General features: G+C 42.1%; 10 protein-coding genes and 1 non-coding gene across 24 annotated transcripts; 7 read left to right on the top strand and 4 right to left on the bottom strand.

Annotated features, from left to right (window-relative positions):
• Positions 1-28529: 28529 nt before the first annotated feature.
• On the top strand, positions 28530-36714 carry LOC115165721 (sterile alpha motif domain-containing protein 10-like). The gene is made up of 5 exons (XM_029719029.1): positions 28530-28962; positions 30326-30504; positions 35273-35441; positions 35869-36009; positions 36097-36714. The coding sequence occupies exons 1-5, from the start codon at positions 28950-28952 to the stop codon at positions 36120-36122; spliced, it is 528 nt and encodes a 175-aa protein (XP_029574889.1). The 5' UTR covers positions 28530-28949; the 3' UTR covers positions 36123-36714.
• Positions 36715-36762: 48 nt separating this feature from the next.
• On the top strand, positions 36763-45454 carry uckl1a (uridine-cytidine kinase 1-like 1a). Of its 4 annotated transcripts, XM_029719027.1 has the most exons (16): positions 36842-36878; positions 38046-38217; positions 38717-38907; positions 39062-39168; positions 40098-40268; positions 40418-40489; positions 40601-40790; positions 41065-41126; positions 41736-41752; positions 41951-42049; positions 42141-42234; positions 42349-42414; positions 42533-42655; positions 42841-42948; positions 43144-43300; positions 43753-45454. In XM_029719027.1, the coding sequence occupies exons 2-16, from the start codon at positions 38156-38158 to the stop codon at positions 43842-43844; spliced, it is 1611 nt and encodes a 536-aa protein (XP_029574887.1). In that variant the 5' UTR covers positions 36842-36878; positions 38046-38155; the 3' UTR covers positions 43845-45454. The 4 variants fall into 4 exon arrangements, with proteins under 4 accessions (XP_029574885.1, XP_029574887.1, XP_029574886.1 ...); XM_029719025.1 differs by lacking the exon at positions 38046-38217 and having other exon boundaries at positions 36763-36878; XM_029719026.1 differs by lacking the exon at positions 36842-36878 and having other exon boundaries at positions 36896-38217.
• A 3517-nt stretch (positions 45455-48971) lies between these two features.
• LOC115165719 (proteoglycan 4-like) lies at positions 48972-63727 on the bottom strand. The gene is made up of 7 exons (XM_029719024.1): positions 63278-63727; positions 56621-56828; positions 56199-56256; positions 56006-56084; positions 55277-55845; positions 49938-50075; positions 48972-49842 (listed from the first exon to the last, which is right to left on the bottom strand). Exons 2-7 carry the CDS (start codon positions 56752-56754, stop codon positions 49276-49278), a joined length of 1545 nt encoding a protein of 514 aa, XP_029574884.1. The 5' UTR covers positions 56755-56828; positions 63278-63727; the 3' UTR covers positions 48972-49275.
• Positions 63728-64748: 1021 nt separating this feature from the next.
• Positions 64749-70329, top strand: LOC115165718 (sodium/potassium-transporting ATPase subunit beta-1-interacting protein 3-like). Of its 4 annotated transcripts, none has more exons than XR_003870229.1 (6): positions 64749-65312; positions 66276-66413; positions 67815-67895; positions 68062-68259; positions 68396-68882; positions 69954-70329. XR_003870229.1 is itself a non-coding variant. In XM_029719023.1 (6 exons), the coding sequence occupies exons 1-6, from the start codon at positions 65259-65261 to the stop codon at positions 69962-69964; spliced, it is 540 nt and encodes a 179-aa protein (XP_029574883.1). In that variant the 5' UTR covers positions 64749-65258; the 3' UTR covers positions 69965-70329. The 4 variants fall into 4 exon arrangements, 2 of the variants coding, with proteins under 2 accessions (XP_029574883.1, XP_029574882.1); XR_003870230.1 differs by lacking the exon at positions 69954-70329 and having other exon boundaries at positions 68396-68670; positions 68825-68862; XM_029719023.1 differs by having other exon boundaries at positions 68825-68882.
• A 3240-nt stretch (positions 70330-73569) lies between these two features.
• Positions 73570-80208, top strand: LOC115165717 (YTH domain-containing family protein 1). 3 transcript variants are annotated; one of them, XM_029719021.1, is made up of 7 exons: positions 73571-73926; positions 74431-74455; positions 76373-76484; positions 77026-77120; positions 77463-79085; positions 79340-79384; positions 79556-80208. In XM_029719021.1, exons 5-7 carry the CDS (start codon positions 77481-77483, stop codon positions 79583-79585), a joined length of 1680 nt encoding a protein of 559 aa, XP_029574881.1. In that variant the 5' UTR covers positions 73571-73926; positions 74431-74455; positions 76373-76484; positions 77026-77120; positions 77463-77480; the 3' UTR covers positions 79586-80208. The 3 variants fall into 3 exon arrangements, with proteins under 3 accessions (XP_029574880.1, XP_029574881.1, XP_029574879.1); XM_029719020.1 differs by lacking the exon at positions 76373-76484 and having other exon boundaries at positions 73570-73926; positions 77041-77120; XM_029719019.1 differs by lacking the exon at positions 76373-76484.
• An 8473-nt stretch (positions 80209-88681) lies between these two features.
• LOC115165715 (solute carrier family 17 member 9) lies at positions 88682-102994 on the bottom strand. Of its 3 annotated transcripts, XM_029719016.1 has the most exons (13): positions 102859-102994; positions 99497-99694; positions 99181-99320; positions 98992-99091; positions 98724-98848; positions 98305-98401; positions 98044-98140; positions 97798-97885; positions 97669-97703; positions 90883-90998; positions 90684-90739; positions 90357-90386; positions 88682-90247 (listed from the first exon to the last, which is right to left on the bottom strand). In XM_029719016.1, the coding sequence occupies exons 1-13, from the start codon at positions 102990-102992 to the stop codon at positions 90078-90080; spliced, it is 1386 nt and encodes a 461-aa protein (XP_029574876.1). In that variant the 5' UTR covers positions 102993-102994; the 3' UTR covers positions 88682-90077. The 3 variants fall into 3 exon arrangements, with proteins under 3 accessions (XP_029574876.1, XP_029574877.1, XP_029574878.1); XM_029719017.1 differs by lacking the exon at positions 98044-98140 and having other exon boundaries at positions 98724-98852; XM_029719018.1 differs by lacking the exons at positions 97669-97703; positions 97798-97885; positions 98044-98140 and having other exon boundaries at positions 98724-98852.
• A 1778-nt stretch (positions 102995-104772) lies between these two features.
• LOC115165714 (glucose-induced degradation protein 8-B homolog) lies at positions 104773-113290 on the bottom strand. Its single transcript, XM_029719015.1, has 5 exons — positions 113202-113290; positions 109712-109845; positions 109318-109514; positions 108521-108718; positions 104773-105160 (listed from the first exon to the last, which is right to left on the bottom strand). Exons 2-5 carry the CDS (start codon positions 109836-109838, stop codon positions 104987-104989), a joined length of 696 nt encoding a protein of 231 aa, XP_029574875.1. The 5' UTR covers positions 109839-109845; positions 113202-113290; the 3' UTR covers positions 104773-104986.
• A 657-nt stretch (positions 113291-113947) lies between these two features.
• On the top strand, positions 113948-119379 carry LOC115165712 (dnaJ homolog subfamily C member 5). 3 transcript variants are annotated; one of them, XM_029719011.1, is made up of 6 exons: positions 113948-114071; positions 115200-115251; positions 115433-115570; positions 115728-115941; positions 116716-116887; positions 117119-119379. In XM_029719011.1, the coding sequence occupies exons 3-6, from the start codon at positions 115455-115457 to the stop codon at positions 117223-117225; spliced, it is 609 nt and encodes a 202-aa protein (XP_029574871.1). In that variant the 5' UTR covers positions 113948-114071; positions 115200-115251; positions 115433-115454; the 3' UTR covers positions 117226-119379. The 3 variants fall into 3 exon arrangements, with proteins under 3 accessions (XP_029574871.1, XP_029574870.1, XP_029574872.1); XM_029719010.1 differs by lacking the exon at positions 115200-115251; XM_029719012.1 differs by lacking the exon at positions 115200-115251 and having other exon boundaries at positions 116716-116908; positions 117119-117210.
• Positions 119380-119675: 296 nt separating this feature from the next.
• Positions 119676-124847, top strand: LOC115165710 (tumor protein D54). Of its 2 annotated transcripts, XM_029719008.1 has the most exons (9): positions 119679-120085; positions 120574-120689; positions 120922-121070; positions 121519-121566; positions 122273-122374; positions 122949-122975; positions 123694-123738; positions 124057-124105; positions 124223-124847. In XM_029719008.1, the coding sequence occupies exons 1-9, from the start codon at positions 120073-120075 to the stop codon at positions 124304-124306; spliced, it is 633 nt and encodes a 210-aa protein (XP_029574868.1). In that variant the 5' UTR covers positions 119679-120072; the 3' UTR covers positions 124307-124847. The 2 variants fall into 2 exon arrangements, with proteins under 2 accessions (XP_029574869.1, XP_029574868.1); XM_029719009.1 differs by lacking the exon at positions 123694-123738 and having other exon boundaries at positions 119676-120085.
• A 115-nt stretch (positions 124848-124962) lies between these two features.
• On the bottom strand, positions 124963-125034 carry trnae-cuc (transfer RNA glutamic acid (anticodon CUC)). The gene has a single exon. It is a non-coding gene; the product is annotated as a tRNA-Glu (tRNA).
• A 456-nt stretch (positions 125035-125490) lies between these two features.
• ppdpfa (pancreatic progenitor cell differentiation and proliferation factor a) lies at positions 125491-129047 on the top strand. The gene is made up of 4 exons (XM_029719013.1): positions 125491-125684; positions 127416-127597; positions 127843-127936; positions 128106-129047. The coding sequence occupies exons 2-4, from the start codon at positions 127465-127467 to the stop codon at positions 128230-128232; spliced, it is 354 nt and encodes a 117-aa protein (XP_029574873.1). The 5' UTR covers positions 125491-125684; positions 127416-127464; the 3' UTR covers positions 128233-129047.
• Positions 129048-138440: the final 9393 nt, after the last annotated feature.

Raw genomic sequence — 138440 nt, 5'->3', positions numbered from 1 at the left:
GCAAATTGGAGTGGGTTTAAGGTTTCTGGGATAATGGTGTTGATGTGAGCCATGACTAGCCTTTCAAAGCACTTCATGGCTACAGATGTGAGTGCTACAGGTCGGTAGTCATTTAGGCAGGTTACCTTAGTGTTCTTGGGCACAGGGACTATGGTGGTCTGCTTAAAACATGTTGATATTACAGACTCAGACAGGGAGAGGTTGAATATGTCAGTGAAGACACTTGCCAGATGGTCAGCGCATGCTCGCGGTACACATCCTAGTAATCCGTCTGGCCCTGCGGCCTTGTGAATGTTGACCTGTTTAAAGGTCTTACTCACATCGGCTGCGGAGAGTGTGATCACACAGTCGTCCAGAACAGCTGGTGCTCTCATGCATGTTTCAGTGTTATTTGCCTCGAAGCAAGCATAGAAGTAGTTTAGCTCGTCTGGTAAGCTTGTGTCACTGGGCAGCTCTCGGCTGTTCTGCCCTTTGTAGTCTGTAATAGTTTGCAAGCTCTGCCACATTCGACGAGCATCGGAGCCGGTGTTGTACAATTTGATCTTAGTCCTGTATTGACACTTTGCCTGTTTGATGGTTCATCGGAGGGCATAGCGGGATTTCTTATAAGCTTCCGGGTTAGACTCCTGCTCCTTGAAAGCGACAGTCACTGTGGAGACGACGTCATCGATTCACTTATCGATGAAGCCAATGACTGATGTGGTGTACTCCTCAATGCCATAGGAAGAATTCCAGAACATATCCAGTCTTTGCTAGCAAAACTGTCCTGTAGCTTAGCATCTGCTTCATCTGACCACTTTTTTATTGACCGAGTCACTGGTGCTTCCTGCTTTAATTTATGCTTGTAAGAAGGAATCAGGAGAATCGAATTATGGTCAGATTTGCCAAATGGAGGGCGAGGGAGAGCTTTGTACGCGTCTCTGTGTGTGGAGTAAAGGTGGTCATGCTGATAAAAATTTGGTAAAACAGATTTAAGTTTCCCTGCATTAAAGTCCCTGGCTGTTAGGAGCGCTGCCTCTGGGTGAGCGTTTTCCTGTTTGCTTATGGTGGAATACAGCTTATTGAGTGCGGTCTTAGTGCCAGCACCGGACTGTGGTGGTATGTAGACAGCTACGAAAAATACAAATGAAAACTCTCTAGGTAGATAGTGTGGTCTACAGCTTATCATGAGATACTCTACCTCAGGCAAGCAAATCCTCGAGACTTCCTTAGATATCATGCACCAGCTGTTGTTTACATATATGCATTGTCAGCCACCCCTTGTCTTACCAGACGCCGCTGTTCTCTCCTGCCGATATGGTGTATAACCAGCCAGCTGTATGTTGATAATGTCGTCGTTCAGCCACGACTCCGTGAAGCATAAGATGCTACAGTTTTTAATGTCCCGTTGGTAGTTTAATCTTCCTGGTAGGTTGTCGATTTTATTTTCCAATGATTGCACGTTAGCTAGTAGAACGGAAGGCAGGGGGAGTTTATTCGATCACCTACGAATTCTCAGAAGGCAACCCGACCTCCGTCCTCTTTTTCTCCGTCATCTCTTCACGCAAATTACAGGAATTTGGGCCTGTTCCCGGAAAAGCAGTATGTCGTTCACGTCGGGCTCGTCGGACTCGTTAAAGGAAAAAAAACTTCTGCCAGTTCGTGGTGAATAATCGCTGTTCTGATGTACAGAAGTTCTTTTCGGTTATAGGAGACGGTAGCAGCAACATTACGTACAAAATAAGTAAAGAAATAAGTTACAAACAACGCAAAAAAAATAACATAAAATCACAATCAGTTAGGAGCACGTAAAACGTCAGCCATCTTCTCTGGCACCGGAGACTTCTCAATGCACATGTCTATATACTGTATATCAGGAAATGTACATAGTGATCTCGTACATGTAAATATGAGACTGGGAAGAATTTACGTTTGCGATCTCCCCCTATCTGCAAGCGTGATCAATGGCAAAACACCTTTTTGATATGTAATTTCAGTCAACCAATAGGAATACATAAACATCAAATACATATTTCTGCAGTGGGAAGTGGAATCATAACCAACCTTTGTTACATGAGTACAGCACAAGTGTGTGTGTGTGTGTGTGTGTGTGTGTGTGTGTGTGTGTGTGTGTGTGTGTGTGTGTGCATCCATGCATGCATGCTTGTCACCACATTAGAAAGCTGAATGACCACTGGTTGACCAGCTGAATTGCAGCGCTGGTCAACTGTGTCTGATCTGATGTTGTGTGGGCCAGCTGAACTGTGCAACAGCTAATGGTCAGCTGTAGTTAACTGGCTGCCCTGGATAGAGATTGTCACAGTTGCATCCCAATTGGCACCCTACTTCCTATTTAGTGCACTACTGGGCCCAAGTCAAAAGTAGTGCACTATATAGGAAATAGGTTACCATTTTAGACGTTGCCACAGAGCCAGTTTAAACATCCAAACCAAACTTAGATTGGCCTGCACACATATTGAAAATCAATGATAATGTATCTATGCCTTCCTGTATCTCCCTCTATGTGTCTCTAGTCTCTACCTGTTTGAACACAGCCAGTAATGCTGATAATTGCAGAGACACTGAACCCTGTGATTGAATGGTCACATCTGCCTGCATTTCTCAGTGACTCTCAGACTTTCTCTTTTGCTCTGTGACTGTTGTCTCTAAAACACTTGAGTTTGATTTCCGGAGACGAAGGTCCAGACTCCAGACACTGGGGTCTGATCATGTCTGTCTGATGCTCTCATCTTACTGTTGGCTGGATGTCTGTCAAACGTTCCCTTTTCCCCTTCAGGTAAATTGATTCAGTCTGACGTAAGACTCCACTTTAATGAGAAATGTCGCTCATACAGTGTGATTGTTTTGACTCAGCGGAGATAACTGGGGAATCAGTGCCTGTTGAAGCATGGTGGTGGCCGTGTACAGTGCAATTTTGGTTGTGAGGCATTCGCCGCATGAATGAGCATGTGAGCGGTGACACGATTATGCTTGCAGAGCATCCATAAAAAAACCTTGCCAAGACCTTCAAACTGTGTCTCCATCTTGGCTGTAGTTATAAAAGAGCTACAGTTCAGACGGTAATTATATGATACGGTCCCTCTGGATGCCTTTCATTTTGTTTTCACTTGCATTAGAATGGATCATTGAATTTTGGAGGTCAAAGCCAGTTATGATGATTGAGTAGAATTGTGTATGGGCTATGTAATTATGAAGTATGGGCTATGTAATTATGAAGTATGGGCTATGTAATTATGAACTATGGGCTATGTAATTATGAAGTATGGGCTATGTAATTATGAAGTATGGGCTATGTAATTATGTTGAAACCCCCATGTCTCACACACATGTCACATGGGGCATGTAAAGTGTCATGTCCCCCTAGTGGGCCTCGGGAGATTCCATGAGGTCGTGGGACCGAGGTGAACCGTGTGTGTGTTCTCCGTGTAACAGCCTTCTCAACCGACCCAGAGCAGACAACTAAACTAGTCACCATAATGCTGCAGTTTCACACAGTGTTCTGACGACATGCCACAGCATAACTCGGCTTTGATGGTCTGTGCTGAATGGTAGACTACATTCATCAACAGTAACTGCCCAGAGCTAATGTACTGTCATTTTTTGGGCAGCATTCTTACCAGAACCACTGTCTCAGTTGGACTGAAGAGATGATTGGTTTTGAATATGATTGATGGGGTTATTGTTGACTAGAGTGTTGGCTATAGGCCAGCAAATGCTGCGACTGCATGTAGCCTACACTCAGCTGGAAATTGGTGTCTGTCAGCATATGAAAAATATATATGCAGTTAATGTATGTAGTCGCGTTAGTCATAGTCATGAATCTAAATATGACCCGGAGCGTGGGTCATCCCTCTGGTTGCCTAGTATGCATCTGTTGTGATGTCTCTTTTACATTAGATTATTATAAACACATGATCTGAATGGGCTTTAAGATGAAGTAGGGCCTACCTTATCTTATCAGCCATAAAAAACAGCCTCCTCTTCCTCCTCTCATCTAACAAATGGCCTCCTCTTCCTCCTCATCTCAAAAACAGCCTTCTCTCATACCACTGAGTCTTTCAAGCCTCTCAGTCATGACTGGGTGCTAGTGCTGGAAAAGTTGTCACAAAGATTGCAATGATATGGTTTCTCCAATGTGGATCTTCACGTGCAATTTCAGGTTATTTTTCTGCTTGAATCCTTTGCCAGTGGACAGTGGAGAGGTCAGATGGTGGGGGTTCACTGAACCAGCGCCCCACTTATCTTTGGTAATATCACCCATATTCAGGTCCCGAAGAGGTGAGGGGTGGATTTTCTTTCTACCGAGAGGAGAGGTAATGTTTTGTTTTGTAGTCAGGGAGACTGCAGGTGTTATGCAGCATTCACAGTTAGTTATCGCCATTCACAGTCAGTAAGCGTGTAATGGTTTTATTCATGTTTGTGAGCAGACATTATGTAAGATTGGAGCATGCAACTGTCCATGAAATCTAAAAGCTAGTACTAACATCTGCCATTACGTTTTTCATTTATGAAATATGCAATCTACAAAAGTCCAGCTAGACACAGTCCATTGTTGCCTTGATCTAATCCGTAGAGACCCACAACACAGAACATCTAAATCTACTCCAGATAGTGCTTCAACCTTATTGGATAACATCCAGTTATATTAACTCATGCATGGACACATACAGCACTGCTAACACACTTGAATCCTGCTTTTTCAGCCGTTCCCCTGACAACAATATTACATCAGGTGATATGTCACAAACACTTAATTATAGCAGTACCAAACTAACCATTATAAACTGGGTCATTCGAGCCCTGGAGGCTGATTGTCTGAAAGCTGTGGTATATGAGATGGGTATGATGCAAAACTACATGTTTACTGTTCTAATTACATTGGTAACCTGTTTTTAACAGCAATAAGGCACCGCAGGGTCTATGGTATATGGCCAATATACCACGGCTAAGGGCTGTATCCAGACACTCCGCCTCACGTCGTGCCTAAGAACAGCCCTGAGCTGTGGTATATTGACCATATACCACACCCCCTCGGGCTTTATTGCTTAAACTATAACATATTTGAGAGAGCACAAGAAGGGAGACAGACAGACAAACAGACAGACAGACAGACAGAGATGGAGAGAGCGAGCTGCATCAGCAACAGTGATCCCCTGAACCAGCATTGTAATCCTCTAATCCCCAACACTGAACTGACAGTAGACAGACAGGATCCGCCATGCAACCTGCCCCACATCCTGCCTACAGCCCCACACCATGCAGCCCCACACCGTGCCTTTCTATGGAACCTACCTTCCAGGGAGGAGATGTGTGTCCTCAGATAAACTCATGGAGGCCAGGTGGAGAGGAGAGCAGGACAGAGCTCCTACCCGGCTACACGGGAGAGACTGGACCCCAGCTGGGTCACTCACACTGCAGAACCCCAACGGTAGCCTTGTTGCCTCTTCCTCTTCTGACACATAAACACACACGACGCAAACATCCAGCCAGGAATGCATTAACAGAGACAGACACACACTCACTCATTCACACATACATACACAAACAGACAGTGCATCTTCCTGCACACATTTCCTTGGAGATGTAGTGGGTCCTTGTAGTGCAGCCAGGAAGAAAAGCCCAGGGTGATGCCAATCCAACCAGAGAACCAGAGAGAGAGAAATCAGAATAACACTGACTGGGAGGCTCTGAGTGTCACGGACGAAACAAAGTACCACCGTCCCCTTACCCCTTTCTCTTTTTCCCCCTTCTCCAAACAACTCCCACTCGCTCGCTTTCCCTTCCCCTTTCTCCCTCTCGTTCTTTCTCTGACTCCCTCACTCTCTTTTTCTGACTCTCTCCGTCCCCCTTTCTCTTTTCTAACCCCCTTCCCCCCACCCACCCCTCTCTCTCTCTCCTCTTTCTCTTTCCCCTCTCTTTCACTCTCTCTCTTTCCCCCTCTCTTTCTCACTCCCTCCCTCTCTCTCCTCTCTCTCTTTCCCCCCTCTCTTTCTCTCTCTCTTTCCCCCTATCATTCTCTCTCTCTCTTCCCCCCCTCTCTCTGTCCCTCTCCATCTATCTGTTTACTACTCCCCCTCTCTGTGTGACAGCATATTTTCCTGTCTGTTTACAACCCTATCTCGCTCACACACATCAACATTTCCTCTTTTTTAAACACCTCAAAATGACACCATCAGACAAATACTTATATTTAGCAAACAGTAAATGCCCATTTTAAATGCATGGTTGACATTAAAATCTGCATAAATGAATTGCTAATATATTGCTACTTGACCATTGAAAATTGGCAAACATCTGAACACAGGAGAACCAACTTGTCACTGAACAGATACATAACAGTAGCAACTTCTACTTGATATCAATCAATAGCATCACCGTACAGCAAACCTTTCCATTATGATGTTATTCTTTCACTAATAAGACAGTCACAGGATGTGGAATGGAGATGAACATGGTGCCTGTCCCCATCAGCATCGCTGCTTGTCTCTTATTCAACTGTCAGTTTGCTGGGTGATGCATGAGACTGACTCATTGGCATACAAAGCTCTAACCTGTTTACTGTTTGCCTGTGTCTTACTTTATGCCAGAGAAACACAGCCCATAACCTGAGAATAAAGATGGACGAAACTGTTTGTCCAGAAATCCACAAACTGACTGTCCAGAACCCTGATATCAGGGTACTTTTGATAAAATGTTCAAGTGGGTACTTCAAGGGAATCCTTCTCTGAATAGAGTGTTTATTTTTAATAGGAAATTAAGATGAGGGGACGAAGCAGTCATCGAAGCAGTGATATTAACTAAAGCTGAAAAGGCGAGAAACACATGATTATGTGAGAGCCAACGTTAAAAAACAGTTGAAGTCGGAAGTTTACATACACTTAGGTTGGAGTCATTAAAAATCATTTTTCAACCATCCACAAATTTCTTGTCGGTCAGGATATCTACTTTGTGCATGACACAAGTAATCTTTCCAACAATTGTTTACAGACAGATTATTTCACTTATCACTGTATCTCAATTCCAGTGGGTCAGAAGTTTACATACACTAAGTTGACTGTGTCTTTAAACAGCTTGGAAAATTCCAGAAAATGATGTCATGGCTTTAGAAGCTTCTGATAGGCTACTTGACATCATTTGAGTCAGTTGGAGGTGTACCTGTGGATGTGTTTCAAGGCCTACCTTCAAACTCAGTGCCTCTTTGCTTGACATCATGGGAAAATCAAAAGAAATCAGCCAAGGCCTCAGAAAAAGAATTGTAGACCTTCACAAGTATGGTTCATCCTTGGGAGCAATTTCCAAACGCCTGAAGGTACCACGTTCATCTGTAAAAATAATAGTACGCAAGTATAAACACCATGGGACCACGCAGCCGTCATACCGCTCAGGATGGAGACGCATTCTGTCTCCTAGAGATGAACGTACTTTGGTGCGAAAAGTGCAAATCAATCCCAGAACAGCAGCAAAGGACGTTGTGAAGATGCTGGAGGAAGCGGGTACAAAAGTATCTATATCCACAGTAAAACTAGTCCTATATCGACATAACCTGAAAGGCCGCTCAGCAAGGAAGAAGCCACTGCTCCAAAACCGCCATAAAAAAGTCCGATTACGGTTTGCAACTGCACATGGGGACAAAGATTGTACTTTTTGGAGAAATGTCCTCTGGTCTGATGAAACAAAAATATAACTGTTTGGCCACAATGACCATCGTTATGTTTGGAGGAGAAGGGGGTAGGCTTGCAAGCCGAAGAACACCATCCCAACTGTGAAGCACAGGGGTGGCAGCATCATGTTGTGGGGGTGCTTTGCTGCAGGAGGGACTGGTGCACTTCACAAAATAGATGGCATCATGAGGTAGGAAAATTATGTGGATATATTGAAGCAACAGCTCAAGACATCAGTCAGGAAGTTAAAGCTTGGTCGCAAATGGGTCTTCCAAATGGACAATGACCCCAAGCATACTTCCAAAGTTGGGGCAAATGGCTTAAGGACAAGAAAGTCAAGGTATTGGAGTGGCCATCACAAAGCCCTGACCTCAATCCTATAGAAAACTTGTGGGCAGAACTGAAAAAGCGTGTGCGATCAAGGAGGCCTAGAAACCTGACTCAGTTACACCAGCTCTGTGTCAGGAGGTCTAAGTGTAGCTGGTGTATAGGAGTCAGGCGCAGGACAGCAGATAAGAGTAAATAAACGTATTTTACTCAACATATAATAAATTCAATACAAAAACAGAGCCCACAATAACAGACCTACCTACATAGAAACAATCACTCACAAACAAACATGGGGGAACAGAGGGTTAAATAATGAACAGGTAATTGGGGGATTGAAACCAGGTGTGTAAGACAAAGACAAAACAAATGGAAAATGAAAAGTGGATCGGCGATGGCTAGAAGGCCGGTGACGTCGACCGCCGAACGCTGCCCGAACAAGGAGAGGGACCGACTTCGGTGGAAGTCGTGACACTCTGTCAGGAGGAATGGGCCACAATTCACCCAACTTATTGTGGGAAGCTTGTGGAAGGCTACCCGAAACGTTTGACCCAAGATCATTGAGTGTATGTTAACTTCTGACCCACTGGGAATGAGATGAAAGAAATAAAAGCTGAAATAAATGATTCTCTCTACTATTATTCTGACATTTCACATTCTTAAAATGAAGTGGTGATTCTAACTGACCTAAGACAGGGAATTTTTACTAGGATTAAATATCAGGAATTGTGATAAACTGAGTTTAAATGCATTTGGCTAAGGTGTATGTAAACTTCCGACTTCAACTGTATTTTTCAGCTTATGTCCTTACCTCAACCCCAGGTAGCAGTTCAGTCAGGGCTTGAAGTAGGAAAGAAGGATATAACATCAATATGTTGAGCACTTTTCCTTCACTTTGTGGTCCAACTCATCCCAAACCATCTCAATTGGGGGGTGTGGTGATTGTGGAGGACAGGTCATCTGATGCAGCACTCCATCACTCTCCTTCTTGGTCAAATAGCCCTTACACAGCCTGGAGGTGTGTTGGGTCATTGTCCTGTTGAAAAGCAGATGATAGTCCCTCTAAGCACAGACCAGATGGGAGTGTGTATCGCTGCAGAATGCTGTGGTAGCCATGCTGGTTAAGTGTGCCTTGAATTCTAAATAAATCACTGACAGTGTCACCAGCAAAGCACCCACACACCATCACACCACCTCCATCATGCTTCACGGTGGGAACCACACATGCAGAGATCATCTGTTCCCCTACTCTGCGTCTTACAAAGACACAGCGGTTGGAACCAAAAATCTTAAATTTGGACTCATCAGACCAAAGGACAGATTTCCACCAGTCTAATGTCCATTGCTCGTGTTTCTTGGCCCAAGCAAGTCTCTTCTTCTTAATGGTGTCCTTTAGTAGTGGTTTCTTTGCAGCAATTCGACCATGAAAGCCTGATTCAAGCAGTCTCCTCTGAACAGTTGATGTTGAGATGTGTCTGTTACTTGAACTCTGTGAAGCATTTATTTGGGCTGCAATTTCTGAGGTGCAGTTAACTCAAATTGCTTTATCCTCCGCAGTAGAGGTAACTCTGGGTCTTCCTTTCCTGTGGCGGTCCTCATGAGAGCCATTTTCATCATAGCGCTTGATGGTTTTTGCGACTGCGCTTGAAGAAACTTTCAAAGTTCTTGAAATTTTCCAGATTGACTGACCTTCCTTTCTTAAAGTAATGATGGACTGTCGTTTCTCTTTGCTTATTTTAGCTGTTCTTGCCATAATATGGCTCAAACGCATGATTGGCTCAAATGCATTAAGAAGGAAAGAAATTCCACAAAGGAACTTTTAACAAGGCACACCTGTTAATTGAAATGCATTCCAGGTGACTACCTCATGAAGCTGTTTGAGAGAATGCCAAGAGTGTTCAAATCTGTCATCAAGGTGGCTACTTTGAAGAATCTTTGTTTAACACTTTTTTGGTTCCTACATGATTCCATATGTTTTGTTTCATAACTTTGAAGTCCACTATTATTCTACAATGTAGAAAATAGTAAAATAAAGAAAAACCCTTGAATGAGTAGGTGTGTCCAAACCTTTGACTGGTATGGTACCTGGCTACCATTTACATGGGATGGGTTGAGTGAAGTCCTGGATGGCCCCAGAATGATTACACCAGCCATCTGGAAAACAGACTTCCCCCTGGGCCAAAAGGTGCCCCTCTCTGCTCCTCTAATGTTGAGCCCCACTGTAACAATGATGAACATTTAAACACCACCTGGAGCACTCTGCCATCACAGTTTATCTATGCAACCACTGGTTGCATAGAGCTCCAGGACTGGGACTGACAACCATGGAAACAGCTTAGATCTGTGGGCTCTCTGCTCTGTGAGCTGCTCTGTGGCTCAGGGGCTGCCAGGGAACCATCAAAGAGCCATAAAGAGCAGAGGTGCTGCCATATCAACTCAACGCTCCTAGAAGGGGATTGCAGTCCTCACATCCTCGAACACCCACTCTGGCTGCCACCACTCTTTAATCAACTTGATCACTGATACATGCTTTTTTTTATAGGGTCTGTCAGTGACTCATGCTGATCTGGTGAGCTGGCTAGCATGTCCCTTTTGTGGCAGCATAATGTTATGGGTATGCTTGTCAGGTACTGTGGAATTTGTCACGATCAAAATAAATAAGAATGGAGCAAAGCCCAGGTAAAAAGTTAGAGGAAACCCTACCTCAGTCTTCTGAATAGCTAACCCTGGGATAGAGTTTTATTTCTCAGCGGGACAATTACGCAATGTTAATGCCAAAGACACACCAGAATGGCTTTCCAAGAGGTGTTGAGTATTCCTAAATGCTCCAGTCTCAGTCCTGACTTAAATATGCAGAGACAAAGTTTGAATATTGCTGTCCATCAATGATCCAAAACCAGATTTACTGAGCTTGAGAAATTTTGACAAAAGTAATGGCTATATGTTGCGCTAAGAGTTGGTAGAAACGTATTCAAAATGATTCACAGCTGTAATGGCTGTCACAGGTGCTTCCACCATGTATTAACTCTGGGCTGTGAAGACATTCACAATAAAGACATCTTTGTTTAGTTTGGTCATTTGGCTATAATTTGTCTTTCACTTTGGAAATGTGGAGTAGGTTGTGTAGAATGATAGGGAAAAAATCAAATTTAATACATCTCCACATTTCATTTTAAGGCAGCAAAATGTGCCCAGGGTGTGTAGACTTTCACTATAGGCCCTGTACAGCTACAGGGCTCTGGGCTAGACATCTCATGGAAGATTTTATGCTTCCATTCCCTATGTCCTGATGGAAGCCCCGTGTGGCTCAGTTGGTAGAGCATGGTGTTTGCAACGCCAGGGTTGTGGGTTCGATTCCCACGGGGGACCAGTACGGGGGAAAAAAATAAAAAAGGTATGAAATGTATGCCCTCACTACTGTAAGTCGCTCTGGATAAGAGCATCTGCTTAATGACGTAAATGTCAAGTTTTAATATTAGAAATGTAAGGTTGCTCTGACATTAGATTCATGTGTGTCAGAACCAAGTTCATTGTGTCAGATTCCAGCCCGCTGTGTGCTTTTCAGCTTTACCCCAGTTGTTTGATCATGTATCAGTTATTAGCAGAAAGACTGGATGAAATTAAGTTTTATAAGACGACAAATTCAAGGCTTAATGTGTCATTATGGCATAAATTCATACATATCTCCTTTTATGAGGAAAAGAGTGTTATTATAACAGCAGGTCTGAGAACACTCAGTCCTCACATAAAGCCAAGCTGTCTTTTTATTACACTCCATCCATCTTATTCTCATCATGTTTCAACATAACATTGTTATTAATACTCACTGGGCACTCACTGGCTGAATCAATGTTGTTTCCATGTAATTTCAATGAAATTAACTCGTTGAAATCTAACTCTCTCTGTCAGTGTTGAACCAATTGATGTGAATCCTCTTTTGCCTTTCTTTGATCTTCTATATTTACAGTAAAATAATTGTTAATTGCCTAAAGCTAAAGGATGTATGATTAGTTTTGGTTGTTATTGGTTGCACAATAAGACAAGAAAATGGCAGGATTATGATAAAACAACACAAGGGCATCTGAAACACCTATGATGTTTGTCTGCGTGTCTCTGGTAGCAGAATGTTTCCGAGGCAGCCTGTAAATGACCAGGTTCTTCATCTCTTAATCTCTTTTTTTTCTTCATTTCTGTGAGGTGAGGAGGATGTCAGGTCGAGCTGAGCACTGACTGAAAACTGCCCTTCCTCTTCACCCTGGATGTTTGACTCAGAGGGGGCAGATTTTGTATCCCCTGTGTCGTGTGTGTTTTTTTTGGATTCTATACTGGTCTCAGGCTTGATTACATAGGCCAAACAGCACAGAACAGCAGTGAGTCCCGATGATCTCAAAATGAGGCTTCTGCTCTTTTTTGTTGTCTTTTTTCTTTTAAACAGTTGTTTAATTATTTAGACCCGGTTATTTAGACCTGGGAAGGCTAATGAGCGCACTGCACTCTCCGACCAGTAGTGAAATTTATTGGTAAATTAAGTGTAAGTTAAATGAACAACAGCAGGATTGCAACCTGTGCAACGATTTTCTGGCGGAGTACAAGCCAGCTCTTCTATGTAATCTAAGGGAGGAAAGAGCAGAAAAGCTGCCTGTCAAGATCACAGCAAGAGAGAGACAGAGGGGAGAAAGGTGAATTGGTAGAGAGAGAGAGTGATAGTATACTGTGATGAACCCAGATAAAGAACTCAGCCCAGAGATTTGTTTCTCCCCCATCATGTCCTTCATATACTCAAGGAGGAGAGCAGTTCTGTTCTGTAGCTACCGTTGGTTTTGTAATTTCCCATTCTCTAATCCATGTTTTTCTTTAATCATCTTCCCACCACTTATCAGAATGTTTGTGGGCCAAGCCCAATAGCCAAACAGCCAAATAGTCTGTCTCATCAGAGTTTATAGGCTCAGAATCATGGGCTTATTCATATGGACCTTCATGTACAAATTACATTGACTGACCTGTACTCTGTACTGGTACCCCCTGTATATAGCCTCATTATAGTTATTTTATTGTGTTACTTTTTATTTTTTTTAAACACTTTAGTTTATTTTGTAAATATTTTCTTAATTCTATTTTCTTAAAACTGCATTGTTGATTAAGTAAGCATTTCACGGTTGTATTTGGCGCATGTGACAAATACAATTTGATTTGATTTAACAATTTGATTTGATGGACGCATTCAACCCCCTACTTTACTTTTCACAAAATGCTACATGATGTGTGAGGAAGTGTCAAGGAAATTATTTTATCCCCATGATAATAATTAACAATCAATAAGCGTTGACTAATTCCCAAGGTTTGTAAGACACTGGGTAAAGAATAAATAGGCAAGGACTCAGCTTTCTGCAAAAGGTCTGTACAGTTTATTCAGAGAACGTTCTGCCCAACATTAACAAAGAAGTTCATTTTGTTCTCTCTCTCCGCTTACACACACACCTCCACACCAACAGTAGATAACCTACGCACACACATACACACAAACAGTAGGTGAACAGTATCCCTCCCCTGACTTCCCACCACTGTTAATCACTATCCAGCGCTGCCTGTTCCTTTCCCCTGAGATTAGGAGAACCTTGAAGGCTACTCCCGGTCTCTTCACCCACACACATGTCCACAGTTCCCTTAGACCCACTAATCACACGCACACATTTCTCTCCCTTCCGGGTCTCTACTAGACCTTATGGAACTAACGTTCAGTACTTTAATTATTCATAACCAATGCTACATAACTACTAATTAATAATGGATTCTTTATTCATTTACCTTTATTAGATAATTATCTTATCAGGAAGGATGAGGAAGCAGTAAGGTAGTGTTTTCATAAGAGCACTGTTAGTGGCATCACATCACAACCTTGCCACAGCCAAGAGGAGATGTGTTTAGAGATGGCGCCTCGCTCAGACAGCCTTTATCTCTAAAGAAGTTGATTTTCTGTCATGCGGCTTCCTTCTCTTCATCTTCTGACAGTCATGTTCACAAGACATAAGAACGTTATGCCAGAATGAATTTTTGATGGAAAGGGAATTTCTTGTTGCTAAGCCTCTTTAATGAGAATTTTAATGCTGTGTTGTTTGCCCCGAGGAGAAATGTGATTGTGATTTGATTACGAGAAATAGGATTGTAGGATGGATTTGTTTTTGTGTGCTACTGATGAAAAGGAGTTAGTGGGTGTTGGAAAACTAAATATCTGTTATATCAAGCTAGGGAGGGAATTTAATATGGCATACTTTAATACTCATCATGAATAGCTTCCACATCTACAAACTGGCTCCCTGACATTCCCACAGGCTTACTGTGAATGAATACAGTAACAACCTTGTGATTTTGAATATCCGTGTGGTGTCAATGTGGGGACTAGTTGTGCTGCATTCATGACATGTGGGAACTAGGAAACTTGACAATTTCCGACTTGGAAAGTCCTTATAGAAATATGATATCTGAGTTTCTCAACCAATAGGAAGGCGAGAGGCTATACGGACACGCCTGGTGCCCAAAGTTGATGACATATGTTGCGCAGCGAAACTCAACTAACGGATTTGTTCAGTCAGTTGTCTTAACGCTCCCCAGCTAGCTAGTTTGTGCTTGTGACTAGATATTTTATAGAGAAAGTAAAACTTGTCTGCCAAAGTTGGGACTTGGGAGTGTTCAGAATCATTCCGTTTTTATCGGACTACAAAACCAACAAATGTCCTTTAGCTGTCACCCTGAACTGATATTCCTACATGACAGCAGTACTCAGCAAGCGGGCATCGGGATCGAATGACACACTGTGCCCCGTAGTTGTGTTGCAGTGCAAACTCTCCCCATTGAGCAGCAGTAGACTTTATCACAGTGACATCCAAATGGTTACTACTACCAATATTACAAGTTATTCGTTTAGGCGGCTATCCTACTCAAAATATATTGAAGTGGGATGGAACAAATTGGTGACTTTAGCTACCGCCAGCTACATGTGATACAGCTGCCCGGGGGGGAACAAGTGTTGCCTAGTGGGTAGCTGAGGAACGCTCAATTCCGTTCTCTTATGAGTTGAGCGTTCCTCACCTACCAAGTGGGAAGCATCTCGATACAACACCGTTACACTGGTCATTCAGATTCCAGATGGTGACCAATACTACAAGTTATTTCCCATCTGAAGAAACATCACATTTATAAATTGTAACTAGCGCCATACTGCTGTTGTTTCCAGCTAGCTAATATAAACTGGCTAGCTGGGAAGGGCTCATCAGGACGAATGACTAAACCGAATCCATTCGTCTCGACTCTCACCAACAATTTGGGTTTCATGCAGGTCCGTATAGCCTCTTTCAAAAGGAAGCTCTAGGCAAATAACTCGCATTAATTTGAACTCTGATTTGTCATGAATGCAGCATAGGTCCATGTATACTATCAGAGAAGGTGAAACAACCAGCAAAGTCCATTTTAAATTAGAAACTTTAGAGATTTAAGACTTTGTCCCTGATCTGATCTGACATTTATGACCCTACATCACAGTTTACCACCATTTTTATGTAGCCAATTATTTATTTACTCATTAGCTGTCTGCGCTCAGAGGCGAAGCAGTTCAGGTCCCTGAAATCATTGCTCCACAGTCGGATGGGACTCCTCTATGTCCTCTGTCTTTATGCCAGCATCGCCTCCTGTTAATTGATGAACATAATGACCGTGTGTTTGCCACAGCACAGGGCGTTAGGAGCCTAAAATAGAGACAGTGAACTGTAGGAAGGACTCTCAGTCTGAGGGACAAATTTACAGTCCAACTACCCGGGTTGAAACAGACCTGATCAGTGCATAACGGGTAGATGGAGAGAGAGAGAAAGAGAGAGAGGGCAGAGGAGAAAGAGAGAGAGAGAAGGGGGAGAAAGTGAGAGAGGGAGGGACAGACAGAGGGACAGAGAGGGACAAGGGGCGAGAGAGAGAGAAAATGGATGAATTAAGTAGAGAGAGAGAAAAGGACAGTTATGCGGGGGAGAGAGAGGAGTGGGTGCCTAAGAGCATGGTCTGAAGGTTATAACGTGCGGCAGGGCCCCTCTGGGTACAACTAACCATAGTGCTATGTGCGTGCGTGCAGATGACTCTATCCTTCAGCACCCAGTCTTGCCTCCTACATTTCCTATCTCTGTCTTGTTTTTTTCACTCCTCTCTCTCCCAGGCATCGATCAATTACAATGCACCACCATTCTCCACCACACAACAGCAGTTCATCTCACACAAATCAGACATTCGGTGGGATCTCCAATGGGGAACAGGGACTGATAGGTGGGGTTAGTAGGAAGGTCACCTATGAGCTGTCATAAAGGACCGATCAGAGATGTGCTTGGAGAACAGAATGAGTGATTTAGTGGGAGACAGGATCTCTGGCAGATAGTCAAGTCTCCAGTGTATGTCTAGTCCTCACCCTGATGATGCTTTTAGTGTCATTTGAAATATATTATTTACATTCAGAAGAATCATACACAACATGTTTATGAGGGGGTATTGGTGGTTTAATTCAATATTTTGATTGAATAATACATTCAGTGTATAAGCAACTCCATCTTGTATTTTACATTCCACACATGGATGAGATTGAAGGTGCAAGTGACCATTCAGTATCAACGGGCTTTGCCAATATGTGTAATAAACCAGACAGACTGATTTGTCCATACTTGATTCTGCTCACAGATTATTCTCAATGTGAGGTGACAGAGGAATCTAATGCCTCTCTGTTGCCCTCTGGTGGCTTTAGACGTGGCCTAATATGTCATACTTTTGCTATTGTGTTCACTCACTGACATCTTTGTATTTACTGTTGTCAAATTATTACTTATTCTTACAAGTATATACATTTCAGACTAGCAACAGTGACATAACGCCTCTTTATTATACAGACAATACTTTAACAGCAAGAGGAATGCAGATCATAAAGTAATGTTTTATACAAAATGTAAAATACAAAAGACAATAAACATACAAAATAAAAACGTAGTATCTTGGATACCTGTAAACTCATATGCCTACTAAACAACAGTAAAAAAAAAAATCAATATATAAGTGTCAATATAAAACATTTTGTGAAACAACGTTCTATAAAAAAGGATCTATGGCACGCCAGTGGGTTGAAACTGTTTGTTTCTACCGTCTCCAGCTCACCCACCAGCCCTTTGGGGCTCAAGATAATTGTCCATTATCACTCAGTACAGAACTCTGGCCTCCCTCTTACGGTAATACATTTCATGACAGGTTACTGGTCTTCTCTTAACTGTTCTGGCTCTAGTAGGTACAGGCTCTGCTGGGTGGGCTCTGCATTCCACGTGCAGTTCCTGAGTTCCTGTCTCAGCTCAGACAGCTGGTGAGCGTGATTAGTGAGGGTACCGTTGACCTGGGACAGGTATCCATCTGACTGCCTCTCCAGCTCCGCCCTGATCCTCTCCAGATCCTTGGCCAGGTGACTGAAGCCCTTACACTGGCCCTCCACGCTGGCCACGCGGCCCCCCACCTCCACCACCTCCTTTTGGACTCCAAGCGCAGTGGAGCGGCAGCCCTGCACCTCCCCGGCCAGCCGCCTCCTCAGCTCCTGGAGCTCTCCCTTCATCCAGGTCAGCCTCTTCTCACCCACCCCCAACATGGAGGCCTGGCGTCCCAAAAGCTGCACCACGCCCTTCACCTGCTGGGCCAGGCGCTCCTCCCGCTCCTGCCAGGTGGTGTTGGCGCGCCCCACATCCTGGACCACCAACCCTACAGAGTCCTTCAGGCCCTTCAGGGTGAGGTTCATGGAACGGGCGTTGAACTTGAGCAGCATGATTTCACCCTTGACTGAACTCTCCTCCTCTCCCTCCTGGTGGTCTTCCCTGTGGGACAGTCTGGTCAGGAGGCTCTGCAGGGTGACATTAAGGCTGTTCAGACGGTTATTCTGCATGTCCAGGAGACCCTTCTCCTCTTCTCCTCCTGTCTTATCCTCCTCCACCCTGTGAGTGTTTGATGTGACTTGGTCTCCCTGGAGAATGGGCTGAGAGGAGGAGGTGCAGAGGAGTTCCAGGCCGCTCAGCTGTTTCTGCACTCTGTCCACGTCCACCTCCAGCCTCCTCCTGAGGGACTCCACCTCTGTCTCCAGCGTGGGCACAGCGTGGCCCTCCAGCAAGGCAGGGGCCGTAGCATTCTCCAGATCCTCCAACGCTGTCAGCAGACGACCCTCCAGAGCCTTCAGCTTCCCCTCCAGACGGGCCTCCAGGCTGCCTGTCCCGACCTCTCCCTCTGAGCTACTGCCCTGGACCCCACCAGTACCACTGCTGCTAGCGCTCCCACCCCTGACCTTTCCACATTCAGTCAGGTTGAGCTTGGCCTCCGCATACTCCAGCCGCCCCTCCAGCATTGCCTCTACATGGTCCTTGTGCCCACCCAGCTCCACTCTCAGGTGCCCCTGGGACTGGTTGAGGCCTGCCACCAACTGTTCCAGCAGATGCACACTCTCACCTAGGCCAGTGACTCTACCACAGCAGCCCTCTGTCAGGTCATGTCCCTGGATCTGAGTCTGCAGGTATCCCAGCTCCTTCCTAAGCCCAGTGGCGCTGACCTCCAGGGCCAGCTCCATCAGATCCTGTCTCTCCTGCTGCTCCCTGTGGCACTGTCGACTCAGCTCCCTGGCCCTCTCCCCACAGCGGCTCTCTGCACTCTCAACACGCTTCTCAAACTCCCCCAGGATCTCCGTCCGGGCCCCGCCAAGCTTGGCATCCACCAGATCCTCCATTGCTTTCTGGGTGTCTCTCGCTTCGGCCCTTGTCAAGCTATCTGCACTGCCTGACATCTTCTTGAGGGTTCCGTCATGCCTGATCACACTGCCTCTCAGCTCCTCCAGCTCAGCAGCCTTGGCCTGTAGCTCAGTCCGGAGCTCCTCAACCCTCCCTGTCAGCTCGCTCAACCCTGGGAAAGCCTGGCCCCCATCCAGCCCCTCTGCATCGGGGTCTCCTCCAGGGATGTCTGCAAAGCCTACAGTGGAGTGGGGGGAAGAGGACAGAGCGGGGGCGGGGACAGGGCTTGGTGCTGCAGACAGCAGGGCGGAGAGCATCCTGTTGGCGTCCTCCCATAGTGAGGCGCGCAGGCCGTCCTCGAGTCCGTTCACCGTCCCCCTCAGCGTCTCCAGACCCTGGGACAGCCTCCGCACATCCTCCTCCATCCGGTCCAGGCGCTCAGTAGACTCACTGTCCACTATGTCCAGAGGCTGGCCTACAGAGGGGAGAAGAATGTAACATACACAATCATACTCACAAGAGTACAGGGAGAGAGCGAGAGAAAATGTAATGTAAGAATAAATGCTAATTTTAAGGATTTTAAGTCTTTGAAGAATGTTGCCAAAATCAATGGAATTTCTGGACAGTTAAGCACTCTAGATACATATAGATATTAAGTTTAAAGCCAGCAGTGTTAGAATCTTATTAATATTGAATGTAATATTTATGTTGTGTTGCAGTACTGAATATGCATTGGAATAACACTCCCAGTCTCACCATCGATTTCTTGGCTGCCAGCATGGGGAGCTGTTTCATCAGTGACAGGCTCCAACTCTGAGTGAAAAGGATGATCAGTGAGGTCTGGGTGATCAGGATGATCTGGTCCAGGCTGCTGGGGATTGTTTGGCTCCAGATCTGGTTCAGGCTGGTGATGGTCTGGCTCCTGGTGGTCTGGGCCCTGTTGGTCTGGTTCAGGCTGGTGATGGTCCGGCTCATGGTGGTCTGGCCGGAGGTGGTCTAGTTCAGGTTGGTGGTGGTCTGGCCCCTGGTGGTCTTGTTCAGGCTGGTGGTGGTCTGACCTCTGGTGGTCTAGTTCAGGCTGGTGGTGGTCTGACCTCTGGTGGTCTAGTTCAGGCTGGTGGTGGTCTGACCCCTGGTGGTCTGGTTCAGGCTGGTGGTGGTCTGACCCCTGGTGGTCTGGTTCAGGCTGGTGGTGGTCTGACCCCTGGAGGTCTGGTTCAGGCTGGTGGTGGTCTGACCCCTGGTGGTCTGGTTCAGGCTGGTGGTGGTCTGACCCCTGGTGGTCTGGTTCACGCTGGTGGTGGTCTGACCCCTGGTGGTCTGGTTCAGGCTGGTGGTGGTCTGACCCCTGGTGGTCTGGTTCACGCTGGTGGTGGTCTGACCCCTGGTGGTCTAGTTCAGGCTGGTGGTGGTCTGACCCCTGGTGGTCTGGTTCAGGATGGTGATAGTCTGACCCCTGGTGTTCTAGTTCAGGCTGGTGGTGGTCTTGCCCCTGGTGGTCTGGTTCAGGCTGGTGGTGGTCTGACCGCTGGTGGTCTGGTTCAGGCTGGTGATAGTCTGGCCCCTCGTGGTGGTCTGGTTGGTGGTGGTGCTGTGGCCCAAAGATGTAAGGCTTGAAAGATGACCCTCGGTAGGAGGGCTGGGTCAGAGGAGGCCCAAAGGGACGTATACGGTAGGACTTGACGTTGCTGGGAGGAGGGCCTTTTGCTTTCACTGGGTATGACTTCATTGGAGGAGGTTCCTTCATGGGAGGGCCCTTGGTAAGCATTGGGTACGATTTCATGGGAGGAGGGCCCTTGGTCTGACTCCAGGGGTTTCCTTTAATGGGTGGGCCTTTGAATGGTGGGCCCTTGAATGGAGGCATCGCCTTAATTGGGTGTTGGTAGGCTGGGAGTCCCTCCATGCAGCCGTAGCCAGAGTATCCTGGACAGCAGCGCCATTCCAGCTCAGTGAGAGTCTTATGTGCAACTTTATAGACAGGCTTGTACATCACATGATATCTGAGGGTTAATGAAAGAAACAACATAAGCACAAGCAACTACCAAGCTGACACCTGTGAATGGTGAGAGGAAAAGTTACAGCCCTGTTTTCATACCCTTTTCATATGGCAAGAGGGGTAGAACTAATAATACTGGTTGTTTTTACAGCAGTTTTACAGCAGTAGTCCTCATTGTAGATGTAGCAATAACATGAGGTAATTGTGGAGGCCATAGACCTATTTATGATACAATCTGTAATAGTTAAATCATGTAGTATCAATTATGAAGATGAACTCACATGAGGGTGGGACACTTCTGACCCCAGGCACACTTGTTGTACTGAGCTTTGACATAAGGAGCTACCCCATCCTGCATGGTGAATGACACAGTCTTCTCAACAACATAGGCACAGTGGTTTCTGTCAGAGAGAAAAGAATGAGAGAATGAGATCACACACTTCAGATAAGATTCTTAAACTTGCACCTTTTTCTAAAGCTAAAAACCCTCTTGCATTTCTAACTGGCTTAGATATTAAAATGAAAACAAAAACAAACAGACTGCTACACAGTAAGATAACCAGCTTTAACTGAGCATCAAAAGCGGAGCTAATCTCCAGCGCCACGTCCCCAGAGGGAACAGCCCAGTTTATGTTCAGAACGTGTACTCACTTGAGCCTGCTGGTGGGCTTCCCATGGACATAGGGATGAGGATTGGGCCCAGCCTTGTAGAGGATGTACTGGGAGGGTCTGTAGAACTTGGCATCAGCCAGAGACAGAGTGACTGACAGGAGGAGGATGGGAGGTAATGCCACTGCAATGTGCATCGTTGCTCCCACTCAAGGAAAGGTAGATGAAAAATAAAATGAAAAAACTGCTGCCTGAAGACAGAAACAATGGCAATAAAGCTTTTAAAGAAAAAGTAGGTCTGCCTCAAAGTCAAGTTTCAACTCCGCTTGGGGGGAATCATACAACTTGATGGCATCAGACAAATGTAAAAAGGATGTATAGTTGAGATGCCAGCATCTCACTAAAAATACCTCACAGAACTAGAAAACATTCAATTCTAAAGCAGAGACTTCATTCTTAGTAACCCGATTCCATACATGAGAAGAAGACATGGAAAAAAAGTTGTCACAGAGAGAGAGTTCTTCAGCACTTAGGAAAAGCCAAGTCAAGAGCCAGTCTATTAATGTGGTCCTGGTGCAGTCTGTGGCTATTACTCTGTCAGGGTGAGAACAGTCCACTGTGAGCTAAAAGGGCCACTGTTGGACCCTAATAGGGAGCACCCTCTGGCATTATTTGCATATCCCCCTCCTACATTGCCCTCCTGAAAGTAACACAAGTGTGAGACTGGAGGGAGAGGCCTGAGTCCCCCATATGTGTAAATGCTCATTAATACCATATAACAGTGCTACCATGAATAGGTCACCACCATTACTGTGGCTGCTGCTGCTTCGTCATGCATTATGATATAATACACCTCTAGATTAACAGGGTCGGACAAACAGTCGCCGATCCTTTACCCAACATACTCAGCTACTGTCTCAGGTTCTAACTAATAACAGGGTACTGAGGCGATATCTATTTTTTGGAATCCGTTATGTTATGGATATTCTATGAGTTACTTGATCTTAGCCATAATGACCTATGTCTAATAGTATGATTACCTCAATGAGTAAAAGGTCAGCTGAAGAGACAGTCAGGGTCAAGGAATTAAATGCAACACATAATTGAATGTATCTCTATGGTCAGGGTTATGTCATGGGTTATGGCTTTGAATAGGCTACTGATAAGGGGACATCAGAACACCCTGTCACCCTTACGTAATAACCAGTAAGCACTTTTTCTCTTCCGATCAACACAGCCCATTTGCAAAACAAAACAAACAGCTAATGATGGAAATGAAGCTTGGCAGTTGACATTTCCCCTGCTATGGCCATTTCATAGGCTTCATAGATACAGTATATTCTACCCACCATTCTACTCTACTCAGCACTGATGAAATCTATGAAACATAGCTACTGCTACACAGCTGGTCTCTCACCCCACTCTCACACCCACACCCCACCCAGACCTAACGGCAAACCAACAGGACCAACCAGGAACAAAGACAAACAAATAGCCTGTGTTGAAACACACCCACCCCTCTGTACTTCCTCCCCCAGAGAACCAACATACTCAACACTCAACCACAGCATCTGTGTTTGTTCAGTGCATCAGTGCCCAGTGAGGTGGCTAGTTAGTCGGTACAGTGAGGGAAAAAAGTATTTGATCCCCTGCTGATTTTGTACGTTTGCCCACTGACAAAGAAATGATCAGTCTATAATTTTAATGGTAGGTTTATTTGAACAGTGAGAGACAGAATAACAACAAAAAATCCAGAAAAACACATGTCAATAATGTTATAAATTGATTTGCATTTTAATGAGGGAAATAAGCATTTGACCCCTCTCAATCAGAAAGATTTCTGGCTCCCAGGTGTCTTTTATACAGGTAATGAGCTGAGATTAGGAGCACACTCTTAAAGGGAGTGCTCCTAATCTCACCTTGTTACCTGTATAAAAGACACCTGTCCACAGAAGCAATCAATCAATCAGATTCCAAACTCTCCACCATGGCCAAGACCAAAGAGCTCTCCAAGGATGTCAGGGACAAGATTGTAGACCTACACAAGGCTGGAATGGGCTACAAGACCATCGCCAAGCAGCTTGGTGAGAAGGTGACAACAGTTGGTGCGATTATTCGCAAATGGAAGAAACACAAAAGAACTGTCAATCTCCCTCGGCCTGGGGCTCCATGCAAGATCTCGCCTCGTGGAGTTGCAATGATCATGAGAACGGTGAGGAATCAGCCCAGAACTACACGGGAGGATCTTGTCAATGATCTCAAGGCAGCTGGGACCATAGTCACCAAGAAAACAATTGGTAACACACTATGCCGTGAAGGACTGAAATCCTGCAGCGCCCGTAAGGTCCCCCTGCTCAAGAAAGCACATATACATGCCCGTCTGAAGTTTGCCAATGAACATCTGAATGATTCAGAGGACAACTGGGTGAAATTGTTGTGGTCAGATGAGACCAAAATGGAGCTCTTTGGCATCAACTCAACTCGCCGTGTTTGGAGGAGGAGGAATGCTGCCTATGACCCCAAGAACACCATCCCCACCGTCAAACATGGAGGTGGAAACATTATGCTTTGGGGGTGTTTTTCTGCTAAGGGGACAGGACAACTTCACCGCATCAAAGGGACGATGGACGGGGCCATGTACCGTCAAATCTTGGGTGAGAACCTCCTTCCCTCAGCCAGGGCATTGAAAATGGGTCGTGGATGGGTATTCCAGCATGACAATGACCCAAAACACACGACCAATTCAACAAAGGAGTGGCTCAAGAAGAAGCACATTAAGGTCCTGGAGTGGCCTAGCCAGTCTCCAGACCTTAATCCCCTAGAAAATCTGTGGAGGGAGCTGAAGGTTCGAGTTGCCAAACGTCAGCCTCGAAACCTTAATGACTTGGAGAAGATCTGCAAAGAGGAGTGGGACAAAATCCCTCTTGAGATGTGTGCAAACCTGGTGGCCAACTACAAGAAACGTCTGACCTCTGTGATAGCCAACAAGGGTTTTGCCATCAAGTACTAAGTCATGTTTTGCAGAGGGGGTCAAATACTTATTTCCCTCATTAAAATGCAAATCAATTTATAACATTTTTGACATACGTTTTTCTGGATTTTTTTGTTGTTATTCTGTCTCTCACTGTTGAAATAAACCTACCATTAAAAGTATAGACTGATCATTTCTTTGTCAGTGGGCAAACGTACAAAATCAGCAGGGGATCAAATACTTTTTTCCCTCACTGTATCTCACAGGTGGAATGATTTAGATGTAGATGTGATTTATTAGGATCCCCATCAGCCGACGCCAATGGTGACAGCTAATCTTACTAGGGTCTGACATAATAAAAAATACATTACAGAAAAAAGACATTACGATTGACATACATATAAATACATAAACATGTAGTGTGTGTGTGCGTCTATCAGTTACACATACATAATGTAGTCGTACAAGCCATGTACATATACATTCTCAATAACCTGAGTCCCCTAAATCCTACACATTTCTATTTGTGAAGTGTAGAGAGTTTGCTTTTAGAGAAAGTGTGACTCATCAGGTAGGCTACATACCAGTGAGACATGTGCCTGTTTTGGAGACGTGATGGGTTAAAATAGAACATTTTGGAATTTTGCAGTCATTGGTCTTACCCAGGAGTCAAGCCCCTGGGCTTACTTTGTGGTTATTTAGGTTAAACGCATCCCATTCATTTGTGCATTTATAGTGAGGGAATATGGGAAAACCATGTTAACATATTGCTGTGGACTGTTTCTAGCCCAGGAATGATTTATTAGCTGGACCTTGTTAGCCTGCAGTCTGTCAGGAACAGGAGTAACATTGTGTCCATTATTTCAGAGCTGGCTTTTGATAGGCCCTAGTTAAAGGGTCATTTCCTGTCTCCTGTTTGTGCCTGGTCCCACCTTCTTTACCTGGGAACTCCCTGACACCTGCTGATGCACAACAATAGAACTCTGTGTGTGTGTGTGTGTGTGTGTGTGTGTGTGTGTGTGTGTGTGTGTGTGTGTGTGTGTGTGTGTGTGTGTGTGTGTGTGTGTGTGTGTGTGTGTGTGTGTGTGCTAACACATATTTGGTGTATAAGTGTGTTTCCAATCCCTTAGCTCTAAGCTACTCCACCATTTGATCTGTAAATAAGTCCTCATTGTTCCATAGGCAGGACCTGCCATACTCCGATACACAAGAGCTCGGTTTGGTCCTGGACTAGTCATGCAACACAAGCACACCTTTATTCTAGTAGAGCAGGCCGCTCCACCGGAAAGGGCACCGAATGACATCACAATGTAACAGCTGTTCCAGGCTCGACGCCTCTGCTCACCTCCCCATCGTAACGCTCACTTCAGATTTAAAATATTCACATACCATTCATCATGAAAAGGGAAAGGTCTAATTTACCTGCCACACACTTTTCTGTGTGGAGTCGCCAGTGAATAGATAGAATGGAGTATGTGTGTGCGTTTGCGTGCGTGCGCGTGCATTACCCTGCTCTCTTTCTCTTTCTGACTGCTTACTATTGACACCAGACGTCTACATTCTGAGCCTGCCTGTAAACTCTTTAAAGTGAGGTTTATGTTTTCTATGTTTCACCAAGGTTATTGTGTCTGAAGAAGAGTGTGACAGTGTTTAACTGGGAATCATCCATCAGATTACATCATAAAAAGTATGTTACTGACAACAACAACATAACCTTAATAATTTTACATGCAGGAAAACCCCCATCAATTGTACACTAATGAGATTGTATTTTAGTGCAGAGAGATTATTCTAAGTTTGCCAATTATCTGCAGCTCTCTTTTTCAGTTGTTTGTTTGAGTGTAGACTTGCATTTGTGTTGACCTTCATTTCATCTGCCACTTCCGGAAGGATCCCCATCACTACCACCACTAAGTACCACTATCATGCTTTAAAAGGGAAAATGTTTGTGTTCAGTATTATTGTCTATGTATGACAGAGCTGTGTTTTGCACATATACTCTGTCTGGGTTATTAATCACATTATCTTGGCATTCATTCATTATGAGATAATATTGATCTAGGACAAATATTGATAAGAGCAAACCTCATTTAATGGCCACATGGGGAAGCAATAGCTTGTGGCACACCCACACCCATGTGAGAAGTTCGGTGTGTTTGTGTTAATCAGGCCTCATGGCTCTGTGTCCACATCTGAAGATGGGCAATACCTACCTGCACTTACAGAACACCTCTCACTCAGTCCTACTAATATTATTGCTAGTTAATGGGAACAAGAGACTGTCATGAAAGTTCCATTTCATAGCAGAACCTGCTGGGTCTGTAGCAATGGGTGTTTGACCTTTCCATAGATGAGAACAATGTTTGAGGCTTTGCCCCTGGTGTAGTGAAACCATTTAGAGAAGCTTGATAATCCTGCTTGTCTCCGCAATGTTTGGTAAATCCACCTTTAGTTTAAAAATGCACCACAGTTATTGAATATCTTACAAAACAAATTACACCTGAATTCCCTGGTGCCGATAGTGCCGTTTAAAACTGTTGTTAAATGAGTTCACTAAAGTGTGAAATTGTTTCAATTGATTATTATAACTTGTTGTAATAACCTGTTGTAATTTATTTATAGCTGTCTTCTAGTTTTGTTATAATTTTGTTGTTGCTGTATTTATGTAATTCTTGTCCTCAGGGCACCATTGTAAACGAGATAATGGTCTCAGTTGGGTTCCCCTGAATAAATACAAGTTAATACAAAATATATAATAATAATGTGCCAAAGTATTATTTTTCCTTTGGAGAGAAAAAGTTTGTCCATTCTTATTGTGTGCTGAGCCTCTAAGCCAAATGGGTTGTTAGTGGACCATGTCTTTAATCATTTGCATTTGAAACTGTTGGAGAATTAATCATTATCCATTGATACACCATGAAACAAAAGGCTGGTCCTCTGCAGACCAGCCTTAACCTACTGTTAATATCCCAGGCTCTTTGATGTTCCCTCCAGTTCCCTTTCATATTTTAGGCCTCTTACCAGGCCAAATGTGCCCATGCTAATAAATCAGCCCCTATGTGCCCCCTAAAGTATCTGCTGCTTCATAGATAGTCATGTTGTCATAGCAACAATGATAGGCCTACACCCCGAGAAGGCATGTGCCCCTGCCCTGGTAATTAGACCTAAAGGAATCAGCTGTTTGTTGTCACTGGGTTAGTATGTCCCACGTGTGGTTTGTGGGGCTGATTGGTCCAGTGTGTATTCTGGGATTTACCATCAATGGGCTCCCGAGTGGCGCAGCAGTCTAAGGCACCTCATCTCAGTGCTAGAGGCGTTACTACAGTCCCTGGTTCGATTCCAGGCTGTATCACAACTGGCCGTGATTGGGAGTCCCATAGGGTGCACACAATTGGCCCAGGACTGTCCGGGTTAGGGTTTGGCCAGGGTAAGCCGTCATTGTAAATATGAATTTGTTCTTAACTCACTTGCCTAGTTCAGTAAAGGTTAAATATTTTATTTATTTTTAAATATCCAGCCACAACCATTAGTAATGGTTGTATCCAACCATAAATGATATAGAAGTAGAATGGGTAGAACAGACGTAGTTCACTAAAAGCCACATGGTTTTTCACTGGTGTAACATGTCAACTCTGTTGACAGTTAGCAGCCTGATGATCTGTCAAACTGTCAAACTGATCTCATGCCATGACCCCACTCTCCAAGGGTGTCTTAGGGGAAGTGGGATATACTAAAAACACATGACTATTTCACCACACACATGTACATGTGTGAATCAGGACAAATATAAGCACCCCTTATTTGACCTTTTGACTTGTTATTTACAGTAAGGGCCACTGCCTAAAGCCTTGGGTTTCCCCTTGGCTATCTTTGCTCTGAGGCTCCACCGTGGATGTCATATTGATGAAATGTATGGCCCCCAGGAGCCCCAGAGCTCTGGCTCCTTTTCTTTAGTAAATAAAGGCAGGAGGATCCCTTATGCTGAACGTTCTCTATTCTATTTTGCCTCTAGCGTGTGAGTCTTGCGCTGGCTTTTCATCAGCCGGTGTTCAAAGTCTCCACTGGCTGCGCTAATTACAGGGCTCTGGGCAGCACTTTGAGACCGCTCATGCTGGCTCTTGAGAAAAAGCTGCGCGCCTGATTCTCATGACGAGATGAACCACACATACATGCAGTAGCTCCGCACTGACAGAACCAGTCAGCCAACATCATTGGGACATTCCGCACCGAAAGAGACTCATAACTTCACCCAGGACAGGACACTATCAGCTGCACCATCTGATAAGAGGTTGCGCTAGAGCGTATCTGTGTTTATTTTTTTACTTAGTGAAACGCTTCCAGTGTCAATTTTGACATTTGGCAGCCTATTTGAATGCTCCATGCGTTAATTCCTCCATTCACCACTGCATATAACCGATGAACTCACGAGATGTAGTTGTCTACTGGCAGTGGCACCTGAGCAGCGGTAAAAAGGAGCTAACGTGTCGGCTAATTGTCGGCTAATTGTTAGCCCATACTGTCAGTGTAGACTTTGGCGGAACGGAGAGGAGTCCACAAGCCGAGGATTACCTGTTGGATACTTTTACTAGTGCTGTCACGGGGAAAGGTGAAACGGCATGGCTGTGGACGGTAATTGAGATCCAATAGTTGTGCATGCGGACATCTCAATAGACGAATCATCCCGCATCTTCTCTTCTGATATACTTTCTATTGTCGGTAAAGCCAGGTTAAGCTAAACAAGTGCGCAGTGTAGCATTAGTTTTGCTGAACTTGCATGACCACTTCCTCTGCTTATTTTGGGCTTTAGATTTCAGAATTTAGGTGGAATTTTATGCAGCACGAACAGAAACCGCTGTCCGGACGGCGTGGTGCTGAAATTGATAGCGATTAAGGGTGACGAATTCGGGTCTATTTGCTTACAGTGACCACTGGCCATATAACCCATTCCATACAATTAAACGCCTATTTTGAAATCTAATGAATGAACCATTTGTTCACTGAAGATTGGGTACATCTCATATTCGATGTTTTCAAACACTTCTAGTGTATTTTTTTTATTGAAGTTACTTTTCTAAGTGGCATGAAGAAACATACACACATGCCCCATGCTGAAGACCTAGACTAGAGGGTTGATATCGAAGGGTTATGTCCATTATGAAATGTTCTTCACCAGTGGCATTCATATGGCTTAGCTTGATAGCAAGAACTACCTTTGCGAAGCTTGGCTCTGTTGGGGGCCTGGAATAAGGAGGATACTGGATGATGCAGAGGAAGGGCACAAGCAAAAGGACCAAAATATACCCTTTCATCTCCTCTCCTCTCACGCTCTCCTCTACTGTCTCTTGTTCTGTCCTCATTTGAACTAAACCTGTGTCAATTAGAGAAGAGACATTTGAATGAACATCACACACACACACTACTCAAAACATCACTTCCAACACAGCCAGAAAATAAACCCAATCTGGCACATTAATTAGTAATGACCTGTGGCTGGTTGCCAGGTTATGCTGCAGTAATGGTGTGTTTACTCCAGCTTGCACCTTTTCCCTTCATTATGATACTGAAAAGACACTTCCTGCCTGCAGAATGGGATAGGGTGTGTGTCTGCCAGTAACTAACCATAATGATGAGCGACTGATTTATATGCAGTAGTCATGTGGAGTTGCCAGAAATGCCTGGGAGCTATCTGGGTAAAAGTTGAAGTTCCTTTGAACTTCAGCTCATAATGACTCAGTTTAATGGCTCAGCCATTATAACACCTGCTTGGTCTGCCTGGAAAAACACCTTGTAATGATGGTTGAGACCATCTCTCAATGAGAAGGCACCCAGGGTTTTACAATTTTTCCAGATTTCACATGGCATTTTTAGTGCAAATTACAGCATAGTCAGTGCGGGAATTTCAAGCACCACAAGCCTGTGACTTTACTGCCACTGTTATAATCAAATCCGATTACTCAAATCAAAACTGTATTTGTCTCTTTTACTCTTCTAGCGGCCTCCAGTTTCAGTTTCTGCCGGCCTGCTGTGGAATACAGAGCGCTGCCGGAGGACTTCAACCACCTGAGTCGACGGACGGGAGGGAACCTGACTTGGCATGACGGGCGGGGTCAGAAAACAGCAGGGGGCCGGACAGTGAAGCTGCTCCAACAGCCTGGGACAGAGAAATATCAGGTGGAGTACCTCAACTATTTTAGATCTCTATTTCTGCATATCAGATCATAATCTCAGATCAGATGTGAAAAGTGACCCCATTTCTGTAGAACTTTACAGCCATGATGCTAATGGCCATGATGCTTATGCAATATCTGCTTCTAGTCATCCACTACATCTCTAATCCTTGTAGGCCTATTCAAGATGCACATGTAAATAAAAAATAGGAAAGAGCTTCATGGGTTATTATTCCTCTCAGATCAGTCTTTTTCAATTATTAATTGACGTGTATGTAAGCTTCTCTCTGGCCCTGTGTAATTTACCAACACAAAAGCTTCTCTCTTCACAAAGACGAAATATAAAAATATTATATGACAAATGCAATGGACTTTATCCATTGTTCCAACACGAGCAGCACTTTGTTCATGGAGAATGGAAGATGCTGTTTACCCAGAGGGCTATGGGGCACTCAGACAGTCCAGCCTTTTATATTGACTTTAAAAAGAACTGCTGTCCTTCCTATGTACAGAAACACCAGCCTTTGTCTGTGGACTGAGAGCTAAAATGTACAATATACTGTATGACATCTAATGGCTGTGGTGAACCTCACAGCATGTGCTCTGGCAGATATGTTTTATAACAAAGCATGTCTATCAATTATTTGGAGGGGGAGGGGTTCTGGTTCTCGGTTCCCGGTGCCTGGTTCAATTAATGGTAGGGTAGTAGGGGGTAACTAGCCCCTGGGGCATCTCTCTCCTTGTTTTCAGTCAGAGGTGGGGACTGGATTAGGTGTGAGCAGTGCAGGAGGTGGGCTCGTGAGTTGTGCTCCAATTTTACTGGGGATAGCTTTATTTGTGACCTACAGGTACAAATTAGAATCGTGCAATAGCATAGCATAAGAGAGTTGCCACATCAATGTTTCACTGAGTTAATTAGTTAAGTTATTGTTATTAAATGTTATATTCCAATGTTATTTAATATTATTATTTATATTCCATTCCAATATTATATTCCAAATATTTTATTTTTTTGGGGGGGGAAGGGGGGAATTAAAAACAACCACTGAAAACCTTTTGCTCCTGAATGTTATTTTAAAGACTGTAAGGATTTAAAATCTTGCATTATTCAAATCATATTTAGTGCAGTTGTACATAATGGATTGTATGGAAAAGTAACAACAAAGAAAGAACAAATAAAATGAATGTGCAGGTGAGTTAGAAAGAGGGACTTTACATCAAATCTCCGCATAGTGCAGTTATTAATGGTGACATGTGTAACACCATTTCCCCCCCATATTTTATTGAAATAATTAAAATAAGACAACTAGACTTGAAGTATTACTTACTAAAGAATTTCTAAAAAGAACTGACACACTTCTGTGAAACCCTATGCCATACTCTTCTACTGGGGGGGGGCAGTTACCCCCGGAATTAAAATAGATAAATAACTTTTTTTAAAACAACATTTCATGAAATAACTGAAAATGTGTAAACTGTAGCCATTTTTTTTACCTTAATAGTTTATTCGCCTAAGCATGACCTTCATCCACATACCAAATGTTTTCCAGACGTTGCTTTTTGTGTGTCAGAAATTAGACATGTTCTTAGTTACCCACTAGCACCCTATCTGATATATTATGCTATTCCCTTTACGTGGTATTACAGCGCAGTGAACCTTTTGTGTTTTTGAAATTGACTTTTAAATCATGTTATTGCAATTTCAATGTGCCTGTTGTTTTTTTACCAATGAATGAAGGAATCTCTGCTATACATTGCAGTTTCCGAGTACCCTGCAAATTTGGGTTGATGACAGAGATACTTCCCTTCCCCTTCCATGCATGCATGCATAGGCTTCATGTTTTACTGCAATGCATTACATAATCTTGTATCATGAATGTCTGTGATGAAAAAGGCAGGGAGAGAGCTTGTTTGTTTTTGTTTGTAGCTGGCCAAATTCAGGCCAAGGGGTGTAGCACTAGCATGTTGAGTTCAAACCTTTTGAACTTTAAGTGGGGCTGCTCTACACTGGAGAAGAAGAGCAGAGCAGAAAAGGAGAGAACACTGCATTCATTGATTTTTAAATTGAATGAATGATCAAAGGCCTCATTTGATTAGTCACCCATATCCTGGTCAGATTCCAAATGAAGGAATTTGGTTTTGGGATAAGACTGACCCACATGCACCCTGGTTTGATGCTAATGCTCATTGCTCACAGAACTATGTTCCCTGATCTTAGAGTTTCAGATGAATGTATGCGTTTGATCTGCAGGGGGACCTTTTATATGATAGGCTTCATTAGTGATGGGTTTAGTGTGTGTATATATGCTAATGTGAGAGCAATAACATTACTGTCAGGCAGGCGGTATCGAAACATGAGGTCTGATACCAACTGTCTCAGAGACAGTTTATATCAACAAGTCGTCAGAGTGCTGAACATTTGAACTGGACTGACCAGCTGCTCATGCACACACCCACACAGGCATACAGTACACACACACACACACACACACACACACACACACACACACACACACACACACACACACATATACACTACAAGACCAAAAGTTGCTCGTTGAACATCTCATTCCAAAATCATGGGCATTAATATGGAGTTGGTCCCCCCTTTTCTGCTATAACAGCCTCCACTCTTCTGGGAAGGCTTTCCACTAGATATTGGAACATTGCTGCGGGGACTTCCATTCAGCCACGATAGCATTTAAATATATATATATATATATATATATATATATATATATATATATATGTTTCACCTTTATTTAACCAGGTAGGCCAGTTGAGAACAAGTTCTCATGTACAACTGTGACCTGCTCAAGATAAAGCAAAGCAGTGCGACAAAAACAACACAGAGTTACACATGGGATAAACAATCGTACAGTCGATAACACAATAGAAAAATCTGTATACAGTGTGTGCAAATGAAGTAAGGAGGTAAGACAATAATTAGGCCAATGGTGGCGAAGTAATTACAATTTAGCAATTTACACTGGAGTGATATATGTAGAGATGAGGATGTGCATGTAGAAATACTGGTGTGCAAAAGAGCAGAAAAACAAAAACAAATATGGGGATGAGGTAGGTAGTTGGGTGGATGGGCTATTTACAGACGGGCTGTGTACAGGTGCAGCAATCGGTAAGCTGCTCTGACAGCTGACACTTAAAGTTAGTGAGGGAGATATAACTTTGGATTGGAGATGCTTAATGTGAGTCTGGAAGGAGAGTTTACAGTCTCGCCAGACACATAGGTATTTATAGTTGTCCACATATTCTAAGTCAGAACCGTCCAGAGTAGTGATGCTAGTCGGGTGGGCGGGTGAGGCCGGGCATTAGTGAGGTCAGGCACTGATGTTGGGCAATTAGGCCTGGCTCGCAGTCGGTGTTCCAATTCATCCCAAAGGTGTTCGATGAGGTTGAGATCAGGCATCTGTGCAGGCCAGTCAAGTTCTTCCACACCAATCTTGACAAACCATTTCTATATAGACCTCGCTTTGTGCACGGGAGCATTGTCATGCTGAACCAGGAAAGGGCCTTCCTCAAACTGTTGCCACAAAGTTGGAAGCATAAAATCTTCTAGAACGTAATTGTATGCTGTAGTGTTAAGAGTTCCCTTCACTGGAACTAAGGGGCCTAGCCCAAACCATGAAAAACAGCCCTAGACAATTATTCCTCCTCCACCAAACTTTACAGCTGGCATGATGCATTCGGGCAGGTAGCGTTCTCCTGGCATCTGCCAAACCCACATTAATCCCGTTCTGTGAGCTTGTGTGACCTACCACTTCGCGGCTGAGCCGTTGTTGCTCCTAGACGTTTCCACTTCACAATAACAGCACTTACAGTTGACCGAGGCAGCTCTAGCAGGGCAGAAATTTGACGAACTGGCTTGTTGGAAAGGTGGCATCCTATGACGGTGCCACGTTGAAAGTCACTGAGCCCTTCAATACAGGCAATTTTACTGTCAATGTTTGTCTATGGAGATTACATGGTTGTGTGCTCGATTTTATAAACCTGTCAGCAACGGGTTTGACTGAAATAGCCGAATCCACTAAAATAATGTACTTTTTTACTCCATACATTTTCCCTGACACCCAAAAGTATTTATTACATTTTGAATGCTTAGCAGGACAAGAAAATTGTCAATTTAAACATTAATCAAGAGAACAACCCTGGTCATCCCTACTGCCTCTGATCTGGCGGACTCACTAAACACAAATGCTTCGTTTGTAAATGATGTCTGAGTGTTGGAGTGTGCCCCTGGCTATCGATACATTTTAAAAACAAGATAATTGTGCCGTCTGGTTTGCTTTATATAAGTCATTTGAAATTATTTATACTTTTGATACTTTTGATACTCAAGTAGTATTTTATGGGTGACTTTCACTTTTACTTGAGTCATTTTCTATTAAGGTATCTTTACTTGACAATTGGGTACTTTGTCCACCACTGAAGGAAAGTCACTCCCATCACTATATTCCTGGCAACTGCATTGTCATGTATTATACCTGTGTGGCTAAGATCATGAAGTGGTCCTTGGTGACCAGAAGAAAGGAAGACCCTGGGTGTTTGAACAGATGTTTTGATGGATGGATCAAGGATGTGCTAGTCTAACTGACATGGTGAGGTTGTCATCCCTTGGGGCACTCAAGGTTAAAACACATCCCTTAAACGGGAGGGGAGGGGTCTGAGAGATAATGGAAGCAGTAGAGGGCCAGAAAGGAAATATGACATTGCAGAAATAAAATATTCGGTGTGTGTGCTTGGGTGTATTTCAGCGCCGTTCAGGCGACTCCTATGGAATCTACCACACCAGCCCCACCCAGCCTAGTCTGATCCGGCCTGTGGTGTTATGGACTCAGCAGGACGTCTGCAGGTGGTTGAAGAAACACTGTCCTCACAACTACCTGACCTACGTAGAGGCCTTCTCTCATCACGCCATCACAGGTATCAACTAGGACACGTGTATTACTGGCACAAAGAACATCATTCATAATTACAGAATCAGAGTAAAATACAGTTGGTTTGAGCAGATACAAGTGCACTAGCCCAAAATCATAATTTACAATCATAAAAGGAGGCTAAAATACAGTAAGCGTGGATGGCTGGCAGAGTAGAGTTAGTTGAATAACTATGCTTGTAATACTCTTTACCCAATACAGGTATCAAAGGGTACAAGTGCACTAGCACAAAAACATTCATTAATAATCATGCAATGAGATTGGAATACAGCAGGTGTGGGTGGATACAGTGCACTAGCAGAAAAAACATAATTCTTCATCAGAAAATGCTAGTAAAATACACAATCCAGTAGCTGTGGGTGTGTATGAGTAGTGACAGTTAATGACAGCCTCCTCTCTCTGTTCCCTGTCAGGCCGTGCTCTGTTGCGTCTGAATGGAGATAAGTTGGAGAGGATGGGCTTGGTGCAGGAGACACTGAGGCAGGAGCTCCTACAGCAGGTGCTTCAACTGCATATGCAAGAGGAGGGACGAAACCTGCAGCTCCTTAGCAGAGGTGTGTGTGTGTGTGTAAATTACAGATAACATTTGAATGCGATTCTAAAAGTTCCTATTTTCTCTCTTTGCCTTTCTCTTGCAACAGGTGGCTCCTTTGGAAATCTATCGTAACATAACGTTCAATTTCTGACTGGGTTGTTTACAGTGAAAAGTGGAAAGATTATAGAGCACTTCAACCATGTACAAGCTGGGAGTCTGTACACCAGTCAGAAACTAGGACTGCAATGTGAACCTCATGGAAACGATTAACTCTGACAAGGACACATGAGATGATCACATGACATATCCAACTCAGACAGAACCGGGGGAGATGGAACACTACCCAATAATACATACAGTACTGTGATCAATAGAGCACAGCCCCAACTTTGAAAAGTTGGATATTGGTTTTCCATCAACTAAAGGGACAGGCAGACTATACAGTTATATCTGTGATTTGAAATTAAAGGATGTTATTAAAGGCTTCATGTCAGATTGGCTGTTTTTGTCTTGGTGCCCATTTTTATGTAATTTTATGTTTTAACCATACAGCTGTGCAAGGTTTGTTGTGAATTATATATTTTTGTCACAATGGTTCCTCTTGGAAGTATCCTATAGAGTACTCTAATTTGGGGCTTAATTGTAAATTGGATAGATTGTTGTGAAATACATTTATAGGGAAGGGCTCCTTATTTCAGACAAATAAAATGTATTATGTATTTAACATTGGCCTACATGATTTTTCTGTGACTCCAATCCACTACTGGTGAAGATCAACTACATTACCCACAATCCTCTTGAATACATGGCGCTGTCCACCAGCCGGTACCGAAGAGGGCAAGAGGAAGCTGAGTGCAGCGGGAAGAAAATGTCATCGCGCTCAGACAGGTACTGGCTGGTGTAGACTATTTCATTCTTATACCTTGTATTAGCTGATGTTGTTTAAACAAAGTCTGAAATATATGACTATGTGCTGAGCACTGCATTGCATTTATGCCTTTCGTTGTAGCCTAATCTACTACGGCATCATTTGACCTCCCAGAGCTCACAGTGGCTTGCTTAGCTGTAACGTCCCACCTGCGCATAAACACACAGTCAAGTTGGGATTCATAGAATGTTTGAAGTTTTATACATTGAATTCAAATACCGGTTAACTGAGTCGGATATCAAGTTTGATGATTTACCAATGATCATTTTAATGCTGTGTGTGTCAGCTGCTCTGCCGTCGCCAATAAAGCATGTCACCAAGCAGTCGCGTAATAGGATCAGTCTAATAATGGCCATCTGCCTTGGATCTAGCACAGAACAGAACAGAATGACGCTACTGCATTGCTCTGCTCTCAGTATGTATCTGCTGAAATTGTAGTATTTGAGTGTATGTAGTTTGTTATAGTAATAACTAGGTAGCCTACACAATGGTACAACAAATTTGTGCCATCAATGGACACATGCTGAATGAAATGCAGTGCCCTGGCATTGTGCAAGGAAAAACTGTGACAAATATGATAAAACAGCAACTGAGCTCAGGTCAGAGACAGAGTCGTAATCAGACAAACCCTTGGGAACATGATTGCCCTGCAGGATATCTCTGTCTTAGCCTGGTCCCAGATCTGTTTGTGCTGTTTTGCTAATTCTTGCCAAACAGATCTGGGAACAGGCTATCTCTGTCAGGATCAGCATAGGGGATGAAGATCAGCAGAGGGTGTCCTGGTGTAAACAGGCCTCTATTAATAACAGTCGCCAACTCTGTGATCCTGTTAAACACACTTAGACAAGGAAGGAAGGAAGGAAGGAAGCGAGGGAGGGAGGGAGGGAGGGAGGGTGGTGAAAGTGGAGAGGTAAAAGGAGAGAATTGGTGACATTTTCCTTTCTCTCCTCTGAGCTGAGATTAAGGAAGAGATAGGAGAAGAGGAACCTAAGAGAGAGGCTAGATTCAGTGGGTAGATTGTAAAACAGGTTTCAGTGGGTAGATTGTAAAACAGGTTCTAAAGTGCGTCAGGTGGATTGTAATCTCTTTTCTTTGGGGGTTAACTTTGACTACGTTTGCTGCCTCAGTAAGCGTTAGCCTGTGTGAGCTCTACTGTGTTAGTAGTGAGTACTGTAGTGAGTACTGTACCTGTTGGGCCTGAGCTGGAGCAGCCAGCCCTCCCTGTTTCACCGCAGATATGACTCTGCCTGCATACACTGGCGCCAGAATCTCAGGCTGCTGGTCCATGACGACCCGCAGGTAAGTGGTCTATTTACATAGTGGTGTTGTATGCATGCTTATTGAAATGGATGCTGTCTGTGTGTGAACACTAAGAAAACACAGACAGGGCTATGGAATTCATTCTGCCTGTGTGTGTTGAGGGAGTTGGGATGAGTTGTCCCATCCCATGTCAGTTGAGACATACTGATGATGAGAGGTATCTACCAAAAACATATGTGTTGAAACAAATCAAGATTTTTATGTTGGGGCTTTAGTGGAGCCTGAACAGTACTAAATGTGGATTTAGAGTCTGATGTAACCGCTAAGCTGGTTTTTAACCTTCAGTTGAGCTTGATTGTAAACAAGGGTGTGACGGTGTTGGTATAAACCTTATCAGTGACGTTACCTACGAAAGGGACCATTATAGTACTTTATAACACTCCTAAAAAACATCCCTCCTTTTTCTTGTACTGTAATTGTACCCAAAGCTCTATGTTAATAACAGGTTAATGATTATATGATGATTGTTGTTTCACAGTGGCAGTGGGGAAGACTCGTTAGATCGGCTCCTGCCTGGCTCTCCTATCACGGCTCCACGCAGGAAAAGCACATCCCAGACTAAGACAGAGCCTCCCCTGCTTCGCACCGGCACACGCACCATTTACACAGCCGGCAGACCCCCCTGGTATGATGAGCACGGTGCACAGTCCAAAGAGGCCTTCGTCATCGGTACAACCGATATGGGTGTATGCCTTATTTAATTGTCAGTGTGTGGAGTGTTAATTGTGAATTTTTTATTCTGTATGTGGAGTGTTGTAATGGTCTTTCCTTATTGTGTGACTTGTCATTGTACTTAAACATATATGTGTGTTTGTCTGTGCAGGGTTGTGTGGGGGCAGTGCGTCAGGGAAGACCACGGTGGCCAATAAGATCATTGAGGCTCTGGATGTGCCCTGGGTAGTGCTGTTGTCCATGGACTCCTTCTACAAGGTGAGAGACTGGCATTAATTTGGCTTGCTTGAGATTTAGCATCTGGAGATGCTACTGTAGGTTAAGGGGAGTTCCTCTCCATTCCTCACAACAGACTTGTTGACAGACACCCTCGTGATACTGTATGAATGAGCCTACCCACAATCCCTCCCTCTTAATGATGTTAATCACATGTGAAGCACATGGGGAAGAGACTGTCCACAGTCTGGGTAATCCCCTCCCTCCCCCCTCCCTCCATCCATCATGTCTGTTTATAGAACACCAGGGAACAACATGTACCTTAACCCATGGACTCAACATGCAAGCACACACACACATGCACACGTAAACGCAATCACGCACACACACACGCACACACAGGGTTGGGGAGTAACTGATTACATGTAATCGGTTACATGTAATCTGATTACAAAAAACCTCACTTTAATCAGTTACGTTACTAGCAACAAATTGTAAAAAGATTACAGATACTTTTGAAAAGTGTGTTGATTACTTCATAGATTAGATTTAAATTCAGAAAGGATGTTTCTGAAAAAATACATTATGACACCTTTTCTCAATGACATTCAATTCAGCATGAAAAAAGGCACAAGTTTAAGTTTGTTCCACCTGAGCAAGTCTGACCACAAGTCTGTTTTCTTCTACTGCCTCTTAAAGGGAAAGTAATCTGAAAGTAAATGAAAGTAATCAGATTACGTTACTGAGTTTGGGTAATCCAAAAGTTACATTACTGATAAAAATTTTGAACAGGTAACTTGTAACTGTAATGGATTACATTTAGAAAGTAACCTACATGAGCACACGCTACATGAGTAGGCAGCATTACAACTTTTTGTTTTTACACATTCACCTTTTCCCTTTACCCTATGAAAGATCCCATTGTGTTTGTGTCCATCCTTCCCTGAAGTTTGTTCTCCTGTACCCCCTAGGTTCTGACCCCTGAGGAACAGACCCTGGCAACCAGTAACGACTACAACTTTGACCACCCAGGGGCATTTGACTTTGAGCTGCTAGTTGCCACCGTGAAGAGACTCAAACAGGGCAAGAGCGTGAAGATCCCAGTGTATGACTTCAATACACACGGCAGACAGAAAGACTGGGTGAGTGCAGAACCGGGAGGCCATGTACCAAGGGAAAACTCTAGATTCTCCTGATATATTTATCCACCGTAAATAAACAGAAGAAGGGTATAACCGGCAGCTGTTGCAGTTCTGAGCATTTCTGTTGTGTCTGTCTCTTCCCTGTGTAGAAAACGGTGTATGGTGCCAGTGTGGTCATCTTTGAGGGGATCATGTCCTTTGCAGACAAAGAGCTTTTGGAGGTAAGGCTGTATGATCATCACGTTTATGACTTCTTTACTGAATCAGTTGAGTCAACTGTGACTGCAAGGTACAGGAACATAGTGCTCTATTGCTGCTCTGTTTGTCTCCAGCTCCTAGACATGAAGATCTTTGTGGACACTGACTCAGACATCCGGCTGGTACGTCGGCTTCGCAGGGACATCACAGAGCGCGGGCGGGACATCGAGGGGGTCATCAAGCAGTACAACAAGTTTGTGAAGCCTGCGTTTGAGCAGTACATTGAACCCTACATTCGACTGGCAGACATCGTTGTGCCAAGAGGTGAGAGATGGAGCACTACCCGTTAGAAAGGTCAAAAGTACAATATTTCTGCATTCTGCATTTTGGCATCTGCCGATCTCAATATAATATTTGTTAGCCATTGGCAGCTACTACCAATATGAAGGCATATATATCCTGCTGATATACTATTGTTTCGTAGCCGATATTCTGTGCAGATATTGTTAATTATGAGGCAGCCATTTGAGCTACTGAAATGTTTCTCTCCAAATTAAAATATGTTGTTTCCAAGTGAAAATATGATTCCCTCTGCCAGGTGGTGGTAACATGGTGGCCATTGACCTGATTGTCCAGCATGTCCACAAGCAGATGGAGGAGGTGAGTGAGCAACAGAACACTGTACTCAGTAGACTGTATAGACACTGAGTCTACAAAACATTAACAACACCTGCTCTTTCCATGACAGACTGACCAGGTGAATGCTATGATCCTTTGATTGATGTCACTTAAATTTGTTAAATCCACTTCAATCAGTGTAGATGAAGGGGAGGAGACAGGTTAAAGAAGGATTTTTAAGCCTTGAGACAATTGAGACATGGATTGTGTATGTGTGCCATTCAGAGTGTGAATGGTCAAGAAAAAATATTTAAGTGCCTTTGAACTGGGTATGGGAGTTGATGCCAGGCGCACCGGTTTGTGTCAAGAACTGCAAAGCTGCTGGGTTTTTCACGCTCAACAGTTTCCCTTGGGGGCGGGGGGTGTTCTTAATATTTCTGAGCTGCAGTGCATGAGATGGTGCCACACAGTGGTAGAATGCTGGAGTATCTGTAGAGGTATTGTGACGGGATGAATGACTGACATCTCTTTGCCTTTCTCACTCTTTATTTCTTTCTCTCTCTCTCGCTCTCTCTCTCTCTGTTTCATTCACCTTCTTGTACATTCTGTCTCGATCTCTCTCCCTCTCTCTTTCTCTCTGTCTTTGTGCAGCGTGAGCTCAGTGTCAGGTAGGCTTACACATCTCTTACACCTCCTCACTCCCCCGGTATTTGAGTTTTTGTAGTGGTGTTATTCACAATACCCCCACCAGGTGTCTCAGGGTGACTACATGGACTCCTTTTATTGAAGAACTAGTGGGAGAGCAGAATAGTGTCTAGTCATTGTCACCTATTCAAATGTATTCTCCTTTGTGTTGTTTCCTCCAGGGCGGTCCTGGCCTCGGCCCAACAGACTCAGCCCCTCCCCCAGACCCTCAGTGTGTTGGAGGGTACGCCTCAGGTTAAAGGCCTGCACACCATCATCAGGTCAGATCACGTTCAAATTGAGCCAGTCTAGAATCAACACACACTTTTTTTTCTTCTTCTCATTCTCCTCCAACTAATTTGTGTAATCCAGGAATCAGGAGACCAGTCGAGATGAGTTCATCTTCTACTCCAAGAGGTTGATGCGCCTCCTTATTGAACATGCTCTAACATTCCTGCCCTCTCAGGTATGTGGACAATATTTACCAATGTTTATAGTGTATTCTACTGTAATATGTTATATTGTTATATATGATTAGACATAATGTCGCTAACTTCATCCCTATTGTATCATGTAACAGCCATGCACGGTACAGACCCCACAGGGCCAGGAGTATGATGGGAAGAGAAGCTTCAGTGGAAAAGGGGTGGGTACTGTACAGTCATTGGTACTACTCCTGTTTCCCTGCACTATGTTTGGTATTCCTTTCTAGTAGTATGGATTTTGTTTGTCACCATGCTGAAGCTCCATCCTCCTCCCCCCAGATCACAGGTGTGTCTATCCTGCGGGCAGGGGAGACCATGGAGCCTGCTCTGAGGGCTGTGTGTAAGGATGTTCGCATCGGCAAGATCCTCATCCAGACCAACCTAGACTCAGGAGAACCAGAGGTACTTTAGAAAGTAACAGAATAGAATAGATCTTTATTGGCTGAAGAGAGGAGAAGTGGTCCTATTTAGAATAGTCACACTTACTGTATATCCACCTCACTGGGTGTCTCCCTAGTAACAAGATCTGCCTCCTCTTCCTGACCGTATCTCTGTGGTAACCCTGTTTCTCCTTCATCCCTGTCCAGTTGCATTACCTGCGTCTGCCTAAAGACATCAGCGAGGACCATGTCATTCTAATGGACAGCACTGTGTCTACAGGCGCTGCAGCCATGATGGCTGTACGGGTCCTATTGGTAAGGTGGCAGTAATAGACATCCCCATCCCATAATAACAGAGAGCCCGTGTCTTCAGGATTAATCACTCATTGTTATAATAACCATAGAATTATAATTAGTAGTTGTATTTCTATGACATTACTAACCATTCTAAATGGCTGGGTTTTAAAGTGATGGCCATGGCACTAAATGTGTTTTTATGTGTCCATGCAGGACCACGAGGTACAGGAGGAGAACATTGCACTGGTCTCTCTGCTCATGGCAGAGTTGGGGGTGCACTCGGTGGCCTACGCCTTCCCCAAGGTCAAAATCATCACCACAGCTGTGGACAAGAGTGTTGATGACTTCCTGCAAGTTATTCCAGGGATTGGTGGGTTTGGCATCGATATAGCTAACATGTCTTACCCCATACTAGTACAAACCACTCCCTCCTGTTGTAACCCACTGAGCACAGACGTCAGTTCAACGTTTAGTTTTGATATACATTTGGTTGAGTTGTCAACTAACGTGAATTCAATGTGAAATCAATAAAACATTTCACCATGTCATTGGATTTAGGTTAAAAGTTGGGTGGAAGAAAATAAAATATGAAATGCCCCTACGTTGATGACTTTTTGCATATCCATTTAGTTTTCCAAGTTGATTCAACCAATTTTTGCCCAGTGGGAAGTCAGTAATGTTGATTGGCCTATTTAATTAGAATTCTGCTTCAATGACTACACCTTTCTGTAATCCACCTCAGTAATGTGCTCTTCACGGTGATGTCTGATGTGTTGCTCCATGTAATTGAACTCTATATTTCTGTGTTTTCTGTCATTACAGGGGACTTTGGGGACCGCTACTTTGGGACAGATGGTGGATCATCAGGCTGGAGTGACAATGAGGAACAGGAGCGCCCCAAACAACAAACATGAACGTGATTCTGTGAAACACAAGGTTAAAGGCTAGCCTTGTGAAACCATACTGTGAATTTGTGATAGTCAGACTGGTTTAACAAGGCTAGTTAAGGGCAGGATTAACCAGCAACACCAGTCACATTCCATTCTGCTGCTATAGACAGACACAACAAATGGTTCTCTATAAACAAGACAGTACTCCCATTTATGTACAGCAAGACATTTTGTATTCTATTTTATGGTACATATTACAAGATTTAAATGGAGGGATTATTGTTCTATTTATACAGTTGGATTGTTCAGTTCTGGACTGCTCAAGCAGAACATGTTTATATATGGGGCTACATGAAACTGAATCAGTTTCATCCCTTCTGAAGAGGATGCTATCTTGACAATTGCTATGCTATCTTGGCAATTTTATATTAAATAGATTATTGAAAGTTTGGTAGTGAAGCTTCCTAACCTGTAGGGGGAAGCATTGTTCAATTTTAGTTGCTGTGTTGCCATGTTGTGTGTGTGCACCCAGATACTCAAACCACACTAGAAATCATATGACGGTCTGCAATTGGTCCATTCCTTTTATTGAGTGAAATTACAAATCATGTACTGGAATTTGCCCATTATTTTCAAGTATTTGAAAAAAGATATTGCAATTCGAAAGGTATTGAGTTGAAATGGTATTGAATCCTCTCCACCCATGATTGAGAGAACAGTCACTAGCAATTAATCGAGGATGATCTTCACCTGAACAAAGAGATCATGACATGTGCTGATGTTTGATGCTAAATGCCAAATATTAGATATCTTTGTATCTATCTTACCCCAATATTTTAGAGTGTGACATCCATTAATATGTTACGTTTATTGTAGTCATTTTTACCTAACATAGTACACACATATGTATGAATGTTGAATGCATTATATTTTCTACCTCTGACAAGCATAGCCTACATTTAGAGTTATGAGAGAGCACTGTTTTGCGGGGAATTTATTTATTTATAATCACAATATTTCTCTGTGATAGCCCTCACAGAGTGATCATGGATGTCATGCAATGCATGTTGTATTCTCCAAGACAGCACAAGACTCGCCTGCCCATGTGACTACTGCCTCAAGGTTAACCTGTTACTATGGAGACAAGCCCACCAATGAAAATTCAGCAGACGGTTGCGATGTTGACTGTAAGCTTTTTGTTTTAAGGGTGACCTATTTTTTTCTCCAGCTAGTCAGACGCAGACCCCTCTGTACGCACACACACACACACACACCGCCACATTTGAACATTTATCTCTGGGAAATCCATGTGTTATTAGAGTGTAATTATGGAATAAAGTGAATGTCAGATTATCATTTAGGAAACAGTCACCCTTACTTACATCTACTTAAATTCCCAATCTAGCTCTCATACCATCATGGCCACCTAATCATCCCCAGCTTCCAATTGGCTCATCCCCCCCCTCCTCCTCTTTAACTATCCCCTAGGTCGTTGGTGTAAATGAGAATGTGTTCTCAGTCAATTTACCTGGTAAAATAAGGGTACAAAAATTATAAACATCTACTTGAATGCATCCAACTTTCTCAATGCCTTAATAGCCAATTAAATCATGTTTTCCTGTGATAAATCTGTAGCACGATTGTAGAATGTTTGTCTTCCATTGGTCACCACCAATGTTTTTCAGAGCTGCCTTTGGTTTCAGGAGCAGTTTGATATTGATTTATATTATTTTGCCTACTATTGCTGCTTTTAGACAGGCAGCCCAATTCTGATCTTTTTTTTCTCAGTAATTAATCTTTTGACCAATCAGATCAGCTTTGAAAAAGATCTGATGTGATTTCTCAAAAGACCAATTAGTAGAAAGAATATCCGAATTGGGATTCCTGTCTAAACCCAGCCTGTGCTTGATTTGTGTCTTTATTATATGGCAATGCTTTGATCATGATGTTGTAATAGGCATAATAATAATATCTTAACAGATCATGAACAGCGCATTTGACAAAGAGTTGAATGGAGGGACAGCTTTAGACTGTGCTGTGGTCTAGTGACAAATAATGATTACCTTCTGGTGGAGTTAATCCCATCTAATAAAAGGCACATGAGGTACATGTTTAGATTATATATATTTTTAAGTGAAGCTTAGAGAAAACATTATTTTTCAAAGTGCCACTTTATTACAAAAGTATAAACTTGACTGACATTTTCATGAATAGTAATCTTGATATAAAACATTACAATCTTTTGCATTTTTAGCACTTAATTACAAGCTTCGAGTACAAGACCCTGTAGTCTGATTAGCAAACACACAACATTAGCTGCCACATAAAACTTAGCTGGGCTTTTCAAAGAACACACCATAACTTAAATGGCTTGGAAAAATCAAACAAAAACATCAAAATTCACATTGTTTCATTGCTTTGCAATTTTGTCACCAGATAAGTCATTCCAAAAATACAGCCAAACATAAATAGTAAAAGATAGATTTCTTGACACCAATGATATATTTATTATTCTTTCTCTTTTTGTAACATACGCACGTACACATTGCATCAACATACAGAATAATAACCACATTATGTGCTGGGTATATTTGGTCAAATGAAGTTCTTTAGTGTCCAGGTTGAGATTACATTTTGTGTTATACTTCTCTGTTGTATCGTTATCATTTGTTGTCACTGCACAGCTGAATTTTTTTATTTTCAATTAGGATATCACTGGCAATTGAAAGGACATAAAAATGTTAATCAGTGAAATGATGAGATCGCTACATAGAGTCTGTTAATGAATGCTCCACCTGTGTTCAAAGCTTAGGAGGGTGAAATCACCATGGTGAGGCTGAAGCAGTATCTTGATTGAGCCACAGTTTTGAGACTGAGGATGGAGCTATTAGATTTGTGCAGACTTCACCAGTATGTCCCCTTGACTTGATATGGCCCCTGTGGTTTAGATAGTAGTATCCTTTCCTCTCTGTGTTGAAGACGAAGGCAGTGACCAACTTCACAGTAACGATTGCCAGAGATTCCTAGTAGCCAAAGCTATCCTGAATTAGAATGACATTGTGCTCTCTAAGAGAAACAAAGCAACATAACAACTAAACAATCAGTAAAAAAACAAAAAAAATGTTCTTCGGTACCACATGACAGAGCTTGATTTTTGTTTGAGTTTTTTTAGCATGCAACATTAAGCAGGCAAAGTGCAGGAAAAGGATTGACAAGTAAAAACAGTAAAACTGAAGTAAAACACTTAATTTACAGATGGTAGTGGAGAGTGTCCATGTGATATGTAACAAATGAAAAGGGAAAAATATCTGGTATTTTTATCTGTGAATATGGTGAAAATTATTTTAGTTTTTTTAGGAAGAATGCCAACATTTTTGCAATTTAGTTCATTATTCTCTCATAATTTGACTCTTTGTCCCTGAGCTTTCAAGTCCTTTGATTAATATTAATTTATTTTATATTATTATTTTAATTTTTTCCTGAATCACACATCGACCAACTTGGGGGAAAGGTCTGCCATAAACAGACTAAGTGCTACATAGGGAGAAAACTGAAAGTTGTGCTTGTTCCTAAACTAGGGCTTCAGGATTGCCAGTACAATAACACTGTTTTAACCATAGAAAGTAATTATAAACTCAGCAAAAAAAGAAACGTCCCTTTTTCAGGACCCTGTCTTTCAAAGATAATTCGTAAAAATCCAAATAACTTCACAGATCTTCATTGTATAGGGTTTAAACACTGTTTCCCATGCTTCAATGAACCATAAACAATTAATGAACATGCACCTGTGGAACGGTCATTAAGACACTAACACTAGGCAATTAAGGTTACAGTTATGAAAACTAACACTAAAGAGGCCTTTCTACTGACTCTGAAAAACACCAAAAGAAAGATGCCCAGGGTCCCTGCTCATCTGCGTGAACGTTCCTTAGGCATGCTGCAAGGAGGCATGAGGACTTCAGATGTGGCCAGGGCAACAAATTGCAATGTCCGGACTCTGAGACGCCTAAGACAGCGCTACAGGGAGACAGGACGGACAGCTGATCGTCCTCACAGTGGCAGACCATGTGTAACACCTGCACAGGATCGGTACATCCGAACATCACACCTGCGGGACAGGTACAGGATGGCAGCAACAACTGCCTGAGTTACACCAGGAACGCACAATCCCTCCATCAGTTCTCAGACTGTTTGCAATAGGCTGAGAGAGGCTGGACTGAGGGTTTGTAGGCCTGTTGTAAGGCAGGTCCTCACCAGACATCACCGGCAACAACGTCGCCTATGGGCACAAACCCACCATCGCTGGACCAGACAGGACTGGCAAAAAGTGCTCTTCACTGACGAGTCGCGGTTTTGTCTCACCAGGGGTGATGGTCGGATTCGCGTTTATCGTCGAAGGAATGAGCGTTACACCGAGGCCTGTACTCTGGAGCGGGATCGATTTGGAGGTGGAGGGTCCGTCATGGTCTGGGGCGGTGTGTCACAGCATCATCGGACTGAGCTTGTTGTCATTGCAGGCAATCTCAACACTGTGTGTTACAGGGAAGACATCCTCCTCCCTCATGTGGTACCCTTCCTGCAGGCTCATCCTGACATGACCCTCCAGCATGACAATGCCAGCAGCCATACCGCTCCTTCTGTGCGTGATTTCCTGCAAGACAGGATTGTCAGTGTTCTGCCATGACCAGCAAAGAGCCCGGATCTCAATCCCATTGAGCACATCTGGGACCTGTTGGATCGGAGGGTGAGGGCACAGGCCATTCCCCCCAGAAATGTCCGGGAACTTGCAGGTGCCTTGGTGGAAGAGTGGGGTAACATCTCACAGCAGGAACTGGCAAATCTGGTGCAGTCCATGAGGAGGAGATGCACTGCAGTAATTAATGCAGCTGGTGGCCACACCAGATACTGACTGTTACTTTAGATTTTGATCCCCCCTTGTTCAGGGACACATTATTCAATTTCTGTCTGTGGAACTTGTTCAGTTTATGTCTCAGTTGTTGAATCTTGTTATGTTCATACAAATATTTACACATGTTAAGTTTGCTGAAAATAAACACTGTTGACAGTGATGACGTTTCCTTTTTTGCTGAGTTTATTTCTACGATTTTACCCACTAAAATGGGGGAAGAATTTAGGCCATTTTCCCTCTAATTGTGCTGTGCACATTGTTAAAATAGTGCTACCATCGTACAGATTTCTCTGTAATAGTTTTGTGCTCATTTCTCATCACTACCTTTGGATTCAAGATAGGGGTTTGACCCAGCAAAGGACTTTCTCTTCAGCCCGTTAAACACTGACCAACCCTTTTGCCCTAGGCTCTGAAAGGCAGGAAGTTATGACTGTAATGTAGACAGTATGTGTGAGTGAGCATGAGAGGGGCTCAACCAGCTCTTCCCGACCGTGGTCTTCTTTTTAAATGCTGGGAAGGAGGTAAGAGGTCAGGTCGGTCACAGCCTTAGAGCCCAGTAACATACATCTCCATGCCGTCGTTGAAGGTGAAGATGGTAGTGGTGCTGGAGTTGGCAGTTCCGCCCTGCTTCAGTTCCCCAATGCTCTCGTACAGATTCTCCCCGGGCAGCTGTAGGGCTTTGGCTGGAAGGTGCTGTAACTTGGGGGTCTGCTGTGTGGGCGGCGGCGGGGGAGGCTGCTGCTGCTGCAAGGGCTGATGGGATTTCTTCCTCCTGGGCCTGAGTGTGGCGCAGGTGTTGGGAGGCCGTTCGGTTCCTCCAACTCGCTTCCAACCGCCACCACCTTCCATAGGCTCATAAGTGGGGTCGCACTCCTCCCCTGTCTCGATGGACTCATAACAGTGGTCTTCCAGAGTGGCAGAGGCTCCTCCGACGGGTTTCCCCTCCTGCGGGGCCCAGGTCTGGGGCTTGACCACCACACTGAACCCCCCATCTCGCTCCCGGTCCCGGTCGCCACGCCCCAAGGTCCGGAAGCCAATGTTTGCTGGAGGAGACCCAGGAACAGTTCTCTTCTTCTTGCTTGGTTTGCATACCTTGGAGTACATCTCTGCAACCTGGAATCCACACAGCACAGGACAACCCTCAGTACTAATCAAACTGATAAACACCATACACACATACAGTACTTTGTAATGACATACATACTCACCATAGCAGTGGAAGGCTGTATGTTCTCTCCACTGTGAGGACTCAGAGGGCCTAACGGTTTGTTTTGGAGCATGGTGATGTCATCATCCTCTGGGGGCTTCCATATGTACTGCTCTCCATTACCCATGAACACTGCCTCCTGCCAGCCAATCAGAGAACAGGATGAATGGGTTGTCAACTTCACATATGATTAAGATGAAACACAAAAATAAAACAAATGAAACATAATGCTTTTGTACAATACTTGGTGGACTGTAATGAAAAGTAATGTTTCAGGCTTAATGTTCAAAATCCCTTTTTGCTCCCCTCTGCTAAGGAGCATACAAGTCAGTCCTTAAAACCTCTATGGGATTAGTGTCCCTAAACCGGGACGGTTGTTGCTAACGTGCGCTAATGTGACTAGAATGACGTAAGTAAAAGCCAACTTTCCAGGACATAGACATGTCTTATATGGGCAGAAAGCTTAAATTCTTGTTAACCTGTTATGGCTAGGGGGCAGTATTTTCACGGCCGGATAAAAAACGTACCCGATTTAATCTGATTATTACTCCTGCCCAGAAACTAGAATATGCATATAATTATTGGCTTTGGATAGAAAACACCCTAAAGTTTCTAAAACTGTTTGAATGGTGTCTGTGAGTATAACAGAACTCATATGGCAGGCAAAAACCTGAGAAGATTCCAAACAGGAAGTACCCTCTCTGACCATTCCTTGAGCTTCTTGGCTCTGTTTATTGAAAACTTAGGATCTTTGCTGTAACGTGACACTTCCTACGGCTCCCATAGGCTCTCAGAACCCGGGAAAAAGCTGAATGATGTAATTCCAGCCGCTGGCTGAAAAACATTAGCGCCTTTGGTAAGTGCTCTATCAGGGGACCATCAGACTGAGGCTCGTGCACGAGGGGATCCCATGTTTTTATTTTCTCTCTCTTTGAACGTAAACACGCTTTCCCGGTCGGAATATTATCGCTTTTTTTACGAGAAAAATGGCATAAAAATTGATTTTAAATAGCGGTTGACATGCTTCGAAGTACGGTAATGGTAATATTTAGTACGGTAATATTTAGAATGTTTTGTCACGAAACGCGTCGGGCGCGTAACCCTTATTTACCCTTTCGGATAGTGTCTTGAACGCACGAACAAAACGCCGCTATTTGGATATAACTATGGATTATTTGGGACCAAAGCAACATTTGTTATTGAAGTAGAAGTCCTGGGAGTGCATTCTGACGAAGAACAGCAAAGGTAATAACATTTTTCTTATAGTAAATCTGACTTTGGTGAGTGCTAAACTTGGTGGGTGTGTAAATAGCTAGCCCTGTGATGCCGGGCTATCTACTTAGAATATTGCAAAATGTGCTTTCACCGAAAAGCTATTTTAAAATCGGACATAGCGAGTGCATAGAGGAGTTCTGTATCAATAATTCTTAAAATAATTGTTATGTTTTTGTGAACGTTTATCATGAGTAATTTAGTAAATTCACCGGAAGTTTGCGGGGGGTATGCTAGTTCTGAACGTCACATGCTAATGTAAAAAGCTGGTTTTTGATATAAATATGAACTTGATTGAACAAAACATGCATGTATTGTATAACATAATGTCCTAGGGGTGTCATCTGATGAAGATCATCAAAGGTTAGTGCTGCATTTAGCTGTGGTTTGGATTTATGTGACATTATATGCTAGCTTGAAAAATGGGTGTCTGATTATTTCTGGCTGGGTACTCTGCTGACATAATCTAATGTTTTGCTTTCGTTGTAAAGCCTTTTTGAAATCGGACAGTGTGGTTAGATAAAGGAGAGTCTTGTATTTAAAATGGTGTAAAATAGTCATATGTTTGAAAAATTGAAGTTTTTGTATTTTTGAGGAATTTGTAATTCGCGCCACGGAACGTCTAGATGTAAGAGGTTAATCTAACTGCAGTGTCCAATTTACCAGTGGTGGAAAAAGTACCCAATTGTCATACTTGAGTAAAAGTAAAGATACCTTAATAGAAAATGACTCAAGTAAAAGTAAAAGTCACCCAGTAAAATTCTATTTGACTAAAAGTCTAAAAGTATTTGGTTAAAAATATACTTAAGTATAAAAAGTAAGTGTAACTGCTAAAATATACTTACGTATCAAAAGTAAAATGATAAATCATTTTAAATTCCTTATATCAAGCAAAGTAGACGGCACCATTTAGGACAGCCATGGGCACTCCAACATTCAGACATAATTTACAAACGAAGCATGTGCGTTTAGTGAGTCCGCCAGATCAGAGACAGTAGGGATGACCAGGGATGTTCTGTTGATAAGTGTGTGATTTGGACAATTGTTCTGTCCTTCTAAGATTTCAAAATGTAACGAGTACTTTTGGGTGTCAAGGAAAATGTATGGAGTAAAAAGTACAATATTTTCTTAAGGAATGTAGTGAAGTAAAAGTAAAAGTTGTCAAAAATATAAATAGTAAAGTAAAGTACAGATACCCCCCAAAAATACATAAGTAGTACTTTAAAGTATTTTTACTTAAGTACTTTACACCAGTGCAATTTACAATAGCTATTACAGTGAAAAATACGATGCTATTGTTTGAGGAGACTGCACAACAACAAAACACTTTTATCAAGGCAACTGGTTTAATACATTCACCTCTGAAGGTAAATAATGTACTTACATTCAGTAATCTTGCTCCGATTTGTCATCCTGAGAGTCCCAGAGATAAAATGTACCATAGTTTTGTTTGATAAAATCAATTTTTATATTCAAATGGTGTCTCTGGCCCAACACCAACCCTGCCCAGCCAGCTACAGTTGAAGTCGGAAGTTTACATACACCTTAGCCAAATACATTTAAACTCAGTTTTTCACAATTCCTGACATTTAACCCTAGTAAAACATTCCCTGTCTTAGATCAGTTAGGATCACCACTTTATTTTAAGAATGTGAAATGTCAGAATAATAGTAGAGAGAATGATTTATTTCAGCTTTTATTTCTTTCATCACATTCCCAGTGGGTCAGAAGTTTACATACACTCAGTTAGTATTTGGTAGCATTGCCTTTAAAATTGTTGAACTTGGGTCAAACGTTTCAGGTAGCCTTCCACAAGCTTCCCACAATAAGTTGGGTGAATTTTGTCTCATTCCTCCTGACAGAGCTGGTGTAACTGAGTCAGGTTTGTAGGCCTCCTTGCTCGCACACGATTTTTCAGTTCTGCCCACAAATTTTCTATAGGATTGAGGTCAGGGCTTTGTGATGGCCACTCCAATACCTTGACTTTGTTGTCCTTAAGCCATTTTGCCACAACTTTGGAAGTATGCTTGGGGTCATTGTCCATTTGGAAGACCCATTCGTGACCAAGCTTTAACTTCCTGACTGATGTCTTGAGAAGTTGCTTCAATATATCCACATAATTTTCCTTCCCATGATACCATTTTGTGAAGTGCACCAGTCCCTCCTGCAGCAAAGCACCCCCACAACATGATGCTGCCACCCCCATGCTTCACGGTTGGGATGGTGTTCTTCAGCTTGCAAGCCTCCCCCTTTTTCCTCCAAACATAACGATGGTCATTATGGCCAAACAGTTCTATTTTTGTTTCATCAGACGAGAGGACATTTCTCCAAAAAGTACGATCTTTGTCCCCATGTGCAGTTACAAACCGTAGTCTGGCTTTTTTATGGCGGTTTTGGAGCAGTGGCTTCTTCCTTGCTGAGCGGCCTTTCAGGTTATGTCGATATAGGATTTGTTTTACTGTGGATATAGATACTTTTGTACCTGTTTCCTCCAGCATCTTCACAAGGTCCTTTGCTGTTGTTCTGGGATTGATTTGCACTGTTCGCACCAAAGTACGTTAATTTTTAGGAGACAGAACGCATCTCCTTCCTGAGCACTATGACGGCTGTGTGGTCCCATGGTGTTTATACTTGCGTACTATTGTTTGTACAGATGAATGTGGTACCTTCAGACGTTTGGAAATTGCTCCCAAGGATGAACCAGACTTGTGGAGGTCTACAATTTCTTTTCTGAGGTCTTGGCTGATTTCTTTTGATTTTCCCATGATGTCAAGCAAAGAGGCACTGAGTTTGAAGGTAGGCCTTGAAATACATCCACAGGTACACCTCCAATTGACTCAAATGATGTCAATTAGCCTATCAGAAGCTTCTAAAGCCATGACATCATTTCCTGTAATTTTCCAAGCTGTCTAAAGGCACAGTCAACTTAGTGTATGTAAACTTCTGACCCACTGGAATTGTGACACAGTGAAATAATCTGTCTGTATCAATTGTTGGAAAAATTACTTGTGTCATGCACAAAGTAGATTATAGTTATTTCCAAAACTATAGTTTGTTAACAAGAAATTTGTGGAGTGGTTGAAAAACTAGTTTTAATGACTCCAACCTAAGTGTATGTAAACTTCCCACTTCAACTGTAGATGTGTGAAGGTTAGTGTTTTTCCTGTAGTGAAGGTAATTATCCATCATGTTTGACATTCCTGGATGTGTGTAAACTTAACATTTTTATTATCATAGCATTTTTGTATGTCCTCTTTAGTTATGTACTTGAAAATGTATCAATTGACCAATTCGGGCACATTTGGGCAAACTCCTGGCAGACTTGATACAAAATATAGTGTAGTAATGTAATGCTTCACTGGATCAGTCTGAAACTTTCCACACACACTGCTGTCATCTGGTGGCCAATATCTAAATTACACATAAACTCCTAGCTGGATAAAAAGCATTTCTCTTGCATTTCAAAGATCATGAAAAAAAAATGTAATAGAAAACTCATATTTTTGTGTTCGTATTATCTTTTACCAAATCTAATGTGTTATATTATCCTATATTAATTTCACATTTCAACAAACTTCAAAGTGTTTCCTTTCAAATGGTATCAAGAATATCATATCCTTGCTTCAGGTCTTGAGCGACAGGCAGTTATATTTGGGTATGTCATTTTAGGCGGAAATTGGAAAAAAGGGTCCGATCCTTAAGAGGTTTTAAAATGGGCCGTGAGAGAGGAAATGTGTGCAAACAGACATATAAATGCATTTCATTTGGCTCTAAACATTACAATTCAATGTTTAGCTCTTAACAGAATTGCTTGAGCTGCAAAGAGGCATCAGGAGAAATCGACTTTCATTGCTCTCTATACAAAACACATAAACACACACAAATACAGCCTTTAGTAATACATGTAAGGAACTGCAAGGACACGTTCAAATAGGCAGAAAAATGTAGTGAAATGAATCAACATTTCTGAACACATTGCCTTCGTCAAGTTCTGACTTTGGCAAGGACTTCCTACATGAACAACCTTTATCTTTATCATTCTGTACCATCAGCCATTTCTCTACCAACCTTGGGGAAGGTGGGCAGCTTGAAAGCATCCACGTTTTTCCTGGGCATCTTCATGCTGTGAGGGTGTTGAGGGTGTGGCGGAGGCGGGGCAGGGTGTGATGGTGGGGCGTGGCGGGGAGGCGGCACCGGTGCCTCCCCCATATCTGTCCCGCTGTCTCTCTTCTGGGGGACAGCCTTGTCCACCTTCCGGAGCTTCCGGACGCAGGCATACTCCGCAGTCGTCTCCGGGGGTTGCGGATGAGCCATAGCCTGGGGCATGGGCTCAGGCTCGGGGAGCGGTTCATTCAACCCATCCCCATCTAGATCAGGGGGGGCAGGGGTGTTGGCTGGGACGGCCGGAGGGGCTGGGGTGTCGGTCTCTCCGGCCCTGCCCACTATGGCGTAGAGGTTGTTATCAGGGCCACGCTTCGGGGAGGAGCGTTGACCTACCTCAGAGTAGGTGTGCTCCCCGTCCTCTCCGGTGCCAGAGGGGATCTGGGGTAGTGTCCTTCCCCCGGAGCGGAGGTCGGAGTTGGACCGCCGGCTGGGCAGGAGGTCCATGCTAGACGGACGGTTCTTTTTAGATGACTCTGCAGGACACATGGAAACCAGAAAGGTTGGCATTCTTTCACCTACAGTATATGAAAAAAAACCTTGTAAAAGTGGTAAGGATCATTGTTTGTTATGTGGTGAATATTTCTACAAACTGAGCTGAACAGTGACACTCTTATGCCTAAGAGTTCTACTCACTTTTGCCATTGCAGTTTAGCTTGTTCATCTCACCGTCCGACTTGCTGATGGAACGCAGCTTTGACTGCCTGAGTATACTCTAACAACACACAAACAGACAAATGATTTTATCAATTGCTTGTGAATGCTAAATGTATCCATGTTTTTACCTAAAGTGTTAAATGTGGTTATTGGAGTGATCTCTACGACTCACCATGTCCATCAACCTGTGTTTCCCACTTTCACTGGAGACATTATGCGTCTTTCCCTTCCTATATTAAACACAACAGTTCATGTATTATAAACATGCAAACCGCTGTGTCCGTGCGTTTGTATGTGCATTCGTACAGGTGTTATGGACGTCACGCTGCTTGCTAAGCGAGTACCACTTCCTCCTGATTTGGCTCACACCGAGAGGCTCGAACACAGGACCTCTGCCTTGCTAGCACACGTAACCACCCTCCTTGAAAACGTACCGACCATTTGAACTTTCAAAAGATATCTAATTAGATAGCTCCATCGGCAAAATTACAAACTAGCTGTGGAGTGAGTTTACAGTACGTTCTTAACTCCGTTACTCATAAATGTGTGTATCTCCATGTGATGCACATGGTCATGCACATTAACTCGTCTTACCTCTGGCAGCCCACACAGAGCACCACGATGAGGATGGTGACGATGAAGGCTGAGGCAGCAGCGATGGCACCCAGCAGCAGGACCTTGCCGTAGGTAGGAGACGTGAAGTTCAGCCCGTCCTGCATGGAGGCCATGTGGGAGCGCTGGCGCTCTCTCTCTCACAACCACACACTCACCACACACATGCACACCGCAACCTCCCTGGGATCTGCCGAGATGGAGAAGGAGAGGAAAGAGATGGGTTGTTTGTCATACAGATCAGCTGGTCGTATTTAAGAACACAGAATTAAAATGGGGATTGGGGCAAACATATAATTCAAATAAATGGAAAACATGTTATGACACACAACAGTTGCTTCTATTGCTCTAGTTGCACCAATAACAAACAAAAGAAAGACAGGAATATACAAAAAGGTCAACCATAGCATTTCTGACACTCGTTTTTTTTGTCCTTCTGTTTTCTGTCTCTCTTCCCCTCCATTGACTGTCATTTACCTTGTGGCCTCATCCTTTGGGCTTGTTAAGGATTTGGACCATTTTTCCCCCTTTGCTTTCTGACAGATCCAAAAACATCAGGTCACTAACCTGTAGTGTCCAAAGAGCCCATAGTTCTAGATGAATATCAGTCCCAGCAATGGAGTTGGTATTCAGATTCAAATTTGTGCTCGACTTATGTCTTTGAAACGAACACAATGTAGTCTAAACCATACACTTAGTCTTCAGTCTTCACAGGGAACATCCTTACCAGGACCTTTCCTCCACACACAGATATCAATCATCCCTGAGACACCAGTTGAAGATATTCTGATATATTTGTTTGTTTAAGTGTAATATAATTCTTCACCTCTGTAATTATCATAATTTTCCAAAGGTTTTAATCATTTGTTCAAAACACTGTAAATAGGAACAGAGAGAGGAGGCCCACATTGTTATCTTATTCCAAAACCAAAGAGAAGACAGAACAGAGGAAACCATATTTTCTTAGATTTTATTTTGTCCTCCAAGCTTTTTCCTCTCTCAGTGAAAGAGATGTTTTAGGTAGGCAGTTTGGTTCAAACAATGAGGACAAGTTGTTATCAGGATTGTTTAATGATGCCCTCCAAATCTCCAAGGGGCATCAGATATGCAGATGTGTTTCTGATATAACTGTCCTGGGACACTCTTCAAGGTTTACTAATGATTTACTTACTGAACTACATATTTACAGAAGCAAACATATTCACCACCAATGGTTTGAACCAGCAACCATCAAGGTACTAGCCTATTTTGAAACAGGTTCCCAAACCTCTTCTTGCCGATATATTCATTGGAGAATATACTGTAACACTCTTCATATGTTAGGATTCATATGACTTATCCCACTCTGGTCTACAGTAGAGTCTAAAGTCTCTATACCCTCAACCTTCATGACTTCCCCAGAGCATAGCCTCTTGTTGACCAACAGTTGAGGCTGAGTAGGTACGGTCTCAATTAGTACATGGAAGGAAAGATGGGGGGAGTGAGAGAGGATCAACTTTGCCTCTGCATGTGGCTATTGGGACATCTGTGCTTCTAAATATATTAATGCTAACTATGGAGTGCCATAACATGGCATGAAAAACATTTGACATTTAAATCCTCAGGACACACAGCATGCTGAGGTACAGTATAATATGCCTTGCTGTCCTTGTTAACAGTACAACATTGTTTTAGGCCCCACTACCCCCATCTCCTCTCGAACACTGGTTCAGACCAGCTGCTAGGTAATTAGTAGGAACAGTATGTCCAATTTCACAGGTGCTTTTCCCCTCTTCAATTAACTCCTACTAGGTTACTCCTATTTCCTTCTCTCTCCCTCACACAAACACACACACACACACACACACACACACACACACACACACACACACACACACACACACACACAAACACACAATTTTCTCCCCTCACTGTCTGGCATCCCTATCTCTCAACCATCTCTTCAATTTAACATAATAGTAAATTGTCTCCTACAAACAGAGAGCTCTGCACTGAATCCTGTTCTAGTAGAGAGGAAACAGGTGTGGAGGTGTGTGGGGGGGGTGGGGGGGGTTCCCAACATGTGGAAATTCCCAACATATGGAAATTCCTGACAGGGAATATCACCACCAACAGATACTGTATGCAAGTGTTGATACTGTATCTTGGAAGCATTTATCTTATATATCCTCTTTGGGATTGGGAGTAGATAATCAGTGGAATGCACACACATTGTTTTCATTTTAGCCAGAAGAGTGTCAACGACGGTCAGATCAATTCAGTGGCTATGGGACCAATGAGCCAATTTGGTATTCACTAACATGGTTTGTATTGTAGCTCATTAGCATACTAGTGTTGTGATCCAAAATGGCTGAAACAGCTCAGTTAAATTAGCTTTAGCCTTACCATTGCAGTGTGGTGTGGTGGTGGTCTGTACAGTGCTAGTAGGGCACATGTCAACATTGCAAATGATATGGGAGACAATGTTCTGATTCCTCCAAAAATATGGTTTCATCCAAACCGCCTTCAGCTGTTCTCACAAGTACGACACAGAGTGCTTTCAACAGAGCACAAACACAAACTGTGCTCCTTCTTCATTAAATCCCTGGTTGATACATGTTAATATAATTTATTAATAAAATATATTTTGCTACACTAGAGCAACTGTCAACCCCTACATACAGCTCTTTGGCAATGACTGTACAATACACTGAGGCAGGAAACATGCTTTATCACACTTCTGCATTACCTTACTACTTAATGGACGTACTTATATATTGTATACTGTGTGTAAAACGTGTCATAAAAGTGTTAAAGACAGGAGGTGAAAAAACCTGTAACATTATAAAATGTTAAACATTTCTCACCAGAATTCAACTGTCAACACTCTCCCCAGAGTTCACTCAGAATATGTATTTTGTAACACTCTCACCAGGATATCCTGAAACACCCAAATGGATCCACAATGACATTCTATTCAGTCACAATTCTGACAGATTCCAGTGTAACTACATCTAAATCGCATTGAGAACAGACCACAGATGTAGAGAGCAAGGGTAAGGCAAGAGGAAGAGAGGAAGCAGAGTAGGGCTGGAAGGAAGGTGAGGAAGAAAAAGAGAGGCCATCAGCATGTGCGTGGGAGTTCCGTGGCAGGTGCTTGAAGGAGCTGAAAAGCTGATGATGAGAAGAGGCTGTCATTTCCAGTCTCTCTCTCTCTTTCTCTCTCTCTTTGCGTTTCCCCTAGGTTCTTAGGCAGAATGACGCCTCAGCACTGCAGTGTAATCTCTGGCCCTAGAGCTCTTTCTCTAAACCAACCAATTGGACGTTGCGCTCCGAGCAGAGCAGTCAAATGGCCCTCAACCAGAGGCTCCTCTGCTAAACAAAGACCCTCTCCCCAGCCAGATAAAATCCCCATATCCTATGGCACTCTACTATGCATTTAAACCTCTAACTGTAAATGTTCAATCTTCTTCTAATCTATTCCTTCCCCATATCCCTCACTCTAGACATCCCCTTGTGTTGCCCTACCTGTCTGGGTGTAAGTGTAGTGACTGGCCATGATGTCGGGGGTATCAGTGAGCTAAGGTGAGGACATATGGTGTGGGTCCTTGAGAGGCCATAGAGACACGTTTTAGAGCATTTTGATGCACCTCTTTATGCCTACATTATGTATTTATGCCTGTATCTCCATGCTCATCTGTTTTGTGAAGACAGGATCTGGGGGGTTTAAGGTACTGGGATGGAAATCTTAAAAAAATGTGGCTGTGCTTGTTAACCTACCATCAGCCCTTAAGCATCATTTGCAGTAAAGATTGCCCCCTCGTGGCTGGTTGCAAAGGGCCCACTCTTCAAAACAAAACCAAAGTCACTAATAAATATTTTTCTCCCAATACAATACAACAACAACTGAATAATTTTCTAATTATTTGGCATAGAAACACTCATGTATTCACAGGATCATTTTTATCCTAGTAAGAGACTCACATTCTGTGATTTGCTTGTTATAGTCAAGAAGGACAGACAGACAGACAGACAGACAGACAGACAGACAGACAGACAGACAGACAGACAGACAGACAGACAGACAGACAGACAGACAGACAGACAGACAGACAGCGAGGGAATGCAGAAGTCAGTGAAAGAAACAACAACAAAAAACGGGGTGGGAGAAGCGAGTAACTGGAACACCCTTCATAAACCCCAGGCCCATACAAACAGATCTTCCTCTGCCTCAAATCTAGGGCTCCGGTAATTAAAACATGTCAGCACTCCCTCTCTCCACCTCTCTCTGGGTGATTTCTATGCTATCAGTTGAGCGCAGGGAAATAAATTATTACGGGATGTTCCTTTAGTTTAAAACGAATATGAAAGACCAACTGAAGCATGCAATGCTCCAGTAATATAACCCATAGACAATTAGAGGAGTAACAGCAACACCTTACAGTTGGTAGGCCAGGGTTACCCTAAGGAGTATACACACAAAGGGAATATGTGTATCAAAAAAGAGACATTTGTAAAATGATTCTGGGGGTTCCAAGACATTTGTGTGGACTCCAAAATACTGCTAATGGCAGTTCTGACACTTCTTTCGGGTGTCAAGAACAGGGAGTGGACAGAGGTAATTGTGTTAAGTGGCTAAACCTCTGCATCCAACTGGGAATGTTTCTGGAAACTTTAGGTAGCCTAACGTTCCAGTATAATTCCCATTGATCAGCCTTATTGTTTACCAATACAGTCAATCAATAAACCAAAACATGATCACATGATGAATGTGCCCTAGAGACATAGTATGATCCCTAATGAATGCATTTTACTGGTGGTCAGTAATCTGCTTATCATCACATCATCAAAACCTTTCACACACACACACACACACACACACACACACACACACACACACACACACACACACACACACACACACACACACACACACACACACACACACACACACACACACACACACACGCCAACAGATTTCATTGTCTCTATTCTCTCTATGTCCTGAACTGTCCCTGGCCACAGCAAGCATAGCAGCTCATCTGCTTCAATTCTGATCAATCAATTGGGAGAGAGCAGACCCACCTTATATCTGAGTCATTCCAGTCACACACACACACACACACACACACACACACACACACACACACACACACACACACACACACACACACACACACACACACACACACACACACACACACACACACACACACACACCACAATTACCCACAATTCAAAACCCATGGGTCTGTGTGTGTGAGAGAGAAAGAAAGAGATGTATGATCCTGTGATGATGTGAAAGAGGTGAATGCTTGCAATAATTATTAACCATTTTAGCCCTGAATGATGGAGAATATTGTATTTGAGAGCATTCTCAGTTGCATGTTTTCATCCATGCATTTGGGTGAGTATTGGGTGCCATAAAGACTTCATAGGCTACAGGAAGCTGCTCATATACTGGCCCTGTGGTTCTTCTCCCCCGCCATGGCTCTGAACTCCAACTGAGATTCATTTGTCTACACCTTATACAGCTGACAAATGCAAATCCCAAACCACCGTTCTCCTTTGATACATTTTATCCTGTAGCAGGCTCAAACATATGTATTCTCCACAAGTAAGCAACACACGTAGGCTATACGCGCGTGCGTATAGAGAGAGGGGTGTTAAACGCTTCCTAACCATCAGTCCAGTAGTCTGCTATGTGCACCTGTAATGATTCGCGCCCCTGCCTGCACCAACCACAACACTCTCATAAACTGGGTTTTAACATCTAGAAACCCGACAGCTCAAACGGCGGTGGTTCCGGAGACAACAGGTTAGAGCCCAAACACGGAGCAGGCATGGCACACCATGACACTGGCCATGACAGAGAAGACTGGGTGTGAACAGCTAGATCACGCAAGGCGAATTTGGCAGTGCCAAGGCATTTGTCAAAGAATGCCATCCCCAAAAAGGTTAAAATCGATGCAGTGGTGTGTGCGTGATTTCATTCACTGTCTGACTAAACTTGGTGATCTCTATTCGTTTACCCCTTAGTCTATGGTTCCCTCCATGATTAAAGCATTTAAAAAACATGTCAAGATCAAAGTGAAAATGAACGCACAACGCCGGTGTTGCTTGCGTCCCTGAGGTCAGCAGCTTGCAACTCACACGACAAAGACAGACCCCCATCGCCCCTTTTTGATGGAGGGGAGGGGGAAGAAAACAGTCATTGTATTGGTCTAATGTTAATTACCTTTCATGATTCACAGAGGACTAATGAATGCTAAGCATACGATATCAACGTAGGCTACACATAAACGTGTACATATTGCTCGCATCCAGGTTCTCTGATAAATCGGTTAATTAGACGTCGAATCACAAAAGCCAAGCAGTGCAGTGACATTGTGGCTGTTGCACACGTGTCTGCTGTACTGTATGTATGACCACTAGAAATGATGGTAACGGAGCCTGTGAACAACACAAAGGAAAAAATCGCGCAATGCTATGTATTAAGCTGACCAATCAATGATCAAATGGCAAAATGTGAAAAGGCTAATCAAATGTATGTCAGGAAAAACATCTAGAATGTAATGATGTATATATATGAGAATTTCTCACATGCTGACAGACATGCTTATGGCAGAGCATTGTGCCAGGAGCTAATCTCATACTCACTCAGCTCTGTGATTCCGGATGCGCGACGGCGCGCAGCGTCCACCTTGGTCGGTCCCTTCAAATTCTGCTTCCAGTCGGACCATCCACTCCCCACTAGCATAATCAATTAAAGGCGATAACCGGAGCTTCTTGTGTGTTTAGAAAACATGAGCATAATGCATCATTGCGTTTGGCATTTTTTGACACCTCCGTCCACCCCCAGTGAATGCGAACCGTTTCTAAAGGGAAAAGCAAAGCAAGCAGACAGATTAACTATTTTCCACTGTATCACCTGTGTTGTGTCGAACTGTCAGATTTTCCTCCACAGTTTCTCAAACCCCCTCCATCTATCTCTCTACACTCTATTCCTCGCTCAGCTCAATGGTAGAATCATGTGATGGAGAGAATTTGAGAACCCCAATTATTAGTCTTTTGTTTCTTTCTAGCGCCATCCCTCGGAAGGACCGGGAAGCGAATGAATGCAATGGAGACTGGAATAATATTTAATATCTAAGCCATCATACAGATGTGGACGCCTGTGCTGAAATAGAGGACCATGTGAAACCAGCTGCTGAAAAAGTACCCAATTGTCATACTTGAGTAAAAGTAAAGATACCTTATTAGAAAATGACTCAAGTAAAAGTGAAAGTTACCCAGTGAAATAATACTTGAGTAAAATACTAAAAGTATTTGGTTTTGAATATACTTAAGTATCAAAAGTAAAAGTACGAATAATTTAAAATTCCTTATATAAAGCAAACCAGACGGCTAAATGTTCTTGTTTTTTAAATGTATGGATAGCCAGGTGCACACTCCAACACTCAGACATAATTTTCAAATAAAGCATTTGTGTTTAGTGAATCCGCCAGATCAGAGGCAGTAGGGATGACCAGGGATGTTCTCTTGACAAGTGAGTGAATTGGACAATTTTCTGTCCCCCTAAGCATTTAAAATGGAACGAGTACTTTTGAGTGTAAGAGAAAATGGATGGAGTAAAAATTACATTATTTTCTTTAGGAATGTAGTGGAGTAAAAGTTTAAAAATATATAAAGAGTAAAACACAGATACCCCAAAAAACTACTTAAGTACTACTTTAAAGTATTTTTACTTCAGTACTTTACACCACTGGTGTAGACTACTAATAAACGTGTAATACTAATGTGGTGAGTGGTATTGATTTGTAATCACCAAGGATGACTAGAAAAGGTTGATTGGTCAGGCTAATGTGGTATACATCACTGGATTAAAAAAACGAATAGGCCTATTATTCCGGAGCCTATTTTACTGTGTCAAAGGTCACTAGAAGCTGGAGGATAAAATAAAAGCCGTATGAAAAAGTGTGCCCTCATCACTGTGATTTCAACCCGGCCTATTGAGTGCAGCTGTCCTTCAGCATCAACCAAACACACGCACAATGACGTGCGCAGGTTTCCCTGTGCTCGCGTTTCCCTGTTTGGCTTATAGACTACATGAGTTTGACTTCCATTTTTAGTAGGCTCCTACTTCCACGGTCCACAATGTGGGAACCAGTGGGTTCCTCTAGGCCTACGGAATGTTTGTAAGTGACTACAGATGAGGGTTGCGTGAAAGTTAACAATTTGGGGGGTAAGAATGGACCAATATATGTTTGTCCTGTTTTTGAGAAAATATCACGGAGACCATTTTGTCTGGGTCTACTCAACGTGTATGGCATTGTCCCTTACACCAGCACCACCACACGCTGGCGTTTTACACTAGTAGTCCAAGCGTCCTTAGCGCCACACCTACCCGAGCATCGGAGTAGGGCTATTACTATGCCCCCTACCCTCCCCCTCGTTGTAACACAGACCTTACGTGTTTTTCATCTCGGCTAGTTTTATTCCACCTCCGCAAACCACAACACGTCCCCGCACCAGAGAGCTTGTTTGGATATAAGACTATTACATTTGCCCCTCTGAATTTATTAAAAGTCATATTGGGGTTTCGATTCGCGTATTTGAAACCTGTTTACGGAGAGAGATAATGGGGTGCTGTTCAGGACGATGTATGCTGATCTTCTTCTGCACTCTCCAATTGGTGAGATCATTCTTCTGTGATGATGCTATCTCTACTGTATACATACTTTCAAAACACACCTGCTACCATTGCCTTGCTTTACTTCTTCTCTTGAATGATTACTGCCACTTCTGCTGGTTGATGTTGTTGAAATTCAATACCGATATTGTTAATATTTTCACAATGAGGAAAGGAAGTAGGCACATTTTACAATTTGAGATATAAACATTTGTACATTATAGCTGGTTCCCACGACTCACAAAACCCAAGTCAAAGAGTCTTAACATTTTCATATCCAACTAAATTGAATAAAAATATGTTGTAGTAAAATTATGTAGCCTAATAGTTGGACACATAGCCTATATTTGTGTTCTGAGAAAAACATATGTAAGTTCTATTAATATAATATAAATATTACGGGTCAATCAAACATCAGTTAATATACATTTTTATCTAGCTAAGATTTTTGTATTCATGCTAGTTTATTGTGTGTTTTAGTGTACAACAATTTCATGTTTATCTTGCTAGTATGAGTTGCCGATTGGGAAAGGGAGCCAACCCCCATCCTGTCTGAACCTCAGACTTTGTCTCTTTCTTCCCACCCTGCCCCCCTTTTGAGTGATTGAGAAGGGCGAACTCAGAGGACAGAACTCATATCCCTGCTCTTCCCCTCTCCATGCAACATGCTTTGTCCCCCGTGGCTCAGTTACCTTGACAACCCAGAGAGAGCAGTCAGCATAGGGGAAAAAATATGTGCAGTGGATGCTTTATAGGGTCCACTAGGAGGGAAATGTCCATTTCACAAGTCACAACACCATCATCCATCTCTCATTGATTCAGAATGTTTAGATTAGAATCTCTGAAGAGTCTGGACCCAGTGAGTGGATGACTTGATAAGATACGTTATCATGCATAATACTGTAATAGAGTTTCTTAACCCCCGTCTCTTTCTCTCCCTCCTGCTCTCTCCCTTTGACACACCAGATGACAGCATTGGAGAGGCAGGCTTTTGACTTCCTTGGGTACCAGTGGGCTCCCATCATGGTCAACTTCCTGCACATAATTACGGTTATCCTCGGCCTCTTTGGCACCATTCAGTACAGACCACGCTATGTTGTTCTAGTAAGTCACATCTAGACCACACTACTTTTGTGTTAATCTGCCCCCACCTTGTAATCAACATGGATAATTGAATGAAATGTGTCAATTCTTCAAAGAGAATGGAACTGTGTTGAAGGCAAAGCCATTTGTATAACTATTGTGGAATAGCATTGGCCACTGTTTCAATTCTGTCATATATAGTGATTTGCCGCCATATAAATAGATACACATTAGAGTGCATTCGGAAAGTATTCAGTCCTTTAGATTTTTTTCCACATTTTGTTACCTTACAGGCTTATTCTAAAATTGCTTAAATAGTTTTTTCTCCCTCATCAATCTACACACAATACTCCATAATGAAAAATCAAAAACCGTTTACAATTCTTTTGTGCTCATTTATAAAATAAAAACATTTAAATATCACATTTACATAAGTATTCAAACCCTTTACTCAGTACTTTGTTGAACCACACTCATGCGTTGTCTTGGCTGTGTGCTTAGTGTCGTTGTCCTGTTGGAAGGTGAACCTTCACCCCAGTCTGAGTTCCTGAGCGCTCTGGGGCAGGTTTTCATCAAGGATCTCTCTGCACTTTGCTTCTTTCATCTTTCCCTCGATCCTGACTAATCTCCCAGTCCCTGCCACTGAAAAACATCCCCACAGCATGATGCTTTTACCACCATGCTTCACCGTAGGAATGGTGCCAGATTTCCTCCAGACGTGATGCTTGGCATTCATGCCAAAGAGTTCAATCTTGCTTTCATCAGACCAGAGAATCTTGTTTCTCATGGTCTGAGAGTCCTTTAAGTGCATTTTGGCAAACTCAAAGCGGGCTGTTATGTGCCTTTTACTGAGGAGTGGCTTCTGTCTGGCCACTCTACCATAAAGGCCTGATTGGTGGAATGCTGCAGAGATGGGTTTCCTTCTGGAAGGTTCTCCCATCTCCACAAAGGAACTCTGTGCCTCGAAACAATCCTGTCTCGGAGCTCTACGGACAATTCCTTTGACCTCATGGCTTGGTTTTTGCTGTGGCACGCACTGTCAACTGTGGGACTTTATATAGACAGGTGTGTGCCTTTTCAAATCATGTCCAATCAATTGAATTTACCACAGGTGGACTTCAATCAAGTTGTAGAAACATCTCAAGGATGATCAATGGCAACAGGATGCACCTGAGCTCAATTTCAAGTCTCATAGCAAAGGGTCTGAATACTTAAGTAATAAGCTATATCTGTTTCTAAAAACCTGTTTTCGCTTTGTCATTATGGGGTATTCTGTGTAGATTGATGAGGAAAAAAATATTTAATCAATTTTAGAATAAGGCTGTAACGCAACAAAATGTGGAAAGAGTCAAGGGGTCTGAATACTTTCTGAATGTACTGTATGTGTCTAAAATGCTCATCAAATATATGTTAATCCCTCAGTACCTGCTGTGGACATTACTATGGGTGGCATGGAATGTCTTTGTGAGCTGTCTCTACTTGGACCTGGGAGGCCTTTCCAAGGTATTGGTCACTAATATTCAGACCCACTATCAACAAGTCTAATATATTTGCCACACCTTGAATGGTGTGTTCTTTTGGCATTGAATCAATCAGTCTCTTTTTTCCCAAAACAATTATATACCATAAACATGTTATCATGAACAACCCATATGCTGTGTCACTGCAGGAGAGCGACCTGCTTTCTCTGGGTGTATCCTCACACCGTTCATGGTGGAAAGACAACAGTCCAGGCTGTGATGACAGGGACCTTCCCGCCACTAGATGGCAGAGTCTGGAGAGCCCAGAACTCATCTCTGCTCTGGGATGCTGGCTGGAATATCAATACATAGAGGTCCTGCACTGCATCGTACAACTCCTAATCTCTGTGAGTTCTCTCTCTCTCAGGAGAGGTGAAAAAACCTGTAACATTATAAAATGTTAAACATTTCTCACCAGAATTCAACTGTCAACACTCTCCCCAGAGTTCACTCAGAATATGTATTTTGTAACACTCTCACCAGGATATCCTGAAACACCCAAATGGATCCACAATGACATTATATTCAGTCACAATTCTGACAGATTCCAGTGTAACTACATCTAAATCGCATTGAGAACAGACCACAGATGTAGAGAGCAAGGGTAAGGCAAGAGGAAGAGAGGAAGCAGAGTAGGGCTGGAAGGAAGGTGAGGAAGAAAAAGAGAGGCCATCAGCATGTGCGTGGGAGTTCCGTGGCAGGTGCTTGAAGGAGCTGAAAAGCTGATGATGAGAAGAGGCTGTCATTTCCAGAGCCAGGTTCCCAGAGCTGCTGCCTTGCTGTCTCTGTCTGTCCACCTCCTCCTCCCCACCCATTTCTCTCCCTCTCCGAAATAAATTCAGAACGTATCTATGCTGTGTTCTTCATTGTAATGTAATGTTGAACTTGTGGTCTCTGTGTTTGTGCCTACAGTTCTTGGGATTTGCCTACGCCTGCTATGTGGTCAGCACCTTCACAGAGGAGGACAGCTGTATGTGAATTTTCAAAGTGCATTTTACACGTGGTCACAACAAGCAAGAAAACACATAAACTAGAACAGATACTAAAGCATTAAGTCACAGGCACATAAATGTAATACTGTCAATGCCTCTTTTTTTCCTTCCCCCCCACTTTTTAGTTATTGTAATAATTTATACCCTTCTAATTGAGTTGGTTCAAACTGTCTCGAGATTCCATAGAAAAAGTGCATTGATCAAGTTAGTGTTGCATCATTATATATTTATTCATATAATTCTGTTGAATTTTTTTATTTTTCAGTTAATTTCATTGATGGGGTTAATTTAATCCAGAAAGCCCGAGGGGGTGAGATATATGGCCAATATACCACGGCTAAGGGCTGTTCTTAAGCACAACGCAATGTTGAGTGCCTGGACACAGCCCTTAGCCGTGGTCTATTGGCAAAATACCACAAACCCCTGAGGTGCCTTATTGCTATTATAAACTGGTTACCAACGTAATTAGAGCAGTACAACAACATTTTTGTTATACCTGTGGTATACGGTCTGATATACCATGGCTTTCAGCCAATCATCATTCAGGGCTTGAACCACCCAGTTTATAATATCCATCTAAAACATCGCAGTTGTACTTATAGTGTTCAGAATTGGGCTGTATGTACCATTACTTTCTCAGGGGGAACAAAATCATACATATTCAGCACACACAGTGTCGTCCCAGACCATACAAACGTACGTGTGTGTCTGTGTGCGTGCGTTGGCACATATTTGATATTGTAGTACACTCTTAGAAAAAAGGGTTCCAAAAGGGTTCTTCGGCTGTCCCCATAGGAGAACCCTTTTGGGTTCCAGGTAAAACCCTTTTGGGTTCCAGATAGAACCCTCTGTGGAATGGGTTCTACATTTTACCCGAAAAGGGTTCTACCTGGAACCAAAAGGGTTACTCAAAGGGTTGTCCTATGGGGACAACCAAATAACCTTTTTACCGTAGGTACTAGGTAGCACTTTCTTTTGTGTATTCAATATGTTTCTGTGTGAGACTGTGCAGTTACCTTATTATCTCGCCATCATGTTTTGTTTTACAGACTATAAGTAAAGGTTGCAAGTGGGTTGAAAATGACTGACATGCAAGGAGGGCAGAAGAGGTACAAGAGAGGGGAATATCTCCAGTCAGTAAAACAGAAGACATTCCCACAATGCTCACAAAACATAATTCCTCTGCCTACCAGCACTCTTAATGCATCCTAGAGTAAACCAGCATGAGTTCTCTGTTTAATGCAATGATGGTCAATACTTGCTTAATCCCAGATCTGCAAAGGTGGAAAGAGTACAGAAATATCCTACTCAAGTAGAAGTACTGTTAGTTTAATGACATTTTATTCAAGTAGACGTCAAATTACTGGTGTAAAAAAACTACTCAAGTAAAAGTAAAAAAGTAGCTAATTTAAAATAAAATAAAAGTAAAAATAAAGAAGTTACTTTTCAAATAAAAACATTGACTTGATACTCAGCAAATTTCGCTAAGGTTACCTGAAAGTTGTTACACATTATTTTTTCCATGCATTACATTTAAAAAGAAAGAGAGGAAATGAATGTTCAGTGCAAGGAACTAGGAACTAAATTCAGTGCAACAAGGCACATCTGCATGTAAAGAAACTAAGGATTTGTCAAAATTATACTATTAATATTAGAAAATAAAGTAAACATTCAAAGTGTATTTATGATTTTAAAAAGCAATACAAAATAAAGTGCCTAAACAATAAAGTTGACAGACTTCAATATACTTCAGACTCCAGAAATAAACATGTCTAATCCTACACCCATTCATCACCCCTTCATTACTTTTTACTTGTCCATGGGACCGGGTGACATTCACTCACTCACTCACTCACTCACTCACTCACTCACTCACTCACTCACTCACTCACTCACTCACTCACTCACTCACTCACTCACTCACTCACTCACTCACTCACTCACTCACTCACACACACACACACACACACACACACACACACACACACACACACACACACACACACACACACACACACACTCATACACTCATACACACACACACTCACACAAATTCCCTCTTTCACTCAATTACCAGCGGTGGAAAGAGTACTGAAATATCCTACTCAAGTAGAAGTACTGTTACTTATATGACATTTTACTCAAGTAGAAGTAAAATTACTGACTTTAAAAAAAAAAAAAAAGTACAAGTACTTGGAAAAGCTACTCAATTATAGTAACACGAGTAGTTGTAATTAGTTACTTTACACCTCTGCAGATCTGTTTGTGTTTTTGCTCCATTGTCATTGTCAAGTTGTTTGGCATGACTATTCCTAGTTGGCAAGAGAGCAGAAACAGACTGGCACCCAGGCTAGGTCAATACAGGTACACTCAAAACACTACTGATACTTCTGACATAACATGTATCAGTGTACAGGAAATAGTATTTGTTGTATTATGACATAATGGCACTGTAAAAATAAGCATTTATGCAAACAGTTGACAATGGACCGAATCCTATAATTGTGTGTCCTACATTGATGTTAATGAGAGATTTGCACGAAAATTACAGTCACGTGCAAATTATCAAAGTTATGTATACAGATTTCAATTTAGGATTTGGACCTACACTACTGTTCAAAAGTTTGGGGTCACTTAGAAATGTCCTTGTTTTTGAAAGAAAAGCAATTTTTTTGTCCATTAAAATAACATCAAATTGATCAGAAGTACAGTGTAGACATTGTTAATGTTGTAAATTCTTATTGTAGCTGAAAACGGAAGATTTTTTTTAATGGAATATCTGCATAGGTGTACAGAGGCCCATTATCAGCAACCATCACTCCTGTGTTCCAATGGCACATTGTGTTAGCTAATTAAAGTTTATCATTTTAAAAGGCTGATGATCATTAGAAAACCCTTTTGCAATTAGATAATACATTAAAAATCAGCCGATTCCAGCTACAATAGCCATTTACAACATTAACAATATCCACACTGTATTTCTGATAAATGGGATGTTATTTCAATGGACAAAAACAATGACATTTCTAAGTGACCCCAAACTTTTGAACGGTAGTGTATGTGAAGGTGTCTGTCAGTGTGTCCGTCTGTGTCTCTCTTTCTGTGTGTGTGTGTTTGTGTGTGTCTTTCTCTCTCTCTCTCTGTGTGTGTGTGTGTGTGTGTGTGTGTGTGTGTGTGTGTGTGTGTGTGTGTGTGTGTGTGTGTGTGTGTGTGTGTGTGTGTGTGTGTGTGTGTGTGTGTGTACAGTACAGTAGTTCATACATGAGAATGTACTGATTCCAGATACCAGAGGAAAATAAAGACATTTAGTAAACAATCCTCAATATTGTGATAGAAATAAGTTACTGTCAGTGGTTCATGTAAAAAACAAAAATCTTAAAGATATAGTCAGGAAGCATCTCCTAGGCCTACCTCTGAAAATCTTCTGAATGTAGATGTCACTGCTGGAAAAAGCCCTGAATGCATCTTTAAGTGGATTTAGTTGAAATAAACAGCACTTGTCTTTTTTTAATGTGTGCAATGTGTTTTGTTAGTGTCATATTCCTAATTTACTTTCCTTACAACTGATAAAAATCTTTTTATTTTTATTTTAGCTTTATTTAACTAGGCAGGTCAGTTAAGAACAAATTCTTATTCTCAATGACGGCCTAGGAACAGTGGGTTAAATGCCTTTTTCAGGGGCAGAACAACAGATTTTTTTACCTTGTCAACTCAGGGACTTGATCTTGCAACCTTTCGGTTACAAGTCCAACTCTCTAACCACTAGGCTACCTGCCGCTAACCTCTAGGCTACATTGGGTTGGTCAGTGAGTATCACTCAATATTATTCAATATTTGCTCACATCTATTCAACTCAGAGTCCAGTCCATCAAATCAGAATATGATATAAGTATTGCAGGGCTGTAGTGTACTCAAAGCCTATGATACAGTATCTCTATTAAGCACTTATAACAACGTGTTTGTCGGTCAACAGAATAACAACAGAATAATTGCCTAATTTTAATCGTGTGAACGGAAACAACTCACAAAATTGCTTCACTGCACTGTTTCACACTTTGTCTCATAGTACTTAAAAAAATATTTTGTGTTTAACTAGGAAAAGCCCATTGAGACCCAGAGTCTCTTTTTCAAGGGAGACCTGGCCAAGAAGGCAGCAACAATCAATAATTACAGAATTAAAACATACAACAATATAATACAACATGATTCAGCCTAAAAAAAAGCATTTACACTCCTCTGTAACAGAGTCTCCTATCAACATTCTAAATTCATTCAATGGCACTAACATATCTAGATGAAGCCTGGATTGTAGACTATTCCATGCCTTCGGTGCACAAGTAAGCCTACTCAAGTGACTTGCAGTAGTCAAGATAATATCGTAATGTATATCTAAATTGCAATAGAGAGTTATTTCTCTAGGACGTTTTTATTTGATAATCAAAGCTTTACCTTGAATATAGTAGATTGAGCCCCAAAGAATTCTGCCCGTTTCTGGACGTCCCCCATCACTCTTCCGTTCGATTGGTTAGCGCGCTGGCTCGTCATCGCGGCAGAAGGTTAAAATCACAGTCGATATTGAAACGCGACTACCGTGGTACTCCCATTGAAGATTAATTACTTCCGACGTTTGGTCTTTGACGCACCGCGCCAGTTGTGCCGCTGACGTCAATCCCCTTCCTTTAGACCCCGGATGAACCTGCCATTGGGGGAAGTGTATAGGGCCATCAAAGCACAGTAAATGAAATTTGGTGGAGAGGGGGGGAAGCTCAAATAAACTCTTAACAGTGGACCCTTCGGAACACCTCCAAATTGGATTTAAGTAAACGCATGGGGACTGGAAAAATTGAACAGTGGGGCTAGCTTGCTACTGTAACGTAGTATCTAGAAGAAGAAAAAACTTGCTTTCAGCAAGCTAGCTACTCTACTGGGATCCGAAGAAAACAGACGTCTAATTGAAAGGGTTCTACACAATTCCAGTGGCTTGCTTCATGAATTATGTCTGCAACAAGTATTGACCCTCAGGTAGGCAGGCTGTATTTGCCGGGAAGATATCCATTCAGCGTCAAGAAGGCCTTTAAATTTGATAAAAGGGGGTTATGCGTCCAATCCATCCCTGTTGCAATTGCTGAGAGATGCGATGCTACCAACTAGCTAGCTAACGTTCACTCAAATGGAGTAATGGTTAGGTAGTTAGCCGCTAGTTCGCATTTAGCAATGTGGTTTGCTAAAAGTCTGCATTTCCGATTATTGTTAGGAAAACTTTCATCTGTTGCAAAAGTGGTTAACCAGCGCTAGCAAGTTGTTTTCAGAATTAACGACGCCCAATATTATGACAACTAACCCCTTTCATATGTGCTAACGCTATGTCAAAGATTGAGCCTTATATATGTAGTTAGCTAGCCAGCTAATGTAGCTAAGCGAACTTCTAATTTTCAGTGCGCGTGTATTTTTGGGTAGAAAGTAGAATGCTAAAATGTTTTTTCTTTTTTCTTCTTTTTACATTTAAACCAATTACACGGACTGAAGAATTCAAAAGGACAAGACACTAAAGGTAAGAGCAATGTAGCTAACGTTATAGTAGCTTTGCTAGACAATATTTGTCGCTGGCTGCTAGCTAGACGATGATTGCTCAGCCGGTGGCGGGTCGCGAGCACAGACCATGCATTGACTGAGTTAGCAACAATGCACCTGCGGTGTAAATACAAGGCTGGCTCTTGCAATACAGTAACATTGGTCAAAGATGAAGTCAAGTCGTGCTAGGGTAGGGGTTCCCAAACCTTTTTGGCCTGCTACCCTATTTTGATATAAATACAAAAAATCGCGACCCCACCATGTAAATAGGTGATGTAATCAACGGACCATGTTTACCTTTTAAATTGGGGCTATGACAGTCTTACAAATCAGTCTGACAGTGCATTTTACAGTATTTCAATTTGAAGGAAGTATGGTTTTAAGTGACTGAAATGCATCAAACATATTGGGAAATTCAGAAGATCATCAGGCAGTTTTATTATCATCAGTGTAGGAAAGATCATTTATGTTCTTTTCCCCCAGTGTGATTTAGTGCCTGCTCTCTTGTCCACTGTTCTAATGAGTTCTGCATGGCATTGTAGAGGGAAACAGAAGACACAAGTGTTTCTGAAAGTCTTATGTTTCAGTGATGGGGTCATAATCTTTTGTAGCTTAAACGGTTCAAAAGAGAGCCACATTTGTTGGAAGAAAACATAAGCCGCTCAGTTTATTATAACCGCATCTACAATGCATTCAGAAAGTATTCAGACCCCTTGACGTTTCCCACATTTTGTTACTTACAGCCTTACACCCCCCCCCAAAAAAGAAAAAAACTAACATTTTATTCCCTCAATCTACACACAATACCCCATAATGACAAAACAAAAACAGTATTTTAGACATTTTTGCAACAAAAACCCTGGAATTATTACATTTATATAAGTATTCACACTCTTTTCTCTACTTTGTTGAAGCACCTTTTGGCAGCGATTACAGCCTCATGTCTTGGGTATGACGCTACAAGCTTGGCACACCTGTATTTGGGTGTTTTTCCCATTCTTCTCTGCAGATCCTCTCAAGCTCTGTCAGGTTGGATGGGGAGTGTTGCTGGTTCAAGTCTGGGCTCAGGTTGGGCCACTCAAGTACATTCAGAGACTTGTCCCAAAGCCACTCCTGCTTTGTCTTAACTGTGTGCTTAGTGTCGTTGTCCTGTTGGAAGGTAAACCTTAGCCCCAGTCTGAGTTCCTGAGCAGTCTGGAGCAGGTTTTCATCAAGGATCTCTTTGTACTTTTCCCCGTTCATCTTACCCTCGATCCATACTAGTCTCCCAGTCCCTCCCGCAAAGAAATATCCCCCCAGCATGATACAGCCATCACCATGCTTCACCGTAGGGATGGTGGCAGGTTTCCTCCAGATGTGATGCTTGGCATTCAGACCAAAGAGTTCAACCTTGATTTCATTAGACCAGAGAATCTTGTTTCTCATGGTCTGGGAGTTTTTAGGTGCCTTTTCTGGCCACTCTACCACAAAGGCCTGATTGGTGGTGCTGCAAAGATGGTTGTCCTTCTGAAAGGTTCACCCATCTCCACAGAGGAACTCTGGAGCTCTGTCAGTGACCATCGGGTTCTTGGTCACCTCGCTGACCAAGGCCCTTCTCGCCCGATGGGTCAGTTTGGCCGGGCGGCCAGCTGTAGGAAGAGTCTTGGTGGTTCCAAACTTCCATTTAAAGAATGGCGGAGGCCACTGTGTTCTTGGGGACCTTCAATGCTGCAGACATTTTTTGGTACCCTTCCCCAGATCTGTGCCTCGACACAATCCTGTCTCGGAGCTCTACAGACAATTCCTTCGACCATATGGCTTGGTTTTTGCTCTGACATGCACTGTCAACTGTGGGACCTTATATAGACAGGTGTGTGCCTTTTTATAAATCATGTCCAATCAATTGAATTTACCACAGGTGATCTCCAATCAAGTTGTCGAAATATCTCAAGGATGATCAATGGAAAAAGGACGCACCTGAGCTTAATATAGAGTCTCATAGCAAAGGTCTGAATACTTATGTAAATAAGGTATTTCTGTTTTTTATTTATATATTTGCAAAAATGTCTAAAAACCCGTTTTCGCTTTGTCATTATGTGGTATTGTGTAGATTGGGGGGGGGGGGGGAATGATTTAATCAATTTTAGAATATGCCTGTAACGTAACAAAATGTGGAAAAAGTCAAGGGGTCTTAATACTTTCTGAATCCACTGTAGCTGCTATCGGAGGTTTACTGAAGTAACCCCGGTTATATGACCCAAGCACAATTTTCTCTCGCAAATACAGTCAAGCTAACAGTCATCACACCAGATTCTTTGACATGATTTCAGTGATGCCTTGTTATGCAAGTGTTACAGTACTACAGAACAACATTGCCAACATCCGATTTCTATGGTCTTCTCAGGCAGGCATACACTAAGCATGTCTTGATTTTTGGTGAATGAAGGAGGGAGACTTGTGTGTTTGTCTATATTGTTAAGTAAGCATTTCATTGTTAGTCTGCACCTGTTGTTTAAGAAGCATGTGACAAATACAATTTTATTTGACAGTGATAAATAACCCTACTATCAGTCTTTCCGGTTTCAGTGCAAAATGGCTCACTCCACCAGAAGGAAACTGCCCATGATAATGACTTTGAGCCCTATCTCACTGGCCAATCCAATCAGGTGAGTGACTTTTGAAATAATGGTGTGTATCTTTGTCATTATAGTATATTTTTCAACTTGGCTGTAGGGGAGGACCACAAATCAATACTGTCTCACAGGAGGATGGATGTTTTCTTGGCTACCTTTTTAGCAGATATTATTACTCCATTGACATCATTACAGATGATGTGTGATGTCTAAGTACTGCACGCATACCCTTTTCAGTCTTAAAATCAGGGTTGTTGGGCTATAAGCTAACGGTCATTGGGGTATTGATGGTGGTAAGTCATGTTGTTGACATTTAGTTTGTGTCAGGATTTAAAAAACAAATTGTACTTACACTCCTCTTTTTCTGTTTTCTAGAACAACAGCTACCAATCCATGACTGACCCTTACCTGTCCAGCTACTATGCCCCCTCCATTGGATTTCCCTACCCTCTTAGCGAGGCCCCTTGGTCCACCGGTGGCGACCCCCCTATCCCTTACCTGACTCCCTATGCGCCCCTCAGCAATGGAGACCACCACTTCATGCATGACACTGTGTTTGGCCAGCCTGGGGGGCTTGGCAGCAGCATCTACCCGCATAGGTTTAACTTTTTCCCTGAGAACCCGGCCTTCTCCACCTGGGGTACCAGTGGGTCTCAAGGCCAGCAGACTCAGAGTTCAGCCTATGGGGGCAGCTACAGCTACCCTCCCAGCTCCCTGGGGGGCACACTAGTCCCTGATGGCCAAACAGGGTTCCACAGTGACACTCTGAGCAAGGCACCAGGTATGAACAGCGTTGAACAAGGGATGCTGGGGCTGAAGATGGGTGGGGATGTGTCGGGCAGTGGCTCAGGTGTGAAGAGCGTGAGTTCTGTGATTGGCGGTAGTGGTGCTGTAGCTCAGGCTGTTGCTACAGGCAATGGTGGAACACCAATTGGCATGCCCCCTCCTAAGCCCACGTCCTGGGCCGCTATCGCCAGCAAACCAGCCAAGCCACAGCTGCTGAAGGCCAAGGCCAAGCCAGGCATGCCCATGGGGGGAGCTCTGCCACCACCGCCCATCAAACACAACATGGACATTGGGACATGGGATAACAAGGGGCCTATAAGCAAAGTGGCCCCTCCGCTGCCCCCCCACCACCAACAACAGCAGCTCCACTCTCATAGCCATGCCCACCTTCCCCACGGGCTTCCCCCTCCCCCTCAGCAGTCCATTCAATCTGCCCAGTCCCTTGTGCAGCAGATGACCATGGGCCCGCCCCCTCCACAGTCATACCAGAACCACAACTTAGGCCCGCCCCCTCAGACCCGCTGGGTTTCCCCGCGCAACCGTAATCCGGGCTACGGAGGGGGCAGCATGGACAGCAGCGGTTCCTCTAGTGGCGGGGGTGTTGGGAATGGAGGGGGTGTTCCTCCAGGTTCTGGCTCAGGTCTAGAGAACCACCCTGTTCTGGAGAAGCTGCGGGCTGCCCACAGCTACAACCCTAAGGAGTTTGACTGGAACCTGAAGAATGGTCGAGTGTTCATCATCAAGAGCTACTCTGAGGACGATATCCACCGCTCCATAAAGTACTCCATCTGGTGCAGCACAGAGCACGGCAACAAGCGTCTGGACTCAGCCTTTCGTGCCATCAGTGCCAAAGGCCCTGTCTATCTGCTGTTCAGCGTTAATGGCAGCGGGCACTTCTGCGGCGTGGCAGAGATGCTCTCGCCCGTGGATTATGGCACCAGTGCTGGCGTCTGGGCGCAGGACAAGTGGAAAGGCAAGTTTGACGTGGACTGGCTGTTTGTGAAGGACGTGCCCAATAGCCAGCTGAGGCACATCAGGCTGGAGAACAACGACAACAAGCCAGTGACCAACTCTAGGGACACTCAGGAGGTCCCTCTGGAGAAGGCCAAGCAAGTGCTGAAGATCATCGTGGGCTTCAAACACACCACCTCCATCTTTGATGACTTCTCCCACTATGAGAAGAGACAGGAGGAAGAGGAGGTTGTCAGAAAGGTAATCATCATTAGTCTCCTGTTGATCGCAAAGATCCTGAACTGATCATTAATTAAGGATGGGTTTTCTCAATGTTTGTAATGATCCAAAAACCATAACAAACATCTCCTTTACATAGGGATGCAAACCTGAGTTTGTATTTCTTATTTTGTCCTATCACAGCGAAATGTCTGTTTTGTATTTGTTTGCTGCCATTTTATTGCGTTTTGTGCAGGAGGTGTAACCATACTGATATTGCTCTTCTCTTTCAACAGACCTATGAGCCAATTCCAATACAGCGAGGATCCCGACTTGATCAGGTAAAGAAACTTTTCTGAGTAAAATGTCACTTCTATTTGGCTTCTGCCCATCGACATTGTTTACTTTGTCTCTAAGGGAATAATATACCATGGTTGTGGGGTGGAAGATTATTCATTTATTAAGTTTTCTAATGGTAACCATTTAGTTTTTTCTTCCTCTCCCCAACCAAGGAACACCAAAACCAAAGTAAACCACAATAGAAGACTACTCCTTATAGCTTGATCAACGGTTGTACTTGGATGGACATATTGAAATTTAGATCATAAAAAAACAAGAGGACATAAAGAAATGTGTAACTTATATTTCTTTTTCTATTTAATTTTGATGACTTTGGCCCACATCAAACTTTGAGCCACCTTGCTCCTGGTCTGGTTCCCAGTCTCCAAGTTGTGCACACCAATCAAATTGCTTCATCATTTTTAGTGTTCTTTATTCTGTATTTTAACCCTGGTCTCCTATTTGTTATACCCCCCACACGCACATCCTTAATTATGATTAACAAATATCTGCACGTCTTTAAAAAAACCATGCTGCTGATATTCAGTGACTGTTGAACTTGTGGTGTGAGTGTTGGAGAAACTTTCAGTGCTTGTATTGCTTGTTCTGATTTAGGAAGAGTGAACGTGACAACAGAATCTTGACAAATGTTTGATAACTATACTTGGAACAGTTTTATTTTGCATAATCAAAAGAAGTGTTCTGTTTTGCCCTTGTCCATCTGAGGGTGATTTGTGGATGGCAGAAGATTGTCTATCCAAAAAGCTTCTGCAAATGATTGATATTATGGATAAAGTGAAAATAAAAACATTTTTGAGACAATGTATCACTTGGCTTATCACTGTTGTGACAACAAACTATGTGGAAGAAGATATGTTTTCATAAATTTTTTCAGAGTGGAGCCTTAACATTTCTTTCTGACAAGTGTCAATTATATTATATTTGCTCTACTGTACCTCGTGTGTCAGCATAAAGATTCAAAGGAAAGATGTCTAGAACATCCGCTCTCAAGGGAGGTCCCTCTCTTCGTTTTTGATGGGGTGGAAATGCAAACACTCAGTTCAGGTTCTTAGCCGGACAATACGATTGTCTTTTTCCTTATTTTAAATCATGTCTTTCCTTTATCATATCTGTTACTTTTCTCTGTTCCCTGTCATTCCAACAATGGGGGTCCCTGTTTAAGTCATTTTGGGGACAAAATGTAGCATGCACTGCTTTTAAATTCCAGATCGGCCTGTCACTCTGTTTCTGCGCCTTGTCATTTCCATACAGAATTAAAATGTTGATATTTTTGTCGCTATAACCCTTCCACTTCATCCTCAGAAATGTTAAGCTTTATTGTACTGGCAAAGCTAATTGAGAATGCCTGAAATGTGTATCCTTATTAATGTTACTGATTTAATGTCGACTGTATGAAAACCCAGAGAATGGTCTTCATGGTATCTGTGTGATTTCCTTATTTTTTTTTAGGGCTTGCTATACTGTGTATGTCCGTATGCAAGTGGGAAAGACAGAGGGAGTGTGATTATTGAGGGAATCAGATTTATATAATGGTATTGGAAGTGATTCGTGATAATATATAAACATTTAAGAAAACAAACGTTTAAGTCACCCCTGAATTAAATATGCATTGTATCAAAGGTCACAATCACATTCTTAGATTTGATCATCGTCATTATTAAAGGTATACTGTCTGTTGTAAGGGTTTTTGGTTTGTTCCATTGTGAGTGAAAGGTATCACGTCTGCATCTAAGTACTTTTCCCTTTGTAACCATGTTTCCCTTTGAGGGGAAACCCATTCTTGTTATTCTTTAAGATGAGCGAGTGGTGCCTAAAGTATACTGGATGTTGACATACAGTTGAAGTCAAAAGTTTACATACACCTTAGCCAACTACATTTAAACTTAGTTTTTCACAATTCCTGACATTTAATCCTAGTAAAAATTCCCTGTCTTCGGTCAGTTAGGATCACCACTTTATTTTAAGAAAGTGAAATGTCAGAATAATAGTAGAGAGAATAATTTATTTCAGCTTTTATTTATTTCATCACATTCCCAGTGGGTCAGAAGTTTACATACACTCAATTAGTATTTGGTAGCGTTGCCTTTAAATTGTTAAACTTGGGTGAAATGTTTCGGGTAGCCTTCCACAAGCTTCCCACAATAAGTTGGGTGAATTTTGGCCCATTCCTCCTGACAGAGCTGGTGTAACTGAGTCAGGTTGGTAGGCCTCCTAGCTCGCACACACTTCTTCAGTTCTGCCCACAAATGTTCTATAGGATTGAGGTCAGGGCTTTGTGATGGCCGCTCCAATACCTTGACTTTGTTGTCGTTAAGCCATTTTGCCACAACTTTGGAAGTATGCTTGGGGTCATTGTCCATTTGGAAGACCCATTTGCGACCAAGCTTTAACTTCCTGACTGATGTCTTGAGAAGTTGCTTCAATATATCCACATTATTTCCCCTCATGATGCCATCTATTTTGTGAAGTGCACCAGTCCCTCCTGCAGCAAAGCACCCCCACAAAATTGCTCCCAAGGATGAACCAGACTTGTGGAGGTCTACAATTTTTTTTCTGAGGTCTAGGTTGCCAGGTCACAGTTGTAAATGAGAAATTGTTCTAAACTAGCCTACCTGGTTAAATAAAGGTGAAATAAAACAAGTAAAATGTTGATTTCTTTTGATTTTCACATGATGTCATGTAAAGAGGCACTGAGTTTGAAGTTAGGCCTTGAAATACATTCACAGGTACACCTCCAATTGACTCAAATTATGTAAATTAGCCTATCAAAAGCTTCTAAAGCCATGATATTTTCTGGAGTTTTCCAAGCTGTTTAAAGGCAGAGTCAACTTAGTGTATGTAAACTTCTGACCCACTGGAATTGTGATACAGTGAAATTATCTGTCTGTAAACAATTTTTGGAAAAATGACTTGTGTCATGCACGAAGTAGATGTCCTAACCGACTTGCCAAAACTATAGTTTGTTAACAAGAAATGTGTGGGGTGGTTGAAAAACGAGTTTTAATGACTCCAACCTAAGTGTATGTAAACTCCCGACTTCAACTGTATCACACCTGGGTCAAAAACATTTCTCTGCTGAAACCAATGGCATCCAAATCCCAAAACGCCTTTATTATTTAACAGAACTGTACATAATTCACAGCACATCAAACCACGGCTATATGTTTACTTATAATAGGGAGGTCAAATCTGTCTTGACTTTACCTTACCTTTACCCATTTGTCCAGTGTTTCATCCCAAGAGCTCATAGTTGCAGTAGGCTATGTTTCTCACCACTGTAGGCTAACTACGTTGATATTTGTTATTGCCTAAAAATACAATTACTTTCATGATTTGGATCGACGTTAAGGTGATTCCTCTCTTGGCATTCACCGCGTGCCTTAATTGTATTGTTATTAAATCAAGGTCTGCCGTGAACACGAAAAGCGGTAATCCAATTTTTCCCTATAAATGTACCTAGATTACAGATGAATTGATTCCTTGGAATAAGGCCAATAAACACGAGCAAGACCGTAAGACCGTTTCCAGATCACCATTACCTCATTACCTTTTCTTCAGGAATGTAAAGTTGACTCGGATCACAAAGGCATATCTACACAACGTCGATAGAGCATTTGGCGCATGCTGTTAAAATGTATTTGATGTAGGTATAGCCTAGAATCCTATCTCATATGGATCCACAGTGTCAGAAAAAAAACACCGATCAGTGTCCATACACATTGGTCCAGTTTCAACAGGGTACCACTCATTCCAGAAGCATTATCCACAGAAGCATCTATTCGTTTCCATATCTGACGCACTGACTCCTATTAGCAAGTATTTTTTTCAAACAAGAACTCACTGTCGATGTACACCCTTGGATCAGAAGAATGATGTAGTAGTAGCCATAAGCCTACGAAATGTTGTCCATATTTGGCTATAGAATAGCCTACATATAATAGGCTAGGCCTAAAACAATGGTCCAGGCAGGCATCGGGCGTCCGCATCATCAGCACCGCTCCAGCCGTGATAACGCATAAAGCGAGAAAGGACACCGGTTCAAATACATTTGCCCTATATATTAACCTTGATTTTCCGAAACAGTTGTCCACTTGTTTTGTTTTCACCATCTCTGAACCAATCTAGCAGGATTTGCTTATCTTCTTCCCATCCAAGACGTCCGTTTATTGAATGCAATGCTCGAGGATTAGATCGAGGAAGCTTGACGTCATGACAGGACAGGGTCATACTCCCCCCACCATAAACCGACCGGATTCTCATCAGCGAAATGTTTTTGAAATGAGCAGTTAACATTTTGCAGAATGGGGCATTATTGCACAATACATCAGCGGCCCCACTAAACCTGCACAATATTTCACACTGCACAGCAGCAGCACACACAGACATCATTCAGCTTCATCACAGCAAATGAGAATTGCCTAATCATGATGATCTATTCATATTTGAGAATAGGACACACCTTGGATATTTCTGCAGTAAAGTAATCTGCAGAAAGAGATTTCAACCAACTTACTGTTCACTTTCAGTGTTTCCATAATACATAATATCTGATTTTCAGTGGCGATTTTAGCATGCAAATATTAGTTGGGCAAAAAATTATATATTTTTTTGTAAATGCATGCCAGCAAAGCCACTACACAACAATACAGTAATTGCATTATAACGTGACAAACAGTGCCCACAACTGTTAGGGCCTACAAAAAGTTGTCCCAACAGGAGAGCTTACTTTTCAGCTCCATGGAGTGAATCCTTACCACTGCTACACCTGGCTATCAGTGGAGTCTGGTCTGGCAGCGAAACAGTTAATTCAGCTTCATTTACTGCCTTTTTAAAAAACATAGCTGATATGGCTGACTTGCTTACACAAATGTGGCTTCTACTGACAATTGAGATGTACAAACTATGGGATAAGAGACAATCCGTAATTTCGATTAAGACAATGATTGAGCTCAGTCGGACATAGTCAATATAACTATTTGTTCAGCACTTTTGAAATGTACAGCGACAGAATTCAGAACATGGACGTTCTTACAGTATTATACCTGTACACCAAGTCAGAACCGTTTTGATAAATATAGGGGGCATATAAGCAGACAATGAAAGCTCTTACAATATTAGATGATTACATTTCTCTTAAACAGGCTATAGGCTATATGAGGGTGAAAGGAGCCAAATTATTAGCGTGAGGCACATAGTGTATGTTGTGTAGTAAGCTGTTAGTAGCCTTAGTATTACTTTCTTAGCTACAGTATACATATCTCCCTGACATATTACATAATTTATGCAGAAGCATACAATACATTTTTGGACTGACCTTGTTGTTGTCATGGTTGTCGTAAGAACGGGACCAAGGATTAGCGTACGTAGAGTTCCACATCTTTAATATCAAGTGAAATTTCAGCAAAACAAAACAATAAACGAACAACGAAACGTGACTATGTGGTGCACATGCACAAAGGAAAAGGAAAAATAGCTACTTAAATATGATCCCCAATAAGAGGCAACGATTACCAGCTGCCTCTAATTGGGAATCATACAAAACACCAACCTAGAAAATATAAACTAGAACACAACATAGAAATATTAAACTAGACTACCCCCTAGTCACGCCCTGACCTACTACACCATAGAGAAACAAGGGCTCTCTTTGGTCAGAGCGTGACAGTACCCCCCCCCCCCCCCCGAAGGTGCGGACTACGGCCGCAAACCTGAAACCAAATGGGGGGGTTAGGGGGAGAAGGCGACTCTGGCCATGGAGCGGGACTGGACACCGTGCCTGGACTGGGCACCGGCGCAAAGGAGGGCTCCGGCCATGGAGCGGGACTGGACGTCGTGCCTGGACTGGGCACCGGGGCAGAGGAAGGCTCCTGCCCTGGAGCTGGACTGGACGCCATGCTCGGACTGGGCATTGGCGCAGGGGAAGGCTCCGGCCATGGAGCTGGAGTTTCCGGACCGTTCACCGTTGCTGGAGGTTCCAGACCGTGGACCGTCGCGGGAGGTTCCGCACCGTGGACCATCGCGGGAGGTATCCGTACCGTGGACCGTCGCGGGAGGTATCCGTACCGTGGACCGTCGCGGGAGGTATCCGTACCGTGGACCGTCGCGGGAGGTATCCGTACCGTGGACCGTCGCGGGAGGTTTCCGTACCGTGGACCGTCGCGGGAGGTATCCGTACCGTGGACCGTCGCGGGAGGTATCCGTACTGTGGACCGTCGCGGGAGGTTCCGTACTGTGGACCGTCGCGGGAGGCTCTGGCCTGTGAACCGTCTCCGGAAGCTCTGGCCTGTGAACCGTCTCCGGAAGCTCTGGCCTGTGAACCGTCTCCGGAAGCTCTGGCCTGTGAACCGTCTCCGGAAGCTCTGGACTGTGAATGCGCACTGGAGGCTGAGTGCGTGGAGCCGGTACAGGTGGCACAGGACTGTTGAGGCGCACTGGAGGCCTGATGCGTGGAGCCGGCACAGGTGGCACCGGACTGGTGACACACACTTCAGGGCGAGTGCGAGGAGCAGGCACAGGACGCACCGGACTGGGGACACGCACCTCAGGGCGAGTGCGAGGAACAGGCACAAGACGTACCGGACTGGGGAGGCGCACTGGAGGCCTGATGCGTGGGTCCAGCACAGGTTGCACCGGACTGATGACCGGATCCTCTGGTCAGATGTTGAGCAGAACACACTTGCACAACATCTCTCTCATCTCTCCCATGTGGTCTCTGGCTCTTCCCTCTGCTCAGCCGCCAGATCCATGTGCCCCCCCAAACAATTATTGGGGTTTCTGTGGCCGTGGTCTGACGACACGCTCCTCCCGTTTGCCATTCGGGCTCTGGCACTCTCCTCAGCTCGACCGGCCACCCCTTGTGCCCCCCCCCAACATTTTTTTTTATTGGGGTTGTCCTTGGGCTTTCTGTGGCCGCGAACCCCGGCGTCGTCACCTTCCTCCATCATTACCTTCCATCTGCCGCCAAGGAAGGGTCTCTCATCCACCCATCACTTCTTCCCATGTCCAAAACTCCTTCACCTGGTGAACATGCTGCTTGGTCCTGGTTTGGTGGGATATTCTGTCACGGTTGTCGTAAGAACGGGACCAAGGCGCAGCGTACGTAGAGTTCCACATCTTTAATATCAAGTGAAACTTCAGCAAAACAAAACAATAAACGAACAACAAAACGTGACTATGTGGTGCACATGCACAAACACAAAATAATATCCCACAAACACAGGTGGGAAAAATAGCTACATAAATATGATTCCCAATTAGAGACAATGATTACCAGCTGCCTCTAATTGGGAATCATACAAAACACCAACCTAGAAAATATAAACTAGAACACAACATAGACATTTTTAACTAGACTACCCTCTTGTCACGCCCTGACCTACTACACCATAGAGAAACATGGGCTCTCTATGGTCAGGGCGTGACAGTTGTGCTGTGCTCACTTGAACAGAAAGGTGGTGCTGCGGTCCTTCTTATGGCACATTTTGTCATCAAACTGTGTCATCAAAGTCTGGCATTCTCTGGATTTATAGTGCTTTCAAGACAACTGGGAACTCAGAAAAAAATTACGTTGAATCATGACATCAGTGATCTTCAGGTCAGAGCTCTAGAAAGAGGCCTGAGTTCCCAACCTGGAATTCCAAGTTGGATGACCGTTCAAAACGTATTTTCCCAGTTGGAGCTCGTTTTTTCCGAGGTCCCAGTTGTCTTGAACTCACTGAAGTCTGAGATTTCCCAGTTTCGAGTTTCCAGTTGTTTTGAATTCGGCAGAATTTATGCTGGATTGACAGCATGGCCAATGTATTCAACCCTTTCTGGCCCATGGTGTTGCATGTGAATGTTTATCTTTTTAAACTTGGAAAATAGATCCTTAAACCCAGACTTGGACCACACACCGACTCCACTGAATAGCAGGCTCATGATTGCATTGAAACGCTTGCAGTTAGCAACTGATTCCATCCAAGCCACTTATTGTTGAATTTGCGATTTCCAACTTGTTGTGTATTGTTTATGTCCAATGGCTAAGTTTAGCTATACTTTCTCTTCATATGACAAGGATTAAAAGGATTCGCCAGTACATTGTCGACTTGATTCATGATGATGACTGCTTGTCTAGCTTGCTAGCTAAGAATGTGAAAGTATGATGTTGACATGATCAGTCCCATCAAAGCTACGGTAGATATACACATATATTTTTGGGGGGCTAAACAGGTGGGGCTCAAAACAGGTGGCCCTGAATGACGTGTCGCAACTGCTGATTTGTCATTACCATAGCCACTCTCCACTGGCTATGGTGCTGAAACTGCACTGATGCTCGTAAAGTTACTTTCTGATGCGTGTAAAGTTGCTTTCTACTAGCTTTGTTTATTGTCCCCCAAGGTGAAATCAGGGAGGGATTGTGAATCGGTCTCCATCCGTCCTTCTGTCTCTCCATCTGTTAAGTCACACGTGATATCTCAGACAGCATTGACCCGATGTTGACGAAAGGTGGATGAATTATGTGTTTTGCCATTGAAATCCGCCATTTACAAAATTACACTAATTAGCCCAAGGCGGGAGCTATAGTAATTAACTGACATTTGTGAGTCACACCAGAGAGGAATAGGCTAAACGAGAGGTATAACTCGGCACAAAATCTGTCTTCTCCAGCAGGTGGCGTTTTTTATTTGGCACATGATATGGAGTATAGGCTATATAAGGAGTGGATTAGCTAGAGCCTGCAGAGCTCGACATTCAGGGCTATCCGCTGACCTGGCCAGTTTATCAAGCTTTCATATGGCCCGCTTGGGACAGTAGACGACATTTAAAAAAAAAGATATAGGCTATATAGGCTGCTTGTATTCATACATTCACAATCTTCCCAACAGCTGACGCTTCACACTTGTTATCAACCAGCTTCCAAGCGGTGTCAATAATGTCAAAGCCTTTCCTGTCCATCTCGAGTGAGGCCCTGCCTCAACTTCCTGGATACACCCGCCTAAGTGGAGGCGGGAAGCCCATCAATTCATAGTTGAACATCCGCATGCCATTCAAAAGTCCTCCACCTTTCAATCTTTTTTCATATCAGACATAGCGATGTCATTAGCAAATAAAGGTTTATGTAAGGTCCACGGACCATGTAGGCCTTCACCATGGAGCTGCTTGCTTGTCCATACATGAACAGTAGCCTATTTACACAAATCACTTGTTGGTTAAATACAAAAATCAATATTTTAATAATGCTATGCTGTAGTCTAGGCCTTTATAATTATTTAAAATCTGATTAATTCCCGAAGCTGTTCATGAGCAATGTCGTTTATTTATTAGTTGAATATCAACTGTCAGGTGGCAAGAGCGCAGAATTCTGGACACTGCTGATTGCTGCGGATAATTAAATCTGTTCTAATAAACCCAGTTTCTGCGCAACAATCTTAAATGCTATCTCTGGAAAATACAACCGTTTTGATGGAAATAATTGAAAAGAGCGGGATCCCAGCGTTTCAGTGTTATAGGGCTATGATTTATTTCTCAACTCCAATTGGCAGCGTTTTACAATCTTTAGTATCTGGCATGACAATAAAAAAAAGTAACTGCGGGAAGCGCGTCAGCCATTCGTATGTGTTTACGTAGGCCTCTATTAACTGTACAATTCACACAATTACACTATTTACAAACATAACAATTACATGATTTTATGAATGCCAGTGGGAGTTTTTTAAAGACATTATACAAGCAACCAGATCATATTTAGTCTGTGACATAGCTAATGATTAGCCCTTTGGGGTAAACCATGCAGAGCAGCAACCCCATGCTTCAGCCATATAGCCAGGATGCTGCGTCAGACGGGTGATCATGCTTATTGCTAAAATAGCACACCTGCCTGATCATATGGACCATCTAAAGATATTGCTTTTCATCAATATGTTACTAGGCTAATTTCTGGCGGGAATATTAGATTTTAAACGGTTTAATATAGGCTATAGGTCATCATTGAGAGGGGGGATGGTTTTATTTTTGTTTTCCAAACAATTAGTGTAAATAAATATCTGATTTTATGGTTTGCTATAATATAAGGTATTTGACCAGACTGCAAATGAAACGTGAAATCACCCAGATTTAAATTCTGCGTGCATAACTTGCTTTCCTGATATCTTGGCCTGGGTCAGTAATTTTAAAATTCAGGCCAGTATTTTTCACTTGGTACTGGCCCGGTGTGCCACTGGCAAATTTACCTGAATGTCAAGACCTGGACAGGTACCCAGGCTAACTGCCTTCCATTTTTTGAGACATTTATTTTCATTGTTAGAGCGGCCACTTGAGGATCTGGTCAATATAAAGGCTAATCTGTGGTCAACTAAAATGTGTTAGTCACACAAGATATCTCAATTGGCCCAATAGGGGTCGCTGCATCATTCGTGGGGGATGACATGTTTACTGTTGTCTTGTTTCGCTTTTCAATTTCAGGGACAATAGATCATGTTTTCAAAGTTCTACCAAGTGAAGCAACATTGAATTATAAATATTTTAAACCATCTTATTCTCAGACCTGATGCATGAAGGCATAATTTAAAACATGTCATTTTTTCATAGGCCTATTGTAGTTAGGCCTACAATCCTCTTCACAAACCATTTTGTTAGACTGACATTATGACCTACACAGATATACACACTAAGTTATTGGCAGTGTCTTTGTGTGGGTCATACACGAGTGACTTGGGACAAATTCCACAAGTCCACACGGTTGGCTTCTCCAAACATGAGGAATACTCCGAGGCCCATGGTGTTCACCATTGTGATGAGTGAGAACACGTAACCCCAGGAAGCTGTGACCTCAATCAGGTATCCAGAAACATAGACCAGCACCAGACCTGTGGGAATCACAAACTGGTCTCATTTACACAGTCAAATACACTTAACCGTGAGCATTATATCGTTCTGATGTACAGTATACATGGGGGATTGATATCTAATACCTACCTGTGAAAGCCCCACACATATTCATAAATCCTGTGGAGAAAAAAATATATACATTTTTGGGATCAACATATTTGTTTGTCAATCAAAATGGAACAAATGGAATGGGAAGACAATGATACCCAAAGACACTGACAGTGTCCAGCTAAGATAAATTCTTATTTACAATGACGGCCTACACCGGCCAAACCCGGACGATGCTGGGCACAATTGGTCCAGCAATGTACGAGTTTGGCAGGTGTAGGCCGTCATTGTCAATAAGAATTTGTTCTTAACTGACTTGCCTAGTTAAATAAAGGTTCAATTTTAAAATTGTAAAAACAAACTGACCAAACAAGGCTCCAGCACACGATGGGGCAAGGTCCTGTACATTCACAGACACACCACTAGCGCATGGGGACAATGGCAATGGGTTAGTATACTAATAACTCTATTACTGGATGAGAAGTTACCCTTCTCATCCAGTAATACAGGTATACCTCTATTATGTGGATGGAATAATGTTACATGAGCACACACAGAAACACACCTGCTGTTGAAGGTGGCCAGGCCCACAGCAGCGGAGACAAAGATCACAGCGGAAGGGAATGAGAGTGGCCTGCAGAGTAGCAGGAGGAAAACACTGGACACACCCATGGACATGAACTGTATGAGGAGAGAGAGAAACACACCGATCAACTTATTTAAAGATATCATCTAGCGATTTGTGAACATTTACTGTTGAAAAGCGATAACCAAAGTATAAAGACAGTAAAGTACACACTGAAGGGTAAAAAAATATGTTTTGAACAAAATAGTGAATTTTAGACAGAAGTGCAAACTTCAAGGGAGTAGGGCATTTAAGGAGTCATTTTGATGGGAATCCGTGATGTCATCAGCCTCACCCTTGCTTGAGGAACAATAGAGAACATATGAGGAAAAGCACACCCGCCACTTGTGCTATGTCAAGACTTACCTTTTGTAAAGTAAATCAGGTGATAAAGAAGGTGAAAAATAGATTGGAGTGTCACTTTAACTTTAAATTCCCCATTTCAAGAGATACAGTGCCTTGCAAAGGTATTCATCCCCCTTGGCATTTTCCTATTTTGTTGCATTACAACCTGTAATTTAAATGGATTTTTATTTGGATTTCATGTAATGGACATACACAAAATAGTCCAAATTGGTGAAATGAAAAAAATTCTACAAAAATAAATAAAATGGAAAAGTGGTGCGTGCATACAGTTGAAGTCAGACGTTTACATACACCTGAGCCAAGTACATTTAAACTCAGTATTTCACAATTCCTGACATTTAATCCTAGTAAAAATTCCCTGTCTTGGGTCAGTTAGGATCACCACTTTATTTTAAGAAAGTGAAATGTCAGAATAATAGTAGAGAGAATGATTTATTTCAGCTTTTATTTCTTTCATCACATTCCCAGTGGGTCAGAAGTTTACATACACTCAATTAGTATTTGGTAGCATTGCCTTTAAATTGTTTAACTTGGGTCAAACGTTTCGGGTAGCCTACCACAAGCTTCCCACAATAAGTTGGGTGAATTTTGGCCCATTCCTCCTGACAGAGCTGGTGTAACTGAGTCAGGTTGGTAGGCTTCCTTGCTCGCACACACTTATATAGTTCTGCCCACAAATGTTCTATGGGATTGAGGTCAGGGCTTTCTGATGGCCACTCCAATACCTTGACTTTGTTGTCCTTAAGCCGTTTTGCCACAACTTTGGAAGTATGCTTGGGGTCATTGTCCATTTGGAAGACCCATTTGCGACCAAGCTTTAACTTCCTGACTGATGTCTTGAGAAGTTGCTTCAATATATCCACATTATTTCCCCTCATGATGCCATCTATTTTGTGAAGTGCACCAGTCCCTCCTGCAGCAAAGCACCCCCACAAAATTGCTCCCAAGGATGAACCAGACTTGTGGAGGTCTACAATTTTTTTTCTGAGGTCTAGGTTGCCAAGTCACAGTTGTAAATGAGAAATTGTTCTAAACTAGCCTACCTGGTTAAATAAAGGTGAAATAAAATAAGTAAAATGTTGATTTCTTTTGATTTTCACATGATGTCATGTAAAGAGGCACTGAGTTTGAAGGTAGGCCTTGAAATACATCCACAGGTACACCTCCAATTGACTCAAATTATGTAAATTAGCCTACCAAGCTTTAACTTCCTGACTGATGTCTTAAGATGTTGCTTCAATATATCCACATAATTTTCCATCCTCATGATGCCATCTGTTTTGTGAAGTACACCAGTCCCTCCTGCAGCAAAGCACCCCCACAACATTAAGCTGCCACCGCAGTGCTTCACGGTTGGGATGGTGTTCTTCGGCTTGCAAGCCTCCCCCTTTTTCCTCCAAACATAACGATGGTCATTATGGCCAAACAGTTTGATTTTTGTTTCATCAGACCATAGGACATTTCTCCAAAAAGTACAATCTTTGTCTGTGGATATAGATACTTTTGTACCCGTTTCCTCCATCATCTTCACAAGGTCCATTGCTTTTGTCCTGGGATTGATTTGCACTTGGTGCACCAAAGTACATTCATCTCTAGGAGACAGAATGCGTCCCCTTCTTGAGCAGTATGACGGCTGCGTGGTCCCATGGTGTTTATACTTGCATACCATTGTTTGTACAGATGAACGTGGTACCTTCAGGCGTTTGGAAATTGCTCCCAATGATGAACCAGACTTGTGGAGGTCTACAATTTTTTTCTGAAGTCTTGGCTGATTTCTTTTGATTTTCCCATAATGTCAAGCAAAGATGCACTGAGTTTGAAGCTAGGCCTTGAAATACATCCACAGGTACACCTCCAATTGACTCAAATGACGTCAACTAGCTTATCAGAAGCTTCTAAAGCCATTATATTTTTCTGGAATTTTCCAAGCTGTTTAAAGGCACTGTCAACTTAGTGTATGTAAACTTCTGACCCACTGGAATTGTGATACAGTGAATTATAAGTGAAATAATATGTCTGTAAACAATTGTTGGAAAAATGACTTGTGTCATGCACAAAGTAGATGTCCTAACCAACTTGCCAAAACCATAGTTTGTCAACAAGAAATTTGTGGAGTGGTTGAAAAACAAGTTTTAATGACTCTACCTTAAGTGTACAGTCATGGCCAAAAGTTTTGAGAATGACACAAATATTAATTTCCACAAAGTTTGCTGCTTCAGTGTCTAGATATTTTTGTCAGATGTTACTATGGAATACTGAAGTATAATTACAAGCATTTTATAAGTGTCAAAGGCAGTTATTGACAATTACATGAAGTTGATGCAAAGAGTAAATATTTGCAGTGTTGACCCTTCTTTTTCAAGACCTCTGCAATCCGCCCTGGCATGCTGTCAATTAACTTCTTGGCCACATCCTGACTGATGGCAGCATATTCTTGCATAATCAATGCTTGGAGTTTGTCAGAATTTGTGGGGTTTTGTTTGTCCACCCGCCTCTTGAGGATTGACCACAAGTTCTCAATGGGATTAAGGTCTGGGGAGTTTCCTGGCCATGGACCCAAAATATCAATGTTTTGTTCCCCAAGCCACTTAGTTATCACTTTTGCCTTGTGGCAAGGTGCTCCATCATGCTGGAAAAGGCATTGTTCGTCACCAAACGGTTCCTAGATGGTTGGGAGAAGTTGCTCTCGGAGGATGTGTTGGTACCATTCTTTATTCATGGCTGTGTTCTTAGGCAAAGTTGTGAGTGAGCCCACGCCCTTGGCTGAGAAGCAACCCCACACATGAATGGTCTCAGGATGCTTTACTGTTGGCATGACACAGGACTGATGGTAGAGCTCACCTTGTCTTCTCCGGACAAGCTTTTTTCCGGATGCCCCAAACAATCGGAAAGGGGATTCATCAGAGAAAACAACTTTACCCCAGTCCTCAGCAGTCCAATCCCTGTACCTTTTGCAGAATATCAGTCTGTCCCTGATGTTTTTCCTGGAGAGAAGTGGCTTCTTTGCTGCCCTTCTTGACACCAGGCCATCCTCCAAAAGTCTTCGCCTCACTGTGCGTGCAGATGCACTCACACCTGCCTGCTGACATTCCTGAGCAAGCTCTGTACTGGTGGTGCCTCGATCCCGCAGCTGGATCAACTTTAGGAGACGTCCTGGCGCTTGCTGGACATTCTTGGGTGCCCTGAAGCCTTCTTCACAACAATTGAACTGCTCTCCTTGAAGTTCTTGATGATCCGATAAATGGTTGATTTAGGTGCAATCTTACTGGCAGCAATATCCTTGCCTGTGAAGCCCTTTTTGTGCAAAGCAATGATGACGGCATGTGTTTCCTTGCAGGTAATCATGGTTGACAGAGGAAAAACAATGATTCCAAGCACCAACCTCCTTTTGAAGCTTCCAGTCTGTTATTCAAACTCAAATCAGCATGACAGAGTGATCTCCAGCCTTGTCCTCATCAACACTCACACCTGTGTTCACGAGAGAATCACTGATATGTCAGCTGGTCCTTTTGTGGCAGGGCTGAAATGCAGTGGAGATTTTTTGGGGGGACTTTGCAATTAATCTGATCACTCTTCATAACATTCTGGAGTATATGCAAATTGCCATCATACAAACTGAGGCAGCAGACTTTTTGAAAATGAATATTTGTGTCATTCTCAAACCTTTTAGCCACAACTGTATGTAAACATCCAACTTTAACTGTATATATTCATCCCCTTTGCTATGAAGCCCCTAAATAAGATCTGTTGCAACCAATTACCTTCAGAAGTCACATAAATTAGTTAAATAAAGTCCACCTGTGTGCAATCTAAGTGTCACATGATCTGTCACATTATCTCAGTAAATATACACCTGTTCTGAAAGGCCCCAGAGTCTGCAACACCACTAAGCAAGGGGCACCATCAAGCAAGCAGCACCATGAAGACCAAGGAGCTCTCCAAACAGGTCAGGGGCAAAGTGGGGGAGAAGTACAGATCAGGGTTGGGTTATAAAAAAATATGCAAAACTTTGGTCATCCCACGGAGCACCATTAAATCCATTATTAAAACATGGAAATAATATGGCACCACAACAAACCTCACAAGAGAGGGCTGCCCACCAAAACTCACGGACCATGCAAGGAGGGCATTAATCAGAGAGGCAACAAAGAGACCAAAGATAACCCCGAAGGAGCTGCGAACCTCCACAGCGGAGATTGGAGTATCTGCCCATAGGACCACTTTAAGCCGTACACGCCACAGAACTGGGCTTTACCTAAGAGTGGCCAGAAAAAAAGCCATTGCTTAAAGAAAAAAATAAGCAAACACATTTGGTGTTCGCCAAAAGGCATTTGGGAGACTCCCCAAACATATGGAAGAAGGTTCTCTGGTCAGATGAGACTAAAATGTAGCTTTTTGGCATCAAGGAAAACGCTATGTTTGGCGCAAACCCAACGCCTCTCATCACAACGAGAACATCATCCCCACAGTGAAGCATGGGGGTGGCAGTATCATGCTGTGTGGATGTTTTTCATTGGCAGGGACTGGGAAACTGGTCAGAATTGAAGGAATGACGGATGCCGCTAAATACAGGGACATTCTTGAGGGAAACCTGTTTTAGTCTTCCAGAGATTTGAGACTGGGACGGAGGTTCACCTTCCAGCAGGACAATGACCCTGAGAATACTGATAAAGCAACACTCGAGTGGTTTAAGGGGAAACATTTCAATGTCTTGGAATGGCCTAGTCAAAGCCCAGACCTCCATCCAATTGAGAATCTGTGGTACGACTTAAGATTGCTGTACACCAGAGGAACCCATCCAACTTGAAGGACCTGGAACAGTTTTGCCTTGAAGAATGGGCAAAAATCCCAGTGGCTAGATGTGCCAAGCTTATAGAGACATACCCCAAGACACTTGCAGCTGTAATTGCTGCAAAAGGTGGCGCTACAAAGTATTGACTTTGGGGGGTGAATAGTTATGCATGCTCAAGTTATCTTATTTCTTCTTTGTTGCACAAGAAAAAAATTATTTGCATCTTCAAAGTGGTATGCATGCTGTGTAAATCAAATTATACAAATCCCCCAAAAGTCCATGTCCAGGATGTAAGGCAACAAAATAGGAAAAATGCCAAGTGGGGTGAGAACTTTCGCAAGCCACTGAACTGTAACTAATTCTGTTATGTCAGATACGAAATTATTGAGACCCTTGACAAAGATGAGCAATAATGACTGTATAAAATCAAAAATTCAAATACTGAGCAATATTGTATGCAAAAAAAGGGAAATTATATTGTTTTTCTCAAAAACATAGGGATCAAAATGATTGACATCCTTAAAGATTCTTATAAGTAATGTAGTCAAAAGCGTAGTATTTGGTAGCATATTCCTAGCACGCAATGACTACATAATGCTTGTGACTCTACTCTACTTGTTGGATGCATTTGCAGTTCGTTTTGATCGTGTTTCAAATTATTTTGTGCCCGATAGAAATTAATGGTAAATGATGTTTTATGTCATTATTGAGTCACTTTTATTGTACAAAATTATAAGAAATGTCTGAACACTTCTACATTAATGTGGATGATGCATGATTACGGATAATCCTGAATGAATTGTGAGAAAGTTACAGAGGGTCACAGATAAGACATGCTAACCTCCCCTGTTATTGATAATGTTAAGACAATAGCATGTCTTGGGGGTATGATCTTTGACCCTCTGTATTTCTCAATCATCATTATTCACAATTCATTCAGGATTATCCATAATCATGGTCTCATCCACATTAATGTAGAAGTGTTTAGAAACATTTTATTCTTATTTTCAATAAAAGTGACTAAAATGACTAAATACATTTTCACAATTACTTGGGTACAAAATAATCTGAAACAACCGAAACTAACTTCAAAGGCACCCAACAAGTTTGTAGTCACAAGCTTGATGTAGTCATTGCGTGCTAGGAATATGGGACCAAATACTACATTTTGACTACTTTATTTATAAGAATCTTTAAGGGTGTCAATAATTTTGACCCCTACCCTTTTGAGAAAAAAAGTATTATCTTTCTCTGAGCAAATGTATTAGTTTAAATTAATATAATTTTGTAAACGGTTTTTTCATTATTCATTTTATACAGTCATTATTGCTCATCTTTTTCAAGGGTGTCAATAATTTCAGACCTCACTGCATGTTAGTCAGGGAAAATATTGCCTGAGCCCCAAGGATATGTCTGATTGCCTTGTCTGGCATGAAAATGGGGAGCTCTAACCTGTCTGAACAAATCTCTTATGCATACCTGTACTTTCTCTCTGTCCACAAACCACTGAAAATTGGGTTCAGTTACACAAGAATATAAGTTAGCGATTCTAAACCAGGTAAGCTTACCTGCATCATCTTCCTAACAGAGGATGTTCGAAATCCTAGAACAAAAAAACAGTCTGTTACTATGAAATGGCTTCAATAAGGAAGCAGCAAAACAAACAAACGTTGTACTCTAATCTGTCATTCTTGTACCCTGCTGAATGAGGTGATCCGAAATTATGCCTCCAAAGAGCGCAGATGCGATTGCAACCAACCATGGAATTACGTTACACATCCATCCCTGGAATAACATATATTAGAAGTATGAGTTACAATACAGATTACACTAAATTGCAATGGTTACACTATTCATTATTTTGGGTGAAGAAGGCCAGAATAGGTAAGACATGCTTTTTGGATAAGGTAAAGAAAGTGGCTGAAGAGATAAAGGTTTAATACCTTGGCGTGCGGATATGTATCTTTGAAAAAGGTTGGTAGCCATGACATCAATGTGTAACAAGTACTGCTGAAGCATAGGTGAGCAAAGACCATGGCACTGAAGAGATGTGAAAGAGGGAGAACAAGAGACTAAAAAGCAGTGGAGCCAGGCAAGCAGGCAACATCAAGGTAAAAACAAGAAGTTGCAAAACATTTGCATAACTTCCACGTGCCACACTGTATTACATCCACAATCAACATATGCAAAAATTTGAGCTGTACCACACAGAGGGCTGTTTGAACATTTTTAGCCAGTGTTTCTTTGACAGACCCGAACTGGATCCATGGCTTGACAGCACTTGGATTGTGTTCATTTGACCTGCAATCGACACACACATTACCATATAAATCAGTATGATTATAGCAGCCAACCTCATGAATCGTACATAACAACCACTTCGTTCAGTGAAACAACTAACATGTATAATACATGCATTACATTTTGTAGATACTTTCAAACTAGAAATATATTATAGAAGCCTACCTCATATGAAATCTAGAACCTAGAACAACCACTTAATTCAATGAAACAACTATTACATACAACACATCCAATGCAAATTTCTTGATATTTTAAAACAAAATATATTCATGCACAAAGCACCAGTTCTATAGATTATTATATTGCTACCCTAGAGTACCTCTCAGTAGAAATCTCCACACAGTCAATGACCACAGTCCTGAGAGCAGACCAGCGCCATAGAACACACTCTCCCAGCCATAGCGTTCCAACATCACGGACCCCAGTCCTCCCACCATCAGTGTTCTGACTCGCAAGATTAGAAGCACAATGAGGAAGAAGCATTTAGAACATATTTCAGATAAAGCTATTTATGATTAAATTATAAATCAGAGATGGATGTTGGTATAATTAGAGACCTGTGTTCAGTTATTACATGTATAACTTACCCCATATAAGAGCCACTGCCCATGGTACTCATCAGAAAGCCTCTTTCCCCTTCATCCACTCGTTGGGAACAAAGACTGGCCAAAGAGGGGTAGTGGACACCTGAGGGAAAGCAGCTGTTATCAAAGTTACCAAACCATTCCAAAAGAGGAGAAAGAGGGTGGAGACTTTCTCTGTTTCCACCCTCTCACCTTGTAATAGCCCCATAAGGAATCTGGCCACCGTCATGGAGGTGAGGGAACTGATGCCCAGTTGCGCCAACAGAGGGGTGCATGCTGTAATGGAAGCCCAGGACGTAGTGGCAAGAAGTAGGACCCGTTCACCACCAATTCTGGCAAAACAAACAATCATGAGCAGAGTCATAGCAGTCTTCACAGCACACAAGAAAGGTGATTTCCAGCTTCTAACATGGACATTATATAACAGGCAATCACTCAAGACCAAATAATACAAATCCCAATAGGTAGCCATTGTTTCTCTCATTCAGACCACCAGAGGTTGACCCACCTGTCGCTGACATGACCTCCCAGTACCTGAGTGAAGCAGTAACCCCAGAAGAAGCCCCCCATTACCACACCCGACTGCGTCTTGCTCCAGCCAAACGTGGTGGCCATGTTAACAGCACAGATTGGCATGGCCATCCTGGCACAGTAGAGGAGACACGTGCCCAAGAAGAGCATCACCGTCCACTTTTGAGCCAATGGCCTGGAGGCAAATAGCAAGAAAGAGAGGGAGAGGTAATGATGGATGATAATACTGATCATCTACATTACACTATATGTAAAAACCAGATAATTGGCCTATTATCATTTCATCCCCTACAGAACATCATGTATCAGTAGTGCTGAGCGATTAACCAAAATGTCAGTTATTTTTGTTTTTTAAACAACTTTTAGTTTTTTAAACAACAACTGACCGACATCAGTTCAATGATTTGAATTCCATTTCACTCAGTTTTTTGTCTTCTGTGAACTCAATGCGCACATTGCATAGTTTCTCTAGAGATAAAGATCCAGCCTGAACTGTGCGATGTAGTAGATAAAGATCCAGCCTGAACTGTGCGATGTAGTAGATAAAGATCCAGCCTGAACTGTGCGATGTAGTAGATAAAGATCCAGCCTGAACCGTGCGATGTAGTTTCTAACAGGCCAATATTCTGCATAGTTTAGCGCATTAAAATTTGGTAATGAACTACAGCTACCATAATCCATTGGTCATTTACTTGTCTTGGTCTGAGTTTATTTATTCTACTCAAGAATAATGCAGACCGTGAGGTGACATTGAGCATAGCCGTAAGAAGTAGTTTCAGGGTGTTTAAAACATTTTTTGAATCCGAACCAACCTCAAAAAGCACAAATAGCTCAGCACTATGTATCAGTAGAGAAGACAGCAAACCAGTTTTTCTGACTACATCAAGTGAAGTGCCTTAATGAAGCCACCAGCGTTGGATAAAAGTTTCAGCAGACAGAGCAAGCTAAAATATTTTTTTATAATATTTTATGTGATGTCTAATTTAAAGACAAACAGGGATCTAGTTTAATATGAAATACTTCTGTTAAGTTACATAGAGCAGTAAAACACTACAAATATGTGCAAATTAATTGAAAGTGTGACCAAGATCTAAATCTACTTTCACACTGGACCTTCTACAACCATTGTGAATGTTGTGAACACACAGAAGCTCAAGCCTGGTCCCAGATATGTTTGTGTTGTCCTGTCAGCTCCTTGTCACTGGAATGACAGGGAGTTGACATGATCACACAAACAGATCTGGGACCAGGCTACCGAAACACATATTGAACCCAAGATAACAGTCGACAGTGGTGTAAAGTACTTAAGTAAAAATACTCACTAAATGGACTCAATTAACAGACATGCTTCCCTTTGTAAATTATGCCTGTGTTGGAGTGTGCCCCTGGCTATCCGTAAATTAAAATAACAAGAAAATGGTGCCATCTGGTTTGCTTAATATAAGCAATTCTAAATGATTTATATATATTCATAAACTGTGTGGTTTGAGCCCTGAATGCTGATTGACTGAGAGCCATGTTATCAGACCGTATACCATGGGTATGACAAAACACTTATTTTTACTGCTCTAATTGTTGGTAACCAGTTTATAATAGCAATAAGGCACCTTGGGGGTTAGTGATATATGGCCAATATACCACTGTTAAGGGCTGTGCCCAGGCACTCCGCGTTGTGTCGTTCTAAGAACTGCCCTTAGCCGTGGTATATTGGCCATATACCACACCTCCTCGGGGCTTATTACTTAAATATACATGTACAGTCGTGGCCAAAAGTTTTGAGAATGACACAAATATACATTTTCACAAAGTCTGCTGCCCCAGTTTGTATGATGTCAATTTGCATATACTCCAGAATGTTATGAAGAGTGATCAGATGAATTGCAATTAATTGCAAAGTCCCACTTTCCCATTCAAATGAACTGAATCCCCCAAAAACATTTCCACTGCATTTTAGCCCTGCCACAAAGGGACCAGCTGACATCATGTCAGTGATTCTCTCGTTAACACAGGTGTAAGTGTTGATGAGGACAAGGCTGGAGATCACTCTGTCATGCTGATTGAGTTTGAATAACAGACTGGAAGCTTCAAAAGGAGGGTGGTGCTTGGAATCATTGTTCTTCCGCTGTCAATCATGGTTACCTGCAAGGAAATACGTGTAGTCATCATTGCTTTTGACAAAAAGGGCTTCACTGGCAAGGATATTGCTGCCAGTAAGATTGCACCTAAATCAACCATTTATCGGATCATCAAGAACTTCAAGGAGAGCAGTTCAATTGTGGTGAAGAAGGCTTCAGGGCGCCCAAGAAAGTCCAGCAAGCTCCAGGACCGTCTCCTAAAGTTGATTCAGCTGCGGGATCGGGGCACCACCAGTACAGAGCTTGCTCAGGAATGGCAGCAGGCAGGTGTGAGTGCATCTGCACGCACAGTGAAGCTTAGACTTTTGGAGGATGGCCTGGTGCCAAGAAGGGCAGCAAAGAAGCCACTTCTCTCCAGGAAAAACATCAGGGACAGACTGATATTCTGCAAAAGGTACAGGGATTGGACTGCTGAGGACTGGGGTAAAGTCATTTTCTCTGATGAATCCCCTTTCCAATTGTTTGGGGCATCCGGGAAAAAATATTGTCCGGAGAAGACCTGCAATCTGAGAGCAACTTCTCCCGACCATCCAGGAACCGTTTGGTGAGGAACAATACCTTTTCCAGCATGATGGAGCACCTTGCCATAAGGCAAAAGTGATAACTAAGTGGCTTGGGGAACAAAACATTGATATTTTGGGTCCATGGCCAGGAAACTCCCCAGACCTTAATCCCATTGAGAACTTGTGGTCAATCCTCAAGAGGCGGGTGGACAAACAAAACCCCACAAATTCTGACAAACTCCAAGCATTGATTATGCAAGAATGGGCTGCCATCAGTCAGGATGTGGCCAAGAAGTTAATTGACAGCATGCCAGGGCGGATTGCAGAGGTCTTGAAAAAGAAGGGTCAACACTGCAAATATTTACTCTTTGCATCAACTTCATGTAATTGTCAATAAAAGCCTTTGACACTTATAAAATGCTTGTAATTATACTTCAGTATTCCATAGTAACATCTAACAAAAATATCTAGACACTGAAGCAGCAAACTTTGTGGAAATTAATATTTGTCATTCTCAAAACTTTTGGCCATGACTGTATATTTAAATACCAAATACTTTTTGAGACTTTTACGTATTATAAAAAACATTGCTTGACATGTCTATTTTCACCACGTAACCGCTACAGTGAAGAAGTTTTCAAATCGAACATTTTCAGCTTCTGCCATAGGCAAAGCACCGAAAGCAGAATCCAACTCCTTACCTGGGCCATGTCGCAGTCTGCCGCTGTGGTTCCTCTCCCTCGGAACCATTGTGTGCGAAAACTTTGTTAGGAAGATTTTTCCCGGGAACTTCAAAGTTATGGTTAGTTTCACCAAATATTTGCCACAATGCCATTCACCGTCCACCGCTCTACACGTAGATTTCGTCGGGAAACGTGCGCTTTGATGAAAGAAAATATGGACACGCCGTGGCAAACAAGCTGGACAGGTAAAACTAGTGGGAACATGAAACATGCATATCTCTCTGACTGAGCTTGGCTTGCTGAATGACTGGTTTCTTGCAATCAGTGCAACACAGAGCGCGTTCCAGCTCGTCTAGTTTGTAAATAGCGGCAGCCAATCAACAATGTGTGATCGCGGAGTTTACAATTTAGAACGCGACCACAGACTCCACGACCACAGACTCCACGACCACAGACTCCACGACCACAGACTCCACGACCACTGCAGTAGTGAGCCAATGCTTCAACAGGTGACCTACTATTCATCCCTTCTATGCCAAAATTGCACATTCACAATAAATAAATGAACCTGAGCAGCAAGGCTACACAATGCAGGAAACAATGCTCTTAATGGATTGTCATACATTACCTACTGTATAAGGCCGTATTTCAATAAAACTGTCACTCAAAATAATTGTTTATTTCCATATCTGCAAATATTACCTGAAAAACGTCCAATAATAAGAGGGGAGTTATCTGCAGTCTCTATGATCACATTGTCTTACAGTACAATAAAAAGTTGTACGAAATGAATAATGGACATTTAGCAGCAGGTACAAAGGAAACAAATATTTAAACTCCCACATAACATAAACAAGGCATGAGGCTTCTGTAATGACCTTAACCAATTCAACAACATTACACTACATGCATCTGTGCAGTAAATGTAAAAATTCTAACTGGTAACTAACTCTTAAGTTAACAGCAAACTGGTCATGTGTACGTAACTTCTCTCTACTCCTGTAGGAGAAAAATAAGTACAGCCCTACTACTGTGAAAGGTCAAGGTTTCCACCATCTACAACTTTTCAATCCTCAACAAAACAAACAAACAATACAAGGCCGAGCTCCATGTGTCTTTCAAAGACAGAAGGGAATGTAAACTCAGCCAACCATTTAAAAGAAACCCGTATTTCCATGTAAGCAATCATTTCATCCGGCAGTAGACAGGTTAATATCAGATTACCGGTTATAACCTATCAAAGTACAGTAGATAAAAGGCTGGGTAACACAGTTTCCACTTAATCCAAACCCTTTATCTAGAAAAAGTGGCGTATAGCCTATTCCTCTCTTTCCTTTACACATGAGCCTAATTTAGTCTTAAACTCTACCTTATATGTTTAAAATCATAACTCCACTCAGCGTGGCAACAGTGGCGGTTCTAGACCATTTCATCTGGGGGGGGCCAAGCTGGGGCCAGTAGTACTGTTAGAGGGGCCAGTTACATTAGACGTTATTGTTGTCATATCGTTTTCTTCACTGCATTGCAGGCATTAGCAGGCAAAAGACCACGTTCATAATGCAGATGCATGTGGTACGATACTGTTGTGTTCCGCCTAAAGCCGTCTCTCTAGAAAATGTTTGGGTTAAATTAGTGTTCCGTGTTGCCACTGTCTAATAATGGATGTAAAAAAAGAACGATAGCAAAAATTAGTTATGTAAAAATGATTTCATACTCCACATTTAGGGGGGCCAAAATTGTTGTCACAGGGGCACTGGCCTCCCCAGAACCGCTAGTGCGTGGCAACCCAGTGGCTTAAAAACAAATAAAACAACATGATACTCAGAACTCACCATGATACTCAAGTAAAAGTGAATAATACTTATTTTTCAGGTACTCAAATATAAACCAGCAATTTAAATTTGTCTTTCAAAATGACTATAAATGTGGGTACTCTGTTGAATGTTTATCATCATAGCAGTTGTCACTTTTTAAAATACAGCCATATACTGTTTGCACAATCAATTAAGTCCTCTCATATATGCAACATGAAAAATGTATTTATATTGGTATATATAATATGTTTTTATTACGTTATCATCCAGTCGTCGACTGCTTATAAATAGGAGAAAGGAAGTGTGGTAGTCCATGTCACTGCTCGTTCATTTCACTTGGGATCCTCAATAGTGCCTTTGCTGAGGTCTGTCATTTTGGGGTATTTGACTTTCTTCTGGTCCAGCTCGTTCTGAGCCCATAACAGCAGCTTGAGTAGCTTGGCCAGTTTGGGTGTTGACTCCCTGTTTTCATAGTCCAGCACAGCCTGGTTCACCTCACTCCACACCTGAAGAGCATTGAGAAAAGAAAGAAAGGTGTTTAAACTACAGGAATACAGAACACAGAACACCCCCAAAAAGAGACCCTTTTACTCATGCACATGAAGGCTCTTTCTTTACATTAGTAAAATATGTGTAGTAAGAGCTGACTCTTCAACATCATATTTGCAACTTATCTGTTTACAGTATCTTTACATTAACCTTGGATGTGGTGTGGCCAAAGCCACATTCCTGCTTCATGTGTGTTTGCAGCTATTAGCATACTGTAAATACCATAGTATATAGACAAACAAAATAAGGATCTAAACCATATTGCACATAATTAATACAATGATTCACAAATGTGTGGACATTTTAAAAGCATTTCATTTTCAATTTGGCTAACAAAAACGCTGTCTCCTGGAATGAAGATAATTAAGGTCATTCTTGCAGGGGCATGTGGCATCAGAGAGCCATTGTCTTTACACTATACCACTCAGAGGGGGGTATTTGGTGTACACGTGTCCCACACTACCTATGGAGGTGGCTTGGGAAAGAGCGATTTGAAGCTAGATCCATCTCTTTACCATACAAAAATACAGTGCCCTCTGTAATTATCGGGACAGCGTTTTCTTTTTGTTCCTTCTTCTTTAGGCTCAATACTTCAAAAGGTTGAATTAAAAATCAAACAATGACTATGAAGTGCAGACTGTCAGCTTTAATTTGAGCATATTTTCATCCATATCGGGTGAACCGTTTAGAAATTACAGCACTTGTTGTACATAGTCCCCACCATTTTAGGGGAGCAAAAGTATTGGGACAAATTCACTTATATGTGTATTAAAGTAGTAAAAAGCTTAGTATTTGGTCCCATATTCATAGCACACAATGACTACATCAAGCTTGTGACTCTTCAAACTTGTTGGATACATTTGCTGTTTGTTTTGGTTGTGTTTCAGATTATTTTGTGCCCAATAGAAATTAATGGGAAATAATGAATTGTGCATTTTGGAGTCACCTTTATTGTAAATAAGAATAGACTGTTTTGAAACACTTCTACATTAATGTGGATGCTACCATGATTACGGATAATCCTGAATGAATCAACAGCCTTGGTTTCTCAAATGACTGCCTCGCCTGGTTCACCAACTACTTCTCAGACAGAGTTCAGTGTGTCAAATCGGAGGGCCTATTGTCCGGACCTCTGGCAGTCTCTATGGGGGTGCCACAGGGTTCAATCCTCGGGCCGACTCTTTTCTCTGTATACATCAATAATGTCGCTCTTGCTGCTGGTGATTCTCTGATCCACCTCTACGCAGACGACACCATTCTGTATACTTCTGGCCCATCTTTGGACACTGTGTTAACTAACCTCCAGACGAGCTTCAATGCCATACAAGTCTCCTTCTGTGGCCTCCTACTGCTCTTAAATGCAAGTAAAGCTAAATGCATGCTCTTCAACCGATCGCTGCCCACACCTGCCCGCCCATCCAGCATCACTACTCTGGACGGTTCTGACTTAGAATATGTGGATAACTCCAAATACCTGGGTGTCTGGCTAGACTGTAAACTCTCCTTCCAGACTCACATTAAGCATCTCCAATCCAAAATGAAATCTAGAATCGGCTTCCTATTTCGCAAAACAAAGCATACTTCACTGATGCTGCCAAACATACCCTCGTAAAATTGACTATCCTACCAATCCTTGACTTTGGCGATGTCATTTACAAAATAGCCTCCAACGCTCTACTCAGCAAATTGGATGCAGTCCATCACAGTGCCATCCGTTTTGTCACCAAAGCCCCATATACTACCCACCACTGCAACCTATATGCTCTTGTTGGCTGGCCCTCGCTTCATATTCGTCGCAAAGCCAACTGGCTCCAGGTCATCTATAAGTCTTTGCTAGGTAAAGCCCCGTCTTATCTCAGCTCACTGGTCACCATAGCAGCACCCACCCGTAGCACACGCTCCAGCAGGATTATTTCACTGGTTACCCCCAAAGCCAATTACCCCTTCGGCCGCCTTTCCTTCCAGTTCTCTGCTGCCAATGACTGGAACGAACAGCAAAAATCATTGAAGCTGGAGACTCATATCTCCCTCACTAGCTTTAAGCACCAGCTGTCAGAGCAGCTCACAGATCACTGCACCTGTACATAGCTCATCTGTAAATAGCCCATCCAACTACCTCATCCCCATACTGTTATTTATTTTGCTCCTTTGCACCCCAGTATCTCTACTTGCACACTCATCTTCTGCACATCTATCACTCCAGTGTTTAATTGCTATATTGTAATTATTTCGCAACTATGGCCTATTTATTGCCTTACCTCCATTGTCCTGCCTCATTTGCACACATTTTATATAGACTTTTTCTATTATATTATTGACTGTATGTTTGTTTATTCCATGTGTAACTCTGTGTTGTTGTTTGTGTCGCACTGCTTTGCTTTATCTTGGCCAGGTCGCAGTTGTAAATGAGAACTTGTTCTCAACTAGCCTACCTGGTTAAATAAAGGTGAGAAAAAATTTAAAATAAATCATGAATAATGACGAGTGAGAGAAAGTTAGACGCACAAATATCATACCCCCCCAAAAAATAGAAACATATTCTATTCTTATTACAATAAAAGTGACTCCAAAATGCACAATACATTATTATTTACCATTTATTTCTATTGGACACAAAACAAACAGCAAATGGATCCACCAAATTTCAGTCACAAGCTTGATGTAGTCATTGTGTGCTATGAATATGGGACCAAACACTTAACTTTTTATTACTTTAATACACATAAGTGAATTTGTCCCAATAGTTTTGCTCCCCTAAAATGAGGGGGACTATGTACAACAAGTGCTGTAATTTCTAAACGGTTCACCCGATATGGATGAAAATACACTCAAAATTAAGCTGATAGTCTACACTTTAATCTCATAGTCATTGTTTGATTTTTGTAGTAGAGCCAAAAGAAGAAAAAATGCTTCACTGTCCTAATAATTACGGAGGGCACTGTATATGTTGTGGATCTAGTATGCGTTGTCAAGCTAGTGTAGTGTAAAGAGGCTATAATTAAGCAATAAGGCACGAAGGGGCATGGTATATGGCCAATATACCATGGCTAAGGGCTGTTCTTATGCAAGCCACAACGCCGAGTGCCCGGATACAGCCCTTAGTCGTGGTATATCGGTCATATACCACAAACCCCTGAGGTGCCTTATTGCTATTATAAACTGGTTACCAACGTAATTAGAAATGTTTTGTCATGCCAGTGGTATACAGTCTCATATACCACAGCTGTCAGCCAATCAGCATTCAGGGCTAGAACCACCCAGTTTATAATAGCCTAATAAACAATTATACAGATGATAGGCCACACACACAGACACACCTTCTGTCTCTGCATCATGTTAAGCAGGTCTCCAAAGGGCGACTCTTCTGGGTTGTCGAAGGCAAGAAGAGCCAGCGTCCTCTCCATCTCTGTCAGGCACTCACGGCTCTCCTCCCCCTGCTCTGCCAGCTGTGTCTGGGCAAACTCCAACGCAGACTCTGTCTCCTGCAGCCTGATTAACTCAATCAAGTGCTGTTGCTACAAAGAGGGGAAGGAGGAAAGAAATGGAGAGGGACTTTTTATGTTGACTGAGAACACATTGTCATTTACAGCAATGGCCTGGGGAATAGTTACAGGGGAGAGGAGGGGGGATGAATGAGCCAATTGGAAGCTGGGGATGATTAGGTGGTATGAAGGCCAGATTGGGAATTTAGCCAGGACACCAGGGTTAACACCCCTACTCTTACAATAAGTGCCATGTGATCTTTAGTGACCACAGATTCAGGACACCTGTTTAACGTCCCATATGAAAGACGGCACCCTACACAGGGTAATGTCCCCAATCACTGCCCTGGGGCATTGGGATATTTTTTTAGACCAGAGGAAAGAGTGCCTCCTACTGGCCTTCCAACACCACTTCCAGCAGCATCTGGTCTCCCATCCAGGGACTGACCAGGACCAACCCTGCTTAGCTTCAGAAAAAAGCCAGCGGTTAGATGCAGGGTGGTATGCCGCTGGCAAAGGAATTAAATATACGTTTTATCAAGTGTTTTGGTGTGGGCAATGGACATCCACAATAGATGTTGTTGTCTTGGACAAACTCTGACCCTAAATCAGTCCCCTGAGGGCATCCTTACCTGCAGGTGAAAGTACAGGTAGCGCTTGGTGTCAAGCAGCTCTGGGTGTAAGCTGTTGATGAGTGCGATGGCCTCCTGTATCTGTCCCTTCAGGATCAGCTCTCTAATCTTTATCCTCTCATCCAGAGAGTCCAGGTCCACACTGGGCTCGATCCCAGACTCCATCCGAAACTTCTCGGCTGCCTCTTTAAACCCCTCTGCACAAACACAAACAAGAGTGAGACCATCAAAATCACAAGAAAAATCAACCGGATAGATCAAGGAAAAATGTAGGGTTCTGCTTCTGTAAGTAGAGACAAGCTGAAGATTCAGAACGGTTAACTGGGATAGAGAGCGGCTCAGATTGGAGGTTGTTTTAGCAGCAACTGACACAAAAGTGTGAATCGTGGAATACCTGTCACAAGGTAATTCATAATGAGCCGGTTCATGTCCGCCCTCTGTATGTGTACATTGTTCAGTTTGTCCATCCATTCATCTTTAGTAATATCTTCTGACTTTTCCGCGTAATTCATCATTGACATTGAGATCCTGCGAAGTTTGAATAAAGAAAAGTGTTAGCTAGCAAGTAGTAATTGCACCGATATGTCAAGAGTGACTGTGGTCAAGAGTGACTGTGGTCAAGAGTGACTGTGGTCGAGACCGACTGTGGTCGAGACCGACTGTGGTCGAGACCGACTGTGGTCGAGACCGACTGTGGTCGAGACCGACTGTGGTCGAGACCGAGGTAAATTTGGTTTTATATTCACACATTCAGACATTCATCACACAATCGCTAAAAGCCATTTACAAATGTAAAAATCAATAACTAATTAACCATGTCACAGAATCATCAAACTAGATATGATTTATTCTATAAATGTCTAGCATACATTTACAACCTTTGTTTTGAGTAAAAATTCCAGTTGACTTGATAGAAATACATAAAATCTGTCAAATTCCATTTTAAACTGTATAAATCAATAACTAATTCACAGTTTGTCACATCAAACTATGTATGATTTATTCTATAAATGTATACTTTACAACTTTTGTTTTAGAGAAAAATTCTAGTTTTGATTTGATAGAGGGCATGTAGTCTGTCTAGAGGGCGTGTGGTCAAAGTTCTAACAAGTCTGTTATACCCTATTAGAAATTCTGCATCTTCAGTCATATTAAATTAAATTACAGGAAAAAACTACAGGATGAAGGAGTCAGTTCTGACTAACAAAGAAGACAGGTGGATGGATCGGTCTCAACATAGACTTTGATCTGAAGCCATTCTTGTGATTATTGTGATTTTGCCATTGTAATTGTTTGTTAGATACATTTTAGACTACAAATGCTATGATCGTATGCTATCCATTTGTTTGTCTTTTTGTATGTTCTTTGTATGCCATTTTTTTAAATATTTGAGTTAACCAATGATATTAGGCCACACTTGGCCATGATTACAAACACCTGTGTGTCTCTTGACACTATATAAATGACTCATCTCGCAGTGTTTGTGATGATACCCTGATGAAGACAGCTTCGCTGTCGAAACGTTGGTTATTACATTTTTGCATCTGAGCTCTTAGAGTGTGCGGCTTTCCTTTATTTTCTAGTTTTCTACTCCGCTAGCCAGCACCTCGCCTTTATAGGTGTGCGTTTCTTTTTTCTGGATGGATCAAGACAACCAAGAGGATCAACATAGTTTTCCTTATCTCCACTGTGGAATGTCTTAAGAGTGAACCATAACATACACTACCGTTCAAAAGTTTGGGTCACTTAGAAATTTCCTTGTTTTTGAAAAGCACATTTTTTGTCCATTAAAATAACATCAAATTGATCAGAAATACAGTGTAGACATTGTTAATGTTGTAAATGACTATTGTAGCTGGAAATGGCAGATTTGTAATGGAATATCTACATAGGCGTTCAGAGGCCCATTATCAGCAACCATCACTCCTGTGTTCCAATGGCATGTTGTGTTAGCTAATCCAAGTTTATCATTTTAAAAGGCTAATTGTCATTAGAAACCCTTTTGTAATTATGTTAGCACAGCTGAAAACTTTTGTTCTGATTAAAGAAGCAATAAAACTGGCCTTCTTTAGACTAGTTGAATATTGGGAGCATCAGCATTTGTGGGTTCTATTACAGGCTCAAAATGTCTAGAAACAAAGTACTTTCTTTTGAAACTCGTCAGTCTATTCTTGTTCTGAGAAATGAAGGCTATTCCATGCGAGAAATTGTCAAGAACCTGAATATCTCGTACAGCGCTGTGTACTTCTCCCTTCACAGAACAGTGCAAACTGTCTCTAACCAGAATAGAAAGAGGAGTGGGAGGCCCAGGTGCACGACTGAGCAAGAGAACAAGTACATTTGACTGTCTAGTTTGAGAAACAGACGCCTCACAAGTCCTCAACTGGCAGTTTCATTAATTAATTCAACGACAATAGTGAAGAGGCACTCCAGGATGCTGGCCTTCAAGGCAGAGTTGAAAAGAAAAAGCCATATCTCAGACTGGCCAATAAAAAGAAAAGATGGCTTTTTCTTTGCAACTCTGCCTAGCATCCAGGAGTCGCCTCTTCCCTGTTGACGTTGAGACTGGTGTTTTGCGGGTAGTATTTAATGAAGCTGCCAGTCGAGTGACCCCAAACATTTGAACAGTAGTGTATGTTACGGTTCACTCTTAGTTATCCCCATCTCCATTGTGGAATGTCCATGTTGATCCTCTTGGTTGTCTTGATCCATCCACCTGTCTTCTTTGTTAGTCAGAACTGACTCCTTCATCCTGTAGTTTTTTCCTGTAATCTAATTTAATATGACTGAAGATGCAGAATTTCTAATAGGGTATAACAGACTCGTTAGAACTTTGAACACACGCCCTCTAGACGTACTACATGTCCTCTATCAAATCAAAACTGGAAATTTACTCAAAACCAAGTTCTTAAAAAGTATGCTAGACATTTATAGAATAAATCATACATAGTTTGATGTTTCTTTGACAAATGGTGAATTAGTTATTGATTTATACAGTTTTAAATATAATTTTATAGATTTTATGTATTTATATCAAATCAAAACTGGAATTTCTCCTCAAAACAAAGGTTGTAAAAGTATGCTAGACATTTATAGAAAATATCATACTTAGCTTGATGATTCTGTCATAATCAGTGAAAACGTTATTGATTTATATAGCTTTAAACGGCATTTTATAGATGTTAATGTATTTCTGTCAAATCAAAACTGGAATGTTTATTCAAAGCAAAGGTTGTAAAAGTATACTAGACATTTATAGGAAAAAATCATACCTAGTTTGATGATTCTGTGACAAACAGTGAATTACTTATTGATTTACACTTCTTTAAATGACATTTTATAGATTTTATGTATTTCTATCAAATCAAAACTGGAATTTTTCAACGACAGTAAAAGGTTGTAAAAGTGTGCTATACATTTATAGAATAAATCATACCTAGTTTGATGTTTCTGTGACAAACGGTGAATTAGTTATTGATTTTTACATTTGTAAAAGGCTTATGATGAATGTCCGAATATAAAACCAACTTTACCTCGGCGTGGTGTTTGAAGAACAAAACAACGCTTGCTATGTAGCTAACTAAATCCTTTAATTTCGAAAGGTTAGCTGGCTATTTAACAATGATATCATATCTACCATCTATGCGAGGAACAGAGCGAATATTCTGGTCTTACACACCAAACCATTTAGTCTGAAATTAGCTCGCTAACTATCGTTATTTGTTGTGTTGATACTAGCTAGATGGCTAGCTAACGTTAGCTTGTTGGTACATCACCCACCAACGTGTAATTGTAACATGCGCGAAGAGTACAATACACTACATAATACTATATTTTATCGCTATCAAATATAGTAGTCAGCTTTATTGTTCAATTAAAAATACCTGTAACAATCGGCTACGGATGTGTAGTTGCTTCAAGCTCTCTCGCGTGAATCACGACAACCGAACGTGATTTGGGGAAACATAACTACGATTGGCCAGTGGAATGATGTCATGGTTACCAAGGAACAGTAGCAGTGATGGGGTCTGTTCAGAACGGTTCAACGTTGCAAAACCTTTCAGATAGAAATGTATTTTGTGGAACAGATATTTTATGTCTTGTAGAATTGGGCTGCAAGGTTCTAAACGTTTCACCTCATTGTATATACCTTGGTGTAATTCGAAAGTCTGTTCTGTGGAATTAACGCAATGTGAAAATGAAGTAAAGCAAAGACAGGTATTACTTCTTAGGGTGCCCTGACGAAAAAAGATTGCAGTCAGATGTATATAACAGCAGTTAGAGTACAGTATATCTGCCGTTATTCTGCAATTACTGCATCCAAAATACCACAGTCGACTACAGTTGCTGCACTTTCAAAACTTCAATTTTCTTTGTAAGGATAGGCATACTAGGGTTTTCTCTGAGGGGGTATCTGGTTGAGAATCACCTAAGCCTATTTTACTGTATTACATCTCTTCAAAATTCATTCAAAAGCAAATTACTTCATCACGTTGTAGCTATGTTTATTTGTTTTTAGTAAACATTAGTTTATAATGCAGTAATAAGGCTGAGGGGCATCCCAATCAATGAGCGTGCAGCGCGCAGGTCGATTATGGGGGTGGTCGGGGGGCGGGGCCAATATACTGCTGCAGCTGTCCATGGTTGGGTTTGGTGGGTACGCGCGGTTCTCTGGGATGCAACCATAATCAGACACCGTTATTATATCTCTCTGGATCATTCCCTATACAGCGCACCAAAGCCGACTTCAAGAGGTAAGCATTGATGTGGATTGTTTATTTTTTAAACCTATTCTCCCCTTGCCCTTGAAAATGACTGCTGATTTGAGCGAGTCCTGTCTTGCATTTAGAGAAGGCCAGCAACAAACCAACATGGATGCTGCGCAGTGCAGCTGCTGATGCAGCTACATAGATTAATCGCTCCAAGCATCGCATTTAGGCTACAGATTCAAAAATAATCCTGAATATTTATCATAATATTCTAGTTGTCCTTATAGCAAACGGACATTCCATGAATGATGATTATGTATTCCATTTATTTGAACAGCGTTATAGTGTACGGATTATAGCAGCCTCAGAGTTTACGGGTTTTGACATTTTGCAAAAGTCGATTTTTGTGACAATTTGTTGTTTGGTCAGTCATTTGTGTCATGGCCTAAAAATGTTAGTAGTTTGTCTGGAGGTTGAAGAAAGGGTATTTTACGGCTAGTGCGCCATCTCAATAAATCTAGCATATCTATGGTCAGCTGCTTCCTTGGAAGTCAATAACGATTCTCCTCCCCAGGACCACATCACATAAAGTCTCACCATTTACACTAATTACTTGAAATGTAGGATCCAATTAAGTACATTATTTGAGTTTGTATTTTTTTATTCAGGGACAGGCCGATGAGGGAAAATGCTCAAAATTAAGCATTTTGGCCTTACCATCACTGCAGAAGGTCCTTGACGTTTTCTGAATGCTGTAGGCCCTTGTGCAGTCTGAAGCTGTAGCATCTTGATGTTTGTGATTTGTCATTAACTTCTTACAGATTTCCTATCAACAATCCAAACAATTGACAGTGAGAGAGTTGACAGAGTAGCTACTTTGAAAAGAGACCTGGAAGGGTACACATTGCAATTAATATCAGTGATTTGTGTGAGACCTCAGTTCTCAATTAGACACTGAGGGACTGAGAATGACAACACTCATATCTCATGTAAGTGAATTTGTTATTGATTTAGTAATAGCTACAGGATCCTGGCATTTGTAGGCCTATTCTAAGTAGAAACCCAATAGATATACAGTAAGAATATGTGACTAGGTTATCAGATCTGCTGTCGAAAGGGAGAGGGCATCTAGGTTCACAGCGAGATGATTTACTCTACTCTTTCCTCTTACAGGGTAGGAACCCTCTGAGAGTGCACCATTTTGGAGTGGCGGTAGGGATATAAGGTGTGCAATAGATCCCTGGAGGGTGGGAGTATTTAGTGAATTTGGGGCAGAACCACATATTTGTGAGAATAAAAAATACACTGCTTCAGTCAACACACAAGGTGCTATAGGCTGAATAATAGTGTAATGATGACTCATTGGTAAATAAACATGTGCAATTCTTCCTTTTCTCTGTGTTCAGATTGTGAAGGACGTGAGGCATCATGGCAGCACAAGAACAGGCGAGGCAGCGCTCACTCTCCACCTCTGGTGAATCACTCTACATTGTGCTTGGCATTGACAAGCTAGCCACTCCCGACGATATCAAGAAATCCTACAGGTCAGTCAGAGAGGCGCAGCCACTTACTGTAGCAGTTATACTAATACTCATCAATAAAAATATAGCCACATTATTTTCTAGAGTTGTGCCACATATAAATATAGTCTTATGTTTTATTAATTGGTACTATCTGATTCTCACTCTTATGTGTTCTTAGAAAACTTGCATTGAAATTCCACCCTGATAAGAACCCAGATAACCCGGAAGCTTCTGACAAGTTTAAGGAGATCAACAATGCCCATGCCATTCTGAACGACCCCACCAAGCGGAACATCTATGACAAGTACGGCTCCCTGGGACTGTATGTGGCTGAGCAGTTTGGCGAGGAGAACGTGAACACCTACTTTGTCCTGTCCAGCTGGTGGGCTAAGGTGAGACTGCGAGGTGCCATAGGGAGGTGGGGGGGTCGACATGTAGAATTGACTTTGTGTTAAAGATTAAATGGCATATTTTATAACACAAACCCTGTAAAAACAAAACAAAGCCTCTCTAACACAAAACCCAAACCGGCTGCGCGCGTGCGCCATCGTGCGCTATCGTGCATACATTTATTTTGTCCCCCTACACCAAACGCGATCACGACACGCAGGTTAAAATATCAAAACAAATTCTGAACCAATGACATTAATTTGGAGACAGGTCGAAAAGCATTCAACATGTATGGCAATTTAGCTAGTTAGCTTGCACTTGCAAGCTAATTTGGCCTATTTTGCTAGCTTGCTGTTGCTAGCTAATTTGTCCTGCGATATAAACATTGAGTTATTTTACCTGAAATGCACAAGGTCCTCTACTCCGACAATTCATCCACACATATAACTGTCAACCGAATCGTTTCTAGTCGTGCAATAGTCAGGCTCCTGGCCCAGCAGTGTGGGTGCAATAATTGAATAACATGGATTTCTAAATTTATTTTGCAACATGTCCGGTCTGGTCAGCATGTAACACCGTTTTCCTTGATTGTTATTGTTTTATCTTCTTGCCACACTCTCTTGATCACTCTTACACCTCTCTCTCACTCACTCTCTCTCACACACACACACACACACACACACACACACACACACACACACACACACACACACACACACACACACACACACACACACACACACATACACACACACTGCCTTGTTTTCTCTCTGCAGGCCTTGTTTGTGTTCTGTGGCCTGGCCACTGGCTGCTACTTCTGCTGTTGCCTGTGTTGCTGCTGTAACTGCTGCTGTGGGAAGTGTAAACCGCGGCCTCCAGAGGGCCAGGAGCCTGACTTCTATGTGTCCCCTGAGGACCTGGAGGCCCAGATGCAGTCTGATGAGAGAGGTGAGATCGACTGCTTATTGTGTAAGAAACATGTTTCTGCATGAACACAAATCACTTCATCACTGACCATTGACTTGTTTCAATTGCATGGTCATTTACTATGGAGTGCCATCATTACTGACCATTTATATCTTGTGTGTGTGTGTGTGTGTGTGTGTGTGTGTGTGTGTGTGTGTGTGTGTGTGTGTGTGTGTGTGTGTGTGTGTGTGTGTGTGTGTCGCTCTCTGACAGAGGCTGGGGGTGAAGCAATCTTGGTGCAGCCATCAGCGACAGAGACCACCCAGTTGACGTCAGATGGTCACCATTCTACCTATCAGACCGACATGGGCTTCAACTAAACCCCACCCCTGTCCTGGCCTGTGGCCCTGCCTGCTACCCTGCTCCAACTTAAAAGGATGAACGAGAAGGGCAATCTGTTTAAACTTCACTAAGAGAGCCATGTCCTGGAGAGGAGATGGAGGAGTGAGCGTGGCCCACATACAGAACTCTTTAAGATACACCTCCCCTTTCCACCCGCTCCAGAGTGGTCCACTCCCGCCTCAATGTAGGAAGAAAGAGAAAGAAAATGTTTGCTTCCCTGCCGTTTGTTCTTTCATATTCTTTAGCCTTTGACCTCACAATCCTCCAACCCCACAGTCCCCTATCCATATTTCATGTCATTGTGTAGCATGCACTGTTTTGAGAGAAATAAATAATTGTCTTCATTTTTTTTTATTCATACTGTTGGTGCACATGTGAGTGTGATTCATTTGGGGCACAGTTTACTTTATGTTTTTGCTCACTGATAAGAGAGGTTCGGCTCAGGGAGGTTGTGGATAGTGAGGTGTTTCTGTTCATTGTCTTTGCTGCATGCCTTCATCATTGAACATTCAAAATAGAGCTACACAATTCTCAGTTTAGAATTGCCATCAGCTGATGCCAGTTATAAACACATAGCCCCTTTCCTTTAGCCACTTAAACCCATAGATTTGGACTCCTGTTTACCTGTGTTTGTGCCCTTCCCATTGCATTGTGGTTATATTGTGCTGAGATCTGTGCATGTAGAAGGGTGGAAAGGGAGGGCAGGGCACACAAGCTGCATTTTATGACAGCAATATCATGAAATACTGATGGTGACATCATTGCTTTCTTAACATTTGGTGGGTCTTGAATTTAATTGGCTTGGTTTGGTCTGTTCTTGTGTGAAGGAAGCATTGCTTTGTCCTGCCCCTAAAATCCGAACTGAATGCTTGTAATCTTGCCCCTGACTTCCCTGCATCGAAGAACTGACTAACACCAGAAGATAAATATCATACATAGGTTTGTTAACATATATAGTCATGTATATTTTGTTTAGTTTTACTTGCCACTGTGCCACCCACAGTCCCGTTGGATTTTTGGGATGTGACCCAGACATCTCTGAGCAACACTTCTCTGCACATTTGACTGGTTCTCAATATCCAGTTATTTTATGTTTTACCTGTGCTTAATTTTCTTGTGGTTCCGAGTGTTACCCCACACTGTCTAAGCCAAGGACCATGACCTGATCCAATTTAGAGGGGGACATATTTTCATTCCAAGCACTGTTCATTTATGTTTAGCTGTGATGAAAAAGAGTACTGTATGGGTGTAGGGAAAAGTTGGGAGCATTTGAAGAATATTATCATCTTTTTTTTTATAATTCTGTTGAAGGGAATTCAGAAGTGTTGTAATTGTCCAATGCTGTGTTAATTTCTTTTTACCATCATTGAATTTTGAGTGTCAATATTGGTACTTTCTTAGGTCATAAGTAATTGCATCAGTGGGCTAGCACTACCACAGGCAGCTCTTATCCTATAACCAGAATAGATTTATGTTTTTAATATAAATATATACAACTAAATATATGTAAAGTGTAACTAATGCATAACCTGCCATTATCTTCATTTGTTTGTTTCATTAATGCCAATTATGTTTCAATGGTTTACAATGGATGTCTGAGCTCCTCTCGTCTGCCCTCTGCTTTTGATGATATGGTTGTTTGACATGTGTGGTCCTTTTACAGTGTTTGCTGTGCCCTCCTCAGAAACCACCCCATAGATATACCTACCTGTTATCGCTTCTTCATTGAGATGTTGGAAAATGCTAATTGTTAAATGAGTTGAATGCAATGTGTGTTCAAAAAACTACTGGACCAATGATCAGGAAATGGTTCCATAAAAATGTATTGATACAGACGACATAGTATATAGTATAATGATAGTGATATAGTAATTTTATGAAATTGATTTTATTTAAGTTAACTTATTTTGTCATGTTTTGATGATGAACAGCTATAGTTATAAATGGTATGTTTTTTTATGTGGCCATTAAATTTTGCAACGCATGGTTTAATGGTTAAGGTCTGTTGTACATACACTTAAATATTACGTATAAATCTGGACCTTTATGTTGTAGCATGGTAATGTGTGTGTGAAAGAAAACAAAGTGGGTCATTGATCTGCTGTTGTTAAATAAATGTTCCTGAACATTTACTGTTGTTTTCTTTATCATTTCAATTCTCATGCTTCTATAGTATGCTGCAAATATAATATTCTCGTAGGCCTACCGGGACCTTCAAATAAGCCTACACTAGAATATGAAAGGCGGCTTGGTGCATTGATTTTGCCAGTAGATGGAGACAGCCCGTGCTGTGGAATCCTCTGTTTAGCGCCCTCACTCATTTTACCACCTGATGGATATTTTCCCAAAATCCAGCAGTCTGCACAGGTGCCCAAATTGTGTTTCCCGCATTAGCAGCAACGTTCTTACAACATGAATTGGGAAAGTAGTTTATACTGTAAAATAGCATCGATGATCAATGTGGCGCATGTTCTGTATACAAATACCTATTATTTGTTTACCTAACCGGAGCGCACTCCCTATTATCACACACACTCTCACGTGCGGAAGATTAACTCTGATTCTCATAATTACAGGTTGCTTTTTCCTCTTGAATAAGCAACATTACTTTTCCAATAAGACTACATTATAGTGTTTTCTTTGCTTCTCTGTAAATGGCTTAGGTATGTAAACCATTGCGTGAGGCTGGATTTGAGCATAGAGAAGCATTTGAGAGATCTAGTATCGACGAGTAGGGATTGGACTCCATTTAGCAAGAGCAACGTTAGCTTGAACACGGAAAACACGTACCGGGTGAAACTGAGTTTTTCATACGTCTGCAGATCATGAATAGGCAAGGTAAGTCGGTTGCATTTAATTTACTAAGTCTAGATTGTTCAATTGTTTAATTACCAACTGACATCCTACTCAGAATCACGCGGCGAGATACAATACTTTATATTAGACTACCTAGCCTCTACTGCTATGCGTGATTGGCCTCACGCAATGTTATTGTTAGATGTACAGGTAGCCATATAATTCATTACCATGGACAGCGCACTGGGCGAAAATGATTACAACGTACTGGGTCAACAGGGTGGCTGGCCTACATGATGTAGCTACACATTTGTTCAGGACATTTTCAGCCTGTCCTTGTAACGTGGCGTTCATGACTAGACTACATTAATGTATTATTTACTTCATGAAGATGGTTTACTTCATGAAGATGAACTGTATGTTTGAATGGCCAGTAGCTACTGTAATTAATGTCAACAACTGATCAAAAATGTATGCCCAAGCATCTATGGTTTGCATTTCAGACAGTGACATCTATACTCTTTTAAAAGGTTGCAGTGGGGAGAATGTTTCACCAAGGAACATTTCCATTGGAATATCGAGAAATGGTCTGATTAACGGTCTATCAGAGGAAGATGAGGATGATTTAAAGATGGAGCTAGCAAAGGTATTGTTCTCTCTGTGTCTGTCCAACGTTGCCATTTTGTCCAATTCTTTATGTTGTCAAACATTGTCTTACTCATGTATGATGAATGTGTCTCTTAGGATAATACTTTGTAAAGATTTGATTTAGCCTTGTACCCAAATTAATGAAAAAAGACAAGTAATAATTTCCAATCCAATTATTATTACCTCTGGTTCCTTGAAGGTAAACCTTTCTGTCATTTTGTTCTGCTCAGACAGAGGATGAGATGCAGACATTACGGCAGGTGCTCTTGGCCAAAGAGAAATATGTGGTGGACATCAAGAGGCAGCTGGGTATGGGCCCCTTCAGTGAGATTAAACAGAACATGTCCAAAGGCTGGCATGAAGTCCAAACCTCCAACATGTAAGTACTTCCTGTGAGATGCCATCATGATGCCACACTGCTTCAACCACCTATACACCACCACCAGAAACATGTCTTAAAGTAACCTGAGGTATTAGAAAGAGCTTGACAATAATACATCAGATATAGCATCAGAATAGTATCAGAATTGAAGGCATTCCAAAACTGTGAATAGATTTCAAACTAATGAAGAGCCTTTGCAAATGAACCAGGGAGGTTTTGACTCTGACCTAATGTGAGTAAAAGTTGGGCAAAGGTCAAACAACAACCATGCCTGCCAAAGCAGCTATTGTAGCTATTATTATTTCTGGCAGAATGTTGTGGAGAAGCATGCCGCGTCAGCACCCTGTTTTAGCCTGGCGTGATAGTTACTGGGTACTCCTGAAAGGCACACTCATGTTCGGTACTTAGTGTTCTCCAAGATGATAATCTACCTCTGTTTTTACAGATATCTGACTGCCTCAGCTACTCTGGAGGACATCAGCCAATCTAACGCGTGAGTGGTTACTATGTTTACATCCTTCATATGCATTATATCATATAATACAACATAAAGGTCCATATGTTGATTTAACCAAGATGGGGTTTTCCAAAAGTGTTGTTGTTCTCACATGTCAACTAACAAGTAATATGTGGGGACAGCTGATGGGATTTTAAGGTCAACTAGGATCAGATGCCTGTTAATAGCCTGTCTAATAGCCTGTCTTAACACTGGCAGTAGCATTAACACAACAGGTTATGGCTGGCCTGGCCAGGGAGGAAACACTTCACTTGGTGAAAACAGAGGGGGTGGGGGTATCTGGCTATATGCGCTAGGACGGGGGTGAAGATGATGTACGAAAAATGTATGCACTCACATTACAGTACTGTAAGTCACTCCGGATAAGAGCTTCTGCTATATAACTCAAATGTAAATGTCCATCCATGCTCACTCCATTTGTCCAGCTGCTGCTGTTGCTGCACGGAGTTCGTCACTGTGACGTTGTCGCAGAGATTTCCCTTTTTGTTGTTCCAATTCTAAATCTACTTTAAGGAATGTGAGGATGTGGTCGATATATGAATAGAATACCACTTATTGGGTACTTGAACACAGTACCTCAGTGACATCTTGATTGTGAATTGCCCTTTTCAACAATAAAAAAGAAAAAAAGAACTCCTGGCACTTCATATAGTCAACACTCTCTCCCTCTCTGTGTTTCTAGGTATAAGATGACCCATGACACTATTTCTCATGCAGGACAGATCAGCACTGCTGCCATGTCCACAATGGGTGTGGCCTTCACAAGGAGACTGGGAGAAATGAGGTACCCTCAGCCTTCCCTTGACTCTTATATTATCCTCCCATACATCCTCCCATTCTTTCCATCTTCCTTTACCACCTCTAAAACTCATCTGTCCACCATTGGGGCCGCCCTTCATATTCATCATCTCTTTTCTTAATCCGTTAAATTATCCATCCATCTTTTTAATCCAGCTAAATACTGTATATTCAGCTATTTTCATGCAGTTCATCTTCACAGGACACATTTGTTGAGGACAAAGGTTTCTTCTTGCGGACCTGTTTATGAATGCCAGGGAGAAAACAACAGCCTTAATCCAATCAGATCAGCCTGTCTTAGTTGGCAACAATATCTGTTTATCTACTGTACTGTTCCTACAAAGCCTTTAAATTGAGCCTGTGTAAAGGGTAGCTACCGATGTGATGCATTTTTACTTTCCATTAATGGCAAGCACACATACACACACACACACACACACACACACACACTCATACAGCGCAGTGCCAATTTACACCTCCATGTGGCCTCTTGATTACTGTATCTGACCCATCTCTCTATCCCCATCTCTTTCCTGTGACGCTGCACACTTACCGGATAGAGCACTGCCTTTGCCAAGCCCACCTCGGTAAGGATAGTAGGAGTGCCTTGGCCTTCAGTCTACTGCACCAGATTGTCTCACCTCTGAAGCTTTGTGATGATGAAACATCTTGATTTTGATTTGATGTATTCTCAGACTGTTGCATTAGCTTTAGCCTCGGGGTCCAGGCTCCTCGGCCCTGCAATACTATATTACCTTAGACCTGAGTGAACTACCTAAAATAACTAATTAACTATAACTAACTAACTAACTACTGAGTGAAGTGTTGCATTCGTTTAGACCTGAGTGAACTGCTGATAGATGCACGTTAATGTTGCTGACTTTCACCCTTCACCTAATTAAGCTGCTACTGATATTATCTATTGTTCTTGCTCACATGCTGCACTATTGTAGGCCTGTCCTACCACATGCTGTACTGCTGTAGACCTGCCCTACTACATGCTGTACTGCTGTAGACCTGCCCCACTACATGCTGTACTGCTGTATGCCTGCCCTACAACATGCCGTACTGCTGTAGGGCTACCCTACTACATGCTGTACTGCTGTAGGCCTACCCTATTACATGCTGTACTGCTGTAGGCATGCCCTACCACATGCTGTACTGCTGTAGGCCTGTCCTACCACATGCTGTACTACTGTAGGTCTGCCCTACTACATGCTGTACTGCTGTAGGCCTGTCCTACTACATGCTGTACTGCTCTTACTCATCTCTCTTTGTCTCTCTTTCTGCTCTCTGAAACACCAGCCCCTCCTTGGGCCACTCCATCAGTGTGCCTGCTATGAGTATGAGGTAAGACACTGGGCACGCCTGTTTCACTCTCTGACATCCCTGAAATTCTGCACTACTACTACTTCCTGCAGTACCTCCATAGGCGGTGAATGACATTTGAATGATATTAACCTCGTCCCCTGGCTAATTGCAAACAGCGCTTGGGGAGGAAGACTCTGGTGAACGAGATTAGAATTACATTAATGCTGCAAGTAAAAAAAGTTTAATTTAAAGTTACATTTAGTTTGATTTACTTTCAGTGAATCGTTTAACCTGAAATGGTACTGTACCTCAAAGTGATTTCCATTGTTTTAGAGATCATTTATCTTTCTGCCTTAGACATTCCAATACATTCAAGTCCTTTGAAGACATGGTGGGAAGCGTGAAGGTTAGTGTCTGTGTTCTCTCACAATCACAAACAAACACAAAGAACAGAAAATACTGTATTGTCTCGTCTTTGATATTCAATTCCTCATCTCTCTACTGTTTCCTGTCTCTCACACAGAACAAGGTGTCTGGGAGTCGAGGGAATGACGGAAATGTCTCTGGGTTTGGCAGAAGCCCATCTCAGAACAGTGGTTCCTTCTAACATAATCCACCTAATTTTCCCTCTTCCATCTGTAATCTTACTACAGTATATTCCCTTAATCACTTTCACCTGATGACATTGTCCACACTACCCCATCAGACAGTAAACATTTTGTAGGATGTTGATGAATGAATAAATGACCAAATACACTTTCTATGGATTCCGTGTGGGCTATGCAGAGATATTTAACTTTTTTGTTGTTGTTGGAGTGGGGTGGGAGAGATTTAAAATGTCATACTGTGAATTGAATGTCATCAAGGTACAAATGTTTTTCTACAATTTTATAGAATGTAGCTTCAGTTGTGAGATAGGAGTAATGCATTTTGTATATCTTTGTCAGTGTTGGTTCCAACCATTCATTCATTTAAAATGTTAAATAGTATTTCCAATATCCAGCTATTTATATTGTCCTGTTGATTGAAGGAAAATAGTACTGTTAGCTTATATCCTGCTACTGCATTCTAAGAACATAACAATCCCAAATGTGCAGTGAAGTATTTTTGTACTTTGAGAATTTTTAATTAAAACGTATTAGATGTGGTCTGGTCTCATGTGTAATGATTTTGGATAACATAACTTACGGTTAGCATAACGAGATACATAAACGTGATTATTGCTGTTTCACAGTGACAGTCATTTCTGTAAAATAAAATGTATTCCCTGACCGGGAATCGAACCCGGGCCGCGGCGGTGAGAGCGCCGAATCCTAACCACTAGACCACCAGGGAAGGCTCAAAACGATGATTACAATATCGTTTTTTAGCTTGAACATCCGAAGATATTAGACAGTTGACAGGAACAATTGTTACACTAGTCTGATTCCAATCATCTTACAAACACTGAAAATAAAAATTCTGATAAGGACATCATGGCATATGTTCTGCTAGAGTTATGATTCATTCCTAAATGCAAAATTCCACGCCATAGCTAGAAAACCAAATTAAAACAGTGAATCAGAACTTTCACTGCGTTAAAGTTCGCTGACTTATGCTCAGTTCTTCGTGTTGTTTATTGTTTCCACAGAATTGACGTGGCAAGGGCATTGCAAGCAATGATTGTGATATCATTGATTGCAACGCATATTTGTGCTTGCCTTGCCTGGTGCGAACGCTGTATAAAAGTGCCCTGTCCACGCCCATGAGCAGCTCGTCCAGAAGGCGTCATATCCTGCACTGTATAAAGCTACCTGCCTTTCGCTCTTCAGTAGCCTGCCTATTCCTACACGAACCACACCATAAAGACCTTGAAGGGTCCTTTCAGAGAATATACCCACAAATAGGCAATAATAGTCCTTTAGTGTAATTCACTGATCTTTGCCAACCGACCCTCATCCTCAATCCTTTGTTGTTTTTCAGCATCACCAACGCCAAATAAAAAGGTAAGTTTGATTTGATTGCTTTTAGATTAAGGCAAACAATATGGTCCTCTGACTATGCCATCTTCAATGTCAATTGTATAACCTATATTGTCTAATAATGGACAATGTGTTTTCAAGCCTATATATTGACCTATTAAAGAAAGAGCTATGGTACTAAATTATAGATATATATTTTTACCTGGCACAAATCATTACAAATGCACATTTCACATTGTCTTTAATAATGTAATTTGCATCTACATTTTATCTGGATGGTCTGTTGTTTATCATGCACCTGCCAGTGCCACTGTCTATTGTGCTGCACGTGAGGTTAAATTGTATTGCTGCTGGCATGGTCTTTGCTCCCCAGGATCCTTGGGACTTCCCTACTCTAACCCTTACCCTAACCATAACCTAACCTTAACCCTTACCTCAACCATTTTACATTTCAACTTCAATAGGGTAGGGACATCCCAAAGAACCTGGGATAGCACAGACCCTGTTGGCATGAATCAAATCACATTTTATTGGTCTGTACATATACTTTGCAGATGTAATCACAGGTGCAGTGAAACGCTTATGTTTCTACCTCCAACAGTGCGCTAATACCTAACAATATAGACACATACAAACAATATCAGAATGAGCAATGTCGGAGTCCAGAATATAAATATATATGTATATACAGTATGGACAGTATATACAGTTTGGACAGTATATGAATATAAAAGGTGTGTACAGCAGTAGTTATAAGGGTTGAGCCTTGACTAGAATACAGTAAAACAGTATGAATATAATGTGTAATGCAGATGCACATTCACACACATCTAATGTGCCCCACAGCAGTAAACATTTATTTCAACTTTATTTTTCCACTGTGTGAAGGGAATTGGTTTATCCTTGAGATGTTTTTTTTGCAACTGCCTACGTAGCACAGACGATAATTAGGCTGGCAATCCCCAGCCATCTGGACTAGAGCTTCTGTCCTGTTTGGACCGGTTTGGACATGATAGAACTGACTTAGCATCGAACATGTAATCATGAGATTGCTTCTCAGTAAACTATTCACTTTTGCTTATAGTAATGTAGTTTGGTTGGGGAGTAAAATCACATTTTTGGCATGTTTCATTCCACTGCAGTGTTTGAGATGTCAGTGTGAGTGTTTACCACAGTTGAACTGTTGGCAACCTTTCTCTTAGAAAAAGGTTTTTGATTCCTCTATAGTCCTGCTTACTGCTAATTCTGTTTTTCGAGTGGCTTAGTCAGTACCTTAGAGGTCCTGTAGCGGCTAGCCCCAGTGTTGAGGCCTGCCACGCACCTAGCCGGTGCACAGCACTCTGTTTCCTGGCTAGGTTCCCGGAAGTTGGGACATTATACATGCAAACCCCGGCCCCGCACTGTCCAGTTATTTTCAGAACATGGTGTTGAAATCAGACTCTCAACTGTTGACCTCTATCACCTCTCTAAGCCAACAGTGAGACCTGCCTATAATAGGCTAATGATAGGCTTCTGTTAATGGATGATGCTAGTAATCATGAAATAGGTCATCAATTTGCACAAAGGCTTTTGCACAGCTTTTTGTCTATGTTCAGGATGTTGTGTTATGGAACATTCAGTGAGATCTAGCATGCAGCATTCATAGACAATATTATTTGGCTCATCCCAGTATCACTTGCCTCTGCTTGCAAGGTTCCTGTTTCCACACTCGTAATAACCCATTCTTTTCTCTCTCCTTTCCTCTCTCTCCCTAAGGTTTCCCATCTTCCATCTTTGAGCGTTTTTGAAGGAAAGGTCGAAGAAAATGGCAGCAATTCCATCTACCGGCTCTCTCATCGCCACCCATGATTACTACAGAAGGCGCATAGGATCCACCTCTAGCAACAGCTCTTGTGGCAGTTCTGAGTACGCTGGCGAAGTCATTCCACACCCTCCAGGTACAGATGATCAGATAACTGCAACAGTGCCTCTGAAATGGCACCCTATTCTCTATATAGTGCACTACTTTCGACCAGGGCCCTTGGGGCTCTGGTCAAATGTAGTGCACTATGTAAGGAATAGGGTGCCATTTCAGACAACTCTCACTCTGACAAATGCCTTTAATTAGGAACATATCCTCTATCTCTCTGTGCAACTTGATCTGACCAGGTTCCTAATCTTCCTTTTGTATTATTCTTCTCAGGTCTGCAGAGACAGGACTCTGGTCACTGGTGGTCTTCTTTCTTCTTTGCAAACAAACAGAACCAGCCTGGCAGCATGGTTGGATCTGAACAGAAGTGAGTTCACTAACCTAAGAGTCACATAAATGGATCAAATCCATGCATGGTTTAAATGTTGTGCTTGATTTCTCCTTTCTTTGTAAAATGTCTAATTTTGAGTAACCAGTTGTTAGGCCTAATTGTAGCCATGTACCTCTGTCTAAACAATATTTCCCTCTTGTTGCAGGAGTGGAACATACACGGTGAACAATGGTCAGGTGACTTGTATTGCCAGGGAGATGGTGTTGAAGAGGCAGCTCAGTGAAAGCAGCGACTCTGGGAAGATGGAACATGGGAGCCCACCACCCTCCTAATTCCTTCTCCTCAACACCCAACATCCCACTCCTCACCACCCCCATGGAGATTGAGGCAGCGGAGACTACTTTTTTTTTTACCTTTTAATGATGGAGGCTGCTTTTCCTCCCTCTTTGTTTAAAAATAATATATTCTATCTTTTTATAATTAAAGACTAAAAAAGCCAAACAAAAAGTTTTTTCCCCAGTGTCTGTCTGATATCATGCTTTTTGCTGTTAAATAAATCAAAGTATTTAATACTTTTTTTCTTGAATTGTATTAAATATTTCCCTTAATATTTTAGTTTATTTAAAGTTTACACACAGAAAAGATTAGGGCAGAAATTGCTCTCTAGTTATTTCCCCTGATTAGCCTAGTTAGTGAGAAAGTGTAGTTTATAATAACTTACTTTCTATAACAAGAGTGAATATTCCTATAACTCATAGCCACTATATTGAACATGTGAAGTGTCCATGGCTCTGATGATCGGGGATAGACAGACTTTAGAAGGAGCAGTTCTGTCATCCACAATATGTAACCCGATAACAATCCTGAGAACTCCATTGTCAGGTTTGTTGATGTCATTACTGATGTGTAGTATCTGTATTACAACATGCTGCCAGCCAGTGTTGATGTACTTGCTGAATGGAATTAACCCGGTTAGGCTGCAATGTGATTAGCAACAGCTAATTGATAAAGACGATGGCTTATATAATACATTACACCTGTTCTGTTCTGAAATATAGATCAAGGACCTGTGGAACATTCTGCGTTACTGCGGTCATTCACATTGTTTCGCACAATCTCTTGGGGATAAAAGTGAATGTCGACTATATTTTTGATACAGTCTTTCTATGATCTCAACGTATTGGCATGGTGGAGTCAACACTTAGTTATATCAACAAGGATGCAATAAAATACACTTTCAGGATTGTTCATTAAAGCACAGAGTTAATGGGAAGAGTTCACTAGTTTTACACTGACTGAATTCATCAACAATGTTTACTCCCAGTTACTGTAGTTAACCATTTAATTGAACCTACTGTATAGTTACACAAGTTATTCTCATTGAGATAAAATCTATTTAGCAAAAGAGACCTGTAGACATGGCTCTTACATACAGGCTACATACAGCTGAAGTCACAAGTTTACATACACCTTAGCCAAATACATTAAAACTCAGTTTTTCACAATTCCTGACATTTAATCCCTGTCTTAGGTCAGTTGGGATCACCACTTTATTTTAAGAATGTGAAATGTCAGAATAATAGTAGAGAGAATTATTTATTTCAGCTTTTATTTCTTTCATCACATTCCCAGTGGGTCAGAAGTTTACATACACTCAAATAGTATTTGGTAGCATTGCCTTTAAATTGTTTAACTTGGGTCAAACATTTCGGGTAGGCTTCCACAAACTTCCCACAACATGCAACTTGCAAGCCTCCCCCTTTTTCCTCCAAATATCACGATGATCATTATGGCCAAACAGTTATATTTTTGTTTCATGAGACCAGGGGACATTTCTCCAAAAAGTACGATCTTTGTCCCCATGTGCAGTTGCAAACCGTAGTCTGGCTTTTTTATGGCGGTTTTGGAGCAGTGGCTTCTTCCTTGCTGAGCGGCCTTTCAGGTTATGTCGATATAGGACTCGTTTTACTGTGGATATAGATACATTTGTACCTCTTTCCTCCAGCATCTTCACAAGGTCATTTGCTGTTGTTCTGGGATTGATTTGCACTTTTCGCACCAAAGTACGTTCATTTCTAGTAGACAGAACGCGTCTCCTTCCTGAGCGGTATGACGGCTGCGTGGTCCCATGGTGTTTATGCTTGCGTACTATTGTTTGTACAGATGAACGTGGTACCTTCAGGTCTTTGGAAATTGCTCCCAAATATGAACCAGACTTGTGGAGGTCTACAATTTTTTTCTGAGGTCTTGGCTGATTTCTTTTGATTTTCCCATGATGTCAAGCAAAGAGGCACTGAGTTTGAAGGTAGGCCCTGAAATACATCCACAGGTACACCTCCAATTGACTCAAATGATGTCAATTAGCTTATCAGAAGCTTCTAAAGCCATGACATAATTTTCTGGAATTTTCCAAGCTGTTTAAAGGCACAGTCAACTTAGTGTATGTAAACTTCTGGACTACTGGAATTGTGATACAGTGAATTATATGTGAAATAATCTGTCAGTAAACAATTGTTGGAAAAATGACTTGTGTCGTGCACAAAGTAGACGTCCTAACCGACTTGCCAAAACTATAGCTTGTTAACAAGAAATTTGTGGAGTGGTTGAAAATGAGTTTTAACGACTCCAACCTAAGTGTATGTAAACTCCCGACTTCAACTGTATATACATGTTAGATGTTGTGACATAGCCTACAGTACATGTTGTGATGCACAGTGTGATATGTATAGCACCAAATAGTTATTGCAGTCACTTAAGCATTTCATTTATGCATGGAAGATATTCTGTGCGCATGCACAATACAGTTTCACGTTCTTGCCATGCTGACAGATCTATAACTGGAGAGGAATCAACAATCTGTCAACATTGGAGTTGATAGAGCAGGTGCATGTGTCTTGAACCGGATTAACCAAACACCAAATCTGTGTAAAAATATATACAATCTCCAAAAAACAGTAGTTGTTTTGTTTTGCATACTGACCGTGAAACTAAACAGAAAAAAATACGGTTTGAGAAGCCACTGTACAACCGAGAGAGCTTTAACAACAGAATCTTGAAGTTATCTTACTCAGCCACTGGATCACAGGAAATGAACATAACAGGCCAGAAAAACAGTCGGAGCAATCCTTATTAACCGTTTAAAACGGGTTCAAAAACAATAACCTGGAACAAAACTAAACATGTGACTGACAAAGATTGTTCAGAGCACCTGACCTGTGTCAATGTGTGATTTAAAGACTAAGCACCTGAATACCATTGCCTCAACAAACACCATAACCTTCAACAAATACACTCAACGCCCCCTTCCCCCTGCCCTCCCTGTTGCTGTTCCTGACTTAGCATTTCTAATTATATTCCAGACTCTAAATCTGGCACACCTACAGACATGGGAATCTCACATCCAGCACACGCATGGTCCGAGCATGTGCTGTGACTGGCACTCCTTATTTTACCTCAGAGGACAGAGGATATTGTAGGTTACCCTGCTCAAAGTTTAGGGGAGCACAGTAGGTGAGAAAGAAAGAGAGGGGGGGGGTCGAGAGATAGAGAGAGAGACACAAATATCACTTTCACTACCGTATGAAAGGGCGAGAGGTAAAGACAAACAGACAGAGAAACAGACATTACCTAAAGTGGGTAAGAGGTGAGTGGTCTCAGGTTGGGCCTTGTGTGGCAGCAGGCCCGGTAGTCCCGGATAGACAGTCCCTCATCATGGGCTCAGTGATATAAGGGGAATCTGGGGCAAACCTAAAGCAGCTGCCTGGCCAAGTCTGAGCTGTGACCCACTAAATCAAATCAAATCAAATGTATTTATACAGCCCTTCTTACATCAGCTGATATCTCAAAGTGCTGTACAGAAACCCAGCCTAAAACCCCAAACAGCAAGAAATGCAGGTGTAGAAGCACAGTGGCTAGGAAAAACTCCCTAGAAAGGCCAAAACCTAGGAAGAACCTAGAGAGGAACCAGGCTATGAGGGGTGGCCAGTCCTCTTCTGGCTGTGCCGGGTGGAGATTATAACAGCACATGGCCTAGATGTTCAAATGTTCATAAATGACCAGCATTGTCAAATAATAATAATCATAGTAGTTGTTGAGGGTGCAACAAGTCAGTAACACAAGAGTAAGTGTCAATTGGCTTTTTCATAGCCGATCTTTGAGAGTATCTCTACCGCTCCTGCTGTCTCTAGAGAGTTGAAAACAGCAGGTCTGGGACAGGTAGCACGTCCGGTGAACAGGTCAGGGTTCCATAGCTGCAGTAGATCTAGCTGCACTAGATCTACTGAGCTAGAATGCAGCCTCCAAACTTTCACAGTAGAGTTGGGAGGTGGAGGAATGGAGGGGATGTGGGATGACGGGGTTCTCCACATCACACAGAATATTACAGTAACATGGAGTCTATTAGGAGTGGGACACAGCGTTAATATTACTCTGGTTGGGTGTTTTTTTGTATTTTTTATTAATTATTTGTGTACTTGTTTGACATTTTACTGCATATTGTCACGTCCTGACCAGTAGAGGGTGTAGTTGGGTCAGGACGTGGCAGAAGAGTCTGTGTGTTTTTGTTGTTTCATTAATTTTGGCCGTGTGACTTCCAATCAGGCACAGCTGTAGAGGGTTGTGGCTGATTGGGAGTCACACATAAGTTGCCTACTTTGCCTTTTGGTGTTGTGGGGAATTGTTGTGTGCACTGCGTTTGTTGGAGCCTGCCACACTGTTGCTGTTGTGAGTATTGTTTGTTTTTGTTTTTTTTTCTCTCAAGTGGATACCTTACATGTTTTTATCAGTAATAAACATGAGTGTCCACAATCCCGCTGCGCTTTGGTCCTCCTTTCCTCAACACAAAGAAGAACGTGACACATATTTAGAAGCTAGTAACATAAGCATTTTGCTACACCCGCTATAACATCTGCTAAACTGTGTATGTAACAAATAAATGTTGATATGATTTGTTCGGGTAAGGGTTAAGGTTGAACTGGGATGTAGACATGAAGCTAGGGTTAGAGTTAGGGTTGAGATTAGTGTTAGGTTGAACTGGGATGTAGACATAAAGCTAGGGTTAGACTTAGGGTTGAGATTAGTGTTAGGTTGAACTGGGATGTAGACATGAAGCTAGGGTTAGAGTTAGGGTTGAGATTAGTGTTAGGTTGAACTGGGATGTAGACATGAAGCTAGGGTTAGAGTTAGGGTTGAGATTAGTGTTAGGTTGAACTGGGATGTACCCATGAAGCTAGGGTTAGAGTTAGGGTTGAGATTAGTGTTAGGTTGAACTGGGATGTAGACATGAAGCTAGGGTTAGAGTTAGGGTTGAGATTAGTGTTAGGTTGAACTGGGATGTAGACATAAAGCTAGGGTTAGACTTAGGGTTGAGATTAGTGTTAGGTTGAACTGGGATGTAGACATGAAGCTAGGGTTAGACTTAGCGTTGAGATTAGTGTTAGAGCTGAACTGGGATGTCGACATAAAGCTAGGGTTAGAGTTAGGGTTGAGATTAGTGTTAAGGTTGAACTGGGATGTAGACATGAAGCTAGGGTTAGAGTTAGGGTTGAGATTAGTGTTAGGTTGAACTGGGATGTAGACATGAAGCTAGGGTTAGAGTTAGGGTTGAGATTAGTGTTAGGTTGAACTGGGATGTAGACATAAAGCTAGGGTTAGACTTAGGGTTGAGATTAGTGTTAGGTTGAACTGGGATGTAGACATGAAGCTAGGGTTAGACTTAGCGTTGAGATTAGTGTTAGAGCTGAACTGGGATGTCGACATAAAGCTAGGGTTAGAGTTAGGGTTGAGATTAGTGTTAAGGTTGAACTGGGATGTAGACATGAAGCTAGGGTTAGAGTTAGGGTTGAGATTAGTGCTAAGTTGAACTGGGATGTAGACATGAAGCTAGGGTTAGAGTTAGGGTTGAGATTAGTGTTAGGTTGAACTGGGATGTGGACATGAAGCTAGGGTTAGACTTAGGGTTGAGATTAGTGTTAGGGTTGAACTGGGATGTAGACATGAAGCTAGGGTTAGACTTAGGGTTGAGATTAGTGTTAGGGTTGAACTGGGATGTGGACACGAAGCTAGGATTAGAGTTAGGGTTGAGGTTAGTGTTAGGATGGAACTGGGATATGGACATGAAGCTAGGGTAAGGGTTAGGGTTAGGTTTAAGGCTAAAGCCAAGGCCAAGGTCAGGATGTTCTCCCCTTTAACCCTTTAAACAGAATAAACCAGTAACCTATAGGTATTATGAGTAGGAAAGAACATTGTTTGTATCACTGTCTCAGTTGGTTTGTGGTTAGGGTCACCAAATTCTGAACGCAGGGAGAATGTTTACACACTGGGATCATGTATTGAGTATTTGCACGTGTCCCAATGTGAAATTCCAACATAAACACAGAGATCCCGGAAGTGACTGATGATTGATAAGCTCAGTTACATCTTTACGCAACAACAACAGAGGGCTCCTGGCAGTAAACTACCACTCAGGTCACCTCCATACGTTTCTGGGAAACTCAGAAGCATAAAGTTATAAAGAATCAACTCTGGAGAATAAGTTGCGTAATACAAATAGTAAGTTAGTGTTATAACACTATAATAATATGTTTATAAGAATAGGTTTATAAGAATATGCAAGTTACAGTTATGATTCAGTTATAATGCAACCCCAATCAGCATCAGAGGTCTGATAAATTGCTGCATGGGAAACATGGTAGAGGGAAATCCAGCCCATGCTTCTGGTACCTTCTCGGCAGGTCAAGACAGGACCAAGTTCTCCCTCCAACTAGATGCTTGGTCCATTTCCGTGCCCTGATTGTGAAATAGCTTTTGCTCTTTGATCCTAGCCATACATGTAACCGTAGGCAGCCAGAAACATGGAACCTATTCGTTCAAACCCTCTACTCAGCCGCCATTAAATGTAAATACTTCTTTAATTAGGCCATTGCTCAGGACCCCATTTGAACTGAAGAGGGTTATTTTCTAATTTAAATGAAGGATTGCATTTTAGGGAAATAGTATTGACATTATTTCTTCATATGATGCAGAATACTCTCAAGTCTTTTGGATAAGCTACACCTGATAATAACTTTACACACACTAACTTAGTCAATTGCAAAGAGATTGTCCACTTGGACTGAGGTAATTCACTCAAACACACAGGCTATTAGCATATGCTGTATGTATGGGCACACTTAAAACATCTGTGAAGCTCATAAGAAATCACACAAATCTGCAGTCAGTGCTGTTATTGTCAATTGGCCATTGTTCTATGCTGCGCCCTCGTGGCTGTTATTGGTTTATTGGTGAAGTTTAAATGGACTGGACTTTCAGTCTCTCTGCTGCTGCTTTCTGTCTCGTTGCTGAACTCCTGTGGACTTAGGCTGTCACTACGGTTCTTTGCATAGTGGTACACGGTCAGAAGACCTTCCCCAAAGCAGAGAGACATTTACTCTGTTCCCTCGTTCCCAGGTGTTGTTTGATGCTTTGCATCTGAAGACCTCATCATTCTACTGGCTTCCAGAGCCGGATGGACTGGAAATGCTGCATAATTATCTCTACACGACAGATTAAGTATACACATTTTAAACGTATTTGAGGCCTTGGAAGGAGACAGTGAATAGTTATGTACTTCAACTAATTTAAAGAAAAGTGATTGGCAAGGCAAACGTAAATGTGACAGAGTATGGACAAATCTTTAGAGCTGTGTTGGAGTCGGTAGATATAGGCACATTCAGGAGGTGCAGCAGCTCAGATAGTGACATTGAAAATGATTATGTACAGCTGCATCCGTAACCTGGTCATTCTGTGGTTACTATATACAGTATCTATATAAAGAGGATGAAGGCCTCACCATGGCAACAGAGCACATCTATCCACAAGGTTACTCCATCTTTCCAACTCTATATCCGTCTCTCCATCTCTCTCAAACATTGTCTGCACTACATTCCCAATCCAAGAAATGAATCAAAGTAGCCAAGTTTCAGTTTTATTCAGTTACTGACATCTCTGAAGAGAAGCTTGCAATTCTGCTGTTGGTAACCAACATTTTTTCCGTAGCGTTGACGTTACACTCAAAAAGCGCTATTTCAAAACAAGAACAAGTCCCTCATCATTAGTGATATGTAAGAGGCAGTGAATATCCCGCCTGGGCGGCTTTGCATGAAACAAACAGATGAAAATGTTTCTGCCTTTTCTTTTGTCTTTTTAGTCGCTTCACATATATTAATGAATATTTATACCTATAAACACTTTTCAAAAAAATCTAAATATTCAGTCACATGTACTGGAAAAAGCTCCACTTTTAAATCACAATGATAAATGTACAAAACAATAATAAACGTTTCATATAAATGTTATGGTAACAGGTAGAGAGACTTTACTGTCATCAGTAAATATCATAATGGAACAAAAATAAACTCAGAGATTCAGCGTTTCCTGAGGTTCTTGTGTTCCCCCTTGAGGACCAGGAGAGGGGAATGGCTTTTACATCACATCACTGAGGAGCTGTTACGAGAGGTCAAAGTGTACCTTATAACAACCAGGGAATGTGATCACAATAGAATCATCATAGAATGAGTGGCTACCATTGCGTTTTAACTACTGTAATCCTCCTACCATTATATTATGTTGCTCAGTGATTGAGTTACATGCTAATGAATCCATTTGACACCACCCGCCAGGAGCTTGTTAAAACACGGCTGTTCAGAAGGGAAAAGGTGGCTGGGTTATCTGCAATCGTTCAATAGGAATCTGTGTATCATTATGCTACTGATACATCTCAGACAGAGGTAGGCTATTCATGGTGCACTTTGAACTGGCATGACGCTCACTCTCACTCCTGAATCCCTAAAGAGTCTGATGCTATCAGCCATCACCAGATACCAACCCCAACCTGGTTGTCTTAGTCTAGCCTCACTTCGACCATGTGAATGTCACCTGACCACCGTTCAAAGCAGTCACATCTGTCTGCATTTGATATAATGCACTAAAGACATGTCTGAGCAAATATAAACAGGAAGGGTAGGTGAGAAAATACCATGGACAAAAATGTAAAGTATTTGGAAAAATCTGTACATGTAAACATCACACTTTCACTGAGTCCAAAAAAAAAACAGAAAGAAAAAATACAAAGCTTCACATTGGTATACAGTACATTACAACCCCCTGCACAGAACTACAGTCTCTGGCCAATGCAGGAGAAGTAACAAATAAAATCATATCAAGAACAATAGAAGTTTTACAGAGCACCACCAACTGTTAAAACAGGCAAGGGTTGAACTTGAAACCACATACATTTTCTGGAACCGTGCTGTACACCACAGAAAAATGATTTAGGTTTAAAATGTTTCTTTTACAACCTTTTGTACAGCTATACATATATCTGACCACATCAGCAATCCACAAGTTACTAGGGCTTTTACGCTACATTTTTATAAAACATTTATACATTAAATTGTCCTGCCAATGCAACGAGAAATCCACTGGAATAAAATATGTCTACAGATGGTTGTGTTTCATTGGTCACAGTAACTGCAGCACACACATGAAATGTAGCTCGTAGTCTTAAGACAAATTAAGAAGAGACCCTTTTCTGGACACAGAAAGAAAAGTGATGCGTTAGTCAGAAACGTGAATTTAGATCAACCCGGCATCAATAACATAATGTGTATCTGCATTGTGATATGTTGTTGTCTAACCTAGGTATCTTAAGATGAATGCACTAATTGTAAGTCATTCTGGATAAGAGCGTCTGCTAATTGACTAAAATGTAAATTTAAGTGTAGATGGCAGTTTACTGATGGCTGTTGGAGCTTATGGCTGGCCAAAAGTAAAAAAGGGGCAAGGTGAAGGAGACATGGAAGACATTTGAGAGTATCGGGACAGAGCCCTACCCACTGGGCACAGATGTCAATTCAACATCTATTCCACGTTGGTTCAACATAATTTCATTGAAATGACATGGAAACAACATTGATTCAGCCAGTGTGTGCCCCAGTGGGTACACTCTTAAAAAAAGGCTTCCAAAATGGTTCTTCGGCTGTCCCCATAGGAGAAACCTTTTTGGTTCCAGGTAGAACTTTTTGGGGTTCCATGTAGAACCCTCTGGGGAAAAGGTTCTACATAGAACCAATAGGGTTCTATCCTGGAACCATAAATTATTCTTCAAAGGATTCTCGTACAGTATGTTCTAGATAGCTATAACTACACTCTTTGAAAAAAAGGTGCTATCAAGTTGATTAATCCAAATGAGTCTATTCAAATGAACTTTTTACCTGCATTCAAATGTGTACACACGCCTGACCCCCATGATTTTTCAAAATAACAGTTTCTAAAGCCTGACTAGTCTAGCTAAAATAACATTTCTGGAGTCTGATGCGTGCAAAATATAATTCTCTTTTAAAACAGCACTTTTCTTGTGTTGCTAGTAAAAATTCAGATTGAAGTTATTTAGTTAAGACTGTGAGATTGGCTGATTCTTGCATGAGCCTTGCAATGTACTTTAAAACCCAATATTGTGCATTTTAATAATGATTTCCACAATAAGTTATCCATAAGATGATCG

Source organism: Salmo trutta, chromosome 28 (genome assembly GCF_901001165.1).
Source record: "Salmo trutta chromosome 28, fSalTru1.1, whole genome shotgun sequence".
Lineage (NCBI taxonomy): Eukaryota > Metazoa > Chordata > Actinopteri > Salmoniformes > Salmonidae > Salmo > Salmo trutta.
The sequence above is the reverse complement of the archived record's forward strand: the minus strand, read 5'-3'. Positions and strand labels throughout refer to the sequence as shown.

Excerpts from the sequence above, each read along its gene's own strand:
- LOC115165721 (XM_029719029.1), top strand. Across the intron at positions 35,442-35,868 it reads CTCTCATCACGCCATCACAG|GCCGTGCTCTGTTGCGTCTG; the intron begins GTATCAACTAGG and ends GTTCCCTGTCAG. Across the intron at positions 36,010-36,096 it reads CCTGCAGCTCCTTAGCAGAG|GTGGCTCCTTTGGAAATCTA; the intron begins GTGTGTGTGTGT and ends CTCTTGCAACAG.
- uckl1a (XM_029719025.1), top strand. The coding sequence starts at position 36,796 with ATGGCGCTGTCCACCAGCCGGTACCGAAGAGGGCAAGAGGAAGCTGAG. Across the intron at positions 40,791-41,064 it reads AGACATCGTTGTGCCAAGAG|GTGGTGGTAACATGGTGGCC; the intron begins GTGAGAGATGGA and ends TCCCTCTGCCAG. Across the intron at positions 42,949-43,143 it reads TGGCTGTACGGGTCCTATTG|GACCACGAGGTACAGGAGGA; the intron begins GTAAGGTGGCAG and ends GTGTCCATGCAG.
- LOC115165719 (XM_029719024.1), bottom strand. The coding sequence starts at position 56,754 with ATGGCCTCCATGCAGGACGGGCTGAACTTCACGTCTCCTACCTACGGC. Across the intron at positions 56,257-56,620 it reads CTCTGTGTGGGCTGCCAGAG|GAAGGGAAAGACGCATAATG; the intron begins GTAAGACGAGTT and ends TGTTTAATATAG. Across the intron at positions 55,846-56,005 it reads GCTAAACTGCAATGGCAAAA|AGTCATCTAAAAAGAACCGT; the intron begins GTGAGTAGAACT and ends TGTGTCCTGCAG.
- LOC115165718 (XM_029719022.1), top strand. The coding sequence starts at position 65,259 with ATGGGGTGCTGTTCAGGACGATGTATGCTGATCTTCTTCTGCACTCTC. Across the intron at positions 65,313-66,275 it reads TCTTCTGCACTCTCCAATTG|ATGACAGCATTGGAGAGGCA; the intron begins GTGAGATCATTC and ends TTGACACACCAG. Across the intron at positions 67,896-68,061 it reads ACCTGGGAGGCCTTTCCAAG|GAGAGCGACCTGCTTTCTCT; the intron begins GTATTGGTCACT and ends GTGTCACTGCAG.
- LOC115165717 (XM_029719019.1), top strand. The coding sequence starts at position 73,900 with ATGTCTGCAACAAGTATTGACCCTCAG. Across the intron at positions 79,086-79,339 it reads AAGAGGAGGTTGTCAGAAAG|ACCTATGAGCCAATTCCAAT; the intron begins GTAATCATCATT and ends CTCTTTCAACAG. Across the intron at positions 79,385-79,555 it reads GAGGATCCCGACTTGATCAG|GAACACCAAAACCAAAGTAA; the intron begins GTAAAGAAACTT and ends TCCCCAACCAAG.
- LOC115165715 (XM_029719016.1), bottom strand. The coding sequence starts at position 102,992 with ATGGCATTGTGGCAAATATTTGGTGAAACTAACCATAACTTTGAAGTT. Across the intron at positions 99,092-99,180 it reads CCTTATGGGGCTATTACAAG|GTGTCCACTACCCCTCTTTG; the intron begins GTGAGAGGGTGG and ends GCTTTCCCTCAG. Across the intron at positions 98,849-98,991 it reads GGCAGTGGCTCTTATATGGG|AACACTGATGGTGGGAGGAC; the intron begins GTAAGTTATACA and ends CTTGCGAGTCAG.
- LOC115165714 (XM_029719015.1), bottom strand. The coding sequence starts at position 109,838 with ATGTCAATGATGAATTACGCGGAAAAGTCAGAAGATATTACTAAAGAT. Across the intron at positions 109,515-109,711 it reads TATGAATTACCTTGTGACAG|AGGGGTTTAAAGAGGCAGCC; the intron begins GTATTCCACGAT and ends GTGTTTGTGCAG. Across the intron at positions 108,719-109,317 it reads ACCTGTACTTTCACCTGCAG|CAACAGCACTTGATTGAGTT; the intron begins GTAAGGATGCCC and ends CCCTCTTTGTAG.
- LOC115165712 (XM_029719010.1), top strand. The coding sequence starts at position 115,455 with ATGGCAGCACAAGAACAGGCGAGGCAGCGCTCACTCTCCACCTCTGGT. Across the intron at positions 115,571-115,727 it reads GATATCAAGAAATCCTACAG|AAAACTTGCATTGAAATTCC; the intron begins GTCAGTCAGAGA and ends ATGTGTTCTTAG. Across the intron at positions 116,888-117,118 it reads GATGCAGTCTGATGAGAGAG|AGGCTGGGGGTGAAGCAATC; the intron begins GTGAGATCGACT and ends GCTCTCTGACAG.
- LOC115165710 (XM_029719008.1), top strand. Across the intron at positions 121,071-121,518 it reads GAAGTCCAAACCTCCAACAT|ATATCTGACTGCCTCAGCTA; the intron begins GTAAGTACTTCC and ends CTGTTTTTACAG. Across the intron at positions 122,976-123,693 it reads CCTTTGCCAAGCCCACCTCG|CCCCTCCTTGGGCCACTCCA; the intron begins GTAAGGATAGTA and ends CTGAAACACCAG.
- ppdpfa (XM_029719013.1), top strand. The coding sequence starts at position 127,465 with ATGGCAGCAATTCCATCTACCGGCTCTCTCATCGCCACCCATGATTAC. Across the intron at positions 127,598-127,842 it reads AGTCATTCCACACCCTCCAG|GTCTGCAGAGACAGGACTCT; the intron begins GTACAGATGATC and ends TATTCTTCTCAG. Across the intron at positions 127,937-128,105 it reads ATGGTTGGATCTGAACAGAA|GAGTGGAACATACACGGTGA; the intron begins GTGAGTTCACTA and ends CTCTTGTTGCAG.